We start from the raw sequence: 124,770 nt of genomic DNA on the forward strand, positions 1-124,770 counted from the left end.
AAATCTTTGATATAATGGTCAAAGTAATCTATTTGTGATAAAAAATCATTGATATAATGGTCAAAGTAACCTATTTGTGATAAAAAATCATTGATATAATGGTCAAAGTAATCCATTTGTGATAAAAAATCTTTGATATAATGGTCAAAGTAATCTATTTGTGATAAAAAATCATTGATATAATGGTCAAAGTAACCTATTTGTGATAAAAATCTTTGATATAATGGTCAAAGTAATCCATTTGTGATAAAAATCTTTGATATAATGGTCAAAGTAATCTATTTGTGATAAAAAATCATTGATATAATGGTCAAAGTAACCTATTTGTGATAAAAATCTTTGATATAATGGTCAAAGTAATCCATTTGTGATAAAAATCTTTGATATAATGGTCAAAGTAATCTATTTGTGATAAAAAATCATTGATATAATGGTCAAAGTAACCTATTTGTGATAAAAATCTTTGATATAATGGTCAAAGTAATCTATTTGTGATAAAAAATCATTGATATAACGGTCAAAGTAACCTATTTGTGATAAAAATCTTTTATATAATGGTCAAAGTAATCCATTTGTGATAAAAATCTTTGATATAATGGTCAAAGTAATCTATTTGTGATAAAAAATCATTGATATAATGGTCAAAGTAACCTATTTGTGATAAAAAATCATTGATATAATGGTCAAAGTAATCCATTTGTGATAAAAATCTTTGATATAATGGTCAAAGTAATCTATTTGTGATAAAAAATCATTGATATAATGGTCAAAGTAACCTATTTGTGATAAAAATCTTTGATATAATGGTCAAAGTAATCTATTTGTGATAAAAAATCATTGATATAACGGTCAAAGTAACCTATTTGTGATAAAAATCTTTTATATAATGGTCAAAGTAATCCATTTGTGATAAAAATCTTTGATATAATGGTCAAAGTAATCTATTTGTGATAAAAAATCATTGATATAATGGTCAAAGTAACCTATTTGTGATAAAAAATCATTGATATAATGGTCAAAGTAATCCATTTGTGATAAAAATCTTTGATATAATGGTCAAAGTAATCTATTTGTGATAAAAATCTTTGATATAATGGTCAAAGTAACCTATCTGATAAAAATCTTCGATATAATGGTCAAAGTAACCTATTTGTGATAAAAATCTTTGATATAATGGTCAAAGTAACCTATTTGTGATAAAAATCTTTGATATAATGGTCAAAGTAATCCATTTGTGATAAAAATCTTTGATATAATGGTCAAAGTAATCTATTTGTGATAAAAAATCATTGATATAATGGTCAAAGTAACCTATTTGTGATAAAAAATCATTGATATAATGGTCAAAGTAATCCATTTGTGATAAAAAATCTTTGATATAATGGTCAAAGTAATCTATTTGTGATAAAAAATCATTGATATAATGGTCAAAGTAACCTATTTGTGATAAAAATCTTTGATATAATGGTCAAAGTAATCCATTTGTGATAAAAATCTTTGATATAATGGTCAAAGTAATCTATTTGTGATAAAAAATCATTGATATAATGGTCAAAGTAACCTATTTGTGATAAAAATCTTTGATATAATGGTCAAAGTAATCCATTTGTGATAAAAATCTTTGATATAATGGTCAAAGTAATCTATTTGTGATAAAAAATCATTGATATAATGGTCAAAGTAACCTATTTGTGATAAAAATCTTTGATATAACGGTCAAAGTAACCTATTTGTGATAAAAAATCATTGATATAATGGTCAAAGTAACCTATTTGTGATAAAAATCTTTGATATAATGGTCAAAGTAATCCATTTGTGATAAAAATCTTTGATATAATGGTCAAAGTAATCTATTTGTGATAAAAAATCATTGACATAATGGTCAAAGTAACCTATCTGATAAAAATCTTTGATATAATGGTCAAAGTAACCTGTTTGTGATAAAAATCATTGATATAATGGTCACAGTAACCTATTTGTGGGAAGTTTATGTAATATTAAGTGTGCATAAGGTTACCAAAAGTGGAGAACTGCTTCTTGAATATGCCTGATACTGTATAATGATCAATGTTGTGGTGTTCAGTTATTTTTATGTGTTTGGTAGCTGTATTTTGAATGTATTTTGAACATTTATGATTTACATTTTGTTAAAAATTTGTCTATTTTAATAATATCACAATATATTACCAATATTATATATTTAATTTTTGTTGTTACATTTAGATGGCAAAACTGAGCTGGATTAGACATGGGCAAAACAAATCAGTTATACAATAACTTAGAGAAAGATACACATATGCCACAACCCTCTTTTGTGACAAATATGTCTAAATGTGAAGCTTGATGTACAAATTTATCAAAGTTAATTGAACTTTGAAATTCCAGCTGCAGGTACTTTGATTTAAAGGTGTATTATTGAAAGACTGGCAATCAGGGCAATCAAATGGGCAGTAATATCAAGGACACTAATGATATCAAGGTACATCAGGGCAATCAAATGGGCAATAATATGAAGGACACTAATGATGTCAAGGTAAATCAGGGCAATCAAATGGGCAATAATATGAAGGACACTAATGATATCAAGGTAAATCAGGGCAATCAAATGGGCAATAACATCAAGGACACTAATGATATCAAGGTACATCAGGGCAATCAAATGGGCAATAATATGAAGGACACTAATGATGTCAAGGTAAATCAGGGCAATCAAATGGGCAATAATATCAAGGACACTAATGATATCAAAGTAAATAAGGGCAATCAAATGGGCAATAACATCAAGGACACTAATGATGTCAAGGTACATCAGGGCAATCAAATGGGCAATAACATCAAGGACACTAATGATATCAAGGTACATCAGGCCAATCAAATGGGCAATAACCACAAGGACACTAATGATATCAAGGTACATCAGGGCAATCAAATGGGCAATAACATCAAGGACACTAATGATATCAAGGTACATCAGGGCAATCAAATGGGCAATAACATCAAGGACACTAATGATATCAAGGTACATCAGGGCAATCAAATGGGCAATAACATCAAGGACACTAATGATATCAAGGTACATCAGGGCAATCAAATGGGCAATAACATCAAGGACACTAATGATATCAAGGTACATCAGGGCAATCAAATGGGCAATAACATGAAGGACACTAATGATATCAAGGTACATCAGGGCAATCAAATGGGCAATAACATGAAGGACACTAATGATATCAAGGTACATCAGGGCAATCAAATGGGCAATAACATGAAGGACACTAATGATATCAAGGTACATCAGGGCAATCAAATGGGCAATAATATCAAGGACACTAATGATATCAAGGTACATCAGGGCAATCAAATGGGCAGTAATATCAAGGACACTAATGATATAAAGGTAAAAGCAACAGCTCAGCATTTTCAAAATCATCCGCAGGTCCAAATAAAGAAAAGTTGATGCACATTTCCCACATTTTTCAGTTCTCTTGAACAGTGGTGCAGCACTCAAATGTTTATATGGAACAGAATGAACCTTGACTGGAACTAAGCAGGCTGCACTGCAAAAGTTTTGTAACTATAATAAGAACATAAATACAAATATGGTAAGTGATGATATTGGTCACACAAATGTTGGTTGGATGTATGTTGTACAACTCTGCTCTATCTAGAAGCATTTATCAACTTGCAGAAATTAGACTCAAAGTAAAAAGATTACTTGGTTTATTATGTGCAATCCACTTGATAAAAATATACACTGCAGTGTTTTCTCCATATTGCATGAATAAGCAAATTCCTGCTCTTAAATTAGTAAGAATTTGATAAACTGAAACTGATTTGCCGTGTGTAACGAAACAGGTAACGTAAATAATAATAATGCTCAATTTGATCATGCAAGTACATGATCAGCCACGACAAATCAAATGCATACTAAGTTACTTTTAGAAATATAGCCATGAGAACCTTTTGTTGATTATCAGACTAATAAAGTATTTTAACAAAGGCACTTGCCGAGGTAGTACACACGGTCATAACGGATGCAACATACTGCCATCGTTGTAACACAATCGATGTGCTAATAATGAAGTTTAATCTTCATTTCTTATAAGTTATTTATCACGTAGACTTCTTGACAAATATTTAAAGGGGGCTATTTAACATACTGTCCTCATGTAAAGACTGCCGCCAACCAATCTGATATTCGACCCCTTATGAAAATGCCAAAGGAGGAATCCCTTATTTCACTGTGCAGACTATGCAAATGCTGAAATGACTAGCAATTAATTATCCAATTCATCCATCAACTGATCCTGGTCAAGTTCTATGTCCTGCATGTCATTTTCCATATCATCATCATTGCCAATAACTTCAGTGCCAGACACAGGACTATCTGACTTGCACTCGGTCTCTTCAATCTTTTGGTGTTCATCATCGTAATTTTTAGCACCTTTCGAACTGAAATTTAGTTCACTCTCCATGTCTCTTTCGGTTACATTCTCTGAGAACTTTTCATCTACATTTTTGCTGCTTATTTTCGCAGACAAATTCTGTTCATCTCTGCCCTTGTCATTCTGGGTTCCTGTTTCAGAAGTCATAGTCGGCTGTTTCTGAGATGGACTTGCTGGAAAATGTACACAAATGTATTATGTATTTTTAAATGTGCTACAAATATGTGTGTAAATTTACAATAAACTGATGAATTTATGTTAGCATTAAAAACCATTTCCTTATTATCTTCTATTATAACTGTGAACTGTATAATAATGTAGCTGGAATATTGTCAGAAACTTAAATATATAAACATCTTCCAAATGACTGACATGATTACTTCAAAATTCATTTATATAAGCCACTATGTTCATAAACTAGAAGTACAATGATGTTTGATTCAACTCCAATGTCAGTTAGATCTAGTTTTCAAGGCTCCTTCACAAAAGTGCACATATAATGGTGGTCAGATCTGCAATTTTCGTTAAGAACTGATTACCTATTGCATGAGGTATTTTGGTGAAACCCTATGTCGAGACACAATTCATACAAAAGGAGTATTAAAACAAACTTTCAAGATCAGATGAAGATGAAGTTTCAATGAAAACCCCATGTCTGTAAGACAAGACCATCTATTCGGAATGGTTATCAAAAACCCCATGTCTGCAAGACAGGACCATCCATTTGGAATGGTTATCAAAAAGCCCATGTCTGTAAGACAAGAACATCCATTCGGAATGGTTATCAAAAAGCCCATGTCTGTAAGACAAGACCATCCATTCGGAATGGTTATCAAAAAGCCCATGTCTGTAAGACAAGAACATCCATTTGGAATGGTTATCAAAAAGCCCATGTCTGTAAGACAAGAACATCCAATCAGAATGGTTATCAAAAAGCCCATGTCTGTAAGAAAAGACCATCCATTCGGAATGGTTATCAAAAAGCCCATGTCTGTAAGACAAGAACATCCATTTGGAATGGTTATCAAAAAGCCCATGTCTGTAAGACAAGAACATCCATTCGGAATGGTTATCAAAAAGCCCATGTCTGTAAGAAAAGACCATCCATTCGGAATGGTTATCAAAAAGCCCATGTCTGTAAGACAAGACCATCCATTCGGAATGGTTATCAAAAAGCCCATGTCTGTAAGAAAAGACCATCCATTCGGAATGGTTATCAAAAAGCCCATGTCTGCAAGACAAGGCCATCCATTCGGAATGGCTGTCAAAAACCCCATGTCTGTAAGACAAGACCATCCATTCGGAATGGTTATCAGGGCAGCAATTTCAATACAATTACAAGAGTATCTGAAGAACTTAGCTTGACTGGCCAAAATGAATTTCCAGGAATCCAAGATAATTTCTTCTCCTTAATTGCTGTGTGTTGAAACCAGTTGGTGGTTACATTTGAAGTAAGATCAGCACAATTTTTATTAAGGCCATCATGAAAGTCTCTTGGTGAAAAAGGCAAGGAATAGAAATTGCATGATTTACATACTGGATGTCAGATCAGCTTCATTTTTATTTATGATCCTATAAGAAGTCTTCTCGTGAAACCTATGCTGTCAGATATAACTTTCAGTTTCGCAACAGTCATAACAAGGTTTTCATACTGGATGTCGTCCAATCAGCATTATTTTTATTTATGACCAAGTAAATGCTATAAATTTCTTTTGATAAAGACTTTTGATAAAGTTGATATACCTTATAATTTAGGATTAGTGATAACAAAATTCTTAAACCCAATGTCAATAAACTATCTTTTCAAATGAAGAAGCTGTCCCAAAACTCTACACCACTTTCTCTTAGGACCATTAAGATATCATAAGAAGTCTTTAAGTTAAAACCCCATCTCAATATGACCATCTGTTCATGAGGGGTAGTGGTAACAAAGTTTTAAAGACAGCCACTTTGGTTTCCATTATTGGCAGTCCAAGTGGCACCATTTGCATTTAGGACCAACTAGATCATGGGGATGAAAATGTGTCTAATGATTGATGATAAGTATTTAAGGGAAGTAACAATAACAAGCTTGTGCTGACAAACAGAAGACAGACAACAGACCATGTCATAAGCTCTTCTGCCCCAGGACCAGTAAACTAAAGATCAATGAACAGAATTTGATCAAATTCGAGAATAAGCATCCTGCCAGGAATTTCTTTCAATTTTCCAATGTTACTAAAATCAGAAAACCACTGTTACTAAATGCAAGAACACCTATAAACTAATCCCAAACTACCAATACTAAATGCAAGAACACCTATAAACTAATCCAAAACCACTTACTAAATACAAGAAAACCTTTAAACTAATCCAAAACCACTGTTACTAAATACAAGATCACCTTTAAACTAATCCAAAACCACTGTTACTAAATACAAGAACACTTTTAAACTAATCCAAAACCACTGTTGCTAAATACAAAAAACACCTTTAAACTAATCCAAAACCACTGTTACTAAATACAAGAACACCTTTAAACTAATCCAAAACCACTGTTATTAAATATAAGAACACCTTTAAACTAATCCAAAACCACAGTTACTAAATACAAGAACATCTTTAAACTAATCCAAAACCACTGTTACTAAATACAAGAACACCTTTAGCTTTTCATGGGTTGGTGGTTCTTCCAGGGTTTACCTGGGTTCTTCCTCCACCATTAATACTGGCCGCCATGTATAGCCTATCGTGTGCTGAAAATGGTGTTAAACCCTACAACAACAACAACACCTTTAAACTAATCCAAAACCACTATTGCTAAATACAAAAACACCTTTAAACTAATCCAAAACCACTGTTACTAAATACAAGTACACCTTTAAACTAATCCAAAACCACTGTTACTAAATACAAGAACACCTTTAGCTTCTCGTGAGTTGGTGGTTCTTTCTGGGGTTTTCCCGGGTTCTTCCTCCACCATTAATACTGGCCGCCATGTATAGCCTATCGTGTGCTGAAAATGGCATTAAACCCTACAACAACACCTTTAAACTAATCCAAAACCACTGTTACTAAATACAAGAACACCTTTAAACTAATCCAAAACCACTGTTGCTAAATACAAAAACACCTTTAAACTAATCCAAACACACTGTTACTGAATACAAGAACACCTTTAAACTAATCCAAAACCACTGTTATTAAATATAAGAACACCTTTAAACTAATCCAAAACCACAGTTACTAAATACAAGAACACCTTTAAACTAATCCAAAACCAATGAATAGAACTGGATCAAACAAGCATTCTGGCAGGAACACCTTTCACATTTATATCAATGATGCTGATTCACCATAAAATATCACCATTACAAAAAAAAAAACAGTAAAACCTTTAAACCAATTTCTTCTCAATAACTGATCATTCTGGCATAGATGGCTTTCAAATATGTACAACTGACACTGAACTACCATTCATTATGACTCCTCTTACTAAAACAAGAAGGGGCCACAAGTGGCTGAGTGGTCTAAAGCGCTCTCCATTACGGATCACTGCCATCTCACCTCAATTTGCATGGGTTCGAGTCTCGGATTCGGCTAAAGTGGGTATGTCAGAAAGCTTGCCAGTAGCTTCTCATGGGTCAGTGGTTCTTTCTGGGGTTTTCTAGGGTTCTTCTTCCACCATTGATACTGGCTGCCATGTATAGCCTATCGTGAGCTGAAAAATGGCGTTAAACCCAACAACAACAACTAAAACAAGAAAAACCTTTATACAACTTTTCCAAAGCTGCTTAAAAGAATCTGTGTTTGACAGAAAGCATCCCATAAGCATATGGGTTTATGACCACTAGAGCTAAAATTATAAAACCATTAAAGACTTCTCCAAAACTGCTGAAAAGAATTTTACTAATCTTGAAAGAAAGAATCCTGGCATGAAGACCTTTCAAATTTATACAAATGATGCTCATCTGCATCACTAAAAATGGAGAAAAAGTTAAAACATTTTTCTCATACTGCTACACTGAATTTGATCAAACGTGGGAAAGCATTCTGGGAGAGAGGGCTTTCAAATCTGTACAAATGATGCCACTCCAACACTAAAAGTAAAATTTCTTTGCACTTCTTTATATAATAGGACTCCTGGACAGAGTTTAACAACTCTGATACAAAGCATCATTGTATCATTGCACAGGGGCCTTCTAATGTTGAACAAAGATGCTGAGCTGCCATCAAATATGGATGAACTTCAAGATAGAACCAGAGCATAATAAATTATTCAAAAGCTCACCTCTATGAATCTTTTGCCAGTCTCCAGTATCCACTGTAAACATTAGCATGCAAAAAACATAATTAGACCAAAGTGATCGTGGCCCCTCTTTAAACCCAAAACTTGTATGGACTCTTTTATATTAATATGAACTTTAACATATTAAATTCAAATCAGCACTATATAGCCTTATTGTGCTGATATAATGTGAAATCTGTGAAATCTGCAAGCTTGTTTAGACAAGGTAAAAGAAGGCATAAATTGATCTCTCAAAGAAATTAGATTGGTCATATTTGCTGGTCTCGGTCTATTAGCGTAATCAGAGCCATTTCAAGGTCTGATGGTCAATCAGCATTTCCTTAATATCATAAAAACTTTCCAAAGTTTACACTGGTCTTTCTGCCTGCAACAAAATCATACTTGGTGTCTGGCAATGTTATGTTCTACTGAAAAGTAATGCAGATTTAAAAAATATGGTGTCTGGAGTTCTGGCCCCATACTTTTCATCCTCCTGTTTAAGAATCTTGGAGGGCCCAGATATTTAAATTTATGAAGGCCGTCAATGCAGACATAATTTTGGCCTGGTTGATTTACTTTTGTTGAGATGTCTTCTTATGCTTAATTTCATAAATGTATGCGAGAAAGGGTAAAAAATACCAATCTTTACCACTAGTCTAAGTATACCAAATTTCATAGTAATATCTTATATAACTTAAGGGGTTTGCTGATGAAACACAAATGATGATAATGAATGGATGAATCGACAGAAAAAACCCCACAAAAACATTAAAAATATTGAACCTGAATAATTGCTAATAGCAAAATTCATACCGGGACCAAGTCTTAGTAAGTGTACCAAGTTTCACAGCGATATCTTGAATGGGGTTCAAGCTAGTGTGATGGACAGATGGAAACTGTTTTAATATGCTCTACTTTGTTGGTAATGGATATAAATGACTTGGGGGTTTTCTTCTTCAAAATTATATTATCAGAATATGTAAATAAAATATGGTTTTTAAATATATCTTTTGTAAACTGTCTAAACTGATCCACATAATTATCGTTATTCAACAAATAAAATCAAGGAAGCACAATTTCTGATACTTCAAATTAAGTTCCAAGAAATGTAGGTTTGCCACATGAAAATTTACCTGTGGATGGTAGAGGTGTTCCAAATTTTTTTGCCTTTCTCTCCAAAGCAAGTCTTTTGTTTTGCTCTATTCTCTCCAACTGTTCTCGTGTAAAATGCTGTAATCAAAAGGAAAGTAAAACCTCAATCTCTGAAATAATAGTGAACCAATGTCAAGATTACAATTATTGAACACTAGTAACAGCTGAGAAGTGGCAGTATCGATGTACGTACACAAGTCAGCAGTAAAATGATTAGATAGTCTTTATGACTTCCCTTAGTAAGATGTTGAGCTTGTTCACTTTGATAATTAGTGGCTATTACTACTGACAATAATTGTCAAAATTACAAATCCTAACAGCCGTGAGGTCAAATCTGCATGATCTTAATGATACATATCGAAGCCGTTTTGGCTTCTCTCACTTAGTGTAAAGAAACATATAAAAACAATAGGGTACCAGACTGTGACTAACGAGTCACGTGCCAAGATCACTTCCTTTAAAAACACGGCAATTTGTTTACATGCATAAAAAATTGTTTTATCAGTATTGTAGTTGGCAACATGAATAACTTACTGCAAAAAGATCAACATGTCATCGAGGAAAAGAAAAATTCTCAGTTTAGAAGAGAAAGTGAAAGTAATTAAACTGACCGAGGGGGGGTCGGGCGAGGATCCTTGCAGAGAACTAATCTCGGAAATACTCAGATAAACAATATCGTAAAGATAAGGAAACAATTCTGCAGAAGTGGGAAGGTGAAATGGATGGCGAAAGGAAGATTGTTTGAGCCAGGAGATGTTTGTATCCTGATTTGAATGACAAGCAACAATTTTGTCAGTTGAATTGGGATATGATGACTTTACTGCAAGTAACGGATTGTTGACCAGATTTCAAGTGCAACACAATAATAAGAGTTCTGTCGTTAGTGGAGAATCAGCAGATGTTAATAATGAAGTTGTCGAAGATTGGAACAAAAGACTAAACAATATATGCAGCGGATATGACTGCAAAGATATTTTTAATTGTGATGAGACTGGTTTGTTTTTCAGACTGTACCAACAAAGTGACAGATGATGTGATCTGTAACATAATTATAGTTTTAAAACTATATCAATGGTTATTCATAACATTCTTTTGAAAATGATGAAACAGTTTGTTTTACATTTATTTCACAACATGCATGTGATTTTTTTAATGAAAATATTAAATGTTTTAGAAATAAATGTACTTGTGGCTTTCTTCGTATGTATTTACTATTCGCATTTGTCATCCCCCTCTAGAAAGGTTACCCTCATTATAAGGCCACTTCTCTGCTGCATTAGGGGTGGCCTTATAAGAGGGGGACTACTGTAGTTTAAAGGGACATCCTTCCAGTTTTCAGTATAGCTAAACAGGGACATCCTTACAGTTTTCAATATGGTTTAACAGGTACATCCTTCCAGTTTTCAATATAGTTTAACAGGGACATCCTTCCAGTTTTCTGAAGCAAAAAAATAACTTCACGAAATATATCAGGAGTATCACTAAATATGACTTATGCTCTACTGTTCGAAAAGAATTTCCAGAAATTCAAGATAAGACCATTCCTTCATTTTAACTGCTGAGTACTGAAACCATCCCTGGTATTCTTCCAGCCATATTGGATTTAAGATCAGCACCATTTTCATTAGGACAAACTAGACACCATTAGAAGATCTTCAGTGTAAACCATATGCCAGTATGACTATCCAATGCAGAGAATTAGTGACAAGACTATGTTCACAATGGCAGCCATAATGGATGCATCAGGTCAGATAAGAATCATTTTCATATAGGACCAACAAGATATCATAATTAGCACTTCTGGTAAAAGCTCCTTGTTGATATGGAAGGAGTAACAATAACAAAATTTTTAAGATGGCTGTCATGGTGACCATAAAATCTATCACATATCCACCATTTTTATTTAGTACCAACTAGACATCATAAGAAGTCCTTTGGTGAAAATGCAATGTCAATATGACTTTCTATCTAGGGGAGTGGTGATGAGATTTTCAAGAAATCAGACTGGCACAATTTTTATTTAAAATCAACTAGACACCATAAGAAGTCTTTTAGTGAAAACTGCATGTTGATATGAACACCCATTCATATGAAGAATCAATAAGATTTTTAAGATGGCTGACATGGCGGTCATATTGGATGTCTGGGTGACTATTTTCATTTAGGTCAAACCACACATGATAAAATGTCTTCTGGTAGAAACCTATGCGTACTGTATTTGCTGGCCTTTAAGACAATACATTTTTACCAGAAAATCTTAACTTCGTCTTATAGTCCGAATTGACTGATATATGGATTTTGTCATCCCAATCGCTTTATCACATGTCAAATGATTTTTTTTATATAGGAAAAAGTCTCCAATAGTACGTAAAATAATGTGTAAAAACATTTCATTTTGGGGAAAAGATCGTTTATGAAAAAATATAGGATCCCACTTCGAGAAGGCTTTTAAACAATTACATGATCATCAGTATTAAAAATTAACTTACAACAGATGTTACTGCACTAAAGCAGCATGCATCAGTAATATGTGTTGTTTATAATATACATTAATTTTGATACGGGTACATTAGATTGACAAGTCAGAAAATGAATAACCATGACAAAGACATATTCTTTTGCAATTTTCTTACTGCACCTCATGATCAAAAATTAAAATTATGTCACATTATGAGAGACAAAGAGAGAGAGATATTGATGATTGTTCACTTACTTGATGACTGTGATCATACTCGTGAACAAAAGTTCAGTACCATATTCCATTATCAATTAATACCAACAGGTAAGCAATTCCTTCTAGTTTTAATTATCACTTCCATTGTTCAAGAATCACATGGCTTTGTAGTGGTATGTACATGCTAATTAAATAAACTACAGCTGTATTCAGTCATTCAAAGCTAACATCCTAGCATACTAGATCAGATTAGTAAGGCAACCAATAGAGAAATGAGGCTAACCAAGGGTATTATGAACATGGTACCATATAATGAAAGGAAATGCCAGGTGGTTACTAGTGTAAATTTCTCAATCAGTGACATCTTTCAAACTTACCAACAGGATTGACAGCAATTTAAAGTAACATATAACATGAGCAAAGATCAAAAACAATTTGCCACCTAAGTCAGGAAGAGTACATGTACTTTAAAAAATAATCTTATTTGTTGGGAATGGAGAGGTCTTTATATTTGCAAATAAAATAAGACAGCGTGTGAAGTGGTCGTCCTTGGGATTTAACCTAGTAAATAGAGTCTATATGGATATAACTATTGTGATTAAAACCCTGAAGGAGTATGGTATTTATTTTCAAAGTTTACATTTACTAATTAATTTAATAATTTTTTCTCTCTTTGACAAAAGCTTCAGCTGAACAGGGGCAATAAGGGGAAGAAAAAAAAACAACATGATGTGGAATCTCTCTCTCTCTCTCTTTCTCTCTCTCTCTCTCATATATAGGGCCATATTTTAATTTGATCAAGAGTGCATGAAGTAAAATGCGAAGGAATACATATGCATCTCTCTCTGTATCTCTCTTCCACCAAAAATGTGAAAAAGTATTTTAGCATGAATGATGCAATTTCCTTATTGCTGGTAGCCTCAAATAGGATTCAGTGGTAGTTTTAATATTTATGAAACCAGAAGTTATTATAGTTTAATTCCACACAGCATTGCAAATTTTATCCTATCTGTAACTCAATAAATTTTCAGGTCAGCATCTTTATATGTAGTTAAAAGTACATAATACATTTAAAATACTTTGTGTGAAACAAAGTACTTTTAGTTACATTTATTGATCCAGACTGGAAAGGTTACTGATAAAATTCACAATGTTGTGTGGAACAAAGTGAGAAAAAAAGTGAAAAAGATGAAGCCAAGGTATTGATTTGGCCTCATCTTATACTCAGCATTGACTTATATCTAAATAAAGGATGGAAAATTTTCCAAATCTGCTCATTTGACTTATACTCTGCATCGACTTATAGGCCGACAAATATGGTATATGCCTTTCCATTCAAAAGTAGCAACAGCAAGATTTTGGGATATTTCAAATGAAAAATTCCGTCAACGTAAGTAGGGGCTGCCAGTCTGCCCATATTATTATAACAGAATCATCCTTGGTTATGTACAAAATCTTTGTTCATGTTTGATAAGTTTTGGAACTTCTGAGAACTTTATTTGCCAACTTGCCAACTGATATATTCTATTGATCATAGTGTTGGAGTTAGTGACAACATTCCCATTACTCACATGTTAGCTATCGTTATAAATTAGTTTCTAGATTCTAGAAAGAAACTGTTTGAAAAATCTATTTCAAATATGTATCATTTCACCGGACACTTACAAGCATTTAGCATTATCACAATATTGAAACAATGCAAAATACTTCTCCACTTTTTTGAAGTTATTATTTCTGTCTTACACATTATTACATTCATGTCATGACTCACAGCAAGTACAATGTTTTTACCCTAGAAAAAGTAAATACCTAACTTATTAAAATGAGGTACCAGTGCAACAATGAAAATAGGTCTCACATCAAAAGTGGCATTGCTAGGAAAAAACATAAGTTGATGAGAAATTGGTTGCTGCATGCATTACAAAACAGGTTGATTTTTAATGATACTGTTGATAAAAATGCCTTTAAACTATATTATTTACCTTGCAAACACTGATTCGTGAACATAACATTTTATTTCAAAGAAACACAATTTCAATTTAAAAAAAAAAACAAACTGCATGTCATGCATTGTAGATCATACTTAAGCATTCTATCAAATGTCCAGGCAAGTACCATATTTTCCTGTTTTCAAAGTACTGTACAAACTCGCTTATAAGGCAAACTGCACAAAGAAAGATCCTGATCTGCCATAGCATAATGCGCCTGCAGATTAGGGTCTGTGTTGTTTGTTCTGCTGATTACTCCTGGCAAACAGCACAGATCAAGATCTGCCCATGCATAATGCGCCGGAAGATCTGGGTCTTTACAGTTTGCTGTTGGACTCGCCTTACAAACATATATCGACATTATGTCTTGTAACATTCTGTTTTTCTTTCATCATGTACATACATGTTTATGTAACAGCTGGAAACAACATCATGATGATCCATGGAATAATTAACTGAAATTGCCAGACATATTCAACCAAGATTAAATCTTATAACTAAATCCTGTCAGAAGAAGAGGTAAAAGATGCACAAAAATTAAACAACCCAAGTCTAGAGATATATGGAATGCAAATTATAATTGTTGTCAGTTGTTCAGTATGCCTAATGGGTAGACTCGGAGAAAGGTTAAGTTTCTAACTATTTCAATTAATGAACCAAATTTTGCAACACCATCATTTGATATATCCCAGGGCAAGTATGTTGCTTCCAGTAGCTGACATGCAGAAGAATGCAAATGCAGTGGGCAACTTTAACATCCCCAAGTGTGCTGGGGGATTTGTTTCTTAACATAGTATGTAAAGACAGTAAAATTAGTTTTACCCTCTCTAAGTCATAAGTTGTTTAGACAAGGTAAAAGAAGGCATAAATTGATCCCTTAGAGAAATAAAATTGGTCATATTTGCTGGTCTCGGTCTATTAGGGTAATCAGAGCCGTTTCAAGGTCTGATGGTCAATCAGCATTTCCTTAATATCATAAAAACGTTCCAAAGTTTACATTGATCTTTCTGCCTGCAACACATACTTTGTGTCTGGCAATGTTATGTTCTACTGAAAATTAATACAGATTTTAAAAAATATGGTGTCTGGAGTTCTGGCCCCTTACTTTCCATCTTCCTGTTTAAGAATCTTGGAGGGCCCAGATATTTAAATTTATGAAGGCCGTCAATGCAGACATCATTTTGCCCTGGTTGATTTACTTTTGTTGAGATGTCTTCTTATGCCTAATTTCATAAATGTATGTGAGAAAGGGTCAAAGACTTTGTGGATGAAATAAATGAATTGAAAAAATGTAATAAATGAATTTAAAAAAAGTCCCTCAGGTGCAAAACTTGGGTCATAGTAACCATTTTATTTGTATGTTGAGTTAAGGTTAAATAAGGCCCAAGATACTGTTGGTACGACAAACAAACAGCTGAAAATATATAAAAATCACTCATACATGAAAATTAGGTCACAGTGACCTGATTTTTATATAGCTGAGTTACTCTTCTTGAAATGAATCCATAGACACAGTTTCATGAGTCTGGCTGAAATTGTGGGAGAAATAAACTAATAAATAAATGAACAAGAGAACAAATAAAACACAAATGCAAACATAAAAACACATGAATGAATGGGCAAAATGCTGTATCTCCTCATAACTTTGTTGGAGGGTGGAGCATCCCGTCTATTTCCATCTAGTTTGAACATTACACTCACTATGGATGGACAACCATATATAGAAAGTTTGAGAATTCTATTATTGGTGAGGAAAAAATATCATTACCAGTGTACTGTATAGTTGCTCGTATTTTTATGTCAAAATATTATTGTACAGTGTTAAAAAACAAACTACTGTCTTTCTTATAAATTCATTTTGAGGATATCAGTCATTTCTTTAACATGATTTGTACAGCCTCAAGGAACATATTTTCCTATTAAGGAAACAGAACTCTTCTTGTGTGACATTATCACTGTATACTACATAAATAAGAAAAAATACAACTATTCCACCACTATAGCCAAGAGACAATACTCGTGTCATCTGATCCACCAAATTTTATCCATTTTATTTATCTATTAGAAAAAAATTCCCTCAGATAATTTCAAAGATTATTTTTTGAAAATTCATTGAGCTTTTTAAATACATTGAAAGACTTTCAAATTTACTTTGAACCTGCCCTGCTATTCTGCTACTTATTGTTGCTAATGATGTTGAGTGCTTGCTGAAGGAATGATAATGTAGTGAAGCTGAAGACAGCATTAACTCTAAATCAAAGATGCAAAATCTATCTTCATGTTTATACTATAAAAATTCTATGTTTACTTTCCTCTGTAACTTCTGTAGGAACTTGTGTACGAAACCCTATAATCAAAGTGGAATCTCAAGTTCAAACAGCAAAGGGCTAATAATTAAAAAGAACATCTGTTGTAACCAAACATGCAAAGAACACTTCTGTAAAAGATGATGTGATACAATATGCCTTTTTAAGTTAACCTTCATATGAACCTCTAAGGATATTGGATAATTGAAATTTTTTAAAAGCTGAAATAAAATGAATAAGCAATACTGACATTTGAATGCACTGGCTGTTGAGCAGGTGTTCGTGGTGTTTGCGTAGCTGGCTGTGACTCTCCTGATCGTTTCTCCTTTTCCTCCTTCATAATTTCTTCCCACACATCCTCTGTGTCTACATCGACTACTGGCGCCTGACATAGATTAAGCAAACACCAATATGCTCTTCAGAATAATAAAACACAAACAATTAAAGTGGACCTGCATGTATTTCCTATAAAATGTTTAATTTATTCTCCACTTTACCAGCCACTGAAAAGGATTATATTTCACACGGTGTCAATATCATGTTTTATAAACTATATATATATATATATATATATATATATATATATATATATATATATATATATATATATATCTTTGCTTATGAGTCCAACTGCAAACTAGACAGACCCATAATTGCCATCACATAATGTACCAGCAGAACCAGGTCTCTGCAGCTTGTTAAGAGTAATCAGTAGAACAAACAACATAAACCTTGATCTGTTGTCACAATATGTGATGGCAGATCAGGTTTTATTCTGCTTGCAGATAGACTCAGCTTACAAGTTAGTATATATGGTAATTTCAAATGATACCTTTAATGGTTGTTCATTTGACAGAACATTTTCCGATTTTGGTTACATGATGATAAAACCCTAAACTTGCTTACTAAGGCTTTCAAACACATAAATAAATAATTAGCTTTTCAAAATTGGAATTATTTGAGCATATGTGTCAATCCTCAGATTGCATAGTTGTTTAAAAATTGACCAATCGACTATGTTGCACCTTCTCATTAGCATATAAACTAATTTTAAATTTAAAAAAACTTTGAATTTATACTTTAACACTGTAAAGTCATACTGAAAAAGTATTTAAACTGGGCAGAAAATAATGTTTGCATGCCTTGGGCAACAATCAAATAAGTCTCCTTTATTACCCATGGCAGCAGAGCTGCCAAGCCTCCAGACTTGCAATTAGTGAATAGAGGGATAAAAATTTGTGAATTCTGAACATAATTAGTGAAAATTTATACAATGACACTAGTTCCATCCATTTTGACGGTCAGTACTGCATTATATGAAAATCCCAAAATAAAAATAAAACATTATGTGCATTGATTACATTTAATGATATACACAAATGTCATGCTATTTGTCATTATATGATGCTGCGGCAGACTTAACTTCCTCAATTAGGCTATGGTAAATTTGTTTTCAAAACTGTTCATGCTTCTTGCCTGGTGGTGACTAAATTTTTTTCTCAAAATTTTCAGCACCTAAGTTACTAAAGTTGTCTTTTTTTGTCCTCGCAATAGAAAATACCCTTTCACTGTCACTGTTGTTTACTTCCAATTGAGAAAACCAGATTATATTCAACAAGACAACTCAAACATAGCTTCAGCATAGGTAGCTTGTAGTACTGCTGCTGGGGGTGCTCTTAATTTTCCCAATATCTATATGCTTTTTGCTATCAGTGTGCTTTTTCACATCGTTCTGCCATGTGCCCACAGGAGCTCATATCGTTACTTACAATTTATCTGTCATACATGTACTATACAATAATATTATTATATAACACATGTATGAAGTAAATTGTAAGCAACAATATAAGCCCCGGTGAACATTCCCAAGTCTATAAACTTGTGGCACACTACTATGCGAAAAGCATAATGTACATTGATGTTTTATGGCTAAATACATAGCTGATTTTTGGTGTACTCCAACCTATGCTTCAATTTTTGTGGAATACATATGTCCCATGAGGTGAAAACATTTTATGTGTAGTATAGCTTAATCATGAAATGGTATTAATCCAGAAGACAAAATGTTGAATAGTTAATGGTCAGCAGTGTTGGTGCATGCGTGGAAAAATATTAACTCAAGCAAATTAGAATATATACTAATTTTTCAGTGTCTTAAAATATTTCTACACTCAAAAACACTGTCTTCATTTAGTGTTTGTTTAAAAAAATTACAGCTGCTATTAGCAAGTACATGTGCCATATAAAAACAAATCAGTTGGGTCCCAGTTTTTTTCACGAGTATTTGTAAAACTTCTATTCTAAATACAGATTATATACTTTACAATGCTTGCTACTGGGCAAACTGGAACAACTGGATATAGTTTACTAACATAACAACTAGCAATACAGGATGATTATTGGCATCAATGACCATTGCTGCTATCCTGACCAGTACTTAACTGGATACAAGTTATTTTATTCCTGATTTAAGCCAATGGAGAATTTGGGAAATCATGATTTTTGGTATACAGTGTGAATCCGTGAATCGCTATAGAGTCATGAAATTTGCACCAAAATCGTAAGGGTTGGCAGGTCTGTGGCAGCCATGAGGATATTAAACGTTACCCAGTAACTGCAAGCATATTTAAAACTGTCTTGCAACTGTGACCTTTCACACCAATGGATAAATGTAGCCAAAGTTTTCTTTTAAGCACAGACTTATCAATTTATAAAACAGGTACTTTCACTGACAAATTGAAGATTATGTGTGCTACACTGTGGTGTTCATGATGTATTTTCGTTCATGTGTACTCATGAAAAATGAGGAAATCTGCACACAGGCAGCCACAGGTGAACAAGGGGGTTCCCATGATGTGGTGATGCACAGAAAATCAAAATGTTGTAATAAGATGTCATGCTAAATATGCAGAAGCATCTGAGTTCAGTCCTGCTGTAGAATTAGCTTCTTGTTTGTGTCTTGTTCCCAACACATGTGCTCCATAATAAATTATTATTTTCTAACAAGCTAGCATACGACATCGGCAATACATAACATCTAATTAACAGACCACTAATAACCTGTTCTGATAGTGAAGTTTTATCTTACAGTTTAGGATGATAATAAATGTTAGTTATGTTGCTTTCATCTTTATTTTTACTTACAGAGCAGGCAATGTGTAATCTATGTTGTTGTGAAGTTGCTGACAGATGCTGCATAATGGGGACAATTTATGATATAAAGACATTCTTTGTTCACAGCTCCGGTCATTCAATAACTGTACAACTTTTATAAATTATTTTAGAGTTTGAGATACCTACACTTAGTAAAGTTTGTGGCTACAAAGTGTTTAAACAATAAGGAAAAACATAATGACCATAATCGAATAGGACAACTAAGGGAGCAACTGGTCATTTAAGGTCAATTGCCAGATATGACCCTGCAAATACGGATTTGGAAACTCTGAATAAAGGTATAAAAATAATCCAGCAATCTCAAGTAGTGATAAAGTTTTTCTTCAGCATAATGGTGAGTTTAGCAGACATATGCAACAGAGTCATGCTGTGCACAGCCAAATGGTTCCAGCTTGATCCGAATACTGACACTGGTAATATCAACTAAACACAGCCAAATGGTTTCAGCTTGATCCGAATACTGACACTGGTAATATCAACTAAACACAGCCAGATGGTTTCAGCTTGATCCGAATACTGACACTGATAATATCAACTAAACACAGTGCAACCAAGGTGAGGCCACACTAAAATAAATGTTCCTATTGCACTGGTTGTAAAATTAGGGTAGGTAGGGTTTTTTGTGGTTTATTTAACATTATATATTTTATAATGATTAGTATATATAATGCACTAAGTGTTTAAAGTATTTGAATTTAGATACACAAATCAATTGCTGGAAATGTTTTTAAAACCCTGAGAGAAAAAAGTGCTAGAGTGACAATAAAAGATGGATGGTCAGTTGAACAGAAAGATAATAGTTTTCTTGGCTCTAAAGATGCCATCCATGGGCACTGATGCAGTTTTGTAAAAAGATTTCATCAAGGACACAAATGAATACTGACAATGTTTATATTGCTATGGCATAGACTTACTTGATAGTTATGGAGTGACTTTAAATATTAAACTTTACATTGGTAAATCAGTGATAGAGCACTCTGAATATTATCTGTACAATTATCTCCATATGACAATATTCTTTGGATCTCACACATCACATTTCTTGATCACTGCTGTAGACCATTCTTAATAAGATCCTCATGAATATTTAATGTGTCGTGAAAACAAGGCTAAGCTAGGCAGATCAAGAAAAAATATGCCATCCTACTGTACATCGAGTAACGATCTGAACTGAAATTATATCACTGTACTAAATAAAAATGCCAGAATGTGCAAGAAAAAAGGGAGAAAAAAAATCATATATATATATATGTGTGTGTGTGTGTGTGTGTGTATGTGTGTAAGTATTTGCTTCCCTTTTTGGGAGATTCTCTGTCATTAACTTACTACAGTGATAGAATTTCAATAGCCTGTGATTTAAGTGTGCATTTTCCCTTACGTTTACAAACATTAATATGTTTGACTAACAGTTTCATTAATTCTTATCGAGTCACATTCTCTCTCTCTCTTGTAATTTCATTCAACTTGTCCTCTCACCATTTATCTTCATTGTACTAGTGCTATCTCTCTTCTCTATCGTGGTCATTTTCATTCTAATGTTTCTATTTATTTTTTTGACAAGATAATAAAGTTCACTTTTTCTGTAATTAACACTTGCACATCAATTCATAATCTCTGATATAAATGCGCTGTGTGGAGGTACGCCCAGTTTTCGATGACCCTGTTTTGTGGAAAGGGACTAGGGGTAACATTTTTAGAAACCTACCATTATAAAACACTCATACATACTCTCATTTGCTTCACAGACAGAACCTATTTTGTGCTTGGATTTCTCTTTATTACATCATTCAGTTGCAAGAAAATACAAACACACCAACAATCATCTAGTTTCTTACCTTAAAATTCGGCCCCTCAACACGATGTATTACAACAATCCATTTTCTACAAAGCTCCATCTTCTTCACTGATGGAATATGGTGGAAGTTTAAATCTATGTGAATTATAGCATTGCCATTGCATAACAGAACACATAGTTATTTGTCATGGTTTTTTTCCCTTACCAGTATAAATTTTAGCAGCCATGGTTGCAAGGTAAAATGAAGCTGGTGCCTAGCTTAGCCTTGTTTTGGATTCGCTGACCCAGAGTCACATGAATACATTCTACAGAATCCCAAAATAGAGCGAACAAACAGGAGTTCAATTTATTTCAGATATCTTTAAAATAGAGCAGGGTGAAACATGATTCAGAATATAAGAAAATGTGTAATGTAGTATCATAGGAATTTTAGCAAAAGAATAATTTGATAAATTAGAAGTTCTTATCTTCTAATATACTGCTTTCTAAATCTACTGGACAAATACATACAAGTGCTTCCCCTCTATTTCCTCTCTTGACGTTATCTTCCTCTTCATCTTTAAAAAAATCAACATTCAGAACTGGCATGTCCATTCTAATCTTCTTAATACAAGTCTGTAGGAGAGAGAAATGTGTGTTACATTGCCTTGTTCACCACATTCAGTTTTAGAAAGTCATGCATGAACTTAGAGTAGGTAGTAAGCCTTTCTAGTGTGAGGTAAATTGAAAAGAAGATACATTTTATAAAATGATTACAAAGATTGTGTCCAGATTTGTGTAGTTATGCCTTAAACAGTTTGCCATGTTCAAGAGTTTTTAAATGTTTTGGAGACAAAGCTGCTATTTTCTGACTTAAAACTATTATTTATTCATTAGCTCATTTGCAAAACTTATATATTATTTGGCACCATGTAGCCAGTATTGTGCTGACATGCACTTAAACCTCAAACATGTTGTTCATTAGCTATGCCTGCTATCAGGGGGTTTCAGATAAAATCATGAGGTACATGCAAGTCAATAAGCTGCAGCAGAATATTTTCAATAGTTCTTGCACTGTTCCACATCCAAGCAACATGTAAAGATATGAAATTAATTGTCAAGGGCCATAACTCTATTGAAAAATCAAGACCCCCCCCCAAACAAACCCCATAGAGTCAAATCTTTGTACTTGAGGCAATGTATACCACACCACATCAAAATATTCTGAATGGTTCCAGAGATATGCTAATTACAAGGCTATTTGCAGCAGAGATATAATATTGATGGAAAAAGGGACATAACTGTCAAATTTAGATTTAAAAACCTTTAAAAGGCACATCCACTAATAGGCAATTCATCCAGCAAATGGCATCCAGTCAGAAGTATAAGACACAGAGCTATGCTGCTTACACGGATCTGCTGCTGTAGAGATATAGTACTGATGGAAAATGGGCCATACTTAATCATACTTTAAACATTGGGCCGCAAGCAACATGCCAAGTCATATACCGTGGCCTGCAAAATGAATGGCATCACAAGGTGTCATGAAAGATAACATAAGTGGTGTGGCCCTTGGGCCATTGAACATGCCCTCATGCAGCCCTTTGGGTGGTTTGAGCTTAAGACCCCTAATTTAGAAAGATGAAACTTTAAATGGCACATCTACATGTAATAGGCAATGCCTACCAAATAGCATCCACTTATGTGTATGGGATGCAGAGCTATGCTGGTTACAGACCTGCCAACCCTGACTAGTCTGTCTCAGTAAGGCAGTTGATTTTCCCCATAAGTCTGACCAGTTTTTAGTAAGGTGTAACAAAATACCAGAAACTTTTATTGTAAAGCTGTAAAATGTATTATTAAAAGTTCGGTATTCGGAATGTGTAGCAATGATAAACAAGTTCAAATGAAAAGTTTGTAAAGTACACATAAACTTTATTTACCACTAGCACAGTTGCACAAATTTTAGTTCCAATTCCTACGGAGCTCAATGGCTTGTTGCTATCTCTCAACTTGATGTAACTCTTGTAAATTCTTTTTTCCATTTCACATGACGATGGCAATCATATTTCCCGCCATGAGTCATACTCAAATTGGCATGTGATGTCCAATAAACATAATTGTGTCCCTTCCAGCTTATATTCACAAGAATCTGAATATTCCTTTTTATTCTTCTGTGTTGATTATTAACACTTTTCAAGCGGCTTATTGCCTCTTTTGTTTTGTCTTAAACATGCATCACTTGCTGAGGCCATTTTTAAAAAAATTCTATGTTCAACAGTTTGATCATTCAGATGCTTCACATTAACAAATATGTGAAGTTTAAAGCATCTGATGTGCTGCTGTAAGGTTAGTCTGGTCCACTTACCAATTTCACTACGTCTAATATGAAACCCGGACCCAAATCAAACACAGATGAACAAATTTTCTGGATTTTTCGGCAATTATCATTTCTCCTTAGTTTTTGCTTGTATGCTGTAAGTCTGTATTTTAAAGGTAAATTTTGTAAGACTTACGGCAAAATCATAAGAGTTGGCAGGTCTGTGGTTACAAACAACATCCTATTTGAAAATACAATGTTAAACAGTAAAAGGCCATAACTCCATTGAAAATGGAGCTGACAGGAGAAAACTCAAAAGGCTAATTTAAGCCTATCAGGCCATGTACACGTATCAAAATAATGTTACAACTCTATGGTCTTAAATAATAACAAGAAAGAGCAAAAACCAACAAGCTTTGAGCAGCAGGGAAGTTCTACAGACCAGACCCCCAGACCAAAATAAAGCCTCCTACGAGAACTTTCTCCGTAGAAGCCTCAGATTTCAAAAATAAGCCTTCCTACGAAAATTAATTTGCGTAAATTCGTCACCGAGTGCAATTTTTGTGTGCAAAAATCATTGATTTTGGACAGCAATTTTAGGGGGGGGGGTAGGAGAAATTTATTCTGGTGTCGACAAAGTTTGCGAAGTTTGGCTGCTGATCCTAATTTTACCTCGCATTAAAACAATATAGTTGAAAATAATATGAGTCCGAAAGCTAGTACAGTTGGAGAGCCTCATTCTGCCAGATTAGCGCGAGAGCAATTAGCGGCATTAAAGAAGCTTATCCCTACAAAACAATTATTTAAGAGAAATGTTCGTGGTTACGAAGATGTACAACATGGAATTGCCGAGGTATCATCGAAATGGTTGAAGCCAGTTACCGGAACAATCGAGCAAGTTGTATTTGGCGACGAAAAAGATCCGGATACTAAGAAAAAGGGAATTTTTCCCATGTTGAAAGGTATCGAGGAACAATCACGAACATTACCCGATCGATTAGCAATAGCAGCAGCACAACAGGGGCAACAACTTGCAATTGATTCTGGAGCAGATAAGGGAAAACCTGTAAGAGGAAAACCTGTAATGATAAAAGGGAAGTTTAATATCGAGAATTTAAGAGAAAATTTCACCGATGAGGGATGGGATATGATATCACGACCGCTCTCGGCACTGTATACTACCATAGATCAAATTGGCGACTTTGCAGAAAATTATTTTAGCGATCGAAATGAATATTTGACTGCAATAGGAAAAAAAAGATACGGAACTCGTGATAATTGGTACAACATGGTATATAAAGTTTACTCGGGAAAAACACATGTGAGTATGGTAACGGATCCGCGTTACAGGAGATTTTTAGAAGCAGCAAGAGACACACAAAGATATAATAAGCAAGTAGCAGAAGAAAGAAAACAACTGGAGAAGGAAGAAAAGAAGAAAGCGAAAGAAAGAAGACAACAGGAGAAGGAAGAAAAAGTTAAAACACGGAGAAGAAAAGTAATACCACAGGAAGAGGATATTCAACCACAGGAAGAAGTTTTTCAACCACAGGAATTAGGAGCTAGACCAAAAGAAAGAACTCCACCTCAGAAAAAAGAGAGAAAATCAAAAAAGAAAAAAGATCAGAGTGATCAGGAATCAGTAACTCAACCAAGCGAATATAAACCATCTGTGTACAACGGCTCATTAATAATTGATCCTAAATTACCCGCAGATAATTATTTGAACAAAGAACATATGAATTTAATCGATGACGATATTAAAAAAATGGTAGTTGCTGCGGATGATTCTCCGGAAATAAAAAATTTATTTTTGAGAAAAGATATTGCTGATAAAGTCGGAAAAATTGATTGGCAGGCGATAATTTATTTTGGTAGTTTAGGAAAACCGATAGTTTACAATGATGAAAATTTTACAAAATTTTTATTGGATGTTGATCAATACAAATCAACAAAAGCGGCAAAGGCAAAAACTCCACCATCTACTAGAGAAATAGCGACAGCGACAAAAAGTCCACCATCTACTAGAGATGTTTATACGTTAGTCAGGCCCTACATCCGCCCCCCCTAACCATTACCCCCCTTCGACCCCGAACTGACAAACTGGAAGGGTCCCTTACCTACCCCCAAAATAAGATGGGGTATTGATCCAGCAGAGGGTTGGTTTTTTAAGGGTTCCCCCCCTTCACCTCCACAAATCTATTCGCCAATGTCGTCTGATTCGCCAGGTCCATCGTCAGATGAAACAGAACCAAAAACAGGAAGCGGATATACAATTTGCCCTGACAGTGTTGTCAACGATGTATCTCGCCTTGAGGTATTAATCGGAGGAAAACGAGCCGGAAATAACTCTCGCGAAGTAATCAACGAAGCCTCAGATATTTGTCAGCGGTTATTCCGCGGTGGCATCATTAATTCTCACATTTACAAGGAACTTGTCGATGAGCTCATCGATTAAAACAACACAATTGAAATAACATGATTGTTCACAAACATCAGCGCAGACCCAAACAGGTCCGCGTAGTAAACTCTCGATTGCCCGTATACAGATATATCCACGGCAATGGATTCGGCGATATCATTGGAAGTCTCTTTACGCGAATAATACCTAAAATCGGACCCATGATCAAACAGCTCGGGTTAAAAGCAATAGGAAAGATCGGCGAGACTGCCGTTTCTGGTATCGGTAATTTGGCCAGTAAAGGCTTCAATGTTGTCAAAAGTAAAATATTAAATTTAGTGCGCAAAAAACAACCCGTCAAATTACCTATCACCAGAGAAATGCCACCCGAAGTCAGTAAAGCCATAAATGACGCGGCAAATAAAAAAATAAACGATCTAGCGCAGGAAGTTGCTAAGACAAATCTAGCGCAGGAAGTTGCTAAGACAAATCTCGCAAATGAAGTTGCTAACACAAATCTAGCAAAGGAAGTTGCTAAGACAAATCTAGCAAATAAAGTTGCTAAGACAAATCTCGCAAATGAAGTTGCAAATACAAGCTTCATTTCAGGCAGCGGTCTTCGTTTTAGATGATATTCTTAATAATAAATGTTCGCACAAGTGTCAAATGAAGTGTTTGACATGGACGAGCCTGTAGGTAGAGACACATCCGTGCGGGATTTCCAGTATTTCTCATACGACGTAGTTGACCCAAATACAAATAATCGCAAGGAAATTCAAGTCCACGATACAACAAGATATTTTCTTCCATCTGAGGCGTATATCGAATTTGTTGGTAAAATTGTAAAAAACGATAATACCGAATTTGATACCAATTTTAAGGTTGGATTTGTCAACAACGGTATCATGGCATTATTCAAGAGCGCCACTTACATGATCGATGGAAGAGAGATTGAATCAATCACGAACAACGTTGATATAGCAACGACGATCATAGGCCTAGCCAGATACTCGGATGATTTTACCAGATCGGCCGGCCCTAGTATGATGTTCGCCAAGGATAATTCTGATGAAGCTGATCATAATCAGTATAATATTGGTGTACCGACAAATGCCGCTGGTGCTGCCCCCGCCGATACTTCAAATGTAGTGCTCGCCCCCAATAACAATTACAATCTTGGATTTCACACGCGAAGGAAAATGTTAAAAGATGATGATCGAAAATTTTCCTGTGCAATTCCACTATCTCACATTTTTGGATTTTGCAGGCATTTCAGAAAAGTTATTTACGGGGCAAAACATACGATAACTTTCGTTCGAGACTCCCCCGCTGGCGATAACAGAGCCATCTGGCGAGAAACAGGCGCGGGTGCAGGTGATGACGTTAAAGTTGTCCTTGAAAAAATTACCTTGTGGATGCCATCGATAATTCCATCGATGATTGTGGAAGAAAAATTATTATCATTCATGAATCAAGGCGGAAAATCCGTCATGTCCTGGCTGACAACGATGACCGACTCCATCGATAATATTAATATTAACGGAATATTTACTTGGCGAATTGCATCACAACAGGGTGCTTCGGCACCTAGACACATCTTTGTTGTACTCCAAAACATGAATAGATACGATCAAGAACACAATCATATGATATTCGATCAATTCGCGGCAACAAACGTTTCATTGAGAATAAACGGCCAGCAGGAACCATCCGAGGAAATAGCCATCGATTTTGCCAATTATTCGACGACCCGTGCGTATCATCGATTGTTAAGTTTCATGGGTCGCGATCAAAATATCGATACCGGATTGCAAATATCACAGCTGGATTTTAATACTTTCTATCCTATCTATTACTTTTCCTTGGAACATCTCGACCTGGTAAAACAATCCGTTGTCGATATCCATTTCAAAGCCAGAATTAACACAGTCGGAATTAATGCAAGAGCCATCGCAGTGATTCTCAGTGATAGAACAATGATCCTGGAAGGCATCAGCGGCAGAATGAGAGTCATCGACGCTCCAGTCGAGAACATGTGACAAATTCCAAATTTAGATTAAGCGGTTATTAATATGCCATACGAACACGTCAGCGTAACTCTGACCCCGGGTCAGATAAAAAAACTCCAATCAGCGATATCAAAGCGATGCGACATGAAATTAACACTGAAAAACGATCAGATTCACGGTGGACCTAACTAACTAGAGGTCAACGTGAACGATTTACCAAGGCCAAATCAGCAAATTCCGGTGTTCATGTGAGCCTTTCTATAGGCGCCATCAGAGACATGGTCAAAACAGGCGGATTTCTTCCTCTATTGGGGCTAGTGAAAATGGCTCTTCCGGCGATTGGAAAGGCATTCGGATTAGGCGCGCTCGGAGGGATAGGTTCCCAATTAGGTTCCGCATTAACAAGTAAAATTACCGGAGGGAGATACGGTAAAAAAAAAGGGAAACGGCCTTTATCTAAGACGCCCCCCGTACGGATCCGGCCTAAGATTAGCACGGCCTATTCAAATTTAGATCTACTTAGCGAAGCAAAGAATAAAAAAATAAAATTTTTTAGAGGCGTATTTATGCGGGATCAACTACCAGAAAAACCAAACCCTACCGAGACGGGAATAATAAATCTCGATAAAAATACCGGCCCTGGCACGCATTGGGTTGCCTACGCGATTAATCCTCGCGAAGTCGTTTATTTTGACTCATATGGATTAGCACCACCAAATGAATTTATCAACTACGTGTCAAAACTAAAACTTCCGATTTGGTATTCGACTCTTCCAACACAAACATTAGCGGATCCACCAATATGCGGCCCAGAGTCAATTAACGTCCTCGACGCAATTTCAAAATCATCCGGTCCGTATCACAAAATTGTATTTGAATATGCCGTAGATAAATATCATGGTTGACATTTATGGTAGATCCCTCTACAGGAAGGAAAAAACAGAAACAGGCGACATCGATACATCAAAATTTGCAACCAAGAGTGATATTAACAATCTCCTATCGCTGTCAGAAGTAGATCCTGGCGAAGTTGCTGTTTTTCAAAATACCGAGGGAAGATTACACACCAGCAATGTCAAAATAACTGATATAATCAAGCGAGAAGAATATAACGATCATATCAGTCAATTTACTCGCCAATCTGAGATGGTATTAAAATCTATCGCTGATATCGCCGATATTATCGCGGAGTTCCCACCAAAGGCCGATCTCGTGGATATAAAACAAAAAAATAGTGAGTTATCAGCGGCGATGCTTCTAAAGGCCGATAAGGCACCAACTGACGATTTCCAGGAAAAAATAACAAAAAGATTTAACAAGCTAAATAATGATCTTAAAAAACTCGAGGAGGTATCAAAAAATCTCAGTAAAAAACTCGACGAGGATATAAAAAAATTCATCGATACCTCCTCAACTACACACAGCGATCTCAGTGAGAAAATAAAAAAAATCAACGAGGAAATTACTAATATTCTTGCCGAAATTAACGAAGTAAATATCTCGTTGGGTCAGAGAACAACAATCGACGATCTCAACAAAAAAATCAGCGAGGAAATTAATAAACTCAGCGATGTTGTTGTTCCCGAATTTACCAGGGGGTTTAACGCGGCGCGTGAATCGACAGATGAGAAAATAAAAAAAATCAACGATGAAATTAACATGATACGTGAATTAGCGCGTCAAAAGTTAGATGCATCAGTGAACGACGGAAAAATTCAAGAAATCAACGCGAAACTTCTCATCGCAACTACAAAAATTGACAAAAAGGTCGATATAACATCACACGACGATCTCAGAGAAATTGTGAGAGAAATACACGCGGATGTTTCAACGATGCGAAGTTTGAACAATAAACTTCTCGACGCAGCCACAAAAATTGATGATTTAAAAGAAACAATAGTTAGGGAACATATTGGATTATTAAAAAATATTACTTTTCCACCGGAGGTAAGAACAAATAATCTTATTTGTTCAATACCGTTTGTGGTGTCCGGTCTGGGGATGAACATATGGAAACCCGAGGAAAATTTATTCGGCTTCTCTGCGCCAATTACTGGGTTATATCGAATATATATTCTCTCAAGGATAAAATTTAAGATAACAATAAAAATACATAAATGGTACCATACCTTCGATGAATCTTCCGGATGTTTAAATATTTTACTAACTAAAAATATCAACGAAACATTTACGTTAGAACCGCCAGATAGAACCACCATGGGACCGATCAATTATTTTACAATTTTCGAATATGTTTACCAAATACCCGCAATTGATTGGATAAACTAACTAATAAATGACCGCATCTGACTACCGTTACAATCAGGCGAGGTCATGGCAGGATTCGCTAAAAAAACTCCTCGACGAGTATCAGATAAAAATAAAAAAATACCAGCGTAGATTAGTTGCCATTGACGTCGCCGTGTACGCGGTATCCGCGGTAGTTGCCGGCGCTGGAATAATTTTATCCGCGGTAACAACGATAGCGCCAATCGTTGCAACGATAATAATCTCGTCAACAACGACAATCGCTGGTGTTCTCAATATCGTAGCGAAAAAGATATCCTCGTGCACGAGTGAGAAATTGTCTCTATACAAGAATAAACTATCCAAGGTCAACGACGCGTATTCGAAATTATCATCGTTGCTTTCCGAGAGTCTCAATGATGGCGTTATCTCCGATCCAGAATTTTCGGCAATGACCAGTATTTACTCGGAGATTGAACAAATGAATATTAATAATGTCAGAACTAGCCCAGATCGTGACAAACACGACACCGCCGACAACAACACTAATATCGTTAAGCTCAACCAAGCCAGAATTTAGCATCAATTTTCCAACGCCAATTAGCGTCAAAGAAATTGCGTTAACACAATTGCGTGTCTACAATAGATGGCCCAATGTTAGATCGAAATCATTCGGCAGATTATTATCAAACAATTCACTTGTTTTTGCCAACAAAAACAAACCCGATGGAACACCTGATTGGATCGTCGTTGGCATACCAACAGGCAGTTACGAAATTGAGCAACTAGGTAAGGAATTTACCACCAGAATATCAAATATAACTGGCGATGCTACCCCGGGAATAAAGATATCTGCGCACGATCCAACACTGTCATCGATGATAGAAGTGAAATCACCTTACATGGTAGATATTTACCAATCATCGATTAGGACCATATTAGGTTGGCCTGAAATCGCACCTCTGGCAAAACCAGAAAAATCTGATTTTATTATTCCAGGTTGGTACGAGGAAGCTCCTCCAGAGCAACCGGAACCAAAAAAAGAAGATTTTACCACCGACGAAGGATGGTACGGAGATATCAAACACAAGACTCTGATCCACAGCGCCATCAACCTCATAAATAACCACAAATTTAACCTGGTAATGTTCGCTTTTACTTTTATTAACGAAAAAATTCTCTCGTGGTTGCCTCTTCCTAAAATTCCCCCCGGCGTGGAAATCTTCGACGCTACCCACATTAACAGGATAATAGCCCCCATAGACGGTATCTTGGTAAGAAGAACCATCAACGAATTTAATCAAGAACATAAATTACATTTAAATTTATTGCGGGAATCCTTTCATGAATGCATCTTAAATAAATCAGGCTCATGTAGCGAAATTATCGGACGCGTGAAAATTTTAAATCAACTCGCGAATGATGTTGAATATTATCATGGTATGTTTATTCAGGCGATAGTCGACGATATATCAATTGCCGATTATGTTCTTCCTATTAGCAAATTCGAGTTGATCAAAAATTCAGGAGAAAAACAAAAATTCATGAGAGTATTTGGTTTAACCGAGGAAACGCTACCAAATTTCAAATTTCCCGATTATGATGTTGATAAAATGAGAAAATCTGTTACTGATACCATCGATGATTTATTTCCGAAGTTACATGCCGCGTGGACTAAAAAAATACAATCAGAATCGATTCTCAAACACAATAACGATCCCGCCGGGCAGGGGCGGCATATCTCGCCAGGTATCGTTAACATAACGGAAGTTATCGCGATTTATCTTCACGCGGATGTTGTCGAGGGCAGCTACAATGTTGATTCGTCAGAGTCAAATCAAGCACAGCAGGGATTCATCTTGTATTCGTTTTCACCTAGCGCTTCTCCTGGTTATTTGATAATAAAGGAGCCAGTGAATCCGTTTTACCTAAGATGTCATAATCGATTGTTGTCAAGGATAAATTTCAAACTAACGGATCAGAAAGGAAATTTGCTTGATATACGCGGGGAAACGATAAGTATCAATCTGCTGGTAAAATCGTGAGAATCGCAGATTTTTTGAATCTGTACACCAGGGAAAAATGGGCCAAAAAAATAAATAAAAACCGGGGAAATTTTCAAAATTGGAAGATTTTTTTAATTTTTGTTTTTTTTTTGTTTGCGGAAATCTTCAGGAAAATTCAAGGATCAGAAAATTCCTTGGCCTTGCTCTCATCGACAAGTTTTTTCAGTTGTCTGACACGCGAGCTTGTAATTTTTTTTGATTCATATGCATCCGATAAAATCAACCTAGCTTTTTCTACCAGCGTCGATAATTTAACGAAATCCTCGACGCGATCATCGCTGACTGTCGCAAGTGATTGATACATCGCGATTTGGATTTTCTTTATTAATTTGTACTCTGACGGCAGCGTGTATTTATATTCGAGTTTTCCCTGAACAATCGTCTCGAATTCGGATCGGATTTTATTCGCGTCCAACTCCGAGGGAAGATTTATTTTTTTCTTTCTCAGATCATCGATGGCTTCGATAATATTGTTTATGGTTTGTTCATCCATGTTATATTAATTTTTTAATATTCAATTATTCTTCGTCGAATATTATTGGGATATAGGAAAATTCGATCCAAGTGCCGAGATTATATGAAAATGTTGCATTGATTATTTTTTCTGCCGCACGTTGCACCGATGCTTTATTAATACTAAAATATCTTGCAGCTGCTCTCATCGATTCGAATATCATCTCCTCACCTGTTTCTCGATTTATCGATTTAACCGCTTTAGCTGGTCGCCGTACGCCACCGGTATTACCAAATCTTGAATTTTCACTCGGAGTTACCGCGCGAAGATTGGATATTTTATTATTAAGTTTATTTCCGTCAATGTGGTCGATAACAAGCCCATCTCTAATAGGTCCGTGATAACACTCGAAAACAAATCTGTGGCATAAATAACTTACTCCACTAAAGTTATGCAACAGATAACCCGAATTGCTAACCCTACCAACATTTTTCTTCGTTCTGATATGTCTGACAACACCATCAGATGATGCCTCGTAACCCTCGATGGTTGGATGCGATCTAAACTCGTGTGTGATTTTCATTGCAGGAATCGTCGATTTTAGTTCCATATACAATATTCTGTTTGTTTAAATCGTAATTTGCCTTGAATCGATTAATATAATCTTCTTCGCATGTTATTATCGACGAGGATCTTTTTTCATAATATCGCCGCAATTCCCGATAATTTTTTCCTCCACAAGCCAGACACAATCGAGTTTTTCCTCGAGTGCCAACTTGGCAAACTAAACACCGTTGTGGTCCCTTGCTGCCTCGTCGAATTGCATATATATGAGCGCCACAATAATCGCCTCTGCAGGATTTGTCGCATGATTTTGTTGATCCGATTGGTATCCATTTGCATTGCATATTATAATTTAAATATTTGTCTAAAATATAATAATGGATACATTTGATCTTGATGAGGCAGAATATATCATTCCTGAGGTTGATCGCGCCAAAAAAGAATTTTTCGATGATGGGGCGATTCACACTTGGTCGACATGGAAAACTAACGCTGTTGATGCTACGATGAATCTGGAGCGGGCCAAGAAGATAATCGAGCATATAAAATCCGAACACAAAGAAGAACGATTTATCTTTGGAATAAAATTTATTGCACAAATGCCTGACGACACTTGGATTATTCGCGATAAACGAGATCCCGTGCGTGGCAGTAAGAAAAACGTTATTCTTGATAAAAATTCGAAGCCAGGATTATTATTGGGAATTGACGGTCCTTATTATGCCAGGGCATATCCATCTAGTGCTGTTGTTTATGGAATTTATCGGCTGAATAATAATCCCGACATGAAAAATCTACCTGCGATGAAAGAATCACCGATGATAAACTGCGTGGCTGAGCGTGTTATCGAGCATATGAAAAACGCTCGTCGTGGATCTGGTCTGACCCAGTTGAGGTTGGATAAAATTAATTCATGGGCGAAGACAGTTGTTGATGGCGCATCGATTGACGATGTTGCTGTGTTGAGCAAGAAACTTAAATTTCCTATTACCGTGAAAACACTATCAGGAGAAATATTATATTCGTCGCCGTATAGATCTCGAGGAGTACCAATCGAAATTGTTGATCATAATTCACATGCGTGGTCGCAGTCGGTAATGATATTTCCGCGAAATCGGATTGTTAAATTTTATCCCGTGGAAGGCGCAAAAGACAATTCCGATGCTATGTTCAGATTTATCAAAATATTAGCCGCGTCTGATCCGATATCGGTTTGGTTATTCTCGAGCGAAGAAAAATACGATCAGTTTATATTGCCGCGAGGAGATATTTACCGTGATGAAAAATTGCATGAATCTATGAGAAATATCGCGGTGAAATATTCGTCAAATCCTGATCAGTTATTAACGAATTGTTTTACTGTTCCGTCTGTTGCTGCTCACGCTGCCAGAGAAAGAAATTCGTGGAAACCTACGAGAAACGAATACCTCGCTGATATTCAACTTAGCTGTATCGAATACGGCCATGGCGGATTGTGGAATACCAAGTATTATTTCGAAGACATGATCTCCGTTGATATGAGCGCGTGCTATCCTGGAAGTTTCCTCGGATATGGCGATTGTGCGGATTATTTTGCTAAATTTGGCCATCCCACCAACGAAATGACAAGGGTAGCAATTAACGGACCGTTGCCTGATTTTGTTATGACAGGATTCGCTTATGTTACTTCATTCGAGTTTGCTGAAAATTTACATAAAATTTGTTATATTTGGTTCGGTCGGCATTTATCTCAACGCAGATGGGTTCCCACGGTGTTGTTGAGATATATGCTGGATTCGTCAATGTTAGTATCGTTGACGGTGAGTGAGGCGATTATATCATACAGGAAACAAACTGAAGTGTGGTTGCCGACGGATTGTGAAAACGCGAAAGATATCGGAAGAAAAATAATTGGCAAATTTACTCAAGGAGGATCCGTTGATCATAAACACCGACACGCTAGGTTGTTTATCAACGATGCCGAAATGGACTTTATTATTGCCGATACGGTATCGCGAGGAATATTCTGCAACAGAGAAAATATTATTATTGACGGAGAAAAATTAGGTACCGTAATTAGCTATCTCGATGGAGAATCAGCGCAGTATACGCATTTGAGATCATCGATGCTCGCTTATGTGAGTATAAATTTACTGTCGATGATAAATAAATTTTCTGATATCGCGGTAAGGGTCGCAACGGACTCGTTTTATATCGATAAGAAATATCAGTATAGGCTGGATAATTTAATCGCCGATGGCTCTTGGGGCACTTGGAGGATAAAAAACGAGGATATCCTAGATTATTGTGAAGACGCCGATGTCGAAGATTGCGATAAATTTCATCGAGATAAATTTGAGGAAATATCAACGGCTGCATCTGCATTTGACCCGATTTCATGTAACAAATTCGTTTACATGAATGGTCCTGGTGGTAGCGGTAAAACAACGCGAGCGATAAATTTATTTGCGAAATCTGATATGATAGTGTTGACTCCAACTCACAGATTAGCGCGAGAAATAAGGCAACGCAACGTTGATTCTTGCACATATCACAGTTATTTCAAATACAGCGGTGGATTATGGGATTCGGCTCGCATGGGAAATAAATATATCAACAAAATTATAATATTTGATGAAATTTGCACAGTAAATTTAGTTGTATTAAAATCATTCCTGATCTGGCTGGAGGAGAAAAATACCGCCGTGATAATGTGCGGAGATCATGGCCAGCCTGATCCGATTGATGGTGAATCTCCTCACGAATGGCTCAGGAATTTCGTTGACTATTATGAGGAAATCGACGCCGATTATAGATCCGATGATATTTTACTGACTGAATTTAAGAAATTAATTCGATTACAACCGAATAAAATTCAATGCGATGTGATGAGAAGAATAATCGACGAGACTCCGATGGATATTTTTCTTAATTTGTGGCGTCCCGATCATTTGATTGTTGCTAGTAGGAAAATTGTTCGTGATATTATTCAGGAAATGTTATTCAAGCTGCATTGCGAGAAATTTACAACATTACAGGTACCGTTGAGTTACAGGCCCGCTGATACCAGGAAACAAAATATCAGTGTTACTTTACCCTGCGGAGAGGAAAAGATCTTGGTACTGAACGATATTATTCTTGTTGATATTAATCTTGTCAATGACGCGATAAATGCAGAAAGATCGCCATGGAAACTAGGATATGCAACAACGATACATTCATCGCAGGGATTAACCGTGGATGGCCAAGTTTGGATTGTCGATGATAGAATTTCCTGGTCAAATTTAGTGTATTTAGCTGTGTCAAGAGTAAGAAAATTATCTCAGTTAGGTAGAATTCGGTTTCACATTAATGACGCTGGCGGTAGTTGAGTATCTTTCGGTATTATTTGTAATTCTTCCTTGGTAAATCCGCGTTGTGGCGCTAGCGAATCTAGGAAATAAATTGCTGGTCTTCCCGATGATCTTGTTACGGCTGATATTTTGTGTGTTGTTACGCTCCAGTTTGGATCGGTTGCTCTTTTTCTGCCTCCCTCGGCCTCGCCTTCTTTATATAAATACCTGACAGTGACGCTACCTAGCACAGGCGGAATTGTGGAATCTCGCTTTAGTGGTATATTCGATTTTGTAATTGCAATTGGAAAAAGAAAAAAATAAAAAAGGGAGAGAGATTATATATGTCTATAGATGTGAGGTAATCTTGTTACCCAATCATGAGATCGATTATCTTGAATAAATTCGCGCGCGTACTGATATCCGAATAATCGTTCTGCAAGAGTTTTTATTGAATCTTTCGACGATAGCCTGATTGTGATGAACACCTACAATACCGCGACGGATTTTAACATTATTCTTTTTCATCAGTGAAGTAACCGCGCCAAGAAATTCTCGACCTGGATCAACCTGGAGAAGCTTCGGCCATGTTAATGGAGATCGCGAGTAAATTTTCTCAAATGCCTTTGAAATTTCTGTTGCTGTTTTATTCGATAACGGTTCCGCTTCTTTATACCTGCTGGCGATATCAACGACTGTCAAGACATATTTATATGTGACTCCGTCGACGGTATCGTAAGGAAGAAACATTAAATCAGCCTGATGGACTTCATTAGGGACACTGACGGTGAAACTTGCATATGGTATTTTCTTAGGCGGAGGAAGATATATTTGCCAGACTGCCTGTTTCGATAGCCACGATTCAGCAACGGATTGTTTTACTTTAGCGGCTTTGGCAAGTTTGGCAATTGCTGATTTTCCTCGCCAGAATCCTCGCGGAGAATAATATATTTGCTCCATTATTATTTACCAGCGCCGAGTACTAATTTACCTTTCATTGCGCCTTTTATCAACCAGGTTGCCAATTTTTCTTTGAAATTTTTGTCAGGAATCGCGTCTATTGCATGAATTAGCCTAATATCAGCGAGATGTCTTTGTTGTAAATCCCCGCTGCGATACGCAAGATCGTGATAGTAACACGCGTTATCGATGGCATTTACTGGATCTTCGCCGGGATTTTGGTTGATTATTATCGTTGAGTCTTATATCGAGCCTCGTACCAGGTCCGCAGTAATTGTATCCTGGCAGATGCTTTTCTCCCGGATATTTCGCCCAAGGCAGTCCAGGTAGATTTTTCAAGGAGGCGGCAATGTCTCCTCCGGTTCTTCTACTTTTTTTTTTTACAAATCTGAACTTACGTGTCTTACAAACTTCGCATTCTCCTGCAATTGCGTTCCTGTTATTGCGTGTGACAATTTCGATTGGATTTATCGTAGCTGTGTGAGTGCGACACTTAACACAATATAGATCCATGTATTCTAGTAACATGAATGTAATTGATTTTTCAGCCACGAAGCGACGCGAGCAGGTGAAACACAACGCGGTGTTACCGAATTCGATAAGGATGATAATTATTGGCCCGTCTGGTTCTGGAAAGACGCAGTTGTTGCTAAATTTGATAATGCGATGGTTAAAATGGGATAAATTGTATTTGGTTGCACCGTCCGTTGATGATCAGCGTTGTTATCAAGTGCTAAAGGAATTTAGCGACAATACCGACGAAGGCACAATCGAATTCATCACAGACATCAATGAAGCTCCATCAGTGGAAAATTTAGATGGTGATGTTAATAATCTTGTTGTATTCGATGATGTTATGCTGGATAAGCAAACTAATCCGGCTAGGATATTCTCGCGTGGCCGACACAAGAACGCCGATGTGATTTACGTGACGCAGCGATATACGCAAATTCCTAAAGTCATTAGGGACAATTGTAACATTTTGTCGGTTTTCAATGGCGTTGATACTCACACGCTGAGAAATATTCATCAGACTTGGTGCAACGGCGATATGGACATAAACAAATTTAAAAATTTCTTCAGCCGCGCCCAGGCAACACCACATGGTTTTATCACGATTAATCTTCATGATCCGCGTAGTAGATATCGAATCGGTCTTGATCAAATTTATTCATGAAACTTGCAGCCAAACTTTGCAAACTTCGTCGACACCAGAATAAATCCCCCCCCCCCCTAAAATTGCTGTCCAAAATCAATGATTTTTGCACACAAAAATTGCACTCGGTGACGAATTTACGCAAATTAATTTTCGTAGGAAGGCTTATTTTTGAAATCTGAGGCTTCTACGGAGAAAGTTCTCGTAGGAGGCTTTATTTTGGTCTGGGGGTCTGGTCTGTAGAACTTCCCTGCTGCTAGCTTTGTGTAATTGAAAAATATAATTTTTTTCCCTAAAATACAAAGTGAAAGAATTAAAAGAACTTACAGTATGGTGAATTAATTCTTATGATCTTTTAAGTTCAATATTTCTGAGTAATCTCAATAAGTTCCAATGGCATTCCAAATGATGTAAATACTGTACTGATGTGTCAACAGTACAGAAAGAAACCACTATTATAGTTCCAAATTGTCTTTAATTCACTTTAATTCCTCAAAGCTATTAATCCAAATGTCTTTGAACAAATTCACAGTAATTCCGTGCAGCTATTAAGCCAAATGTCCTTTAAATTAATAGGTGACTACTCCATAATGAAAGTGCCTTAAATGGGTTCAAAGTATATCTTGCTGGAACAGCCCTGAAACTCATACAAAATTCTAAGTGCATTTTGTTTTCTAAATTTGATTGTGCCTTCCACAGGCCCTTGTTTCAAAGAAAATGCCAAAAGATCTGTTTTAATTCTTAGGGCTATTCCATTTAAACATACATGGTACCCAGGGAAGGCATGTTTATAAAAATATATGCTAGGGTACTCAGATTACCCATAAATGATGATGAAAACAAACCTGAACTTCTTTCTTTGAGCCCAGTCTTTCAATTCTCTGCAGCACTTCATCAAATGGCATCTTGGGAAAGAGACGATGACCCCAGTGCTCCAAGCGGTGCATAATGACATCTAGATCTTCTGCCTGGGGAATGTATACATAAGGTCAACATGGTCAACAAAACTGGTTAGGTTCATTTCGGAAATGGTTTAGAAACTGAAGTTAACAAATAGAATAACCAGTCAGCAGAAGTTCAGAATACACCATAACCTGCCTTATCAGACACCTCCATATATTAAACACATGTTCATAATGGCCACTTTCAGGATCTGCAACAAAAATCCTTTTATAAATGTCCTTCATATAACAGACACCTGTCTAATGCAAACTTTATGTTGGTCTAAAAAGCTGGATATAAAAGAGATTGTGATCTATCACATGCCTTGTTTATCTTCCTTGCAGATCACATAACCACTATAAGATATATACATATCAGTCAATTCCTGCTTGTTTTGACAAACAGCTACACAGTGGCCATAACCATTATAAGATATATACATATAAGTCAAATCCTGCTTGTTTTGACAAACAACTACACAATGGCCATTTTCCACGATTATATCATAAGTTTTATTAAGACTGATTTTATTTCTGATAAGATCATGATTCAGTGGAAGTGGTAAGGAGCATCCCACAAATAATTTGATTAATTTTGAAAATTAAATGGTGCATGAGTGAGAACAGGTGACTAGATTTGGCTCAAATTTTGTATAATGTTCATAGTGTTCTCAGATAAAATCTAGATCGCACTAGTGGTCTAAATGGTTAGATGTGGGTCATGGGTTCAAACCGTGCCCAAGTCATACCAAAATATTATATAAATGGCACTAACAGCTACTTGTTACTCTGCATTAAGAGGTTAGCATTAGGATTGGTCAGCATGATCTACTCAGAAGCACCTATCAAAGGGAAGATTGCTGACTGGTCAAAAGAACTGACCTTGATTTACACTCCCTTACACTGTAATTTTCAGTGGAGTCAGACCTAAGCTACAGTGTTTCTTCGAGTGGTAGACTAGTTTATAATCCTGGAGTTTTGACCTGCTATAAGTTCATCCTAATCCATAAATTTGTTAGGTAGACATAGAGATGAGTGTAATTTATACAGGTAAGTGTAGTACAGTCAATAGCAAAATATGACAAAAGCACAAGTCACTGAACAACACTCAATTGCATCCTATACCAGCTTAAGTGTAGCAAGGTTAGTCCACTTTGTTTTCACTGTTAGATGGTGAAATTTTCAAAACCTTCAAGTTCTATTTATACCATAGCAACTAATATGCACCATGATTCAAGTCATATGTTGAAATTGCACCAAGGTCAGGACCAGTGTTTTTTCCCCCCAACTATCAATATGTAGAGTAATTTTCTGATATATGATTCAGCCAACAATTATCCATAGTTTGTTTTTTTGTCACTTTCTTTTGATATCTTAAGTTCTTTGATCAGCACTATAAGAGTGTTCATGGAACATGAATGTCCCAACACCAGTGATGCTGTAAAGAATAGCTGGAGATAGGGAGCTTCCCTCTTGACTTAAAAAAAATCCCAAAAGTGGGGGGGGGGGGTAGGAAAATTACAAGGTGGTATGAAATCTTAACCCATAAAATATGCACACACATTTTTCAATTTTCCCATCTATGTATCCAGTGCTCTGTTGAAACTGAAATCTTCATATGAAGTTGTAGCTACAACAGCATTATTCTGCTGACAGAAGGTTTGTGATTGTGGAATGAATGTTGCAATGTGCAAACAAACCCTCTTCACAATCTGCAGTATGTACATGACTATCTGAGATCCTGAGAAATTTCAATTGTTTCCATTTGATCAAATGTCCCAAGAGATGAGGTCAGTTGTTTCAGCAGAGGGAAATTTAAAACAATCCCCTTATCAACTTCTGACCAGATATAGTCTTCAGCACACCTGAATTTCCAGTCGTGCACAGTCAGTCATTCGTGTGAAAGGCACATGGAAAAGGTTGCTAGACACCACATACAGAGCAAAGTATGACCAAGCTTAATAAGAAATAAACTACAAGTTGGTGATTAAAGCAAACACCTTCACACAGAGCAAAGTATGGCCAAGCTTAATTAGACACAACTACAAGTTGGTGATTAAAGCAAACACCTTCACACAGAGCAAAGTATGGCCAAGCTTAATTAGACACAACTACAAGTTGGTGATTAAAGCAAACACCTTCACACAGAGCAAAGTATGGCCAAGCTTAATTAGACACAACTACAAGTTGGTGATTAAAGCAAACACCTTCACACAGAGCAAAGTATGGCCAAGCTTAATAAGACATAAACTACAAGTTGGTGATTAAAGCAAACACCTTCACACAGAGCAAAGTATGGCCAAGCTTAATAAGACATAAACTACAAGTTGGTGATTAAAGCAAACACCTTCACACAGAGCAAAGTATGGCCAAGCTTAATTAGACACAACTACAAGTTGGTGATTAAAGCAAACACCTTTACACAGAGCAAAGTATGGCCAAGCTTAATTAGACACAACTACAAGTTGGTGATTAAAGCAAACACCTTCACACAGAGCAAGGTATGGCCAAGCTTAATAAGACATAAACTACAAGTTGGTGATTAAAGCAAACACCTTCACACAGAGCAAAGTATGGCCAAGCTTAATTAGACACAACTACAAGTTGGTGATTAAAGCAAACACCTTTATACAGAACAAAGTATGGCCAAGCTTAATAAGACATAAACTACAAGTTGGTGATTAAAGCAAACACCTTCACACAGAGCAAAGTATGGCCAAGCTTAATTAGACACAACTACAAGTTGGTGATTAAAGCAAACACCTTCACACAGAGCAAAGTATGGCCAAGCTTAATTAAGATTTAGATTAATCACACATTTAAAATTATTTGCAGGATTCAGGTTTCATTGTACGAGTTCTTGCACAGTTAATTTCAAACTGCACAAGAGATGGTTAAATTTGTGTAATTATAGCTCCCACACTCAGCCTAGCAGCATCACTGCAAGACAGTGCCTGAAACCTGACCTGATTGAAAAAATAACAAGGTCAGGTAAGGGTTACACACTATACCTTCCATAACATTCATGCTGGGGAATATGAAAAAAGGCACAAAAAAGAGTTAGAATGTGTCTACCTCATGTCCTTTACCCTTGAACTTGACCTTCTCAAAAACTTTGGGAAGAATGGCAATGCCTCTTTCACCTGTCAGCCTGAAAGGTTAAAAAGAAGAGTTAGTTAGCAGGAGTTCAGTATATGTCATTTTTCTGGCACAAGAATTTCAAGAAATATAGGCAAAATTCTGCAGAAAGGATATACAAGTCACAATGACTTTAAAAAATACAACGAAACATGCTTACTGAACAAGAATGTCACACCTGTGACTTACTTTTGGTGAGATAGTGTTGTTCTCATGAAGATGCATCCACACATAATGCTGAAGGACTCTGCAGCTAACAAAGTCCATGATACGGACTCTGCAGCTGACAAAGTCCATGATATGGATATAAATTCTCCACTTAACCTAAGCCAATGAGGTTTAAAATCCAAATCACATCTACTTTGTCCTGGTGCAAAATAAATGTCAATTTTCAAATGTCACCTTATTTTGATTTTTTTATTATTATTAAACATTTGTAGAAATTTTTTAAATGCTTATTTTGACAGAAAGCACCTTTTTAATAAAATCATGCTTTTCAAAGAATACATTAGCATTAGTATAATAAGCTTGCTACCAAAATGATGACAATCAACTTCTCTATCACTGTCACAGAGACAAAAGGCAGTAACTCTTTCCCATTACCTCCCCTTACTACCATCACTTGTTGCTAGTTATAAGCAAAGCAATTTATCAATGAGGATGTTGACATGGCAGGGAGGTTCAAAGGGTTTAAAACCATTGTGTACAGGTGAGTATTCTTGGAGAAACAATTACTACAAAAAATTGCATTCTGCCTCAAATACATTCCTCAATCACATTAATATTAGGAGATCTGGTAACAGGAGGGAATGATAAACATCTAACCTATATCCTAGACATCCTTCGAGGAAAGAAGGACTGGACTCCCTATATGAAAGATAACCCACTTCTTTTAACGTTAAAGCAATGCAGCCGACAGTCATGTTATCTAAGGCAACTATGTCTGGTTACAAAGAATATTGAACTCTTCTTACAAAAGACAAACTTTTTATAGCTGAATGCAGCAAAAGTGCAAAACTATGCCTATGAGGAGGCTGTACTGCCATTAACTGCATCAGGTGGTCACCTAGGTAGCAGCCAATGGACCCATCAGATTTAAATTTTGAATCTGCGAAGCCAAACCCTTTTATAAAAACTTTACAAGGTTGACTGCATTCCATCCAACTGCTTCTATTATGTCTCAAATCGAAACGTTACATTTGAAATCGAGCTTCTTAGATATCAATCAAATTTCATGAGGCAAATTTAAGGCTTCAGTTTATAACCCACTTCAACCATGATGATAGGGCTTGAGGCAGATGTACTCTTTTAAGAGATTCAATAGGAGAGTCATTTTCTTGATCCATTACTTTTCTGTGCACTTCAAGTAATGCTTGTGGGCACAGACAGGATCGTGCATGGTTTTGCTAGTTTTAAGTTAAGCAAGATATCAACAAGTGTGCTTACATACCAGGGAGGTTAAAAGGGTTTTAAAGTAATGTGTTAATGTAAATATTCTGGGAGAAACATAACTTACTTAAATCTGCATTTACCCTCACATCTCTTGACATATCTATCGAACAGTACGAGGATGAATATGATGACTCATTGCAGTCTATTCATGGTTACAAAGACTGGTTACATCAGAAGGATTACAGAACCGTCCATTCTGAACTGGAAATATATCACATACATGCCACCCTCACCCCAAGAAGCTTAGTGTAATTATTGCTATAATAAGTGGCAAAAAAGTGTAATTTGGGCATAAAAAGTGTATATTACATGCCAGAATTAAAATTTACAGCAAGTATGAATAAGATACATTGTTACAACTAACCTGGTTCCGCAGCTAATCAAAATTCTTGTCACAAAGGCCAAATTCCACATGGATTAGAACCAGAATACAAACACAAAATATCCTGAAAATTATTTATATTCAGCAACTAGTCTACATGTCTGAGCGATCATGATCTGGTTACTGTAACGATTACAGTCATGTGCTCAGAATGATGTAATACACTGCACTCATAGTCTTCTTTTAAAGTCTGTAAAGTGTTTTGAAGTTTGAAAAGATCCATCTGCTTTAACATTTTCCATCATATAACATCCACAACTCACACGGTAAAGCATTTCACTTAACATCTGGCACATTTTCTTTAAATGTATAGACTGGTTCACTATCTAACTTATCAATAAAAAACTCTGTGAGGCAAATTTCAAATACAAAGAAACCTGTCTGTCACATACAGTTGCTATAAATGGGTTGTTGTGATAGATGTCATGAGTCCCTAATAAACTTCTGTCAACATTAGTCATCACGTATATTCAAGATAAAAATCTGATTTAATTGTCTATATGGATATTAAATTCATCAAAATAATATATAGATCATACTTGAAATTCAGTACCCCATGTATGAAATTAAAAATCAAGCAAAAGTTCCCTTGCTTATGCCGAAAGACAGAATACTGAAGTTGAACCATAATCATGCATACTGCTATCAAACAGAAATGCACTTATTTTTGACAAACAGACAGCATTGATAATTTGTAAACAATATTTTTTATGATGTTCCTAAGATTGTCATTTTGAATGAATATTTCCAGACAATGATCTTTGGGTTACAATATCAGTTATGGAATTAAAATTTAATAGCATGTGTATTATGCCAGAACTTTTATGTACAAATAATTTCGCGAAAACAAGTACTTGTGCCAAAGTCAGCTGGTAAACCAATTTCAATTAGCACAGTCAAATATTGTATTTCTGGTGGAGATGATGGACATAGAATGATACTGAATGAAAGCGAGAACCATGCAAAAAAGTTCTATCTTCAGTGTATTAAAATGAAACATATTCGTAATGGAACATGACTTTGTGGTGAATGTCAAAACGGAGTTTTCTTGAGATGATTTTGGAAATAAAAAATTATTTATTAATGATTGGCTTTTTAATCTGAATTATAACCAAATTATTGATTTCATGAAAACTATAAAACATTACATGTTTCCTCTTGTTTGTGTATCCATTTGTTCATGCGCAATGATGGATCTACTTATTTATGAAAGAATAACAAAGAGGTTGAAATTTAAATGTTTTACTTAAAGATAAAAAGTGGACAAGTCATGCATTTGGTCTTGTGTGGTTGACATGCACAACGGAACGAGATGTATTAGGATATCCTTTACGCACACAATGAGATGTGCATTCATAATGGGAAGAACAATGTTGTTACATGCTCATTTGCATGGCTAGGGAATCAAGATGGCAGATATGAAAGTACACACGCTATGTGATGTTGTGTGAAAACAGTGTAAAGCAAATGAGGAAAGTACTCTTATGCTTTTCTTACACAAGAGACACCCTTTTAAGAATATTGTCAAATTTATAAGAGTGGAATAAAAGAGATGATAATAAAAATGACAAATAGGTTTTATTGCTTTATTTTTATTCCATTTTTTTATGGTACGAAAAAAGTAATCCATATAGTCTATGAAATACTTGTCAATGAACCATGTATGAATGAAGTATCCATCATACTTGACAATGAACCATGTACGAATGATGTATCCATTATACTTGTCAATGAACCATGTACGAATGAAGTATCCATCATACTTGTCAATGAACCATGTACAAATGATGTATCCATTATACTTGTCAATGGACCATGTATGAATGATGTATCCATCATACTTGTCAATGGACCATGTACGAATGATGTATCCATTATACTTGTCAATGGATCAATGATGAATAATGTATCCATCATACTTGTCAATGGACCATGTATGAATGATGTATCCATCATGCTTGTCAATGAACCATGTACGAATGATGTATCCATTATACTTATCAATGAACCATGTACAAATGAAGTATCCATCATATTTGTCAATGAACCATGTACGAATGATGTATCCATCATAACTGCCAGTGAACCATGTACGAATGATGTATCCATCATACTTTCTGATGAACTGCTCATCTTATTTATTTATAACTGCATATATTAATCATATCTGGAGTTCCCTATGCTGATCACATCCATTCATATACAGGCTCATTTGTGTTTCTTTGTTGGAATTCCATGTAGTGGTAAGTTCCATGTATATATCATTGTCTTATATACATTGTTGGACCTAATGCATATGAGACAGATTTATTCATTATTCATAAGCACTATAAATAAACATCTAATTTACATAGCTGTTTTAGCATTCCACTCCCACCCAGCATCAATCCTGTTACAGCAATTAACAAAATAATGAAGCACTTGTTATTAAATAAAAGCTATTTTTAACCAGTATTTCCCTTTACACACATTTGTGTGTCAGGGACGCATGCTGAAGAAAACTGACACACATTTTGTTGCCATGCGTTTTTTGCTGCAAAGGATTCGCATACTGCGACCAGGATTTATTTAATATCCAATGCATTGGACGAGGGGTGACATCGTGTATATTTTGAGGATAGGCATTGACTGGTTCCCTGCTTTGTTTACTCACTGTGTTGCGCTCCTCTATTTGTATAGCGGAGTGCTATGCAGGGAACATACGAAATAAAGAACCAGACTAACACAGGCAATGTTATGACAGAGTAGCTTTCCCTAATCTCGCAGGCTCTCACGCGATTTCCACCGAGCTCAGCAAGATGTCATCTCGATGTATAGCCTCAATGCTTGTTGCACTAGAAAGTGATCTCCAGATTAAAACATCGTGCACTAAGAATCATTAGCGAAGAAAGTGAAAAACAGCAGAACAAAAAAAGTAACTGTGGATCTAACTTGAAAAATGGAGAAAATAATTCCCTTGACTGGAATACAGCACATCCATTAGGATTACCGGTGTGACTTCTGATTGCAAAGACTGCAAAAGTGAACAATTCTTTCGTGACAGGGTTTAAGAATTTTAAAAAATCTGCCCTTGTTTACCACAAGATATCTGGAGAACACATTATAACCCAAGACATTACTTCATAACAAAGAAATCAGTAAACTTGCAGAGACAAATGCGTTTATTTGGATTACAAAGACAGGGGGTCATTGCAGATTCTGTTGGTTTTTAACTTTGCTGCAATAAAAGAAAGATCTTAAAGTTCAAGTGTAACTTATTAGAAACAAGATGAATCATTAGCCTCCTTGATTTTTGGATAAATTTGTTCTAGGACGAAGTATAATTAAACTGATGATAGTACACATTTTATGACAGGCAGTAAATTAACTGCCATTTGGTTAAAAAGATTTAGTTGGCTTTTTGTATTGGCTTATATGTCATGTGTTGGTCTATAATATTGCTACAAAAAGATTATAAGGAGACTGTTAAAAGTACGACTTTAAACTAAAAGAAAAATGAATTAATAAATTATTCTTTGAATGGACAATGCATTTGTTTCTTAATTGTGCATGTTGTTTTATTTGTATTTTTTTAGATAGATTGAGCGAGAGAGAGTACGTTGTGCAAGTTGCAATATCCTATGTCAAACTGAAAAAGTATGGGTGAGATGAAATTTTGTCAGTACAATTTTGACTCCCACATTTTTTATTTGACCCCAGTTCTGACAACAAAATGTTTTTTAACCCTCAATTTTACACCCCTGGGGGATACACTGGTACCCTTTGTCTATAATGATATACAGACAAACCGGTCACCCAAGTTCAGCGGTCACCTGGTCATAAGTCGTTCTAATTCCCCAAATTTCATACATAAATGTCATGTAATCAGTGTTCACATGTCCTCTGTAGTTAGCAGCCATTTTTTTCTTAACCAAACAATGATTACATCTTGCCTTCCATGGTCCTTTCATTCCCTCATCAACAAAGGTCCCTCATATAAGCCAACAGTCCTTTGAACTTGGTGAGTCTGAGCAACCACTTAACTGATCAATTCCCTAATGTGTGGACATCTGTTTTCATGCCTAATTACACCAACTGGCCTAAGAAAAGTCAGTCCTGTGCTTCCCAGTCATAGGTGAAGTTTGGATGTGAAATAAAAGAATTACAAAAAATTGATCAAAACTGACATGTGAGACAATGCTAGCAGAATCAGTAATGATTTAATGTACATGCAGGATTAGAGTAAGGATACATTAATCTTGTGTGGAATGTTTTACTTTATATTATTTTCATTTTTGCCACTATCTACACTAAATACATGTAACTTGATAGCATACTACTATTGCTAATAGTAAATGCAAAATAATAATAATAATAATACTAATGCTATATTTTGTGCATAGTAGATGCATTTGTCATGAACTAAATTTGAGAGCTGACCAGGTCTTCAGAGGTTACATGTCTACAAAGGCCACTTTGACATTTTCCCATGGGTGACCACTGTAAACAATTTTGACTAGACTTAAAACACAATTTTCATCTTTTTGAGGGGACTGGTTCAGACAGTTGCAAGCTTATTTTCCTATCATTAATGTGACTGAACATTTTAAGGATAAATTACTTTTCAAAATGTTTTTTTTCTCCTTTTATTTCACAGTTGACTGAAAGACCTCAGAATGAAATAATGATAACATACCGGAAAAGACACCCTTTACTCTGTATGGGCAATCTAAGCAGACAAATGTAAAGGAATAACGTAGTTACATCATGTTACTCCAATGAAATACACCAGAAACTCACCTTTCAGGGTCCAATTTTGGCTGAGGTCTTTTCACCACTCTCTTTGACGCTCCCTTTGAAAGGTCCTTGAGGCGAGCTAGTACTTCCATATTTTCTGTCACAACAAACAAAAATAATCTGCTTTTACTCTAAAAAAAGAAACATCATAGTTAAACATACATGTCTTTGGATTCTTATATATAATTACCTGTATTTTCCAATTTAAACAATAATCTACAATGATTCATCAGTAAGCAAATATGTTTTGTTTCTTATTAGAAATAGACAGGATGTAAAATCACATGTTTGAACCAAGGCTTCATTTTGCATCAATGTCTACATTCAACATCTATAAAAAATGCCATGATATAAACTTAAAACATTCACTTCATCTCAATGTATTTCACTGGTCAACACTCACATCAATGGAACAACAGTAAAGTCATCTGAATTTACAAAAACTGTAAATAATATATTTGTTACAAAGTCTGCAGAGACAAATACACATCAAGTATGTTTTTCTCTCAGTAATAATAAAATACTATGTCTTAAATTCACTTAAGTACAATATAATGATTGTTACACTGTGCATGTATTATCAAATCTGACAACAGCAGCCATCTATGAGAAAAGACAGAATTGGCCATTGTGCACAGGTGACCTCTGTACACAGGTTCACTTTTCAAAAAGAATAACTGGAGAAGCCAGTTTCTCAACTTGCCGAAATCAAAAGAGAGAAGCTGTAAATATTGAATGACACCTGACCCTAATGAAAAGATATGTAACCCACATCTCTTCTCAAAGATAAGCTTTTCTTCAGACACTGCTTTATTACACAATCTTACAACTCTATGGTCTAAAAATTAAGTAAAGAAAAGAGCAAAAGCCAAAAGGTTTTGTAAAATTCAATAAATAATAATTTTATTGCCCTAAAATACAAAGTAAATACTTATAAAGAACTAACAGTATGGTAAATTGAATGCCAAATAGTCCAAAAAGTTTTATCAGAAGTTCAAACATATAAAGTTCCTAATGAATTTTAATAGTATTCCAATTAATTCCAAAATGAATGTGGTGATTTACCTGTAGTCTCAAATGTGTTAATGTGCCAATAGCCTAGATTGTAGTGATGTGCTAAGAGTCTTTTAATGTATCACAATTATAAAATCCAAAAATGTTCTTGTCTGAAAGCACTATAATTCCAGTGAATAATAATTTGTATAAATAATTCCACCAAATGAAATATTGAACACAACAATAAGACTGATTCTGCCTCAAATGTTAAAAGCAAGAATGAGTAATTTCTCAAGTAAACCAAATAATAAACCCTTTACTTGACCTACATCTCAATTACCATTTTCTGGAAATACTGTCACTTAATGGAATTTTCCATTCTAGACTTTAAGTTGTCAATAAGACAAGGTCTATTACAAAAATTATAACATGGTAACACAAGGTAGACCCTTATTTTTCCATGGGGAATTCCCAAACTCAGATTAAGATAAACATGTTTACTTTCATTAATAATTTCATTAATCCACACGCATGGATAAATATTAACTATCCATTTTTTGTTCAAAATAAGTTACTCGTCAGGTACACAATGAAACTTGATTCTGGTAAAGTTAAAAAAAAATTAGCAAACAATACAAATTAAATATATGAAACAACAGGCAGGTATATGAAGATATCAAACTATTCCAAACACGCTCACACATTTCTGCTGTGATAGCATGAACGGTTTTCCCACCATCCAGCAAGTGAATTGCTTTGACATTTAAACATAATGAAAAAAACTACCTTGCTTTTAAATCTGACATATATGAACCCATTGAGTTACACTGTCAATGTGACTGGAGATATGAATAAAAGCAAGACAAGAATGTTTTCAAATCAATTCATATGATGTTCCTTTTAATGTCAAAACAATGCCTTCCTCATGAAGCAAAAATTCAGTTTGCACTGACTGAGCAGTCACTGTAGACATGCTCCACTGACCACTTAATACAGGTATAAAAAAAAGGTTTGGTCAAGAAGCACCTAGCCGCTGATTGCAGAAGGCAGTTGACTGCTACATACAGGACATTTATATAGAAAAATTTATCAGAGGAAATTAGAATAGCACAGGTGACCACTGAGTAATAATGACAAGACAGGTTTGACTTTAACTGTATCCACGACACATTAAAGTAGCTAAATTATATTGCACCTTCAGCAACTCATGAACCCAATTATAATATGGCAGCTTGAGTGGATCCCATATTTACTCTGTAGAAAATGCCCAGAAAACTAACCATTATTTGTTGAACATTAAGAAAATTATGATCAAAATTGGTAAAGGTAACCCTGATATATTGGTTGCTTTATTGTTAAGAAAAGGCAGTTAGTGTCTGGAAATTTGAATCAACAATGGTCATATTTTATTACATTTTCTTTCTGACATTTTTTTAGTATACATAATTAACAATCTTATATGCCAGTGGCAACACTTTATGAAATAAATATGAATGAAATAATTGTTAAAATGTGATGTTTGTGTTTCAGTCACATATTTGATTTCAGTGTGATCATAACTGATATTCCCTCTTGTATTCAAATGTGAAAAATGTCAATCTACTGTCACTGTATGCCCACATGTGTTTCTGTGAGAACCTAATTAGCTCCTATTTAGATCTCCGATTGGTGGACATAATTGTTGCATTGTTACACTCATTTAAAAGCAGACCTGCTTTGTCTTATCATGTTAATTATCTATTTTGTATGAAATCAAATTAAGAGCACAAAATAAGTAAAAAGTTAAAAGGCATGCAAATCCTACCTAATAAGAGCTAGCAGCCACAGTTGTGTCTCATGTAAACTCATTTCAATTGACCACTTAAACACTCTTATAAATATTACTGAGTAAATAACAATTAAAATACCTTAAAATATCCCAGTCATTCAAAGCTGTAATAAAAAATTGTTTAACTGACATGGATCATTATGGAGGAGTTCCAAACTTTGTAGTGAATTGGCATTTAGCTATTTATTCAAGGATTTACACTAATACTTGCAATTAAATCAATATTTCACCAATAAAGCAATTTTAAAAAATCAAGTTTCAACAACTGACATTTTTTCATGAAACAAATGTCTCTACTTTTTAAACAAAAAAACCATGTTTTGTGCAAAAAGCAGTGATGTTTTGCAGGTACACATGGCACAATGTGCATGATGCCTCTCCCTGGAGTAATGTTTTTCATATAATCTTTCAAAGATTGATTATTTTGGGGGAAAAAAGGGTAATTTTATACCCAAAAGTAAAAAAATTCATTACAGAAAAAAATAATTTTTTATTGACAATTATTTACAAGGTGAATAACTAATATTCAGCCACTAAATAGCATCGCAATTTCCCATTACTCTTTCACTGTCTTTTTGATATTTAGCTGGGATTTTAGCCTCTTCATCTCTTGGTAACTCACACATTAGCTTATAGTATGGTCTGTTTTGGGACCCATTTGTACACAAGTGAAAGGTGTACAGGAAGACATGAAGCAGAGGCACCCTTTTTATTGGGCCGGAGGTCCATAATTAATTTTCCTGGGGTGGGGTGGGCAAGAATTTCTTGACCCACTACTGTCATGATTTATTATTTTGCACATTGTAGAAATAGTAGGATTAGTAAAATTGACACAAGGCAAGAAGAAGTTCAAAGTTACATGCCCTGGAGGACAAATGAACATTTGAAGGCCTGTACAGGATGGGATGCAGACCATTGTTCGATATATACTCAAACTTCACTTAAACAAAATGCTACATATATCCTTACCTAAAGGAAAACATGAAAATGAATGCATAATTGTTATAATTCAACTAGATGCAATAGAATTAGATATTTTCAACATTTTCTGGGACTTATTGATTATCAGTATATGCTTACAAAAACTTTGCAAAGACTAGACACATGATTTTGAATGTATGCATTCTTGGACACAAGCACAAAAAAAACAAAGTAGCACAACAATGAATGTTTGAATATGTACTTAAAACAAGTGTACAATGAAGTGTACTATTATATAAGGTGACCAAAAGTGTCAATAACAACTGTTTCCTTTTATTTAAATAAATCAAATTTTCTTTTTTTCATAAATGAAACATAAGCATGACAAAATCTATAATTGGAGATCAAGATCTAACCTGCCTCCTCTGTATTCTGATCCCCCTCTCCATTTGCAGCATCTTCTGGGAGGTCTGGAAGTGGTGCAAGAGAATGAAACTCAGTATCATCTTCCTCTTCTCCATCCATCTCAAAAATGTCCTCCATATGAAGGTCTACAGACTCCATGCTGTGAAAAAGAATGTGTGGTCATCTGTAGTTAAATAATAAAATTGGACAACCCTTTTTTGGGAATAGTCTCATTTCCATGCATCTGTCAACTGAATTATAATGTGATTACCTGTAATGTGAGACCACATGTTTTGACAGGTCAATTTGTTGGCCAAAAGGGTAGTTTCTCAAACAGATTTCACTGTATATTTTTCTAATAAAATAAGATAAAACTGAACATACAAAGTAAAAAGAATTAAAAGAACTACTAACATCAATGGCAAATCATAAGCTTTGTATTGCAAATCTTACTGTATACAACACCTATGAAACCAAGTGATTTAAATAAAGACCCAAATAGGGCACCCGTATGCAAATAAAATAAAAGCAGGATCTATTTACAGCCCACATCTTTCAATCAAAAGATTAGTTCATTATTCATTCACTTACATGTACCTATATGTACCTTTAACTCATTCAGCCCCAGACCCGTTATCAGTATCACTGCTGCTATGCCCCAGCAGCGCTAAGCTGTGTCTAGCTGCGTGTGCCCCAGAGTTTTTACCTGTTTGAAAAATTTTGTAAACGTCGTGCACATGCATTCACTCTTACCTTAATTTCTCTGCTTATATCCAATTAAAATCCAAGAAAGTTTCACCATTTATTGCAAATGAATTTGTCTACACAGTGATGTATTTTTTTTCCCTATTTGTCCAAGTCTTTCACGACTTATTTATAAAGAATTTACAAAATTATGTGCAACGTTTATCCGCAAGAACTCGATCATCATCGCTGTCAGCATCCTCATCTTCGGACGATTCAATCTCAGAAACTTCTATGTCCGAATCGAAATCTCACAAAATATCCAACTGCCGAACATATCTTTCCTCAGCTTGCTCAGTATTTTCAAGATCAAACCCGAGAAACTCCTCATTTTTGCTCTCATCAAAAATCACTCTTACGTCCGCCATCATTTACGATTTTTCATGACCAGAACACGTGTAGTTAAACCGCTTTCAAAACAGGAGCCCTTAGCTTCTGAACAATTCAAATTTCCGCAAATGAAAGTAAAATCATTTCTAATTGGTTTAATAGTTGTTAGTTTTTGGAATAAACCCATTTCTAACCAATCAGAGACGTTGAATCTAACACACATTCATCACGCTTGGAGACGGGATCGGCCATTGAATGCAGTAAAAATATCACGACTACAGGCGGGATCAGCCATTGAATGCAGAAACCGGATCACGCCTACAGACGGGATCGGGGCTTAAAGGGTTAATTCCAACCATTTTCAATTTTTTTTAGCATTAGTATCATTGTTGCAATTATTGTTAATAAGAAGCAATAAATTATCTAGGATAATCTATGGCTACATCCCTTTATATTAACAGATGGCACATTTGCTCCTTTTCTGGGTCAAAACCAATTCGATTTCCATCGTATTCGACCACCTCATATGTGGGAGGATGCGGGTTCAAACCCTGACCAAGTAATAAGACTTATAAAAATGGTACTAGTAGCTGCCTCGCTAGGCATTCAGCATTAAGAGGTTAGTGTTAGGCCTGGCTGGCCTTGTGTCAGGATAATGTAACTGGGTGGGACATTATGCTACATGTTTGTGGCATACTGCCCAAGTGTTAGACATCACTGTAAAATGTCACAATGCAGACATCAGAGATAATACTAAAATTGTTAAAGTTACATTAAAAATCAAAATCACACACACACACACACACACACAGGGAAATTTCAAACAAATAAGATGTGATATCCACAAATAACATGTGTTTATTTGTTGTCTTGTCTGTTGTGTAAATATGCCTCAGACAAAGACTTAGTGCATATGTGTGCAAATGATAGTTAAGAACTAGTTTTGCACTTTTCATTGTAGGTTTGGTTCATCAATCTCAATCAATCCCTGACAAACATGGTCCCCTGGATGCAATGCACTCTAAAAGGACTGTTATTCACCATTTAATCTATATTCTTTACACACACCCACATAATCTGAAATACTTGAATTTTATATGGAAACCCAACTATTTTACAGCATATTCAGTAATAACTTGACAAATGATCTACCTGCCTTGAACAGCCTGTTGCTGTGCCAATAACACAGAAAAACTAGAGAAAGAAAATAAAATGTACATGACGCTAATGTTTTGACAAGTATTTTAGACCTACATCGACATATTTTTATGAGTAAACGAAAGGCCTGCCCCAAAATCTCCTGACCTTTCAGACCCAGTAAAAGACAGTTAGATAGATATGTATGGCGTAGATATTTAGACAGATATGTTTGGGTATCTAAAATAGGTTGTACTAAACAAAGAAAACCGATTACTGCAGTAAACATCTGGAATTTTATAAATTTCACCGCATTTCTAGGAAACGGTAATTTGTACAGCCTTATCACAATATACTATAGTGATATAGGGCTACATATATATCTACATAAAAAGCCAACATGGTACAACTTGTTCTTTACTGATACGCATGCAATTCAATGTATAATTTATTTATCCACGTAAACCAGTTATCCTCGAAAATATGGTACTATAGACGTTATAATCACCTCAAAACTTCGTCAGAAGACTGTTACCGATTTGGATACTGGAAAGAGGCTAAAAGTTGTAAGCATAAAATCAGATTAAGAACTGTAAAATAAAACGTTGCCGCTCACAAATGAATGCAAGCTGACTTAAAAATTTTATACGATACGATTTTATGTTTTCAGAACTTAATTTTCGCGGGAAATGGCGTGCGGACTATAATTTGCATAGAAGGAAATATTTAAATTTCGACGCGGTAATGTCAGTGTCAGATACTGACATTACCGCGTCAAAAAATGTATATATTTTCAGGGATCAGACTATCAGTACTGTATTAAAATACTCGAATATTTATTTTTTAATTTAAAACAGTAAACTTGGCTCCGTTTGAGTTATACATATTTAAGTTAAACCTTTTCTTTTAAACTCCATTTTTCATTTATGCCTAAAGTTTTCTAGATTTATTTTAAAATATGGCAAGAACATGGAAAATAAGGAAAGTATGGAAATAAGTCCAAATTACATTCCTGATGAATCACACAATTTCCTTGCTCCCAAATATTGAAAGTATCAACAATTTTGATGACCAGTTAGTTTCTCAATCAGCTCTTTAAACAAATACAAAATAGAAAAATAAAACAGAGAAAAAACATGTGGATTTTTTTGTTGCTGCTTTTGTTTCATGATTTATATTTAATGTTTCAACTCTGGGGTTCAATAACTAGGCAATAATAATTTCATATTAGGGTTCAATAACTAGGTAATAATAATTTCATAATAAGGTTCAATAACTAGGCACTAATAATTTCATATTAGGGTTCAATAACTAGGCACTAATAATTTCATATTAGGGTTCAATAACTAGGTGATAATAATTTCATATTAGGGTTCAATAACTAGGCACTAATAATTTCATATTAGGGTTCAATAACAAGGTAATAATACTTTCATATTAGGGTTCAATAACTATGCAATAATAATTTCATATTAGGGTTCAATAACTAGGCACTAAAAATTTCATATTAGGGGAAGATGAGGTGGACAGTTTGATTTATGTTTAATGTTTCTGGGGTTCAATAACTAGTAAATAATAATTTCATATTAGGGTTCAATAACAAGGTAATAATAATGTCATATTAGGGTTCAATAACTATGCAATAATAATTTCATATTAGGGTTCAATAACTAGGCACTAAAAATTTCATATTAGGGGAAGATGAGGTGGACAGTTTGATTTATGTTTAATGTTTCTGGGGTTCAATAACTAGGCATAATGATTTCATATTAGGGTTCAATAACTAGTCAATAATAATTTCATATTAGGGTTCAATAACTAGTCAATAATAATTTCATATTAGGGTTCAATAACTATGCAATAATAATTTCATATTAGGGTTCAATAACTAGGCAATAATAATTTCATATTAGGGTTCAATAACTAGGCATAATGATTTCATATTAGGGTTCAATACTAGGTAATAATAATTTCATATTAGGGGAAGATGAGGTGGACAGTGTGATTTACAGAGCCTGCTACCTATAATGACAAAAATATCCTAAAATGTTATTTTTTTATTCAGTCTGTTACATCCATTGGAAGTAGACCAGTGCCAACATATTCTTACATCAAACAGGTAGGCAATAATTTTTAAATACTCATGCATAGTGCAATCAAGTTAAGTGGTCGATCAAATTAAAAAATATACATATGAAGCTGTGAGTCAGGATTCTAAGTAACCATTTCTTTTCTCACATACATCTATATATATATATATATATATATATATATATATATATATATATATATATATATATATATATATATATATATATATTATTTGTCAATTTGCTGTTATTTGAAACCTATTTTTATTCTTACTTAAATTCACAAATAATATAGATTTCTTGATATTTTATTTTCCACATTCAAATTTATATAACATAATTGTCACATTTCCTACTTATTGTAAACACACTGTTTTGTTGGGAAGGAAAACTTTGGCATGATTAGGCTAACCTGGACCACTGATATAATTCTTATTTGACTTTAAATTTAATTTTGTTTATTTCTTTTATTTTTGTTTTAAATATTCTTTACTAGTTTACCAATGTATTCTTGATATCTTTTAAATGTTGCAGTGTTTGGAACTAAAGTTATAAAATAAAACATACAACTGGCAAGTTCTATCCAAATCTGGATAAATCTTCCTACTTTCCAGGCTATTTTTAAATATCGAATTATTCCGCATACAATTCTTCGACTACTTCATTCTGATGGTTTTCTTTTTGGTAAAGTTGTGAGCGGCCAAATTAGAGACCACTTGCAGCAAAGGTAAATATTATAAATGAAGAAATTTAAAGTTATTTCTTCTAAGTATGTGAAAATTAAATCGTTTATAGACACATCAAAGTCACAGTATATCTTTCAACAAATATTAGTTATGTATAATAATGAAACTTATGCAGTCAATTGTTTATCATGCAATACCCAATTTTCGTTATACTGTTATATAATTTCGATACTAATCTTTTGGTTTGCTCGGTATGATCATTCTCACTTAAGCCAATGGAGGAAGAAAAAATATTTGATCGAAGACGAAATATATGCATTTTATGTTTACGCTTACATTCTAAGTGGATCAAAATGTTATTTTATTAAGTGCTGCTTACGGTATATTGGGAATACCGATACATCCTATTACCACGGTAATACTAAGAAAACATATCCCCAATATTTCTCCTCTGTTTACATTTCATTTTTATCATATTGCATTAATAATCAGCGTGTTTGGTGAAGGATTTTAATTTCCGACCAACGGGACCACCAGAGTGCTGGCTATTCCGAGGTGACCTCTAACGAGGGGCACTCAAAAGGTGACGTACTATAAAAAGACAGTTGAGAAAAACAATGACCGCTAGTGGTACATTTAATCAAGATTTTATAAAACCAAGTTGTAGTAAATTCATTAACCGATTATGACTTAAGATAATCTTATGTTAAATTACATGGCATAGTTTTAGTTTACTCCAACCTCTGTAAACTTCACTGGTCTGTGTCTAGAAAATATTTATGAATTTGAAGGGATGACAGGGTTCATTAACTTGTCTTTATGCTACTATTCTAAACTCTGTAGCAGTTTGATTGAAGAGTGTCAGTCATGTCACCAATTATGCTTATATTATTTAAATTCTGTTTTTAGACATTGTGCTTGTTATGATGTTTTGTTTGAAAAATCCACAAAAGGGATTGTAACTTGATATGGTATAACTGGGATTTTACCACTTACTTAAATTTGTATGATTTTGTTTATCCTGAATAGAGTTATTTTTCATTTTTTTTTAATATTCACAGACTTCTTGACATTATGTTTACATGCATGTTATTCAGACGTTACACATGTTGAATCAACTGAAGAAAATAATGTTTTGATAAAAGGACATGCCACTGTATGTCCTATTACTGCATTACTCCCAACAGTTTCATTATACTTACATTTTAATTATTATCCAACTTCATCAGTAATCATTGTGTGAGACATTTGTCATGGTGAATGATTTTCAATCATTGTGTGAGACATTTGTCATGGTGAATGATTTTCATTTCTGATCATCTGCCAAAGCACTGAAAATTCTGTAGTGGCTGCAGACAAAAGACGCTCAAAGAAGAACATCTGTTCTTGGAAATACTAAAATGATGCTGTACTGTATTTCATGTATTATTTCGTACCCTTTTTTTTTATTTTTATACAATCCAGTTATCTAACTAATAATTATCTAAATGTATCATATGTTTTTTGTTTATATCACTGTATTTTTTCGAAATATCCTTTACATTATTGGACATAACATTTCTACTAAAAAGATTTATGTTTGCAAAAAAGATCAAAGATGCCTTATGGCCATTTTGTTTTAGAAAAATTAGTAAAGAATTTTTACTGAGAAAATACAATGATTGATGCATAAGCTCTCATATTGTCATTACAATATCTATAGATGTTATTAACAACTGGACAAAGGCCTTCACAAAACATAATCCTTAATTATCGTTAATTAGTTCTCCTTATTAAGTCTGTCACTGTAACAAAACACCACATGTGTTTTAAAATGAGTTCAGAAGCAAGGTGATGCTTTCTTATCCAACAAAAATTATATCTCTGAGCACATGTTAAAGTGAAGACCACAGACCAGTGATGAACTAGTCTTATTGTTTCCTTATAGTCATACAAAAATAAATTGTAAAAACCTTGTCATTTTCTGTTGTCAGTATGAAGGTCACAGACTCCGTTAAATCGATTTGTATATACACAGTCTTTTAAGTGCTTCTGTTTTGACTTGGATATAATTAACATTTTGTTATGAATCTATTCTATGATATACCCCTGTATTGTTATCTTTATTGATGAGTTCGAATAACAAGTAATGTGTATGATCGCTGATCTTCACAACATCTGGCAGCCTTGCTGATTTGACCTTCTCCATCAAATCTTGCCCCCATCTGGTTTCAGCTGGAATAACCAAAGACTCTAAGCATATTTAATTTGCATGTAAATAACACTGCATAGCCATATGGTTATTGTAACAATGTATATCATAATTAAAACAAGAATGAATTGTTGATTTAGAGGTGTCTATTGATAATGGAATATAGTTGTGTCCTAATACATGAGGATTATCATAATTGTCAGGTAACTGGAAATAGTCTTTTTTTTATCTTTGCAGAAGCTATAATTAAAAACTGCCCTGAATAAATACAGTCTTTTACTCCACCAAAATTTTGTTTCATATTTCTTGTGCACTTAGTCTCTTGACAATGTAGACTCATATCGTTGCGTACAATTTACCAATAAATAATGCCCATACATGTTCAGGCCATCTTAATCAGTTTGCCAACATTACACAACATAACAGCTACAAAGAAGTATGCTCTAAAAACGAGCTTGGACACTGAGACATTATGCTCTCTATCTGTACCTTTAGTTTGCTGAGTAGTGTGTGTTCCATAGAACTTGCTCAGTTATTATCCCTTTATTTTTCATATATGGTCAGTACCACAAAATGATAATTATTTATTTTACATATAATTTTTCATACACTGAAATTATTATTTTTTCGTGTACAAACAATTACATGAAATATGGTAATAGGTATGATGCATTAATGAACATCATAGCATATTATGAGATATACAGAACTGTGAAATAAATACTGTTTTTCACTTCTGTACTGGTTGGAGTGTTTACTGCAATGCATTTCTCAATGCCAATCAGAAATCTATTATTAGAACAACGATGCAAAATAACACATCATGTAACTGAAATGTCTTGTACGTAGGCACAAGCACATTCTTCATCTGTTCAGCTAGATTGTATATGCATGCCATGGTATATTAATTTCTGTTTTTGACTTTGAAACTGGATTAGAAAATTCATATTACACAGCTTTCAATGATTTTATTGCTTATTGTTATTTAATCTGCATGTTTTGAATTTTGTTTTCTTTTCAGAGTTTTTAGTAACCTTTCAAAAACTTGCAAATATGCTGCGGTCCTTGGCACTATCCTGCCGATCTGCCTATACTTGTCTATTGATACCAGCAGCACAAGGTAAGAACAAAGTACTGATAGTTAGCTGCTCTTTCTTTCATTTTTTTAGGGCTAGGGTTATTATATATTATGTTTATAGTACCTGCACTAATACCTTTTGGATAACCCAGTGTAAATCCTGTGAAAGTCTGGTGTTTCCTGCAGACTGTTAAAGCTTAATACTGCACCATGACCTAATTATACTACACAATGACAAAATTTTGTGGTGCTGTGACCCTATTTTCATTCACCCTGACCCTTTCAATAACAAAACATCCATTTCAAGATTTTTTTGTAGGATGTCATTTTCCTGTTCCAAATCATGTTATGGTCTTCCTAATGGTATCCTACAAGAGTTGTTTCTCGTGCTCTATATGAGGCAGAAAACTAGTCTTGCATATTGATAACCAGATGTCATTATGTCACCAGTCCAGCTGATGTTACTTTAAGACAGTTAACACATCAATTCACATGCAGTAAATCCTTTAAACAATCGCAGGGATCGTCCTGGGCTTCGCCAATGTCGCAAATTGCGATTTTTTTTCCTTATTGGCGATAAAAATATCCCATCTGGCGATTTTTTTTGGCGACAGACTTTTTGGTTATTTAATTTGTACATACAATCATGGATTTGGACTGGATAAATTATAAGGGAGAACGAAAGGAAGCCACACACTTGACTAAGCAATGCATAGGAATCTATCTGTTACACAAACGATCCTTAATCATCCTTTGTTCGTATTGACAACCCCATCTTTACAGTGCATTGTTACATCATAATCTGCTTATGCTGACATCTGGGCTGAGTACTGTATGCTGTGATACAGTCAATCATGCTACCGAACTATACCTACGACTGTCCGACTTCTGAAAACGCGAATAGAACAGATAAAATTAATTGAATGGCCAATCCTTCCGTTTTTTTTTTTTTTTTACATATACCAATACAACTGTTTTGCTGAACCTTCATAGAAAACTGATAACATTTTAAGTACTGACTACTGCGCATAAATACAAATAGAAAAAATCTCAATCACAATTATATCTGTCGCCAGTGCAGCATTTTGCTCATTGATCTTTTCCTTTTGCCATGTTACGGCTGCAGAGACTTAAACTCCGCAACAAGAAATAACAAAAAAAACAAAACAACAAGTTTTGCATAAATAATAATAATTATTTATTTCTCAAAATACAGGAGTGAAAGAATCCCTAAATTGGGTGTGAATTTATGCTTATATATACGGTCCAATTTTGCCAGGTGTTGACTCGTGTAAGTTTCATTCGTGGGAATGGTGATCCTATTTTGCTTTGTCTTGAAAATTTATACAGCATTCAGTGATCATTCTTGGGATTTAGGAAGCAATTCACTACAAGCTTTGTGAAGCTAGCCATTGGGGGGGGGACCTGCTGATAGACTACTGGTGTCACCTGTCAGCACTGTGGACTGTGAACGTGGATTCAGTAAGATGAAACTCATAAAAACTGACATCAGAAATAAACTCTGCATCTCATCTCTCGAGAATTGCATGAGAATCAGCATGTACAGATGTGAAAAATTAGACTTTGAAACTGCATTCAACAAGTGGGCAGCCCTAAGATCGCAACGGATCTTCATGTAACACTTTGTAACATTTTGTTAATGCTTGTTGTAATTAGAGTATTAACTAACCCATCTTTTGTAATTTTCATTGCCTGTTACATTAAAAGACTAAATTAACACTTGGAAAAATGTACACTACTTGTTCTGGCGACACTTTTTGAAAATTGGCGACAAAATATTGAGGTTGGCGATTTTTTTGGCGACAGCTTTTTAAAAGCCAGGACCATCCCTGAATCCTGTCATAACAAAACTGGGATTATTCATCTTGTGATTACGGATAAATCTCAAATGTTGCCATATCAGTTGTGCCATCAGTGAGGGTGTGTGTATGACTTGGATTTTTAATCTAGGTTTAACAATGTTTCAGTCATATTGCTATGATGTCTGCAGTGTGGCAGTTTATTGTGATGTCTAGCACTGGGGCATCATGCCACAGACATGTAGCATGATCTCCCACCTAGTCACATTATCCTGACACCATTGTGACCAGTCTTAACACTAACCTTTTAATGTTGAGCGCCAAGTGAGGCAGTTGTTAGTACTATTTTTGTAAGTCTTTGGTATGACTCGGCTGGGAATCGAACCCACAACCTCCCACATCCGAGGAGGATGCTGTAACCACTAGACCACCAGAGTGGTTTCATCAGTGAGGTAACATTCCATGAAGTAACATTCACAGTGAGTCTAAAAATCTGGAAGCATTACCTAGTTCTTGATTTTATTTTGCATACTTTGAGATTTAAAAAATAGGAAAATTGGAATTGTTCATGTTTCCAGTCCAAAGTAGATCACCACATCACCCCTATGCCTGCCACCAGATTTGAAATATATTCAGTTGACATATATTTTAGGTTAACCTACTTAACAAATGGATCTGAAAGCCTTAAAAGAATAGGAAGATCTATTTTTAATTCATCATACTTGGAACATAAAAAAGCTTGGGAGGGGTAAATACATTTGACCTGAGTTGAATTAAACTTTTTAAAAAAACAACATGATTTTTATCATTTTATTAATTTTATTAAATTGATTTCATGTGTGTATGAATTTAAAAGTTGATTGCTGATGTACAGTTTCAATTGCTGAATTTGTGGTCCTTTTGCCTTCATTTAATTTAGACAGTTTCAATTCATGTTTTTAATGCCTGCCTTCCCATTAACATTTATATGCTGACATGCAGGGCAGGTCAAATCATATAGCCCAGCATTCCAGACTGTTAATTGTCTATGTAGGACAGTAAAAAAATTCCAAGGTACAAGTCCAGGACAAGTGCTTTTTTTCTCTCTTTTAAAACAAGTCACTCAAGTGCTAATTTTAATACTTACCTGTAAATCACTTTATCTACATTTATGTAGCAGTTCATGCCTTCTGGACATACTGAATACTTGAATATACTGGGCATACTGAATACTTGAATATACTGGGCATACTGAATACTTGAATATACTGGGCATACTGAATACTTGAATATACTGGGCATACTGAATACTTGAATAGACAGGGCATACTGAACACTTGAATATACTGGGCATACTGAATACTTGAATATACTGGGCATACTGAATACTTGAATATACAGGGCATACTGAATACTTGAATATACTGAGCATACTGAATACTTGAATATACTGGGCATACTGAATACTTGAATATACTGGGCATACTGAATACTTGACTATACTGGGCATACTGAACACTTGAATATACTGGGCATACTGAATACTTGAATATACTGGTCATACTGAATACTTGAATATACAGGGCATACTGAATACTTGAATATACAGAGCATACTGAATACTTGAATATACTGGGCATACTGAATACTTGAATATACTGGGCATACTGAATACTTGAATATACTGGGCATACTGAATACTTGAATATACAGGGCTTACTGAATACTTGAATATACTGGGCATACTGAACACTTGAATATACTGGGCATACTGAATACTTGAATATACTGGGCATACTGAATACTTGAATATACTGGGCATACTGAATACTTGAATAGACAGGGCATACTGAACACTTGAATATACTGGGCATACTGAATACTTGAATATACTGGGCATACTGAATACTTGAATATACTTCCATTTATCCATTTACATTCTGTGATATTACCCTAAGTGATCACTGATATCTACTGCATGTGCGTGAATTCTTTTACTGCTTAACTGCATATATGCCTTAGCTACCAAATTATCAACAAATCAGAATACCTAATAAAAACAAAACAAACTCGATTTCCAGTAGAATTAATTGGCAGTGTTTTAAATGATCTTTTATTTATGTGTTTATTCCATCCAGATATAAACAAGTTGATCACCTTTGGATTTTTCAATCCAGTGAGTCAATACAATGAAATTATTAGTGTTCGTTTCCTTTCCTGATTAAATGACCATAATGAGTCTATTTTTTTGTATTGGTTTTACAGAGGAATCAACTTAAATATGTAATAATGCATTTGAAGTGAAACAGTTATACCAAAGGAATGGTCTCTGTTTGCTTTTGAACAACATGTATGTTATATTTGCTTTAGTATACATAGGCGTCTTTTCTACTGGGATAAAATGAGTTTAATAAATTAACTTTTGCATAGAAGGTCAAAACATTCAGTGAAGGAAATTTCACATGACAGTAGGAGAATAAAGCATATAGTTGTCACTGAGTCTGAGGTGACTATTTCTCCATAGAGACGTAAACCAGACTCTGTGTCACCAAAAATAGTAAAATATGACACAATTCTTAATTTTCAGCCACATTGGGTTGTTTATTATCCAAGGCTTGAGGCCATTTTAAAACTAAATGAGAAATTTCAATGAAATTTAAAACAAATAAAGTGAAAACCATCTTAAATACAGCCTACACCTTAGTCCTATATACAAAAATCATTTTCTAATATGGAATTGTGCTCCAGGAGAATGGTGTCAAGTTAATTTGTAAGAACAGACTTAGAACGAGACTTTGTCCTGTCAGTAATCTCTTCTTGTGAGAAGTTAGGGAAGGTCTGAATTCCATTTAATTCTTTTCCCTTCTTGCTGATGAAAGCCCAGATGTTACAATATTAGAACAAGAAATAGATACCTTGACAATAATAAATAAATACAAAATAAGCATAAATAAATATGTTTTACATTATTACTTTTTGATATGAATTAAAATGTATGAATCTCATTGAATCTAAGTAAGAGATTTACATTTTTGGAGAAGTGAAAATGTAAGGCAAGGAATTTTCTGAAACCATGACTATACAACCACTGTCCAGCTAACAAATTGCTTTGACCCTCTTTCTCTAATGATGAAAACCAACTCACTTTCAAATTTGAGAAATTGACACTTTTGAGTTATATTGACAGTGTGACTAGAGTCCAGCGAGAATGTGATAGGAAATGTTTACACGTTTATTAATAACTATTCATTTGTCTATATACAGTGACTTACTTATCAAACATAAGTTTATTTTGCATTTATAGAGCAGTGACTGTCATTGGTAAACATTCCCATGACTACTTAAAGTAGGGAGAAACCATTGTTTGGTTAGGGAACACCTGGCTGCTGACTGCAGAAAACATTTGACCATTATATATGTGACCTTAATATAGACAATTTGTTGGGAGGAAATTAGAGTGGCCATTGTGACCAGGTAATCACCATGAAAAGTTGACTATTGAGACAGGTTTGATTGTATAATTGTTGTATTTTACCCTTAAATATTGACTTCTCTGAGTACAAAATTTGAACTGGACACCATTTTGGTCACCTTAAGACTTAACAAATGAACTTGGCACTTACTAATTACAAGAATTGATCCCATTTTGCATTAAAAGAAGTTAGCACATTTAATTAACAGCATAATCCCTTTTTTGATTGTGATACTGCCTGTTAAACGGCATTATTTGAAAAAGAAGTCTGGTTTACAACCTATAAAAACAGTACCTGTTATTGTCATGTAAGTTAGATCTGTGACCAGTCTAATACATTACTTGTGAAATTAATAGCAGGAGAATCAAGAAAAATGTGTTGACATGGAAACAGATATGAATAAATTACAGTTGGCTATAAAATAGTTGTCTGTCAAACTACTTAAAATTACATTTTGCCATGAATGTCCATGGATGTCTATTCTAAATTTCTCCGGTGTTCTAATTATTAAGGCATGGTGACCTTAAATTTGAAATGTCCATTAAAATTGTTATCATGGGGAATTAACCAGAGATTGATGGGTTTAGCTCTGGTGGTTTATGAATGTAATTTTAGCTTTGGAGCTTTGGTTTATGAATGTAATTTTAGCTTTGGAGCTTTGGTTTATGAATGTAATTTTAGCTTTGGAGCTTTGGTTTATGAATGTAATTTTAGCTTTGGAGCTTTGGTTTATGAATGTAATTTTAGCTTTGGAGCTTTGGTTTATGAATGTAATTTTAGCTTTGGAGCTTTGGTTCATTAAATTTTGCTTACGATGAATACTTGTTTTCTGACCTTAAAGAGAATCTATGTCTTACTTGACTGATTTACAGAAATTGTGAGTACTAGATGTCAACTTAATTTATACTAAAAGTCTTTCATCATTTTATTAACTTTAACTAAATTGTTCACATTTCATATCCATAAATAGGAACATACACTGGGTGAATATTTGTGTATGACAATGGAGATTGTAATACTTATTTACCAACAAAATTTTCTAGCACCCCATCCCTTTTCCCCAATAGGTAACCAGATTTTGATCTTCCCTCACTATCTGATGCCCTTGTCTTGGCTGCAGTTGATGTGTTCACGCTTCTGCTTATGAGTTGTCAAGGGGGAGGTTTACTTGGAAAACGGCATGGAGTTTTCCATATCTTTTGACATGGCACGTAGCAAATGGCAGTTGGTACAACATGTTGCTTTAATGTTTCACTGTCGTGTCTGGCAAGAATGTTATCAGAAGGCAGTCATAATTAACAGAGATTCAGATATATGTTTTATTTAAGATTAAGTATTAAGATTTAAATTTATATAAATTTGATTTCCTACAATATCCGATTGGAGCTGTTTCAACATCTATTGATCAAGCTGTACATTGAGTTATGGGATACTCTTACAGTGTGTGGCTAACATAGTTGTAACGTATGGAGACTATTGGATTATACCAAGCACAGTAGAAGATCTAGTTGTTGAATGAATTGTCAGTGTGTTGGAAATTTGTCACAATTTTATAAGCCATAATTGATGGTCAGTAATTAATTCATTAGTTTGTAAATTTCAGCCAAAAAAGAAATAGAACATTAAAAATTAAACTGTTTTACTTGCATCATTTTATTTATAAAGCCCACTTTGTCAGAATATCACTGTACAAGTAAAGATATTGAAATAGCATAGTTATTAAGGTAGCATCAAAAGATTTTTTTACTGCAAATAGTGGTGAGACCAATTTTGATATCACCAGTCACATGAAATACCATATATTCTTGCCTATAAGTCGAGTCCAACTGCAAACAATATAGATCCTGATCTGTCATAGCATAGTGTGCCTTCAGATCAGAGTCTCTATTGTTTGGTGTAAGAAACTGCACAGGCCCAGATCTGCTGGCACATTATGCAACTGCAGATCTGGGTTTGTGCAGTTTGCAGTTGGGGTCATCTTATAAACATGGATATATAATATTTGTTAATCAGACATAGACCAGATCGGCTAATCAGCACACATCCTAATTATTATTGCATCTGATTTGCAGCTGATGTGTCAAGATGTACATTGGTGGGTGCTTGTAGATTATTTCATGGGTCTGAAATAAGTTTGGGCAAGGATCTTGCTGCTGATGTGAAAATGGCAATGAAGAAGATGGAACATTTAACCAGTCCAGAACAAAAAATCTCAGAAATGATTCCAGTTGATTTGTCAGCTATAAGGTAATTATTTTTTTTTTATCATGTTACGTGTTTAGGCTCGAATAAACAGTAACACAAAAAGTGAAAACAATAAGCTTTTTAAAATTTAACAAATAATTTATTTTCCTGGAAAAATTCTGTAAAAAAGGATAAGAATTTACGGTTTCAGGAATCAAATCCAAAAATAATCTAAGAATAATCCACGAATTATTTTGCAAAAGTCCTAGTAACAAATGTTCTAATAATTTCATGTTCAAATCCTGATGGAAAATCCAAGATTGATGACGATGACGTATGCTGTGGTCAGTACTGTGCTTATCTACAGTTCCTTGTAGAAATACAAATAATGGCACTCCTGTGTTGGAAATCCAAAGTAAATTTGTAAGCAATGTCTTTCCAAATTCTCTGTGTGACACTCCTCAAAATATTTCCAGACAAAAAAAAAATTAATCCTTTTGAAATCCAACTGATCTGAAAATTATAGCTCAAGATCTGGCTACAACAAACTAACTTGACATCAGTGTAAAAAGCCTCAAACTGAGATCTCTCTCTCTAAAACAACGATTATATTGTATTATAAGACGCAGTTTTGAAATTCCCCCAAGTTGTGAAATCAGAAGGGGGGTCACGTGATTATGTTTATATCATGTACACAGAATATGGCCTTGATTAGACCAATAATTTTCTCTAAGAATTAAAAAATTGAAAATGGTTGTTTACATCTTAAACCCAAAGCTCCATCATGACCTTGACAACAACCAATCATTTTAAAATAAAAATCGAACTTTGTTTACCAATTTTGAATCAAGGTCAGCTTCCAGGCCAACACCTGGTGTTTATGACAAGAATGATTCAGGTAAACCAGTTTTCTGGAAAAAATATCATATCCAGTGAATAAATTTACATTATGGGGCCCTGTGTGGCCAAGTGGTCTAAGGCACTCTCCGTTACGGATCACTGCTATCTCACCTCTGTCTGCATGGGTTCGAGTCTAAGATTCAGCTAACGTGGGTATGTGAGAAAGCTTGCCAGTAGCTTTTCGTGGGTCGGTGGTTCTTCCTGGGGTTTTCCTGGGTTCTTCCTCCACCATCAATACTGGCCGCCATGCATAGCCTATCGTGTGCTGAAATATGGCATTAAACCCAACAACAACAACAACAACAGCAATAAATTTACATTATAATAGCATATAATAGAACAAAAATTTAAAACTGACAAACAATTAAATTGAAATAAATATGAATTAAATCAGATATACGTAACACTTACTAGGCGTTAATGCAAAGTGAGCTTGTGGTAAAGCCCTGTATCTAGTGTGTAGCATGTGACATGGTAAAGCCCTGTATCTGGTGTGTATCATGTGACATGGTAAGGCCCTGTATCTAGTGTGTATCATGTGCCATGGTAAGGCCCTGTATCTAGTGTGTATCATGTGCCATGGGAAGGCCCTGTATCTGGTGTGTATAATGTGCCATGGTAAGGCCCTGTATCTGGTGTGAATTGTGTGCCATGGTAAGGCCCTGTATCAGGTGTGTTTCATGTGCCATGGTAAGGCGCTGTACCTGGTGTGTATCGCATGCCATGGAAAGGCCCTGCATCTGGTGTGTATCATATGCCATGGTAAGGTCCTGTATCTGGTGTGTATCATATGCCATCTGTTCATTGGATGGCATGCATCATATGCTATTAGACTATCCTCTGAAGAGTATAATGTGACTTCTGGCCATCATCAAATGTGTATCATGTGCCATCTGTCTCATCCGGCATGCGCTGTGTACCATCTGTCTCATCTGGTATGCATTGTGTGCCATCTGTCTCATCAGACATGCATTATGTGCCATCTTTCTGTTCAAAGAAGTGCAGAATGTGCCTTCTGACCATCTAGTACATCATCTAGTACATTTGGTGTGATCTGGCTATCATGCACCATTTGTCCATCGTTGTGCATCATCGGTCATCTGACATCCATTGTATGCCATCTTTTGTTATCTATAGTGCATCATGTGCTGTCTGTCCTTTGTTTAAAGTGCATCAAGTGCATTCTGTCATCTTGATTCTTATGTTACATGTTTAGACTCTAATAAACAGTAACAAAGAAAGAGTGAAAGCAACAAGCTTTGAAAAAATATAACAAATAATTATTTCCCTGAAAAAACACTGTAAAAATGGAAAAATTAAAACTTATGGTTTTAAGAATCAAATCCAAAAATAATCCAATAATAATCCATGAGTTAAATTTTAGAATTCCTAGTAATGAAATATTCTAATGTTCAAGTTCGAGTCCTGACGAAAAATCCAAAATGGAAGGCAGTGACTTGAACTGTAGCCTTTATATTATGGATTTATCATATTCTGCAGTTTTTGTTGATTCACAAACAATATTATGGTGTTTTAATTTCTGAATAAAATTTAAAGAAATGACTTTGGCCAAGAATTCTGTATAAGCACTCAGATATTTCCAGGAAAAAGAATTAATCTTTTAGAATCAAAATAATTTGAATAAAAATTAAAATATAACTCCAAACTGTCACAACAAAAGGAACACCTTTATGTCCCAGTGTTTAGAAGCCTGACTAACTAAATTCTCTATAGACATAGGTATAAAACCTGAATACTGTGCAAAACAGATGCCTGGATGAAGGTCAACTCTCCAGAATTTCTAGAACATCATAGAAGCTATTTACGTCTAAAGGAACATAGTCCCAGTCAGCCTCGATTTTACTATTATTAATCCCACAATTCGAATGAATAATAAAAAAAATACATTTTTTACTTGATTCTCAATCAAGGCCAGGAACTAGGTCATCAAAAGATACAAAGTTCAGTGTTTACAATTAAACAGTCAGGTCAAACTAATTTCTGGAAAATATAAAATTCCTTGTAAACAAAATTAGATCAGATATATATGTATGTATGTATGTATGTATGTATGTATGTATGTATGTATCTATGTATGTATATATGTATGTATGTATGTATGTATGTATGTATATATAACTGTATGTGCCATGTGCCTTCTGTCAGACATTTGCCATGCATAATGTGCCATCTGACAGTCATCTCATGTGCATCATATGCCATCTGTCAGACATTTGCCATGCACCATGTGCCATCTGACAGTCATCTCATTTGCAGCATGTGTCGTGTATTTACTGAAGTGTATCTGTCAACACTTGTTATTTTAAAGTCTTTTCTCACAAACTACTTTCTCATTTTCAACCACTTTTTGTGGAGGAGTAACAAGACCCTTCACTTTTGTTCAGACGGTACCAGTCTGCTACCAAATATGACCACCGTTATAATAAAAATAGCAAACCCTTTGTACAGCTTTTTTTTAAAAATCTGCTGAACAGTCTTACCAAATTTGATGCTAAGCATTATGACAAGAAGACCTTTCAAGTTTTTACAAATGACATCATTGATAACAAGGATAAAACTTGTAAATGATTTATGAAAATAACAAAGTGGGATTTGAACATATTTAACAGCAAATTGCCATGAATGTCATTCATATATGCATGAACATGATGACTCCATGTTAAAAATACCCGCAAGGCAATGTATTAACATGATGATTCTGTGTTATAAACCTCTCAAGACAATGCATTAACATGATGACTCCATGTTACAAACCCCTCAAGACCATGTATTAACATGATGATTCCATGTTATAAACCCCTCAAGGCAATGTATTAACATGATGATTCAATGTTACAAACCCCTCAAGACAATGTTGTAACATGATGACTCCATGTTACAAACCCCTCAAGACAATGTATTAACATGATGACTCCATGTTATAAACCCCTCAAGACAATGTATTAACATGATGACTCCATGTTATAAACCCCTCAAGACAATGTATTAACATGATGATTCCATGTTACAAACCCCTCAACAGAATGTATAAACATGATGACTCCATCTTATAAACCCCTCAACAGAGAGTATGAACAAGATGACTCCAAGTTATAAAACCTCAACAGAACGTAACCAAAATTGACATAAGCATCCTAAAATAAATGCTTGCTAGTTTGCACAAGTGACTTTGATTTTGATGCTGTTACTAAAAACAGATAAACTTTAAAATTAACTCTTTCTCAAAAACAGTTGCATTCATCTGGTATCTTCATGTTAATCCAGAAGGCTGCAAATTCAGATTCTTACATTTAATCCCAAAGTGATACAATCAAAATCTCATTTAAATCATTGTTTATTTTATGCAATGTTTGGAAAATCTCCTTGCAATGAAGAAAAAAAACCCCACCCAGATGTCTGTGCTATGAGAATGACATGTGGTACAGAATTTGAAAAATATTGTGCAGAGACCCTTTAGTTTCATACATGTGCTTAATATAGCTGCCATTGTCAAAGATAGATAAAAAAAAGTTTAAATGACATTTTTTCCACAACAACTTTGTAGAGTTTGACTAAAGTTGATCAAGATCATTTTGGCATCAATATCTTTTAGTTCAATACAAATTTTGTTGATTGCCATCAACAAAAGCTGAAATTAAATGATTTCATCTCAAAAACCATTTCAAAGAATTGAACCAAATCTGAAAAAATAATTCTGGCATGAAGACCTTGCAAAGTCACTTATTTGCTGTCAAATATGATCACTTTTACTGAAAGTAGTAAAGCTGTTAAACAACCTATCAACACCACAACTTGTAAATATTTATTGAGGTTTTTATAGCTTAAGATTCAGCATTTCTTCCACATCAAGTTTATTGATACAAGACCTTCTTCACATTGATAGGTTCTGAAATGCCTCACCTGCAACTGAAAGCATCAATGATCTTCCATTAAACATGGCTGTTATTGTAGAAAAATTAAAACCTGTGAATATCTTTTTGTCTCAAAAACCACTTCAAATAATTTTAGCAAATTTGCTTGAAAGTATCTTCTAATCAACTTTTACATGGCTGATTTTTGCCAAGTCTGCAGTTTTATGTCAGTTTGGATTCAGCTCCATTTGCAGATTCCCCATACATATTTGGTTATATGTCAAATCCATATGCAAACAACATAGACCCTGATCTGCCATCAGATAATGCACCAGGAGATCAGGATGGTTTTCGTTGTTGCCCCGAACCAGGAATTTAAATCCCCAATGAAAAATGAGCCATGTAGGGTGATGACACCCACCCACCCATTTTTTTTTTACAGTTTTTCATTCCTAGAGATTAATACAGCTACTAGTATTTGATAAATCAAGGCCAATACTATAATCTGGTAATTAAATTTAGCTTTTACATGTCTTTCTTTTATTTTTTATTTTAACCTTTTGAAACAAGAATTATAAATCATTATATATTGTTTCAATGCACACGTTCGATAAGGTATCCGACAACTGTAATTTTACACTCATTGCCTTAAATCAATATTTGAGGTAAGGATAGAGAGAAAATAGAGAAAAAGCATAAGGTATTGAAACAATAGTAATACTGAAGATAAAATAATACAGTATATGACAACTAAATTTAATATTTATTCACATCGATCCTTCATTCAAGTACAACTGTTGTTGAAACATTTAAATCCTTCTGAAAGCACATTTCATTTTATCCATGCATTTTTAATCCAAAAGAACAACAATCCTGTAAAATACTATAACTATTTCTTGAGACACTATTATTAATGAAACACTATGTATATACACTAATTACAGCAGAGTATTAAAGCTCACACTTCACAGATTTTTGGAGAAAGCCACTGTATCAACATCATGTCAATCAAGTCTCATGGTACTCACAAATTCTTCTCAGGTAAATAATCCCCAGACTGTGAAATTTAAAAGGTCCAGCTTTTTCAAAACAATTGATTAAAATGAGGTTGCCAGTTTTACTAATACTGTACACTGATCGTCACAAGTAACATCTGATTTTTCTTTAATGACATCCATGACCTATTTAATATACCACTCATGGAAGTGTGACTTTAATTCTTCTTTGTACTCTTTATTTACTCTCAAGTCTAGTGATTGAAGTCAGTCTATACAAGCGACAGGCCCAGACATTAGCTGCCTGGTAAGCAAGCACCTGTGCTGTGTTTGCAGCTTCTGACAGGTTAGGAAGTCCAGGAACTGAGGGGGGTCTGAGTTGAATTTTACCAGTCTTAAGCCACTGTGTTAACACAATGATGGTCAGAAAGTACTGATGGTGCTACCTGGCGGACAGTAGTTTAAGTAAGAGATCATTCATATGTACTTTAATAGCTGATTGGCCTAGTGTTGTAGGCTGTGTCGGCTTCCTTTGATGTTGAGCACTCAAACCAAAACATGGCAGAAGTGATTAATCTTAACAGGTATTTATTTCTGCTCATAGAGATGGAAGTATTGTTTTAGTGTTGCTGGCTGTGTTGGCTTCGACTGATGTTATTCATTTGTTTGAAAACACGGTATAAGTATTGAACTTGCCATGTGTTTGATTTGTGCTCATACAGGTGGTAGTATTGTTTTAAACATTAAAGTAACTGCCATTTGTGTCAGCATAGTTTTATTCTTTTGTATTCTTTATTTTGGGTATTTGTAGAGGTCAAACCATGAAATTAAATACTAATATGCAAACTTTGACAGGCAAAACCACAAATTTAAGTACCCATGAAAATGCCTTTTTATACAAAACCATGAAAATTGAGCCCAACAAAAATAAATGATAATACATTAATTGAATTTAAAAATCTGTACTTTTTAATTTGTGCAAGATTTATTTGAAAAAAACTTTTGCCAAAATGTGTTTGAAAAACTTTTGTGTGACAGATTACTTTTTCCCTTGACTTTACAGGGGCCCTAGGTGGCTGCATAAGATTCTGGTATTTTAGTACAGCTGTTGTCACACAAACTGTACCAGTCTTGTACAGAACTGCACTCTTCAAACCAGCTGAAACTGTACCAGTCTTGTAGAAAATTTGCATTGATATGCTTTGTGATTTTTATTGGTAATACAGATCATTTAAAAAAATTGTTTAACTTGATTGTAAGCATGTAGTGAAAATAGTGTAAAATCTGTTATTCTGGTTATGATTGAAATGTTTATCGTTTATCTAAAGCTCAGTATAGAGTCTAAACTTTCTGTAACAATGTAGGCTTCAATATTTACACATGTAAATGACTTAGTTTAGTTTACTGCATGTGAATATTCACAAAATCATTAACCATGTATACAAACAAACACATGGCTGCCACAAATGCAGGAATTACCTGTTCCAATTACATGATGTACTGATACATCTCTGCTCTGGAAGACAGTTTAGCAAGAGGTTTTTCTTAATTTTCTTTCTTCACATTGATTGTGGCATCATTTGGGAAAAGCTGAAGTTGACAAGAATTACCACATATTACCCATTGGGTTTCTTTTACTGCTAACAAAAACTTCTTACAACTGCATTACTGACCTTTGAAAAACTTTTTCATTAGCAGAACCTTTGACACGTAACATTGTATTTGAAAGAAACACCATTGTAAGTTTGTAAGCCACTTTTTCTTAATCATTATAGAGGATACATAAGTATCCCGTCTGACTGTCCAGCAGTACATCCAACTGCATTATGTATATTTTGTCATGTACATAAAAATCTAACAGTACAAAAACTACACAATAGTCCTAAACTATGAGGTATATTCAAACAAGACATGTCTTATAAACTGAATCCTATCATAATATTATGTAAAGACGTAGATCAAATGAAAGTAGTACACACTGAGTGAGGTACATAGTGCACTTTGTTAATGGCTTCCATATAAATAGTTGTCAGTTATTAATTGAAGGTCCAAATCATGAAAAGGTTGAATTTTTAATCATTTCAATTAAATGACCTTACTTTGAATAATGTATGCCACGTAAAGATTCAGAAGTTGAGGTGAACATTGCAGCCTTATTCTTCTGTTATCACTTCTAAGTAAGGTACCTGTTACATACCTGTCTCTTTTCTGTTTGATGAGAACTCATCCTCCCATTGGATGAACAAAAAGGTAAAATAAACCCTTGCAGCTGCTTCACTTGGTGTGAAGCATTAAGAGTTAGTGTTAGGAATGATCAGCCTGGTGTCAGGATAATGTGACCGGGTGGGACATCATGCTACATGTTTACAGGATGATGCCCATGGTTAGACATCACTATAAACTGCCACATTGTAGTCACCATAGCGATATGACTGGAAAATTGTTAAAGCTTCATTAAAGATAAAAAATCATATTCTCACACACACTCATCACAAAAGCAGATCACTGTTCCCCATCTATGATACATGTGTATACATCCTAGACTACTTAGAAGGCCCTTTCATGACCAGTGTGTGTGTGCATATATGTGTGTCTGTGTCTCTGTGTGTGTGTTTTAAACAAAGTTGCTAAATTTTGTGTCCATAGAAAATGCTATTTATTCTTTTATTTGTGTCTGGCCTTCCTTAGCAGATAGTAAGACATACCATATATACTTACTTATGAATCAAACTGCACAGACCCAGATCTGATATAGAATAATGCACTGGCAGATCTGAGTCTGTTTAGTTTATTAGGAGTTTTTAGTAGAACAAACAAGATAGACCCTGACCTGCAGCTGCAGTATAATACAGCAGATCAGGATATGTATTGTTTGCAATGGTATTTGTCTTAGAAGCAAGTACATATGGTAGGTATTATTTTTAGCTCTTCTGGCCTTAAGGCTTTTGGTATGGCCTCATGTCTATCCATTCTGTATCTGTCAGCATTTTGTTATTTCAACTTTTCATCAACTACTCCAAGAAATATAACTAAATTTGATAGAAAGCTTCCTGGCATTAAATTCTGTCAAATGTATACTAATAACACTGATTACTCATCAAGTATGACCACCATTATCAAAAAAAAATGTTTGAGAGACTTTTTCTTCAAAACCAATCAACATAATTTTTTTACAATATTTGACAAAAAATTGTACAAACCCTTTAAAATTTTTGCAGATGATGTTGATATTTGGCATCAGATATGACTGCCAATACTAAAACCTTTAAAAGATGTCTGCTCAACAGAATGTGGCTGAATTGAGGATGTACCATTCTGGCATAAAGGCTGTGTATTTAAATAATGCCAGTCCATTATCAGACAGGACTGTCAAGACTGAAATAGAAAACATTTCAGAATAAAAAAAATGAAATAAAATTGGATCAACTTTAACAGAAAGGATTCTGACTGCAAGGCCGTTAAGTGTATTCATTCTGCTTCTCCGTATTGCTGCTGTTTCTAAATTTAGAAAATCATTTAAATGGATTCTTCTTAGATAGTGTTCAACGGAATTTGACTATGTTTGACAGAGGGTATCCTTCTAGCCCAGATTCATTGGCCAACTGTATTTTGCATACGGTTAATGGATTAACATCAGCTAGACAAGCAGTCCTATTCCCTTAATCCTCTGGATCTAGTGTGTCATCACTGTGAATTAATGGTAGGATTTTTGGGGAAGTTATACAGAGACTATGCTCCCTCTGTATAAAGATAGTAGCCATAAAAGTAGCTTATATTTTAAATGAGGGGACCTTATAGTAAGGGATGTCCCAACAAGGCTGTCTCTAGATAATGTTTAAGAACACCATAAGGCAGTATTCAATGGTGTAAAATCACATTACAGTTGGATTTCATCAGTCAAAAACTAAAATAAGTTAAATGAATGATGTAGCATTTTAAAACAATTTTTGAACAATGTATTTTAGATTTATTGACTATGAAATATGGAATTATCTTTTAATGGGATCTATGATCATACCCACAATATAAAAGGGGCAGCAGTAGAATGAAGGGCTTTCTTTTGAGGGACCAATCTGATGGGATCTATGACCATACTGGCATTAAATAAGTGGCTATGGTACATTGTGGGGCTTTATTGTAAGGAACCAGTCTAATTGTCATACCCACACTAGAAAAGGGGCATCATTATAGTGGCTTTATAGTGAAAGACCACTGTATTTGAAGAATAATTGTCTTGCAAACCTGTTTATCTTGATCATTTTTTCTTCCAATTTTCAGTGCTGCTGCCAGTTTATTTCCCACTGCAGAGACCCATTCCATGATGATTGACGGGATACAATTTGACAAAATACCTATCATACATGTTCATTGCTCAAGAAACAACACTAAAATGACCCTAGTAAAAGGTTAGTATTTTTATGCATGAAATTTATAGTGTTACCATTCTCTCACAGTCTGTATATGTATTCTTAAGTCTGTCAAGCACACCTTTGTTAAGGCTTGTGTTTAGGTCATTCAGATTGTTATATATATTTAATTTGTTTGTTTGTTTGGGTTTTTTCCAATATTATATGTTACTTATATCTGTATTGTGTACTTGACGTTTGTCCAAAATCAAGTTAATGTTGTAGTTGACTGGTGATATTTATTTTGTAAACAACATAATACATAGCTAACATTTCTTTATAATCATAGACTAAATGTTCAGATCATTGTTATTGGAGGTATACATGTTTATTTGAATACCAATCGATGGCATTAGTTTTTCACTTTAAAATTCCCAAACTTGTTAACAACCTCAAATGTTTTAGAGAGGAAATGGATCTATATCCTGGGAACTGACCTACATTCTGGCACTGTTATTGTATCAATTTGTTTTTTGTATCAATGTTTTTTACTTGAAAAATTATTCATTCTTGCCTTAACATCCTAAGTAAAATCAGTCTTAGTGTTGGGTTCAATTTTTTAATTTGGGTAGATCTATTTATTCAGATCATTATTCACTGAAATTACAAAGTGCTCATTAATGTTATTTGACTAAGAAAATTAATTTGGTATTATAGTGAGTTCAGACAATAACATTTTTGTATTATAATATTGTGATATATCAAAACACTGTTAATGCATCGCCACATTCCAGGATTCTGGCATATTAGCACATTCAAGACTACAGGCACATTAATAATTCAATTTTGGAATTTATTTGGAACAAGACGGGAATTCAGATGGAATTTCATGCATTTTAACTTGTGATAGAACTTTTAGGACTGTTTGGGATTTATTTCACAATACTATAAGTTCTTTGTAAATTTTCACTTTTTTATTCTTGGGAAATAAATTATTTGCTGAATTGTATAAAACTTGTTGGATTTTGCTCTTTTCTTTTCCTTAGTTTAAGACCACTGAGCCATAACAAGGTGCAGTGGTATATAACATATTGACTATAACAATAATATTTATTAAAGGAAAATTTTTATTACCTCCCCTGTCTCTGCTTCAAGGTTATGTTTATATTGAATGTTCATGAGTTTAACCTCTTGCTTGGTACAGGTAACATCATTCTCCTGAAATCCAGTGTTTCATTCTCATTATTCTAAATTTTGAGGCTATCATTTCAAAATGTTCATATTTTTATCTCTTTTGGTTTGTGACTAGAAGAGCTGATGAGATAGCCTTTTGTCTTTTGTCCATTGTCTGTTTATCATACATCCATCCATTAGCACAAGTTTGTTATCACTGTTCCTTTTAAAGAACTTGGAGGATTGCTATAAAACTTTTCCCACACATTCATCCCATGGTTTTATTGGTCCTAAATGAAAATGGTACCAGAATGGTCACCAAAACAAGAAATCTTGAAAACCTTGTTATTGCTACTCCTCCAGGATGAATGAGATCTTCACCAAAAGGTATTCGATGATGTCTAGTTGGTCCCTAAGGGAAGATAACATTGCTGTTGCCATACATCCTCTTTTTTCCTGACATGTCTTGTTTTTCTGGTCCCTAAATGATACAGATAAATGATACAGATGATGTTTAACATCCACTCTCCAGAGTGTTCTCTTTTCTGAAAGTTTAAATATGGTAACTATCTAATTTCCACTGTGGCCTCCATGGCAGCCATCTTCCAAATCTTTTTGTTGCTACACCTGAATCATCCGTTCTTGACATAAAGTCTTCATATAAAAGACTTCTTATGATATCTGGTTGATCCTGAATGATAATGGTACAAATTAGGCATTAAATAATGCTGCCATGGTGACTATCTTGGAAATGTTGTTATACAACTAACTCAAAAGCTTGCACTTGGATAACTTGCGGGGTCAGGCATGAATCCCTTGTTTTTGTTTAACCAGAAAATATAATAAATACTGGATCCTATATGTTGAATATGAAAAAGCTCATTATCAAAATTGGTAAATGAAACCTTTAAGTATCACTTGTTTTATCATCAACAGCTAGTGCACAGAAATTTGAATTAGCATCATGAAATTCTAAACGTTTAACAAGAAGTCATATGTTTTGTTATCTTTTCTTTCCAAACACTATTCTCATTACCCTGTAAATGACAATACTCAAATAAATTTCTATCAATGAAAATGACACTATTGCCAACTGATGGCAATGCTTTGATAAATAATTCCCAAATAAACAAGTTTTGTCAAAGCAAATTTGAACTTTACCTCTATCTTGTAATTCATTTTCAGTGTAATCATTATAAATAAAAGATACCTTTTTGTATCTAGACATGACGAATGTCCCAATGTAACTCATGCCCTCAATTTTAGCATGGTCCATGGTTCTTTTTGGACACTGTTGTGTACAGGTTGTCAAGGAAAAGAGGTATGACACCACTACTAAGTGAATGATCATATGAACATGGTGTTTGCACAAGAAGCCTTCAGATATCAAGTGGTTGGACATTATTGGTACTCCTTCTGAATGGATGGTCTTATTATGTGGTCCTCACTAAAAGACTTTTATGATGTGTGGTTGGTCCTAAATGAAAATGGTTCTCACCACAGTGGCCATCTTGAGAATCTTATGATCAATAGTCTTCTTGGGGTTTTAAATAAATACTTCTCACTTTATGTAGTTGGTCTTAAGTGAAAATGATGCTAATGTGACCATCCAGTCCAGAAGTCGTTATATGAAGTCATTATATTTAGATGGTCCTTGTGAAAAGGTCTAAATTTCAGGAGTCAAAAACTTATTTTCCTATAGAACAGCATCTATGTTTAGTCTCAGAAAGTTATATTAAGATGGTATTTTAAAAAAAATACTTTTAACGATATCTTGTTGGGCCTAAATAAAATTGGTGCTAATCTTTAATAACAGCCATTTTGAATAATCTTGTTGTTACTCAAGAATATCAGGAATGGTTTCAACACTCCACAGTTAACAAACAGAAACATTCTTATTGTGAATTCCTTGAATATTTTTTTTGGCCACCAGTAAAATGTCAGTTCCTTCAAGCTGTTGTAATCACTCAGCAAACTTAAAAATCTTTTATACTGACAAATTTGGACAGTATAAATTTGATTTGGATTATGTAGGCCATATACTGACAAAATTGGACAGTATAAATTTGATTTGGATAATGTAGGCCATATACTGACAAATTTGGACACTATAAATTTGATTTAGATGATGTATGCCATATACTGACAAATTTAAACAGTATAAATTTGATTTGGATAATGTAGGCCATATACTGACAAAATTTGGAAACTATGAATTTGATTTGGATAATGTTGGCCATATACTGACAAATTTGGACACCTTAAATTTGATTTGGATAATGTAGGCCATATACTGACAAATTTGGACAGTATAAATTTGATTTGGATAATGTAGGCCATATACTGACAAATTTGGACACCTTAAATTTGATTTGGATAATATAGGCCATATAATGACAAATTTGGACACCTTAAATTTGATTTGGACAATGTAGGCCATATACTGACAAATTTAGACAGTATAAATTTGATTTGGATAATGTAGGCCATATACTGACAAATTTGGACACCTTAAATTTGATTTGGATAATGTAGGCCATATACTGACAAATTTGGACAGTATAAATTTGATTTGGATAATGTAGGCCATATACTGACAAATTTGGACAGTATAAATTTGATTTGGATAATGTAGGCCATATACTGACAAATTTGGACAGTATAAATTTGATTTGGATAATGTAGGCCATATAATGACAAATTTGGACAGTATAAATTTGATTTGGATAATGTAGGCCATATACTGACAAATTTGGACAGTGTAAATTTGATTTGGATAATGTAGGCCATATAACGACAAATTTGGACACCTTAAATTTGATTTGGATAATGTAGGCCATATACTGACAAATTTGGACAGTATAAATTTGATTTGGATAATGTAGGCCATATACTGACAAATTTGGACAGTATAAATTTGATTTGGATAATGTAGGCCATATAATGACAAATTTGGACACCTTAAATTTGATTTGGATAATGTAGGCCATATACTGACAAATTTGGACACCTTAAATTTGATTTGGATAATGTAGGCCATATACTGACAAATTTGGACAGTATAAATTTGATTTGGATAATGTAGGCCATATAATGACAAATTTGGACAGTATAAATTTGATTTGGATAATGTAGGCCATATACTGACAAATTTGGACAGTATAAATTTGATTTGGATAATGTAGGCCATATAATGACAAATTTGGACAGTATAAATTTGATTTGGATAATGTAGGCCATATACTGACAAATTTGGACACATTAAATTTGATTTGGATAATGTAGGCCATATACTGACAAATTTGGACAGTATAAATTTGATTTGGATAATGTAGGCCATATACTGACAAATTTGGAAACTATAAATTTGATTTGGATGATGTAGGCCATATACTGATGAACCTGGACAGTATAAATTTGATTTGGATGATGTAGGCCATATACTGACGAATTTGGACACTATAAATTTGATTTGGATGATGTAGGCCACAGCTGATGAATGATAAATAAATACAGCAGTATTCAGCATAATAGTGCATTCAGAATTTTCCACTGTATTATTAGTCTCTTGATTTGTTTGGCACCCAGATGCTTGTTGGCCATCCCACAAAACAACTTTGAAAATTCTAAATGATGTGGGTTCAAAGTTTTTCTTTAGGACTTTGGTGGTTTTACCTTTTTAGAGGTTGTGGACATGAGAATGTGTTAGACTGGGTCTGGGTGAGTTTTTCAAGTGATATTGGGTATTTGAGTGGTGTTTGTGTTAATGAATTGTCACTGTATAAAGCAGGCCATGCATATGAAATCTGCCAACACAATTCACTGACCCAAAATATCCCCTAATGTAAAGTCTTTATATAATGCGTCAATTTATTGCTATGACTTAATTTTTTTTCTTTCTTCATTTCAGATGGTAAAGCACTGGCATACGAGTCAGGGGTAAATATAGTAAAACATTAGATCATGAAATTCTGTGTAACTTTTAATTATATCCATGTATTATCAACCTCTATTACAGCACCACCTGCATATCAAGACCACCTGTCTGTAATCTTTAATTAGATAAATATGTAACCAAACCCTGCAATAGTGATTACCTGCATATCAAGACCACCTGTCTGTAATCTTTAATTAGATCAATATGTAACCAAACCCTGCAATAGTGATTACCTGCATATCAAGACCACCTGTCTGTAATCTTTAATTAGATCAGTATGTAACCAAACCCTGCAATAGTGATTACCTGCATATTAAGACCACCTGTCTGTAAAGGCCAAGTATAGTAGGTTCCATTTGTGCATAAATCAAATAACCATACTTGGATATAAAGACTGTCTTTCATAGCAACAGCTTTCAGCAGCAATAGCATGTCCTTTGAATGGTCATTTTGCATATTGTCCTTTGAATGGTCATTTTACATATTGTCCTTTGAATGGTCATTTTGCATATGTTTAACTGGAGTTAATTCACTGAAGCTGTCAGTGAAACAAAAATTGTTTTCTACCAGAAATGTTTATTGAGGGTTTTGCATAGCCCTAAGGAACCAGAATGGTAAATCTAGGATGAGTGGGATATTCTTTATAATCACTTGTAGTAACAAGAAATAAAAATAATGTTCAGATTCTGTTCTGCTTTGTGAATGACATAACCATGCCTACTCATTTGCATACCATTTTGGATAATACTACAACAATATTAAACACAACATTATGGTTGATACTGAGACTTTTTATAGAATTGGATAAAAGTTATAATGAAATTATAACAGTTCCAGTTTTATATTTCTTAAAGATAAAAAGCTCGTATAGTGTTTAACTATGTATCCAAGAGGTTAGAAAGTCATATATGATATCTGATTATTTCATTAGTGACAGATATTGTCCCAAGAAAAATTAATTGGCTCTCCTCTCAGATGCAAAGTGACTGACTGGCTATTGATGGCATTTATGTGGAGACTGATGGTTTATCATTTCTCTTTAGTTGACCAGGGGCTGAAATGTCATAAAAAAGAAACAAAAAAATTAAAAATGTCATTTCTCTCAGATCAATAAAATAACTTTTGCATAACTTTATTTGGGTTTCACAGTCACAATCTTTAATCTTCTGCTGAAAAATAGAAATATAGCCATCATTAGATGATTCAACAACCCTTTAATTTCCAGCTAACTTGAGTGAGAGGTCAAAGAGGTTTTTATTATGGCCTGCATCCTTTGTCGGTCATCCATTGTGTATCATGCATTAGTGTGTCAAAAAAATGCTTGTTACCACTCAGGTGTCCATATTTCTAATCTTATTTTGATCAAACTTGGAATATGGGTTTATATGATCAAAATTGTACATGGGTTCAACAGTGAGCAAGATCCATGCATGTTAATGAGATGGTCCTGCACCTGTTTGGCTAACCTTGTTGCTATTCTAGAGGTAATATTTTTGATCCAGTTTGAATCGGGCTTGGAATATGTGTTAATTTCATTAAGGTCTTGGATAATGGATGAGATCCGCTAATGAGGCTGTCTTGCATCTGATTGGCTGAACTTGTGACCCTTTGGAATCTATATTTCTGATCCAATTTCAATCATACTTGCAGTATGGATTTCTATCATCAAAATCTTTGATGGATTTGATGTTGGGCAAGATCTGTGCATACTGATAAGATTATCTTGCTTCCAATTTGTCCGAGCTTGTTACCACTTTGGGGGCTGTATTTTAAATCCAGTATGGTGACTGTATTTTAAATCCACTATGGATGCTGTATTTTAAATCCACTATGGGGGCTGGCTGTATTTTAAATCCACTATGGGGGCTGGCTGTATTTTAAATCCACTATGGGGGCTGGCTGTATTTTAAATCCAGTATGGATGCTTTATTTTAAATCCACTATGGGGGCTGGCTGTATTTTAAATCCACTATGGGGGCTGGCTGTATTTTAAATCCACTATGGGGGCTGTATTTTAAATACAGTTTTGATCAAATGTGGAATACATGCTTATATGATCAAGATCATGCCTATCATGATTGGCTGACATTGTTATGACTCTGGAGGCAAGATCCATGCCTATCATGATTGGCTGACATTGTTATGACTCTTAAGGCAAGATCCATGCATATCATGATTGGCTGACATTGTTATGACTCTGGAAGCACGATCCATGCCTATCATGATTGACTGACATAGTTATCACTCTGGAGACAAGATCCATGCATATCATGATTGGCTGACATTGTTGTGACTCTGGAGGCAAGATCCATGCCTATCATGATTGACTGACATAGTTATCACTCTGGAGGCAAGATCCATGCATATCATGATTGGCTGACATTGTTATGACTCTGGAGGCAAGATCCATGCATATCATGATTGGCTGACATTGTTATAACTTTGGAGACAAGATCCACGCCTATCATGATTGGCTAATATTGTTATGACTGGAAGCAAGATCCATGTGTATCATGATTGGCTGACATTGTTATGACAGGAGGCAAGATCCATGCATTTCATGATTGGCTGACATTGTTATGACTGGAGGCAAGATCCATGCATTTCATGATTGGCTGACATTGTTATGACAGGAGGCAAGATCCATGCATTTCATGATTGGCTGACATTGTTATGACTCTGGAGGCAAGATCCGTGCATTTCATGATTGGCTGACATTGTTATGACTGGAGGCAAGATAAATGCATACCATGAGTGACTGACATTGTTATGACTCTGGAGGCAAAATCCATATATATCATGATTGGCTGACATTGTTATGAGTGGAGGCAAGATCAATGCCTATCATGATTGGCTGACATTTTTATGACTCTGGAGGCAAGATCCATGCATTTCATGCTTGGCTGACATTGTTATGACTGGAGGCAAGATCCATGCCTATCATGATTGGCTGACATTGTTATGACTGGAGGCAAGATACATGCCTATCATGATTGGCTGACATTGTTATGACTGGAGGCAAGATCCATGCATATCATGATTGGCTGACATTGTTATGACTCTGGAGGCAAGAACCATGCATATCATGATTGACTGACACTGTTATGACTTTGGAGGCAAGATCCATGCCTATCATGATTGACTGACATAGTTATCACTCTGGAGGCAAGATCCATGCATATTATGATTGGCTGACATTGTTATGACTCTGGAGGCAAGAACCATGCATATCATGATTGACTGACACTGTTATGACTTTGGAGGCAAGATCCATGCCTATCATGATTGACTGACATAGTTATCACTCTGGAGGCAAGATCCATGCATATTATGATTGGCTGACATTGTTATGACTGGAGGCAAGATCCATGCATATCATGATTGGCTGACATTGTTATGGTTCTGGAGGCAAGATCCATGCATACATGTATCATGATTGGCTGACATTGTTTTGACTGGAGGCAAGATTTCCCATCAGATTTTTTTTCAAATCTGTCATATATACATTTTATCATCATGATCTTGAATGGTTCAGTAATGAGTGAGGGCCATGAATATTATTGAGGTGATCTTACATGTAATTGGCTGAGCTTGTTACCACTCTGCAGTCTGATTCAAGTTTGATAAAACATTGAGTATATGCTTATATCTTCAAGACCTTGTATAAGTTTGATAATGAGTGACATGAACACATATTGATGGTATGATCTTGCGTCTGATTGGCTGAGTGTGTTATCATGCTGGAGCCATATTTCTCATCCAATTTTGATGATACAAATATTGCCTCACATTGTCACGATCTTTGACTGTTTTTATAATTTGTAAGATTCATGCATATGAATGATGAAATGAAATCAAGTATCGGATTGATTGAGCTTGTTGTGACTCTGGAAGCCATATTTGTGACCTGATTTTGATCAAACCTGGGATACAAGTTTCTGTCATCAATATCTAGGACTGATTCATTTAGTAGAAATATTGATGCATGTTAATGGACTGAACTTGCATCTGACTGACTGGGTTTCTTACCATATTTTGTATTGGCATGGTTAATTATTATGAAGGTCTCGGATGATTTGATTATGAGGCAAGACTGTGCATGTTAATTATGCCTTAATCTTTAGAAAGAATTTATTTTTATCATGACGTAGCGAAATAGATAAAATCAGTGTGATGTGAAGGTTTGGAGCTTGTTTACATATAATGTTTTCTTTACCACGACATAATGCTGCTTAGTGAAAGCCAAGTAAATGATATCAGGTCAATTTGGACATCTTGTTTTAATTTTTTCAGGGGAAAGTTGGATTCAAAAATGCAAAGAAAGGTACAAATATAGCTGGTCAAGCTGTTGCAGCAACAATTGCAGAGGTAAATATTATGAACGTGTAATAATAATTTTGTCTGTTCCATATCCATTACGATCTGTTACAATCACTAGACAGTATCTCATATTTGCTCAGAATTTCTGTGTAGTTTGCCTGTCTGAAGCACTTTTTGTCTCACCTGCATTGAATGTAACAAAAGTTACATAGCAGTTCCCATAGACAAATGCAGTCTGTACCCATAGACAATAAAAGTCTTTAGCAATAGACAATACAAGTCTATACCCATGGACAGTACCAATCTATACCCATAGACAATACCAGTATGTACCCATAGACCATACCAGTATATACCCATTGACAATACAGGTATATACCCACATACAATACCAGTCTATACCCATTGACAATACCAGTCTATACCTATAGACAATACCAGTCTGTACCCATAGACCATACTAGTATATACCCATTGACAAATCTGGTATATACCCATAGACCATACCAGTCTATACCCATTGACAATGCCAGTCTCTACCCATAGACCATACCAGTATATACCCATTGACAATACTGTTATATACCCATAGACAATGCCAGTCTATATCCTTTGACAACACCAGTCTATACCCATAGACAATACCAGTCTATACCAGACATAGCTCACTGCTCCGGTGGTCTAGTGGTTAGAGCGTCCACCTCAGATGCGGGAGGTCGTGGGTTTGATCCCTGGCCGATTCATACCAAAGTACTAACAACTGCCTTGCTTGGCACTCAGCATTAAGAGGCTAGTGTTAGGACTGGTTGGCCTGGTGTCAGGATAATGTGACTGGGTGGGACATCGTGCTATATGTCTGTGGTATGATGCTGCAGTGCTAGACATCACTGTAAACTGCCACACTGCAGACATAATAGTGGTATGACTGAAAATTGTTAAAGCTACATTAAAAATCTAAATCACACACACCCAGACATAGCTCACCTAGCCTTGACCACATTGGCTCAAGTGGGTGACCTGTTTAGCATACATCTCAAAAGATCTGAGGTGCCTTATGAAAATTTAGGCTCATGAGACTAGAACTATCTCAGCATGCCTTGCTTTCTAATCCAGCAGCTTAATTTGCAACATAGTATCTTGGAAGAGTTAATTCGCATATATACTGTTTTTAGCATCTACATTGTATATAGCCAGGAAGACAATTTTATCATCATTTCAGGAGAACTTAAAGTTAATTTCTGTTGTTAATGTGGTCATATAAGTATTCTTGGAGAAACAGAATTTATGAAGAAAGTTCTTTTATATGGGTAATTTGTTAGAACTGTGTGAAAGGGCTTATATTCTGTTTCCATGGATGCATTATATATTGTTTTTCAATTTATCACATATAAGCAGAGGAATGGATTAAAATGTCCAAGGTCAAAGTGATAGACTGTTCATTCATGTGTTGAGATGCAGTAACATTGTTCTAGATGAAATGATGCATTTTAAGGGTTTTATTTATTGAATAACTTATTTCTTGAAAACTCATTGCAACAATGCTTTATAAACTTGGATTACATTCCACTCTATCAAAATGCTTCACACATTGTTCACTTTGTCAAACACAGGCACACTACACATTCTAGACTTCATTTTTTTGTCAAACACAGGCACACTACACATTCTAGACTTCATTTTTTTGTCAAACACAGGCACAACACACATTCTAGACTTCATTTTTTGTCTAACACAGGCACACCACACATTCTAGACTTCATTTTTTTGTCAAATACAGGTACAACACACATTCTAGACTTCATTTTTTTGTCAAACACAGGCACAACACACATTCTAGACTTTCATTTTTTTGTCAAACACAGGCACAACACACATTCTAGACTTCATTTTTTGTCTAACACAGGCACACCACACATTCTAGACTTCATTTTTTTGTCAAACACAGGCACAACACACATTCTAGACTTCATTTTTTGTCAAACACAGGCACAACACACTTTCTAGACTTCATTTTTTGTCTAACACAGGCACACCACACATTCTAGACTTCATTTTTTGTCTAACACAGGCACACCACACATTCTAGACTTCATTTTTTGTCTAACACAGGCACACCACACATTCTAGACTTCATTTTTTGTCTAACACAGGCACACCACACTTTCTAGACTTCATTTGTTTTGTCTAACACAGGCACACCACACTTTCTAGATTTCTAGTATTTTAATAAGACACAGGCACAACATACTTTCTAGACTTATAGTTTTTTTTGTAAGACACAGACATAACACACTTTCTACATTTCTAGTTTTTTATACGACACGGGTACAACACACTTTCTAGATTTCAATTTTTTTAAATAAGACACAGACACAACACACATGTTGACTTCTAGTTCTTTTTATAAGACACAACTACAACACACTTTCTAGATTTCTAATTTTTTTTTTTTTGTCAGTACTTGATTCTCACAAACATGGTATTTGTATTCTTCTTTTCAGAAAGCATTGCAAGAAGGTGTTAAAACTGTTAGGGTGGCTCTTGAAGGCATTGGACCTGGAAGACTGGTATGTACATAAATATATCATTAAAAGATGTCAGCCAGTTAATGTGTTGCCTTTGATGAATTTTCTGCCAGTGTTTATTACAAATTTCTTAATTTGTTGTCAAACTTATTTTATATTGCAAACATTTTGCCAAGATTTGTTCTCATTGAAAACACTATTTTATCTTTGTAGATAGATATTCATGCTTTATGGTACAACATGTCTTTGTAGATAGATATTCATGCTTTAAGGTACAACATGTCTTTGTAGATAGATATTCATGCTTTAAGGTACAACATGTCTTTTTAGATAGATATTCATGCTTTAAGGTACAACATGTCTTTGTAGATAGATATTCATGCTTTAAGGTACAACATGTCTTTGTAGATAGATATTCATGCTTTAAGGTACAACATGTCTTTGTAGATGGATATTCATGCTTTAAGGTACAACATGTCTGTTTTGTCTTATTTGATTCAAGAGATTTAAATTGTTCATTATTTTTACCCTATACTTGATGAATTAGTTCTGTCTTTACTGCATGTTTCTGAAACCCCATTTTCAGATTTTGAAGAATCTGGAGTAAATATAAGAATTTAGTGAGGCTGCATAATCTCAGTTTCCAATAATAGAATTATAGCCCCGTATGAACCTTGCATAAGCGTATATACTTGCTTATAAGTTGAGTCAAACTGTAAACAACAAAGATCCTGATAAGCAAAGCATAATGCACATGCAGATCAGGGTCTATGTTGTTTGTTCTACAGAATACTCAAAACAAACTGCACAGACCCAGATCTTCTGGCACATTATGCGATGGCAGATCTGGGTTTGTGCAGTTTGCTAGTGGACTTGCCTTCTTGAGACTTACAAAAATGGTACTAACAGCTACCTCGCTTGGCGCTCAGCATTAAGAGGTTAGTGTTAGGACTGGTCAGCCTGGTGTCCGGATAATGTCAGGATAATGTGACTGGGTGAGACATCATGCTACATACCTGCGGCATGATGCTCCAGTGCTAGACCTCACTATAACTGTCACACTGCAGACATCATCGTAGTGATATGACTGAAACATTGTTAAAGCTACGTTAAAAATCCAAATCACACACACACACACACACACTCATCATTCTTTGAAATTTATAATCAAAGTATTTTCTTTAAGTTGTCTAAAGTGACAACAACTTTCCATTTCTTTTGGCAAAAATTTTGTCATCTGCTATATGTTTAGTGTATGCATTCATTTGTTTTGCAATCAAAAATATTTGCATTCACTCTTGGTGACCCAAAAGATTGGCTTCATTTCATCAGTTACAGTAGTATTTGATGGTTTTGTAACAGGTTCCATTTGGTAACTGGTGGCAAGTGACTAAGTATTTAATTCCTTCACAGTCTGTACATGGTATTGTGCCCTGCAAATGCATTTACTTAATTATCTCTTCTCCTCTCATTCTGTTTTAATTTTTAGGTCTTCTGCTCTTTATTTAGGTCTTCTAATCCTGGAATTTTCTCATCTTACAGGCTGGTGTTAAGAGTCTAGCAATGTCTGGGCTAAATGTGGTAGCAATTTGTGACAGGACTCAAACATGGACAGGAAAGCGACCAAGAAAACAGAGAAGGCTATAATGTACACGTTGTTCGTTTAATGTTATTCTGACAGAGAGAAACATGTGAAACATGTTCATATAAAGCATGAATGAGAGGGTTTAAGGTATACTTTATTGACCTCTGTATTGTATGCACCCTTCTTCCGAAGCAGTGATCTAGATCAGACGATATGCTGGTAAATTAGGTCTTAAATGTTTATTTAAAATATGATTAGAACTTCAGGATAATTTCTTGTCAAATGATTTTAAAAATTGAAATCTTTACATGGGTGTGTGTCCATGTAATCCAAAATCAGTAAATGATTTATGGATTGATGTACATTTTCTTGCAATACTTTTAGTTGAATATCTATCTATATGTAAGGATCATTATGTAAGCAAGGGTCATTATGTAAGTAAGGGTCATTCTATAGTTAGAGTCATTCTGTAGGTAAGGGTCATTCTACAGGTAAGTGTCATTCAGTAGGTAAGGGTCATTCTGTAAATAAGGGTCATTGTATAGGTAAGGGTCATTTCATTGAAAAAGCATAGGGATAAGTACATTATCACCAATTGTTCATAATTAATAGCTGAAAGAGTACTTAAAAATTCGCCACATTTGCAGACAGATGTCACAACAGAACCATTTTATATCAGATTTCCCAGAGTTCATAATGCTACATCTTGCTAAAAATTGATATGATATTGATGACATAATGTAATGATGACATCATTTTGAACTATGCATTAAGCATTGATTTTACATCAGCAGACTTCCTTTAGGTTTCCAAGGGCAGATGGTGTCTATGCTTTTTGCTTATTGGTGTGCATTTCATTCATACACTAAACTAACTAGGATTTTAATCCCCAAGCAGTGGAAAGAATGTGTTTGATACAGCATAGGATGAGACATATTCATATGCCAAATCAAGTGAGTTCTTTCCCCTGACTCAGTACAGTGTGAATAAAATTTAAATTGAATTAGGATTTATGAAAGTTTCATTTTCATGCATTTGAAAGATATTTACATGTGGACCTCAATGATATACCTAATTATTTTCAATCTGATTGTGCAATATGGGAATACAGATTGAACATCTGCATTAAATGGTTGATCAACTTTGATTAAATGGGTATGTAATAAAAATAAATACAGTACAGGTCATATTGGATGCAAACTTTCACGCAATTCCCTCTTGTCATAATAGAAGAAAGTGATGGGGGAATAGGAAGTAGTGAGTTAGAGGTCAAATTTTGTTAAAGCAAAATAAGATTATCAATTACTTTTGTTTTGCTAGCATTGTAAGTTAATTAACATTGAAATACATCAAACATTATACAAATATTAGAAACTTACTTCTTGAGTTTGCAAAACTGCAGAATAACTTTGTAAATAATATTGGATGGCTATCAGAAAAAATAATAATTTGTATAATGTTTATCACATTTGCTGACTAATATTGATCAGTGGTAAATAATTTCATTCGACTAAATTTTCTAGCCAAATATTGGATTTTTATTTCATCATATTCTTTGTTCTTGAAACTTCTAACAATAAAGTGTAGTGTACTTGGGTTTGGTTTTGAAAAAGTTCATGATTTAACTCACATTGGCATGGTTGGAATCATCAGAAACTACTAAAGTAATGCAAAAGTTGACTTCAAGCAATGTTTCTACTGTGTTATGCTTATAAAAATAGTTACATAATTGAAAACAATGCAAGATTCATTGTTTTATGCAGAATAAAATGGTTTCCCTTTTTGGAAATGGGAGGGGCAAGCATGAAATTAACTTTGCTTTCATGGGGTGTGTGAAGCGAAATGAAATTTGGTGGGGTTAGATACAGTAGGGTTCACATTCTTGAAGAAATGATTGATACACACATTTCACTCAATAAAAGGATGTTCTTAGTTTGTTTTCTACACAAAACTACAGACATGCCAACCATTCCAGATTATGTTGAATTTTTATAACTATTCAGTGAAAATTCTGCATTCTGAGTTGATGACATTAGGAATATCAATATTGTGATACAGTTTTGAACACAAGATTTCTAAGTAGACACAAACAGGGAAATAAGCAATTCATCACCAGTAATATTAACTGACACATAAAGTTTCTCAGTGGGAAAAACAAAATACAGATTACAGTAAACCAGTTGACTGGATTGTAAATATTAGGTGAAATTTGGTTGCAGAGATGAAGAGAACATTTTTTAAAAATAATTCTTGGGGAAAACTAATGTTTTGGTCATTGTTCTGGCCAAAAATGTTGAAGGAATTCAAGATCCTGGAATTGGACAAATGGATGCACTATTTATTGTTGTCAAGCCGACGTTTGTGGGAAGTTATTCATAGCATTCACTTTTCTGATGGCATCAGTTATGTCAATGTCAACAATTTATTAAAGTTTCTTTTACAGGTTTTTCATTTGCATCATTATACCTGTAATCTTTATGAAGCTATGACATTTCATTCTACAATGTGCTTGCTCACCCCTATGGTCTTGAGGTCAAGGGCAGTCAGAGAGAATCTGCAGTCAGGTTTTGATTAAAGATTTATTTCCTAAACCCCTTAATGGATTTTGTTCATACTGGGGATAAGTAGTTATGGAACTTAGATAATTGAATCATTGACATGCACAGTTGCATTTTTGACCTTCGGATCAAGTGCATTAGTTTTGCATTAAGATTTAGGTGAATGTTTTTCAATCATTTGCTAACACCTTTGATGGATTTTCTTCATCTGTGGGATAAACTAGAAGACATGCACTCACACCTCTTTGATCTTCTGGTCAAGGTTACAGTTGTAGGAAATTTGATATAGGTTTTGGTCAAAAATTTGAGTTAAGGTTTTATTTATTATAATAAATTGGCAGCAAAATTTTATTTACATTACTCCATTCTGTCCCTTGGGCCAGATGATGATTAAAAGAGACACCACTAAATCGTTAATTATTCATCGTTTCATCTTATGGATTATACCATTTCATAATTAAGCTACACAACAGTTAAAATGTTTTCACCTCCACGGAAAAAAATATGTATTCCACAAATAGTGAAAAATAGATTGGAGTACACCAAAAATTGGCCTTGCATTCAGCCATCAAACATCGATGAAAAATATGCTTTTTTTACATTAGTATGGCACAAATTTTAGAACTGGGAATGTGCACAGAGGTTCATATCGTTGATTACAATTTATCTGTCATACATGTACTATATAATAATATTATTGTGTAATACATGTATGACAGATAAAGTGTAAGGAACAATACAAGCCCCTATGGGCATGTAGCAGAATGATGTGAAAAAGCACACAGCTTGTAAAAAGCACACAGATATTGGAAAAATGAAGATCACCCAGCAGATTTCAGCTCTGGAGTATTTTCAGCCACCTACTCAAGTTATGAAGCTACCATGCTGAAGCATTGTTTGTGAGTTTTCTTCTTGAACATAACGGTTGGAGATCAGTAACATTGAAAGAGTATTTCCCATTATAAGGAAAAATAAGACAAACTTTAATGCCTCCTTAGGTGCTGAAAATTGCAACAACTTTCGTCACCAAGATTAAACAGAAGGCAAGAAGCCTGAACTATTTTAAAACAAATTTACCATTTGAGGAAGTTCAAGTCTGCCACAGCATCATATAATGACAAATACCGTGAAGTTTGTGTATATCAGTCATTTTGGCTGCAAGTAAATATGTACTTGTTATCACTGTAAATAATATGTTTTAGTTTGTTTTTGATATTTTCATATAATGCAGTACTGACCATCAAAGGGGATGGAGCTAGTGTCCTGGTATAATATTTCACTAATTGTGTTCAAATTCACTAATTTTTATCCCTCTTTTCGTTAATTACAAGTTTGGAAGGTTAACAGCTCTGGATGCAGGAAGTCATGGGTTCGAACCCTGACTGAGTCGTACCAAAGACTTTTAAAAATGGTACTAACAGCTGCCTCGCTTGGTGCTCAGCATTAAGAGGTTTGTGTTAGGACTGGTTGGCCAGGTGTCCGGATAATTCGACTAAGTGGGATGTGATGCTACATGTCTCTGGCATGATGCCCGAGTGCTAGACATCACTATAAACTGCCACACTTCAGACATCGTCGCAGTATGACTGACAAATTTTCAAAACTACATTAAAATTCAAAATCACACACACACTCACTATTTGGAATACTCTGTCTGAAGTAACTTACATCTGACTCTTCTCCATCTTGTGACCCATGTCCTGAACAGGTGCAGCAACCAATCATGTGACTGCATTGATAGAGATTCGATGATTGCATCAATTTTGTAAGTTTCCTCCTAACAAGTCTTTCAATTTTGGAGAAAGCCAGAAGTTACAAGGGGTTGTATGATGGTTGATTTAGAGTTTCAAGTCTATGTAAGGTCTGCATTACAAAAACTGCATTACATAAATTATATCCAATTACTATGGCATAATATTGTCAATCACAGTGTTTTTTTTTCTGGTGCAGTGTGGTTCAGAATTACTTCTTATGTGTTTAAGAATATAATGGATATAATCTTTCCATGGAAAGACATGTTTTATGGGTAATGGTGAATCTGTATGATCCCTTGCACTGTTTTGTCTTTTACTGTTGGGTTCAAAGTAGTGTTTCCTCGTTTTATTGCATGACTTGTAATGATCTTAAGAAACTATATTCTTTTGCTTTTTTATTCCTGTATAATAATTCCCTGCAGATCTTTGCTCATAAATCCATTTGTTCTTTATTAAGCAATATGGGCACCCAGCAGATACAAACCCTGTGCATTCCAAATTTCTTCGTCAGAATTTCCTCAGCAGTAATATATGAAGTGTCTAAATTGTTACCTCTCAGACAATAAAATGTCTGCCTTCCTTCAAATATGCCTCTATGGAATCAACTATTTTTTTTGGAAAGATATGTCCATGGTCTTCCTTTTTCTTCCATCATCTTTAACAATCTCCCAGCCATCACTAAACATCATCCCTCTACTGGTTCCAGATTTAGCAAATACTTTAGGTTGACAAACAGCATCCAAATCTGTTTTTATCTGGATTTTTAAATAAAATTGTATAATCAATGTTCAAAAATGGATTCATTGGCCATTTTTCCACCATGACTACATATATAATGTAGGAAAAGATGATACCATGAAGCCTGTGACATCATCAGCTTGAATATGACATTGTGTCCTAAATTGGGACATTCTCAGTTGTATCCCAGTGCATTGTATGACACTGGCTGGCTTTGTTTAGAAGATGATGCATGCAGAACACATGGAAGAAATTTCATTAAGGGTATCAGGCAGATCTTAGATCCACAGTTGATTTGAAGACATTAAAAATGATAAAAGTCTATTTGTTTCTTTTCAGGTTGATTAAAAAGTGGAATGGTGTCCTGATTCAGCAGTCCAAATATTGTTTGCTTTCCCAAGAAAGGAGCTACACATACAAATTTTTAAGACTCACTTTTCTTGTTTTAATATTGCTGTAAATGACAATATTTGTATCACTGATAAATAAGTAGGCATACTGGATTTCATATAAATATTTAAATATATTAAATATTTTTGTTTTTCTTTTATGTGATTCATTGTTTTGTGGGTTAAGCACAGTGTTTCAACACATGATAGGCTAAACATGATGGCCAGTATATTTGGTGCAAAGAAGAATCATTGAAAATTCTGGAAAGAACCACAGACTCATGTAAGCTTCTTGCTCTCACATACCCATGTTAGCTTAACAAGGCTCAAACCTGCATCAAAATAGGTGGTTTTCAGAATTCTGTAAAGGCAAGCACCTTAGTCCACTCAGCCAATCAGGGCCACACCTTAGTCCACTCAGTCAATCAGGGCCTCTCTTTGACAGATTTAATGTTGAGTTACAGTAGGGAAAAACTGGAACAAATAATTTATAAGGTACAAACAAAAGATTTTATTATTGCTGGGAATGTATAGCTGCATGAAACATCAATACTATAAGTCAACATCTAAAGTATTTTTTTGAAGCTCAAATGCAGAAATCAGGTGTGAATCATAAGCTGAGTAGATTTATATAATAAAACATTTCTTGATTGTGAATCTAAGGGTCCAAACAAGCAATTTTAATTTATTGTAACTTGAATAATCTCCTTTAATACTGAAATTTAAATTAGGAAACATTTGTTTGAGGGCCTAGGAGTTACACCAAGAGAAACAATATTGTGACATGCATACCTGTCAACATACACATACATAAGATTGGCAACATAGACCCTGATCTGCCATTGCATAAAGTACCACCAGATTAGGATCTATTTGTTTGTCCTACTAATCGCTCCTAACAAACTGCATAGACCCTTATCTGGTACATCATGCAATGGCAGGTTGGAGTCTATACTGTTTGCAGTTGGATCCAACTTTTATTCAGGTACGTATGGTAGTTATTAATGTGTAGATAATCATTGAACGGACGCTTCATGTTCTGACTTCTCTGATGATGAATGGACGATGGAACGTTTCAGGTTTTTTTTCTCAAAAGTGGGATAACTGTCCAATAATGTAACAATCAAGAAAATTACAATTAGCACTTTTTCAGATTATGTTGCAAGTGTTTAGGATTACTTGAACCAAGATTCTGCATAAAACCATGTCCATTTTACATGTATTTTTTAAAATCCTAATTGGGTCACAACTCACATCAGATTAAAAGAACTGAACTCTTCACAGGATGCTGCTGATATAAGGATGTGTACAAAATGTTTAAACATATAAAAAAGATTAAATAAGCCCTTGTTTAGAGTTTATATAGTGACTATATGGTGCCAACTAAACTTAAATGTAAAATATATAAAAATGAAAATATGCACAAAAATTCTAAATAAACCCCTTCAAAATAAATAAAAGCATCCAATACAGCAAGATGTAATATAAAGGATAAATATGTTAAAATTCTGTTAAAATGCATAAAAGATAACAGGAACACAAGTAAAATCCTTAAAACATCAGTAATAAATTTTTGATTATTTTATTTCTTTAAAAAATAATTAGTACTGTTTAGCCAAGGGGAAAAAAATGTTGATAATTCAATTTTACTTTAACAATCCAAAAATTTGGCTTCAATAGACAGCCATAACAAGAAATATCATCCTCCAGCATATCAGGTGTTGTACTTGGTGGAAACATGTCAGCCTGTCACACAAAAAATCCAAGATTTAATCCCACTAAGCATTTTTATTCTTTTTTTCTTTTAATGAATGCTTTGTTATCATAAATTAAGAAAGAATGCTGTGTAAACGGTTGAGTTGAATAGATAAACCTGGGCTAAATTCTGCTGCTGTAAATGTAATATTTCAAGCCCAACTAAAGGATACACCAGTGGGCAACTATATACCTACAGTTACTCATCTAAACATGACGGAAAGGATAAAAATATTCAGTGGGAAGTTGGAGAAAAAATAACTTAACACAGAAATGAGAGGCAATGAATAGACCAATCAGTATCATGTTAACTGGTCAAGAAACTGAGGCATTCAATAACAGAGACTTAATAGACTTGGATTATCATCATAAAGAAAAGTAAGACACTTTCAAGGTATACTTTCACTAAAAAGGACTCGGAGATCACTGGAGCGAATGGATAAAAATTATAATTACCATCAGTTACATCAAAATCGTCCAGAAACCAGGATGTGTATAGTGGCAGGATATGGAAGTATGATGCAAACCCATTGGAGGTAGCAGCAGAGAGGGTGAACAGACCACTTGCTGAAAGGTCCATTTATGAAAAATAAAGCTTCCTACAGAAATGAAAAATATAAGGTCAATAACGTCAAACCAAAGCCTCTAACCGAAACCAAGAGTTTCTCTAATTAGGTTAGATTTTTTGTTACTTCATTTTTGTTGTTTGTGTTTTTCTAAATTTTAATGCTTGTTTTTGTTTACCTGTCAGACACTCATTTTTGGTTGCACCCTCTCTGCTGCTGTCTTTTTTATCCAAATATTTTATCAAGACCTATACTATATCGTGATTAAGGAACATGTAAATTTATAATGATAAATCTGTGTGGGGTAGCTTGTGCTTTTGAAATGAAAATTTTGAACTTAATCATGTCCATGTCCCCTGAACACCAAGTCAGATGAATATTTCACAGAGTATGTGTATCAACTCCATTAAACACAACTAAAATATTACAGTTATCTCTGATGATCACTTTAATTATTTGTGTATATTGCTGAGTAATATATATATAGCATCTTTATTTTTATGTCTGCCTCAAGAAACTATCCGAACTGGATTTGATTTTTTGTCCAGCATCACATCATTGTAAACTGCGAGATTATTAATAAATCCATCGAGGTGATCTACAGATGGGCTTCATCAATATCGAATCAATAATATCATTGCCATCTTCGTTCAACAATTTTGCATTTTCATTAAAAAATTTCTAGCACATCGTAGCATCTCTGATCATCTACGGATGGTGCCACTAAATATAACTTATCCCACTTGAGCCATCTCATTATCAGATTAAGCAGTAATTGTGTTTTACCTGATCCAGATGGACCTGTTATTATCATTCTGATGGAATTCAGTAGTGCTGATATATGTTTTACTGGTTCTTGCTTTTGTGTCTCTGAGAAATCAATGACATTCAGGTTGTACAGCTATAATACAAAATATGAGCACCTACTCCCACAAGTGGATTAACAACAAAAAATAAAAAACTTGCACTTACAGGTAAGTGTGTAAAATCTGGTACAAAAAAATATAAATTTATCTCCCTCACACAGTCAGGACACAAAGTGTCTGGTGGTGATATAGCCGCATCATTAGGAAAATTACCAGGAGTTCCATGGGCTAAGTATCCAGGAGAAAAACATCTTCCTGGATATAATTATTGTGGTCCTGGAACTTGACTTGATATCCAACTTGATGAGCGAGATCAACCAAGACCTGGAGAGTATCCAATAAACGCAACTGAGCAAGCATGTCATGTTCATGATGTAGTATATAAAAATAAGGATTTACAACAATGACATATTGCAGATGTGAAGTTTATTCACTCATTAAATTCCATTTTGAAAAAAATCTTTCAGAGAATCATTAGCTAATTGGTTGATAAGATCTGCGATGAAAGGTAAACTAGTATTAGGGCCGGTAATTAATCAACCGTTTATTCTTATTATAATGGAATTGATTTGTTATAGCCCAAGAGGATATTGGAGGTGTAGAGCAGCGATTAGTAAACTTGCTGATGCAGCAAATGTTACTTGTTCTGTTGCTGCAAATTTGTTAGCAGGACAGGCAATATGGCAAATTTTATTACCACCACCAAAACAAATTCAGATGCACATTTTAATGCCAGCACTCCTAATGAAGTTCATCAAGCAGATATTTTATTTTTACCACATGATACTATTAAAATTGGAAGATGTCAATCAACATACAAATATGCGTTGACTGTCGTTGATGTTGCAAGTAGTTATAAGGAAGCAGATCCATTAACAACTAAAACAGCAACTGAAATTTCTTCTGCTCTTGAATGAATTTATCAATGAGAACACTTGCTATGGCCACAACTATTACAGGTTGATCCTAGCATGGAATTTCTTGGTGCAGTATCTGATAAAACATAATGTCAAAATTAGATGACATACCGCAATTCATCGCGATCAGGCAATTGTTGAACAATTAAATCGAACACTTGGCTGAACGGTTATTTGGATATCAATATGTGAAGAAAATAATTCAGAAAGATATGAGATCTTGCAAATGGATTGCAAAATTACCAAGTGTGATAGCTGCGTTAAATAATGAAATTACTAGTGCGATTTCTATGAAACTTACCAATGCAATCGCAAAAAAACATGCCAATACAACATGACTTTTCAAAACAACCAGCACTAGGTAATGTTATCTTCGGTAATGTTACTGGAAGATATTTATATGAACCTTGTGAACTTGAAGGTGGTAAAAAAAGAGCCACTGATCCTATTTGGAGTATCACAACACATAAAATTTCTAGCAAGGTAAGATCCACGGGTAGAACCACAATCTACAGACTAGATTCAACTGCTCATCAACATGGATTTGTATATGAACAATTACAAGTAATTCCTGAAGACACACAATTACCAACTGCATTCACTTTTGTAAACTAGCACCTTGATGTTGATTACATTCAAGACAGGTCAGCATCACGTGTGTGACCAAGACAACTATTAATTCTGTCTACAGTAAATTGTCTTGGATTATTATTTGAACACTGCTTCAACATTACTGTGTTACAGCTTGCACAATGATTATTTTGCTGTTGTTTCAGCATCATGATAAATACAACATCGAGATTAAAGTCACGTATGTTTTTGATACATTGTATTTGTCACTGTTTATAACTAACCAATTTTTTTCATACTATATCATAGCTATTGTCAGCAGCAGTCTGATTATCATTTTTTGTGGTCTATGACAATTCTCCATGACTAAGATATACTTCTAACTCGAGACACTGCAAGATAAAATAAGTTTGACCATTCGATACGATCATTGACAAGCCAAACATTTGTATCGGAGGTGGTTAATTCTTGTGATGAATGAATCGTCATTGCTTATCCTAGCATCCATGGAGCTTTGTCCATAGTTAACACGCTCTCAACAACACTGACAGGAACTAAATAAATATCATTTAATACAAGATTTTGTTTCCTTGACTCTGTCAAGGAGCCAGATATATCAATGTTGATATTTCGTCGGCCTGTATCTGCTGGTTGATAACACAGTGGTACCGGTAGATTTGAAAAATATTCTTTATATAACAAAAATAATTGTTGTTGAAGTGTATTACGAACTATCATTCTACTTGCCACTATCAAATCATTTGGTCTCCATAAATTCCAAAACTTGAATTATAGGAATTTCTGAAATTATCTCATCATTATTTCACATTGAACTTTATTTGGATGTAATATGATTATTTTCTTAAACTCTTTTAATTCTGGATCAAGTGCTCTATGATCATCAGTTATTTCTTAATAATAATCTGCAAGTTTTTCAGCTATTTTTGTGCAGACAATCCAACAAAAGGCAGTTGACCATGATCGCCACACATTATTACAACAGTATTTTTTATCAATAACCAATCAAGAAATATAAACAGTCTTATTTCTGGTCGCAGGCTCAAGTGCCGATATGTAGTTGTTGTAGCAATCCATTATTATTTTATTGACATAAAATGAATCTGTAGTGACTCTGATTGCAAACTCAGAAACTCTTTTTATCATTGATAATAGATTTATCAAAACGTATGCAAGCATTTATGATCTTAAATGAGTAAACTGCGGTGACTCACCATCAATATAACTCACAATTGTACCTAATTTACTTCTGTCTGATAAATTAACATTACTTCGACTTATAAATGTGTTTCTATTCATTGTATCAGCACTTATAAAATGGAGTTCAGCATCATCTATAATTAATCTTGTACAGTGTTGTTTATGATCACATGATTCTCCTTGGGTGAATTTACTGATTATTTTTCTGCCAAGATCATTTGCAATTTTATTCTCAAAATCAGTTATGTCAGGATTTTCATCATCAGAATATTTCTTTTGTTGTGGTAACCAAATTTCTTTCTGCAGACGATCTGATATAATTGCTTCACTTACTGTCAGAAATATTATAATTTTTACATAAATCATATATCGTAATAATACTATTGGTACCCAACTTTATTCTGAAAAGTGTTTACCAAAACAGACACAACAAATCGAATGAAGACCTTTAGCAACTCGAATGACTCTATACAGGTGAATCCAGTCAAGTTAAAATCTGGTAAAGATCCATTTATCGCAACTCTGGTCATTTCGTGCATTGAATGTCCAAATCTCTTAAAATATTCTGAACATTCATCCATTCCAAGAAAACTTACAGGATAACATGCAACCATATCAACCAAGGTAACATCTTTTTGATCGTATTTACTCTTCCACAATCCACTGTGTCCATATTCTATACAACTATGTTGTGTTTCAAGAAATTCTAATTGTGGTGGTTTCCATGAATTTTCTGAGCAAAATGAGCCGCGACTGACAGAATGGCAAAACAATCAGTAATTGTTCAACATCTTCATTGGTATATTTCATCGCAAGAATTTTCATTTGTATACGAAGAGATTCTCTATGATATATTTCACCATTAGTCCATGCAAACTGATAAAACTTACTTTTTTCTTCAATACAGATACTTCCATCTGGTCTAATCAATTCATCATCGTTTTCAGAACTCTGAAATAACCATACTGATACAGGATTGTTCTTGCTTATTTCATTAATAAAATCAAATATATCTCCTTCGTAAAATTTAACAATTCGATTTTGTGGAAATATTGTTACTGCATTAGTCCACACGTGCATTATGATCAATAATATTTATCGGAGCTCCTTTGATTTATATTTTGATTCATACAAAATCTCTCCAGTTATTGTTTTTACTATTATTGGAAATTTTTATTTCTTTCCTAGCTCAGTGATGTACTTGATAGACGCTCCGGTATTTTTTAACTATTTCTGCCAACTCATTTATTTTTTTATGTCATAGATCTGTTAAACCATTTCCACGTATCGCACTTGTAAAGTGTTCTGTTGCTTGTTTGGCTGCACAATTTATTTACGAAAATTTCATTGGTTTTAGATCATGAATGCTGGGTTTATCATTCATTGAATATATTACATAAATACCATGGTTACATGATATGCTCGTTCATAATATGGTTGGTCAATAACAGTCAACATTCTTGGTTTGGAATTTTTATTAAATAAGACGAATTTTTCATTATGAAGGACAGGGTCGTGTTTGTCAAGGAGAATCCAAATATTATTGTCCATTTCTGCTAATGCAATAACTTTTACTTAAAAAAGTATCTTTGATCATCAAGATAATTAATAATCATTGCCGCTCGTTGGTCATTCCTTGCAGCATTGATGACTTCGTTATTACACCTGATTATAAACGTTGACCACACATGAGATGCATCACCTTTGCGAAATTCTTTCCTGCCGTCATGAATACTTTTAATCAGATGTTTTGTCGGATTAATGAGAACTCGCCTCTGTAAGTCAGGGGTTCTTCTGTCAAGATGAAATCTAGATTCAGAGGGCTTAATCTTAATCGTGGATAATATCTCAAACTGATCCATATGATAATTAAAGCAAATATTTAAATTGAATAGTGGGTATGGGGAAAAGCCTGCCAGTAGCTTCTCATTGGTCGGTGGTTCTTCCCTGGGTTTTCTAGGGTTCTTCCTCCACCAGTTATACTGGCCGCCATGTATAGCATATCTTATGCTGAAAAATGGCATTAAACCCTAGAACAACAACATCAAACAAAGAATAAATACAAATGGCTTTTGATAGGTTCTATAACTCCCTGTAACAAAGCTTGTGTAAGCGAATTCTTTGTACTTCACTTACAAAGTGTGTGAAGAGGGAGTTTAAGACCAAAACCGTGTTTGAAATGTGGTGTTGGGGTTAGCGGAAAATGCAGTTGTCTGTGCAATGTGGAGGTAAAAAATACAGAGAGCTGAAAAGTTAATATGATTATAAAAAAATAACCGACAATAATGACAAGGTTATAAAAAAATGATGAAAAAGATTATCTCGCCAGATTTTCAAATACTTATTTAGACAAATAATATTATTATATAAAATGGAGCAAAATGAATTTGTGAAATATCCTATCATCTAGAATTACGAGGCATCTCGTGATGGTGTAATCATGCACCTTCGGTTAAAAAAATCAGTTGGTAATGTTACTAACGCTGGTAATCTTATGTTCAATACTATGGGGAATACACATTATTCCTGTCATAAATTCGTATACGAGTGTTTCAAAGGATTAATCGAGAAGGGTCTTGTGATCAATCATATTAATGGCCAAAAACTCCTTAATTCCTTGGGTAATTTACGAGCTGTTACTGGTGAACACTGTAAATTTGCAAAAGTTATTAAGTCTGTAAATACAGAAACTGGCGAAGAAATAATATTTCAATCAATGAATACAGCTGGAAAATATTTGATATTAACTCACGTTCGGTGAAACATGTTGTAGATAATATTACCAGATCGACTTTTTCGGAGAAATATAAACAAAAAATAATATCTCATTATTGTTGAAGGAGATGACTCTGTCAAGCTAAGCTCTCTCCCGTAGAGTAATTAAGTAGTTACCTCGCTTGTTACTGCGTGACTAACTAGCGCGATTATTTATTAGTTTTTTTTGTCATCGTCAACTAATTATATGCAATAATTTGACCATCTGTGTGATAATTAGTATCAGTAAAGTAATATAATTTTGTAATAGTTCAAATTATTGAAAGGAAATTTACATCTTTTAATTTCGTCTCCCTTGAGAAAGTCAAAGCAGAAAATCAATCGCCCGCTTTGTAATGCAGTTGTTATTTTTAGATCTATTATACAGAAATACATGTATTATAACACTGACTTAGTCAAAGGCAGAAATATATACAATATATGATTATTTTAATACGATGTGTTCTGGAAAATGGAAATAAATCCACGCCGTGGTTATTATAATGATCATTTTTAGGAATCCAGCATAGGTAACTTTATAATAATTTCTAACATATATCTGTAAGGTTGGAACGTAGCGCAGTGCTAGTGTGTTGCATTCTCATACTCGAGGTCCGACGTTCCAATCCCATGACTTCAAATGACAATGTTTGCGATAATTATTAATTAATAGATGGGGGCGGAAGCCTCATTCTTGAACTTCAGCAAAAAGTACACCTTCCCACCACGTCACCACGTGGTGTGTGATCGTTTGCATTCTACCAGGGTTGATTATAGGGGAAGGTGTGTATGAATCTGTTGAACGTAGAAAATCCCCACCCCCACGTATATGTATTGCGCCGTCCTTACAATTATGATTATATGTTTTGTGCCGTCCATAGAATTAAGTTAATGTTGTGCCGTCCGTAGAATTAAGTTATAGAATTAAGATTATATATGTATCCTCTGAACCTGCTAGAATATCGTTTGGCAAACTAGGGTTCACATGAGTAACACGAGAATTATTATAAAAATTATGTTACAATATATTTATTTGTTATTTGATTTGACTTTGTCAAATATTATTATTATTATGTAATTATTTATGTTTGTTTTTTTTAATAAGATTTTCATTATTTCTAGTACCTATTACCCCATCAAATTGCAAAATCTGACTGATTTGCACAATTACAAGTACCATATACCCCGTAAACTTTGAGAATCAGTGAAGAACAAGGTTATAATATTTATTCTGATAATAACATTTATTCTGATAATAATATTTATTTTGATTCTAGTGATAATATTTTTTTATTCTGATAATATTTTTTATGTAATTTTCTGTTTTCAATGAGATTTTTATTATTTTAGGTATCATTCACCCCATCAAATTATAAAAACTGGATGATTTTCATGATTTTTAGAACTATATGCCTGACATCTGGACTAGAATCAGTATAAAAAATTTCTGTTGTATTTATTTGTTTCTTTACAAATTCAAGGATGAAATTATTATTCTGTGATTTTTTTAATGAGATTTTTTTATTATTTTGAATATTATTTACCCCATCAATTTGATGAAATTGTTTGATAATCTGATTTAATTTGGGTAATATACCCATCGATTTGATGTTAAAATTACTGAACGTAAAATTGTTAATGAAACTAATAATCTGAAATATTATGGGCAATATACCCATGAATTTAGTGAAATTCTGTTATAATATATTCTTTTATTTTTGACTAAGTCAAGGATGAAATTGTTATGTAATTTTGTTTCTTTTTTCGATGAATTTTTTATTGAGTATTATTTTACCCCATCAGTTATAAAATATGAGTGATTTTCATTATTTTAAGTACCATTTACCTGAAATCAGAGCAAGAATCAGTAAAAAAAAATTGTTTTATTTTTTTCCCCCTGATTATGAACCAGGATTGAAAATCACTCACGAATGCGAAGATCTATGATCTTACATACAAATTCAAATTGAGAATTACATTTCGTAAATTAAGTAAATGTCAGGATTGGTCAGTAAGTTTGAAATTTATCCTTCATGATAGCAGATTGTGACATCGCAAATGGACCGGATTCATGGGTTCTTGTATGATCAAATATCCAGGAGGTACTTGGGATGTAAATGTGTATAAAATATTTTCCTGCTGAGCCTAATTTGATTTGTCAAGATCGATTTGATAGCTGCCATCAATTGCATCACATACAAGATTAACAGCAAGTGTTGATGTTATATTTACGATTCTTGGTGAAACATGCCTGACACCACGGTACGGACCATTGTTATATTTGAGAATATTTGCTGGTGGGGCTATTTTTCTCCATGACTCAACAATTCTAGGAAATTATTCATCGATGGTATCGTTGACTCAATTTTTTAGTTCGTCGGTATTAAATCCTGGCAATATAAAATTTAGTAAATCTGCTTCGGTTATTTTATAATGATTGAGAAAAAGTCTATTAGTTGGTAATCTTTGTGCCCCCCACCCCCATCGTTTATTAATACACCACTACCATGTATACGCTCAATATTAATTCGGTTAGCATACTCAAGATCGGATACAATTTGATTTAAATGTACTGTTTCAATAATTTTCCATTTTAGATTGCTATTAGAATACTCGAAAATATAATTTTTTAATAAATTTACTAATATCGTGGATATAGTTATGTGTTCATCTTTAATTTCATTAGCATTTGATCTAAATTCTTCTTCATTAGCAAAAAATTTAACAGGGTTTTCTCGATCACGTTTGTATAGATATTATAATTATAACGAAGATCAGGATTCCACGGTTATTTATGTGACATGCTGGAGTTGTTATAAAAAAAAATTCGCTAATAGTGATATCATCTCGTTTTGGTTCTGGTGGTCCTTGATAAACAGGTGGTATCCTAACAAGCTTCAAATTGATGATTTATATATATTTACAGCATAGTCTAGAGAATTTATTTCTATCGCAGCTGATAATGTTGGTTCGTGAACAGTAATAGCAATTTTGCATTATGTTCTGCCTTGTAATTCATAGTTGATTTGTTCAATTTAATAATTGACTGTGGGAATTCCGACAACTTGCCAATCGGGAGTTCCGTCATCTTTATTCTTATTTGCAAATGCCAGTGAATTATTTCCTGGCAATCCACCAAATTATTTTGATCTAATATTTGACCAATTATGATATACTTTTAATTGTGCTAGTGATATTTCTTTCACTGGAATTGCAGTTGGAAAGTTAACACTAAATTCAAAAATGGCTTAGCTTGCTGATTTTATCGTAGATTTTAATGGAGTTGTATTAACAACAATGTGCTGTAGTAACTCTTTCGGCGTTGATATTATTATTATTATTATTATTATTATTATTATTATTATTATTATTATTCAAATCGGACGTGGATTCTATCACAGTCATTAATTCTTTGTAAACTTTAATCATCTCCGTGAATTCAGTATCTGATATAATTCCATTACTAAGGCCTGATGACATCAACGATGATAATTTAGAAAATGGTCAAGTCGATGTGTGTAATTTTATTATATACTGAAAGAGTTTTGTATTGGTACATGTGCATATTTTTTGTGATGATATTAAGAACACCAGCGATAGTCATTGCAGCTGAAATACATATTGTTACAAGTACTGATGATGTCACTGTTAATGTTGATAGTAATATGCCGGTTCCAGCGCTCACAGCAGACGCCGAATAAACAATTATGTCAACAACAACTATACGTCTGCTATATTTTATATTTTACTGTATACCAGTCAATGATATTTTTTAAAGTTTTGTTTACCATTCAAGTGCTTGATTTCATCAGTAATATGGAACGCTGATTGGGAAGCCCATTATATTTTAAGTAGTTGGTAGTTTAGCAACTAATTCAAGACACTAATAGTACAACACGGGGTTGCCTTTTTTCGGGTTCCACCACAAATGTTTCCTCGTCGTTTTGCTTCAACATCACTAACATATATCCAGAGGATCCAGTTAGTGGATAACGCCATGAAATTGTGGTAGATATCGTAAATGTCGTAGTACCAAGTACTGAGAACCTGTATAACCCGGTAACCTCAGCGCGATGTTTAATAAATTTATTAAGTGGTGACCATAATGTTGATCCATATGATACCGTATATACTACACAGTCGGTAATTTTTTATGTCAGAGAGTTTAATATCAACAACCGCTGGCTTACGAGAAGATTCATGAATGGTTCTATGTGTGTATCTACGAAAATTTGTAAATGTGTTTAGTGAGTAGTATAATCAGACCTAAATCTGGCCATTCCATCATTGATTGTCATTAACGAGTTCATCATGGGAATGTTGCTATCATAGACATATTTCTGCGTTGCAGCGTCATCGCTTGATTCTGGTTCTCCAAGACTAGTAATTTTATTATTAGTCATTGAGAGAACAAGTCATTGTATCAATTGTGGTTAATAAACGATCATTGATCTCAGCTCTGATCATGTAGTTGTTGCTGTCTTGTTTTTACCACATCATCTGATTTTGGTTCTCTCACATTAATAATTGTATATTTACTCATATTGCGATCGCCGTACATAATATCCCCAATTCTTCTGATACGTCCTGCAATTTCTCCCATGATTGATAGAACCGATTCCTCTGATTTTTTAATTTGACCTTTTTTAGTAAATAAAACTAAGTTATCTTCTGTTGCATCTTGAACCCGCAGAATAATATCTGTCAACGGGATATTACTCGTTGTTAATCGTCATTTGTTTATCTTGAAAAACAACTACGTCATTTTGGTCCACATTTGCAAGACTCAAAAGATTAGCGAGTTCATCCTTGACCTCGTCATGGTTTGCATATTTAGGTAAGTCGCCCTGAAGTTTGCCCTGAGTCTTACTCAGAGAAGATCTTCTGTAAATATATACCATTAAACTTACGATCTGTTTAAAACGACATACTATCTAATTGTATACTCGTGCACGACTTTATGAGGTGATGTTATTAATGATGACACAGCGTCAAGTACAGCAATTACTTCACGCCTGCATATTGGCGGATCTGTTATTGTCTGTGTTGCTAATGTTGAATATCAGACTGGAGTGTTTATTGTTTTTGCGTAATTTAAAAATTCTTTTGGCGGAGCCAACCCATACGAATCAAAACAAATAATTCCACGTGGATCAATTGCATATGCCACCCAATGAGTACATGGACCGTATCTTTTATCGAGATTAATAATACCTGTTTCAATTTTGCTTGGTTGTTTTGGTAATTGATCACGCATAAAAACACCTCTGAAATTTTTTAAATTTAATTTTTTTAGCAGTATTAAGTAAATCAAAATTTGACATAGGAAGAATCAGCGAAGTTTCCCTGGAAGTCTCAGGCCTTTTTCAAACCAATGAGGGGTTCATGGTAATCTTAGACCCCTTCCCTTTTTTTAGAAGTCTTTATTCCTGGTCCTGTTGCTTTCTTTAATGTGTTACATGTTTATGCTCGAATAAACAATAACACAGAAAGAGTGAAAGCAACAAGCTTTTTAAAATTTAACAAATAATTTATCTTCCTGGAAAATTCTGTATATTTGAAAAAAGGAGACGAACTTACCGTTTCAAGAACCAGATCCAAAAATGATATAAGAATAATCCACGAATTAAATTGCAAAAGTCCTAGTAATAAATGTTCTAATAATTTCAAGTTCGAATCCTGATGGAAAATCCAAGATGGATGACGATGACGTATGCTGCAGTCAGTACTGTGCTTATCTACAGATCCTTGTAGAAATACAAATAATGGCACTCCGGTGTTGGAAATCCAAATTAAATTTGCAAGCAATGTCTCTCCAAAATCTCCGTGTGAGCATTCCTCAAACTATTTCCAGAGAATAAAGAATTAATTCTTTTGAAATCCAGCTGATCTAAAGAATTATTATAGCTCAAATCTGGCTAAAACAAATTAACTTGACATCAGTATGAAAAGCCCAAACACTGACAAATCTCTCAAAACAAAGATATATTGTATCATAAGACGTAGTTTCGAATTTCCCCCAAGTTGCGAAATCATGGGGGGTCACATGATCATGTTTTTAATACATGCACAGAATATGGCCTTGATTATACCAATGACTTTATTCCCAGAATAAAAATGAAAAAAGTGTTTACTTCTTAACCCACTTACTTCCATCATGACCTTGACAACAACCAGTTATTTGAAAATAAAATAGAACTTTGTTTACTAATTCTGAATCCAGGTTAGAATTTAGATCGACACCTGTTGTTTATAAACTAACAGTCAAGGTCAAACAATTTTCTGAAAAATTATAATCTCTAGTGAATAAATTTACATTACAATAGCATGTAAGACAAATAAAAAATCAGATATACGTAACAAATGTCATACCAGCAGTAGTTCCAACAGCACCACGTGCAGCTGCTTTTGCAACAGCTGGTGCTGCGTCGGCTAATAATGCCGGTATAGCTGCAAGATTTGGAAATATAACACCATTCTTGATTGAATCTTTAATGGCGCTCGAAGAAAAATTAAGTCTAACACCAGTCTTTCATTGTTTGGCATCATTGAAGTGTCTGAGTTGACGTCCTGGCAATGATAGTTTATTTTGACCACCTGTGGTCTGATCTTTTTTTCAGTGATATTTTTATTCCACAGTTGTTTGTTGAATTTGATTGAAGCTTTTTAATCTAACCAGGGTCAGATTGACACTAACATGATGATATGACATTATAAATATCATGAACGATTTAATTATATGTTTTCTACTGAAGCATCAATGACTCTCATTCGTCAACCAACACCTTCAAGTAACATTGTTTTGTCTGAGAGTATAACAGCGATGGCTCTTTAATTAGGAATAGCAGCAGCATCTCTATTTACACGAGATCGAAAATGTATATTAACGATAGATTGTGTAACTAAATCCAGGTGTTCCAGCAAAAAGTAATAGATTGGAAAAAGGTTGTAAAATCTAATTTTGATATTTGTGAACCAGAATCAATATTCTGATCACGCCAAATAACTTCATCAAACGATGATATACATGGACTACATGATTTTGATCAAAATTTAACAATATATCTTCAGATGGTTCTTGATGTCCTCTTATCCTTAAAGAAACCTCAGTAACACCCAGTTTGTTAGATATCTTTACAATATTATTTTGATCGTTTATTCGTACGATATCTTGAAATGTGATGAATATATGTCTTGGTGCAGAAACACCTTGCTGTGATGCTATATGCCATGTGAATAAACCATTGACTATACGTTGAATGATATCTGTAGTCAATGTCAACCATAACAATGTTGATTTACCGCCTTGACCCATGAAAGATAACAATCGTTGTTCTTCGTCTATTGATGGAGTCATCACTGGCATCCACAATGAAAGTTTTGTCAATATTACTGTACCCTCATCAGCTGGACACCAAATTGCATCATTGTCTGTAGCTTTTTTTTACAAGTGTAACGATATGTTTAGCTCCAAAAATAACTTTTCTAACATCTCTACAAAATCCAAAAATATGAGAAAATGGAATTGCACATTAAACTCTTCTACGATCACCTTTTAACACTGATCGACTTACTGAGAATCCTAAACCAAAATTTGGATTAACTCTAATAATCATATTTTCCACATCAGCGTCAGCGTTGTCGGCAAAGTTTCTTGGTCGTCTTATTTCAGGATGTCAGCGATCAGAAAAGACAGAAGTATCCTTAGCAGACACCACTGATGGGCTGATCTTGCATAATCATCCGAATATCTTGCTGGATCTATTATCGTCGTGGCAACGTCGACGTATTTCTAAATTGATTCAGTATTTCTTCTGTCGACGATATATGTGGCGCTGTCAAAGAATGACATAATATCATTATTAACAAAACCATTTTATCATTAGCTCAATATTCAGTATTATCAGCTGATTTCACCTTCTACTTCAGTAAATACTTCAGTGAGTAAGAAATATCAACTTGTATCCTGAACTTGTAGTTTGAATCACCAACGTCCATCTGGCTTTCGTGCGTCATAGAATAATATTGATAATCGCACACAGATTCGTCTTTGAGATCTGGCGCAACCATGTCAAATGTTGTCTCTGATATACACTTGAACATTTTATTTTAATTGTTATCGTCTAACATGAAGATCACTTCCTGCTATCAGACTAGCAGTTATATTTTTTTTCCTGCTTCACCAGCCAACTCTGCGAGTTTTATATTTGCGGCTTGATTTATTATTGCACTAACATTTGAAGGCATAACTTCGGTACTGGGCAATTTTACTGGCTGGGTTTTTTTACTGGCTCACTGTGGCTTTCTTCGTATTAATCGTGCTAGTCTAACCTTGATTGCTTTGAAAGCTTTACTACTAAGCAACATCACCAACAGCACCAATACCTGTATCATGAACAACGTCAATAGCTCTCATTCCCAGTTGCCTGCAATCGGTATTGCTTTTGGTGCTATCCTTTTAAATAGAACCTGAACAACATCACAGAGTCCATCACCGTAGAATGCTTTATATGTTGGTAATTGCGAAGGTATGACCCTGACCAATCTAGGTCTAAGCTGAGAATTATGTATGATCGTCTTATTTTATTGTCACTGATCTAATTACATACCCTCAATCACGGTGATAATCATCAACAATTTCATAAATGAGAGATCAATAAATATTAATGTCCTTGATATCTCCTGTAATTAATCTCTGACCAATATCAGCTGCTTCGTTAACAATTTCTGGGGAATTATTACCAGCTCGTTTTCTGCGAATCAGAATTTCTAATCGTTCAACATCTGCAAGAACACTAATAGGACATGGAGTAATAAGACCACTTCCTGGAGTAGCAAGCCCACTTCCAGTTGCTCCTTCTTCCTCATTTATTTTTATATCTGCTTCTTTCTCCCATTTTCCTGAGGCTTGGTGAAGAATGTAATTCTTTCCTTTGTCTAGTTTCTCCAAATTCCAAATCTTCTTCCTCTCTTTGTTTCCTTTCTCATTCAACCTCTTTAAATCTCAACTTCATTTCTTTTTCTCATTGTTTCCTTGATTGTTTAGCTTCCTCAAGTTGCAACTTCATTCTTCTTCTTTTTGTCTCCTTTCTTGATTTTTTTACTCGTTCAATATACCCATGTACTTTCTGTTAAATATGCCTAAATTATAAATATCTTCCTTAGATCTGATTTGTTGAGTATTAGCAGCGATGTGATATACATCCTTAATCCAATCAGAATTCTTTAAAGGTTTAACATATTCGGGTTTTAAACGCAGCAATTTTAATTGGGTTTTTTTTTTGGGACGGGGAGTCAAGGATATCGGCAATACCTTCTGGCATAAATTTATCCATAATGTTAGTTTTAACTCTTGGCAGAGGTTGTGGTTGAGGAGGTTGCTGAGGTGATACTTGAGCTGCTTGAAGACGGCCAACAATATCACCAGGCAATGTCTCAAGTGCTTTTTGAGCCGCCTCAGTTGTTATAACAATTTTCTTGGTTGGTTCGATAACTGGCTTAAATAACTGTCGGTACCTTCTGCAAATTCCACCTGTGACTTCTGACGTGTTTGTAGTTGTTGCTTGACAGCATCACGAACAGGGATATATTTCTGAATTGACTCCAGTCGCTCTCGAGCTAATCTAGCTGTACGAGATTCCATTATTGATATAATAATGATTTAATTACTCACACATTACAGCAGCAGTGAGTGTGCGACCAAAAATGAGTGTCCGACGGGTAAACATAAACACGCATTAAAATTTAGAAAAACACGAACGACAATAATGAAGTAACAAAAAAAAAAACAAAAAAAAAAAAAAAAAAAAAAACCCAACTAACCCAATTAGAGAAACTCTCGGTTTTAGTTAGAGCCTTCGGTTTGACGTTTTTGACCTTCCAGCAAGTGGTCTGTTCACCCTCTTTGCTGCTGAGGTAGAAAACTTGGCCAGGCAATAGAAAGTCTGATTACTGCCAAATGGACAGTCAAATGGAGATAACTCCTTTGCACACGTTTGGCAGGAGCCAATGCCATTTCAGACAGAAAGATATCTTACTCCATGTGCAAGATGCCAGGAAAAGTGTCCAAAGACAATGAAAAAATAAAAAAGGAAAACTGTCATGGGGAAATCCATAGTTGGCATAATGCTTAATATATGCAGTTGTATTACCTACTACCAGGTGATGAGTCCAGTGGAGAGGTCAAACCAGTTTTCACAGAATGCAAACACATAAATAAAAAATAAAAAATCTGAAAGTAGAATAAATGAATGACTGAATAAAGATAAAGCTGTTGTATCAGCATATTCAAGCAAAATAAAGGCTGCCATTGTTCTTCCTTTTTTCCTCTTTACTGCACACAAACAAAAAGCATCCATCTATTTATTTATTCATTCATCCATCCATCAATCAACTCCCCCATTATTTTTATCCATTTAGTCACATTGTTATGTGGAGGCGATGGGTGGGTGTAGAAAATATATGTATAAATTATTCCATATCACAATTTCTAGTGTAGCATGCGGTTTGGAATATATAGATGGTGAAACTAAAATGTGAGTTTATTGGCAAAATGTAAAACTTTATTCATATTTTAATGAAAAATATAAACAGTGCTCAAAAAATAGACTGGGATGACATTTGTGGGTGCTGACACAGAAAGTGATAACTGTTACCAGAGTTCAAGCGGGATATTTTTATTCTTCAGCTTCAATTTTGTCCCACTAATATATTAATGGATATAATTTTATATTGTTATAAAGCAAAAAAAAAATATTTATTTTTTAAGCTATTAAATATCGAGAATTAGTTTTTGTTTAAAATATAAATCCCACTTTGCCCTCTCCCTCCAAAAATGGATGAAGGTCTCATAGAAAGTTTAGGCGGGACCTAGGTCCTTTTTCACTCTGTCCTTTTATTTGCTAGTAATGGGTTAATGGTCAAGGTAAAAATTCTTTGATCCTGTATATTAATATTGACAGCATTCTGGTTTTAATTAGTAAGAATCTGTGCAGCACAGTCCTCAATTGCTACCATACTGATGATGATGATGTTCGTCCATCGGTGTCGATGAGGACCATTTAATGTCATCGATTCACTGGGGGTGGGTCCGGAGATGGCTGATCAGTCCGACCCGGGCCCGGAAGAGTCTGTTGCAATGGGGACATGGATGTACAGGTTGCTAGCCGGGAGTTGCGGAACTGATGTTCCTGGATTTGCGCAGACCACGTTTTTCAGCTGCGTCCACCAGTCTTTTCTGCTCAAACGCTTCCGCATCCAGTGCCAAGCTGATCGGTTAGCAGCGACACTCTCCCAGCTATCAGGATCAATGCCAAGGTTCTTCAGCGAAGTCTTGAGGGTGTCCTTGTACCTCTTTCTTTGACCACCGTGAGATCTTTTGCCTTGTTGTAGCTCTCCATAGAAGACCTTCTTAGGTAGGTGTTCTAACGGCATGCGGACAACATGGCCAACCTATCGGAGTTGTGCCTTGTACAGCATGGTGTGGATGCTTGTCATGCCGGCCTTAGTGCGCAACTCTGTGTTTGGTACCTTGTCCTGCCATCTGATTTTCAGTAGTTTCCTCAGGGAGCTCATATGGAAGTGGTTCAGTTTTTTAACATGGTGGCTATACACAGTCCATGTCTCGCAAGCATAGAGGAGGGTGGGGAGAACAACCGCTGCGTGGACTTTGAGTTTGGTGGCAAACTTGATGCCTCTCCTATCCCAGACATTTGAGCGGAGTCTACCAAATGCTATGCTGGCTTTGGCAATCCTAGTGTTGACCTCATCGTCTATGTGGACTGGTTGTGAGATGGTGCTGCCGAGGCTTGTGAACCTGTCTACATATTTAAGCTTATGGACATTGACAGTGATGGATGGTTCCAGTTAATCTTCTCCAGGAGCTGGCTGATGCAGAACCTCGGTCTTCCTGGTAGAGATAGTGAGTCCGAAGTTGGAGCACGCTGTGGAGAAAAGGTCCATGCTCTGTTGCGTGCCTGCCTCCGTGCTGGAGTTGAGAGCACAGTCATCTGCAAACAGCAGGTCGCGAATGTTCTCAACTTGGACTTTGGTTTTGGCTTGGAGCCTCCCCAGGTTGAACTTCCCATCCAGACGGTATCGGAGACCTACTCCAACATCGCTGTCCTTGAAAGCATCCATCAACATTGCGGAGAACATGAGGCTGAAGAGAGTGGGGGGGGGGGGGGTAAGACGCATCCTTGTTTCACACCATTCGTAACTGCAAAGGGTTTGGAATAGTTATCCTGGTCCTGGATTCTGGCAAGCATGCCATCATGAAACTGTCTCACCATTTCAATGAAGACTTCTGGACATCCACATTTGGTCATGATCTTCCAAAGGCCTTCCCGGCTGACAGTGTTGAATGCCTTAGTCAGGTCCACGAAGGTGGTGTATAGCTGAACATTTTGTTCAAGATATTTTTCTTGCAATTGCCTGGCAGCAAAGATCATGTCGATGTTGCCTCTATCCTTTCTTAAGCCACGCTGGCTTTTTGGCTGTAGGCCATGATCAAGGTGTTATGTGAATCTGTTCAGCAGTAGCCTGGCGATGACCTTGCCAGAGATGCAGAGTAGAGAGATTCCTCTATGGTTGTCGCAGGATTGGTGATTGCCTTTGCGTTTGTAAATGTGGATGATGGATGCATCTTTGAATTCCTGGGGTATGCGTCTCATCTTCCACATGCCACAGAACATCTCTGTTAGTCTTCCCACTAACTTATGCCCCCCAGACTTGTAGATCTCAGCTGGGATGGAGTCTGCTCCTGGTGCTTTCCCATTAGACAGGAGCTCAATGGCCTTATGAGTTTCCAGCACTGTTGGAGGGTCAGCCAACCTATCGTTGATCTCCACCTGTGGTAGACGGTTTATCGCGTCATCACTGATGGAAGAGGGTCTGTTGAGGGTACCGTCAAAATGTTCCGCCCAGCGATCCAATATCTTCTCCTACTCGGTTATGAGAGTGGTGCCATCGGAGCTCAAGAGTGGTGCAGTGCCTGATGTTACTGGGCTATAAACATCACGAAGAGCACTATAGAAATTATTCATGTCGTGTCTGTCGGCAAAGGACTGGAAATCATCAGCCTTTCGGCTCAGCCATGTGTCCTGCGTCTCGCTTAGTTTCTTCTGCACTGCTTGACGAACTCTGATGAAGGCATCTTTCTTTGTAGCGGACTTGGGGTCGATGTTGTATGCACGATGGAGACGATGCTTCTCCTCAAGCAGGGACTGTATTTCTTCACAGTTCTCGTCAAACCAGTCTTGGTGCTTTCGCGCAGTGACACCAAGGGCTTCAGATGCAATAGAGTACACCAGATGTTTGAAGGCCATCCAGCATTTCTCTACGTCGTTGGTATTAGAGTGTGTGGTTTCTAGCTGGCTTGTCAGAGCTTCAGACAGAGCTTGCTCATTGTTGCAGACTTTCAGCCTGGAGACGTTGAGTCTTTTGGGGACTTTAATTCCATGTGGGCGTCTGGGAGGTTGAATTTTAATATTCATCTTGGAAATAAGTAGCTTGTTTTCTGTCCAACAGTCAGCACCACATATGACCTTGGTCACACGGACACCCTGCTTGTCATTCCTACGAACTAAGATGTAGTCGATCTGATGCCAATGCTTAGACCGTGGGTGCATCCAAGTTGTTTTATTACAGTTAGGCAGACGGAAGATGGTGTTTGTGATCAGGAGATCAAATGTTACGCACATTCTCAAGAGCAGATGTCTATTATTGTTGCAGTTGCCAATTCCATGTCTACCAATAACTCCCTTCCACGAGATGTGGTCTGCGCCAACTCTGGCGTTAAAATCACCAAGAATGATCAGATTGTCTGACTTTGGAACCGAAGCAATCAGAGTTTCTAGATCCTGGTAGAACTTGTCTTTGGCTTCCTCCGAGTAGGTCATGGTTGGTGCATAAGCACTAATGAGTGTGGCTTGCTTTTTTCCATGTAAGGGTAGCTTCAGCATTATAAGCCGGTCATTAATTCCCTTTGGTAAGATGGAGTTTTATTCACCAAACTCGACTTGACAGCGAATCCAACTCCAGACTCCCGACGTTCATCGGTGCCACGTCCACTCCAGAAAAAGGTGTACCCAGCTCCAACTTCAGTCAGTTGACCCTCGTCGGCCAAGCGAGTTTACGTAGGGCTGCCATCGCTATACTGTAGGAGCAAGTTCTCTTGCAACCAGGGCAGTTCTTCTCTCTGGTCTGTCAGCCTCTGCACGATCCAATAGTGTGCATATGTTCCACGCACCAAGAGTGAGTGGAACCTTTTGGGTTTTCTTTGTGTTTCGACCACAAGAGTGGGATTTCCTCCAGCCGCGGTAAGCTGGTCGGGGTAGATGAAGCAGGCTTTTTTGTAGGGCACCTTTTCTAATCTCTTCCTCAGGCTATGGAGGTAAGCAGCGCTATCCCGAAGAGATCTGCTTAGTCGCTCAGACGGCTGCCGACATCCATTTCTGCTTCAGATCAACGGAAAACGACTATATGGCCTGAGCCTCCTGCGTGCAGTTCCGCCACTACGGATGCCAGTGCATCAACACCTGCCGCGTCGCAGCTCGCCCATCGTCCCAGGACCTGGGCACGGGTGATGACATAAATGACTTACGAGTGAGTTGGATTAAAGTGAGAAAGAGTTGCGCTGCGTCAGCCTCACTCTCTCGTCCAGGCCCCACTTTGTCCAGTGGCAAGACGTAGTCAAGACGGCTGGAATGGAGACTGGATGCAGTGGATGACCAAGGGGTCCTATGTGTCTTGCCGTGCTCTTAGCGCTCGACATCGCTTTGCTGGGTCCGCCTTCCTGCCGTTGACCAGCTAGTGGTTCCTCCGCGCAGTCCGCCGGTTCCAGTCTTCACATGCAATGGGTGACAATCCCTGACTCACCGGGGGTCTGAGACCCATCGGTTACCCACAACCTGGTTTGGTCGGCCAGTCGAAGCCGTTGCCTGTGGTGTGGCCGCTGCGCATGCTACGGCTTCTTGGAGCCACAGGTGAGAGCTGAGCGCCAAGTGGAGACCAAAGGTGGACTAGCTACCCCCAAGGGAGTATGACTGCTACCCCCACCAGAGGTACTACCCCTCCATGAGCACCCGTTACACCACTATCATACTACAAATATATGCAATGCTGGCTGATTTAGTCCATAGATGATTTGGACTATGTGAAATATTACATGAAAAACAATGGAACACACTTGATTTATTTTAGTAGCTATTACTGTTTTCGCAAACATAGTAAGAGAATGTAAAAGGTTGAATTTCAGTTCGTAAATATACATCAGATAGATATTAGTAAATTTCTAGCCAAAATGACCTATCATACATTTTTTTTAACTAAAATAACTTTTTTTTATGTTTACAAAAAGGAAATTGTACAGTTATTCTTGGAATTAATACATCTGAAAAACAATCTGGAACATTTAAAAATTCAGGCCAGAATTTTCGAAAATATCAAACAGTAATGCATATAATTTTACCCACTCTTCTTATTGATTCTCATGGAAATTGTTCTTTGTTCATTTAATATTTACCCCAGATAGTTTATGTAAAGAATTATTGATGAGTAACAATAATATAACATACTTTACTGTTATCGTTGAATCTAATGAAGGCCTTAACATACCAGGACTGGGACATGTATGTGTTAGTAATTAGCATGAAATTAAATGATTCACTATGAATTCACAGCAACAAAAAAAATAAAAATACTGTGATTTAAACGAAGATTTATAATATATATCACATCTTTCAACAGAGAAAACACCACCATTTTCGTTACATCATTTTTTCTTCACTTTAATTGTTACAAGGTCCCAACAATTAGCAGAATATAGACGTATAAAGCAAGGACGTCATTTAAACTTTTTTCGGGGGGGGGGGCAAAACTTGATGGAGGGTGTGCAAAACTTGACGGGCTTGTTAATTTTCGCATATTGGCAACAACAATTTTAAATTTTACACCACACGCAAATTCGGAGGGGGTGGGGGGTGGGGAATGCAAATCCCCCCTCCCCAATGACGTACCTGGCATAAAGTTGGCATATGATATTGTATTGAATTATCATTTTTTAGGACCTGCTTTATTTTTTAGTATATATGTGTTATACTAATAGTATGTAATGCAATGTACAGGATAAGATAAATTTCTAAATAAGTCTACCAGAAGCAGTAACATAGACTGGTAGAGACAAACCCCCCCCCCCAAAAAAAAACAAAAAAAAAAAACAAATATTAACAAAAATTACCGCATGAGCCCTGTTTTGGAGAATTTTTCTCAGTGTTAGCAATTCCATTATTTCTCAGTAAAATAAACAATTTAAATTACACTCAAAGGTGAATCAGCTGCTTTGAAAATATTTCATTATTGCCGATGCAAAATATTATTACGTTATTTCATTTCATTATAATACAAATATAATAACGATATTATCTCAGGTAAAATCGGGAAACTGTTTCCTTAAATGCAGTATGGAAATTATAAACGTACATAGGAAATAATGAGAAATATCATAATTTAAACAAATGTAAATGCTACATTTAAACCCAAGAAGACATTAAACATTTCATATGGTTCGAATGAGGCAGATAAATCAGCCCTTCACCAGTGATGATATTGATTTTCGGGTGAAGTAACAAAAACATCGCCCATCAGTATCAACACAGATTTGTGTGGTTGATTTATTGGACTAGGTTTGAATCTGCCCGGTAATTTGGGCCCAATTAGTCTCGTCCGATTCAGCCATAGTCCGCACCAGGATCACAGGAGCTCGTATCGTTGCTTACAATTGACCTGTCATACATGTACTGTAACAGTTATCACAGTTAAGCAACGATACGAGCCCTGTGATCAAGATGAGATGCGCAAACAAACTAACGGCGAAAAAGTAGCAAACTTCACAAGATCCTTTTTTTTTAAATTTAACAATCATATGTTTAGGTCTAACTGGACTGTTTATTTGGTCAATTTTCGGACGAAAATGCAATGACCTACTGCAGAAAAATGAGAACAAGTTGACACTGAAGATACAAATAAAAACGAACGATTTTTGTAGAAAGCATTCGAGATTTTGACTGCGGCAATCAGGTTAATTCCTATGACTACCCTCAACCATCTCGATTTTTAGATCTTTACTTCTCATAAGGGCTCGTATCGTTGCTTACAATTGACTTGCCGTTGCTAGGTCACGATGGATAGTTTCGTATTTTGTCACCTCCTAATTT

The 124,770-nt window shown here is 35.0% G+C and overlaps 2 protein-coding genes across 3 annotated transcripts; one reads left to right on the forward strand and one right to left on the reverse strand.

Moving 5' to 3' along the window:
• Positions 1–3,703: 3,703 nt before the first annotated feature.
• On the reverse strand, positions 3,704–57,010 carry LOC149800871 (TIMELESS-interacting protein-like). 2 transcript variants are annotated; one of them, XM_089954891.1, is made up of 9 exons: positions 56,827–57,010; positions 54,119–54,267; positions 49,961–50,054; positions 43,285–43,360; positions 40,114–40,236; positions 22,312–22,416; positions 17,083–17,217; positions 9,846–9,942; positions 3,704–4,618 (listed from the first exon to the last, which is right to left on the reverse strand). In XM_089954891.1, exons 2-9 carry the CDS (start codon positions 54,264–54,266, stop codon positions 4,278–4,280), a joined length of 1,119 nt encoding a protein of 372 aa, XP_089811017.1. In that variant the 5' UTR covers position 54,267; positions 56,827–57,010; the 3' UTR covers positions 3,704–4,277. The 2 variants fall into 2 exon arrangements, with proteins under 2 accessions (XP_089811017.1, XP_089811018.1); XM_089954892.1 differs by lacking the exon at positions 22,312–22,416.
• Positions 57,011–59,334: 2,324 nt separating this feature from the next.
• Positions 59,335–99,053, forward strand: LOC149800872 (uncharacterized). Its single transcript, XM_089954893.1, has 9 exons — positions 59,335–59,509; positions 62,307–62,405; positions 69,708–69,882; positions 79,865–79,992; positions 85,016–85,044; positions 89,336–89,410; positions 91,864–91,929; positions 93,430–93,535; positions 98,862–99,053. The coding sequence occupies exons 2-8, from the start codon at positions 62,339–62,341 to the stop codon at positions 93,532–93,534; spliced, it is 645 nt and encodes a 214-aa protein (XP_089811019.1). The 5' UTR covers positions 59,335–59,509; positions 62,307–62,338; the 3' UTR covers position 93,535; positions 98,862–99,053.
• Positions 99,054–124,770: the final 25,717 nt, after the last annotated feature.

Source organism: Sinohyriopsis cumingii, chromosome 4, assembly GCF_028554795.1.
Source record: "Sinohyriopsis cumingii isolate HCF-2022 chromosome 4, ASM2855479v2, whole genome shotgun sequence".
Lineage (NCBI taxonomy): Eukaryota > Metazoa > Mollusca > Bivalvia > Unionida > Unionidae > Sinohyriopsis > Sinohyriopsis cumingii.

Coding starts and splice junctions, on each gene's coding strand:
- LOC149800871 (XM_089954891.1), bottom strand. CDS start 54,266: ATGGAGTCTGTAGACCTTCATATGGAGGACATTTTTGAGATGGATGGA. Junction 40,237..43,284: donor TCAAGGGTAAAGGACATGAG/GTAGACACATTC, acceptor TACATTCCCCAG/GCAGAAGATCTAGATGTCAT. Junction 22,417..40,113: donor GCTCAAAGAAAGAAGTTCAG/GTTTGTTTTCAT, acceptor TCTCTCCTACAG/ACTTGTATTAAGAAGATTAG.
- LOC149800872 (XM_089954893.1), top strand. CDS start 62,339: ATGCTGCGGTCCTTGGCACTATCCTGCCGATCTGCCTATACTTGTCTA. Junction 79,993..85,015: donor TAAAATGACCCTAGTAAAAG/GTTAGTATTTTT, acceptor TCTTCATTTCAG/ATGGTAAAGCACTGGCATAC. Junction 89,411..91,863: donor TTGCAGCAACAATTGCAGAG/GTAAATATTATG, acceptor TCTTCTTTTCAG/AAAGCATTGCAAGAAGGTGT.